This window comes from Oryzias latipes, chromosome 24 (genome assembly GCF_002234675.1).
Source record: "Oryzias latipes chromosome 24, ASM223467v1".
NCBI lineage: Eukaryota > Metazoa > Chordata > Actinopteri > Beloniformes > Adrianichthyidae > Oryzias > Oryzias latipes.
This window is the reverse complement of record NC_019882.2, coordinates 1635157-1757331: the sequence shown is the minus strand read 5'-3', so window position 1 is coordinate 1757331 and position 122175 is coordinate 1635157. Positions and strand designations below refer to the sequence as shown.

Here is a 122175-nt window from a genome sequence, read left to right as displayed (position 1 = left end):
GTTATTAACCAGAGCGGAGACTGTGTCCATCCTGCACCACAGCTGTTTATTATATCAAACCCATTTACATGCATGATTCCAATGGTTGAGAAGAAACCGCGATCCACATACGGATTCTAAAACACTGACAAACCCAGAAGAAAGGAGCTGTGCACCTGTTTCAGTTTCTTTCTTTTTTTTGTTGGCCTTAGAGCCAAGACTTCAGGTAAAACCACAGAATGGATACCTGAGGAGTCTGAAATCAGGATCAGATCCTCTTTGGAAAGCAACTTTGTACCTGAGATGATGAACAAATTACTCACAACTTCCTGACAAAAGCTGGATGGATATCTGATTTAAGAAAAAAAAAATTATGGAACGTGAGAGGTATTTATTTTTTAAATGACATAAAATCAGACCCAAAATACAGAACTGAATAAATAAAAAGTAAAATAATACTGGCTTGTTATGGCCAGCAGTAGCAAAGCTTTAGTTTTGAGTGTAACATGGACAGAAACCATAATAAATCCATGACTGAACCATTTACAAACCCTTTCTTGTCTCCCACTGGGCGCTGGAGCACAAAACAACCCACTTTGACCAGAATACTTATTATCATCTTTGTCCAACTGTTTATCAAACCTTTAGCATTTACTTTTATGCCAGCCTCCTCCCTCTTCAGTGTCAAAGTGAAGCTGCCCACCCAAAGACAAACGTCAAGTTTTTCTTCCAATTTGCAAACATTAATTCGAGAAAAACCCTCATTGTAACTCATTTGTGATCAGAATTTGAATGTATTTTAGACGAGGGGTGGGCAAACTCAGGCTGGACGGCCATGTGCGGCCCATTCAACTATTTATAAATACATTCTACAAATACGTTGTCCTTTGTTTAGGTGCAGAAAGTTTTTTTGTGCATAAATTCATGATATTTTGGAAGATGTTGTTGTTTTTTTAGGTGTTCATGTGTGTTTTCCGATGTTTCCATGTTTCCGATCATTCCGACACCACACGAACGCAGCTTTTCTGTACGTTTGCGTTTTTCCATGAGGGACATCAACCCATTGGTGCAATTGGCACCTAGATGAGACAAAAAGTCGCAATTTGAAATAAAAATTCCAATGTTTTCCAATGTTTTGGATTAAAATATACCTATTAATTTTGTAGCAAATCAAACTGAAAGCATCTGGCACACCAGCCACATTACTCTGTTCCTCTCCAGAAATGCATTTTTAAATGTGTTTTTAAAAAAAACCTTCTGTTAATTAGGTTTTCAACCCTTGTGCTATCTTAGATGACCCCCCCCCTTCCATTGAGGTGTTCTCCCTACCATGACAAAGGTGGATAAAGGTGGAAAGATTTCATGTAATCCATGGACACCAGTGAAGATCACAAATCATTGAAGAAAAAAGGTTCAGAGCACTGTCTAGTGGGTCTAGATGACCCAACTCCCAACGTTAAAGTGCCTAGGATAGAACAAGGGTAACAAATATTGTGTCAGTTGTTGGAAGTCTATTCTTGAATAAAGTCCAGAGAAGATCTCTCCAGGCGGTGAACCTGGGTATGTTTTCAGGTAATTTTGGAGTTTTTTTTCCCCTGGAGCTATAAAAAACAACAAAAATACAACCTCTTAACCTTGAACAGCTTTAAAGGAGGTTCGTGTTCTTCGATCCTCTCATCAACGTCTTGGGGAACCGCGTTCACCCACCGACATCCAAGAAACGACCCTGGATGGTCGCCCAACATTTCAGGGCAACGAACAGTGAGACTCCTCCGCTCTTCCACTGGTACTCATGGTGGACCACGGATACGTTTAGACCAGGAAAGTCCAGCTAACTAAGAGCCTGATAAAAACTGGAAAAAGTGGATGTGATTTTGTGTCATTGATTGTTGAGGTAACCAAGCCTTCGGAAGAGAATCTCAAAAATCTCAGCGACGCAGAGCAGAATGGTGATCACAGTGAAGGTGTACATGGCACTGAGGAAGATGGTCTTTTCAAAGTGTTCGGGTACCATGCACTTAGTGACATTAAAAGCCTTTTCCAAAGCGCTGGCATCGCACGGGTACAGCGAGTGAACCTGAGGGAGAGACAAAAGCATGAATAAGGACTTTCAGAACTGTATTAATCCCCAGAATTCTTTTAAACTTATACACACCGACATCCCATCCCTTCCAGCTCTGTCTGATTCACTGACATGAAAATTGTAGGTTTCCACATCGAGACCTTTTACTCCAAATTTATTCTACTCCTAATTGTTCAACATTTACAATATTGTTTAAAATCAGAGGTGATGAGGATGGCTTTCTGTGGAGTCAGTATAACATCTATTATAATTTAAATTAAAGCAAAGATCTGTGTCTTTTCACATGTTGAACCACTCAAGTACACACAAAGTATTTCAACTCAGCCTGTCAAGGGTGCCAAAATACCCCCCTGCCCTTATTTTGGTACATGTCTCTTGTAGCAAATGAAACAACTAATCCTTTCACTTCCGGAACGAATATAGTTAAAAATTAAAATACACTGAAGTCGAGAGCAGTTCCTTGAATAACCACTAGAGGCAAACAAGTCTGTCCCAAATCCCTCCAAAGTTAAAGGGTTCAGTTTATTTCAGTCAATCAGTCGAGGTGATCATCAGGGCAGCTCGTTGGGGCCTCTACTTTTTCCATACTCACCAGCCAATCAGCTACTGCTATTTAACTACTTAGTTCTATTACTGGATTATTACCCCTGAACACCGGGGACGTTGCTGGCGACACCCAAACTAACACAGGCTCTTTGACATATCGTATACCCTTTGACCTTTTACACGATCAACGTGAATGAAGGATTCTGTCAGAATCAGCTGAATAAACAATAAAGTTTTGCACATCCGCTGCTTTTCTCCACTTCAGAATTATGTTTATTGTGTAAACGATGTTACGGCAGTCAAAAGAACATCAACATTGGAGCTGAAGCTTCTGTGTTTCACAGATTCCAGTCTTTTTTGTGATACTTAACGTTGTGAAGGCGCAACTGTAACATGGGTTTGGGTCACTTTTCTCATCTACGTTAATGCATATCTGGACAATATGCTGCTTATTGGACTGCAGACCTTAGTGTGATTAACTGCTGCTCTGGTTGAGACTGATGTTCACTATTGAAAACACACATTCTGTGCCTGACAGTCAAATGACCACTTTAAGTGATGGATTCCACAAAAACTCCTGATCCATACAGAAATGTAAGCACAATTTTGACACGTAAGTGGTCACTATATTCCACATAAATACAAAGAGAAGCTTTTTTTATTTTTATTAGCGCTCGTTGGGTTCATTGAACCGTGAAAACTTGATGCCAAAGAGCCATCATCAATCAGCTCCTCTTGGTTTCTCCAATGCTCTTAAAGCTTCTTCCAAATCATTGCTGACAGGAGAAGTGTCTCTTGGATGTTAAGTAAAGCACTTTTTTTTAATTTGATGCTAAATAAACTTTCATTTTATTCATTTACTCCACTGCTGCTGAGCTTCTTGTGAGCTGTTGTTCTGCTCAGTCTTTCTTTACACTCGTGTTTCTCAATCCTGGTCTGGGGGACTTACTGCTCTTTAGTGTTTACGTATTTTTATTCATCAACACGCCTGATTTAAACCAATGTGACTCACTGTTAGGTCTCTGCAGAGCTTCAGGGGGTGTTGAAACAAGTCAAATAAAACTTGAAACATCAGGTTCTGAGCCAGAACGGAGAAACGTCGGATACTGGAACATGAGAACTAAAATATGATCCAAGTGCAAACATCCACATGCCTGACAGATAATCTCCAAATTCCTACAAAAACATGCTTAGAAAATCTTTAAATATGGACCAACCTGGAAGCCAAAGAGATGGCTCTGCAGCCAGAAAGCGATGATCTCCAGAATGATGCGCAGAAGAACAGAAATGATGTAAAAGACGGTGTAGATGGGTCCTTCCAGTATCTCTTCTTGGTCAATATTTTTACATGCAGCATATAAGTGGAACACTGCCCCGGGAACCAGAACGGTCACCAACTGCAATGCCCAAAAGACCTGTAGAGAGCAGAAAAAAGCAAGGAGAAAGTTAAAAAATGCACGTTTCTATGGTTACAGAAGACTAATCATGAAAAATGGCAGGTGAGTGGGACCAGGTCACAAAATGATGACGGTATGGGAAAGAAAATCCACCAAAAAGTATGAATTATTTGATCATAAATTGCCTTTTTTAGATGTTCAAATAGTTTATTTCGCTGGAAAATTGGACTGATACCCTGTAGAGCCTCAATGATGTTTGATCTCTCCAAAACAGCAGTGCAAATGGAAACGAAATTTGAATGCACCATCTGTTCCCTAAAATGCCTCAGATGGGATATTAAACTCCTGCTTATGGAACATGCTGGAAATAATCTTCTTACAAATACTAAAAATCGGGTTTCACTTTGGCACATGTAGCCACGCACCAGAAACAATCCGTTTAGTTTCAAAGAAAACCAGATTTATTAAACGAAGGAAGCTTTTTCCACGAGCAGGCATTGCTATGCTAGGTTTGAGTCCCTGTCCATCCAGGTGGAAAAAAGGCTGTCAGGGTGGCGGTGCATGACTTTGTCAGAACGCAGCTCTAGCTGTGTCTTTTTGTCTGCTTGCACAACCTTTAGGCAACTCGGCAAGTAGAAATTTGCTAAATATCATGAGCGTAGCCCATTCTGGTTGAGTTCATTCATCCATCCATCTTCCAAAATGGATGCATCCTTTCAGGGTCAATAGGTTGCTGGAGCCTAACCAGCTACTGTAGGGCGAAGGCGGGTAAACCCTGAACAGGACGCCAGCCTGGGGCGATTAAAAGTAACCAGTTAACCTCGGAAACCTGTTTTTGGACTGTCTGGGGAAGCTACAGTGCCTAGAGAAAACCTATGTATGCACGGGGAGAACATGCACACCAGGACTGAGGCAAGAGCGCTGACCACTTCGCCACCATGCAGCCCTCCAGTAGGAGAATTGGCCATTTATTCTGAAAATCCTTCTCAGTGCCTTCTTGTGAAAGGCTTCATGTTGACTTTATTTATTGATGTTTTTATCTTTAGAAACCTTTTTTATGCACAGCTGATGATGTATCTGGTGTTTGTAGGCTTTTAAACATGCCTGTGAATGATGACTTTTTTATTAAAGCTTTGAAAAGAGATTGTGACATAAATATCCCTCTCTGAAGCATAAATCTTTCCATTACACAATTTTTCCACTGAAAGGAACTCACAGCTTTGAAGTCTTTTCTTGTCTTATAGCGATGCCGGTTAGGTAGATGTTTCGCCACCAAATACGCCATGCATGTGTCTCAGGATCCTCTCTTTTAGAAAAAGCATGTTCCTCATGGAAAAGGGGCTTTTCTCAAAGAGTGGATTTTAAGGTACATCCGTGGCAAATTTGGTTCTTAAGTCACAAACTGCACGATTATTTTAATAACTGACTCCACTATGAGGGAAACTTCCTGCTGCTCTGACAGAAGTTTTAGACTGTAGTAATTCTTCATCCTTTTGGTCAACATAGTAGTTTGGTTGAAGTACTTTGGTCCCACCTGAGGTGTTATGGGTCGGAACTGGTTGTAGCAGAACAGGTTGACTTCACGACGGTCCGGATCACAGCTGAAGTGCAGGGCTTCATTCCCGTAGACGGCAAAGCCTAGAACTCCCAAGAAAAACATCCGGACCGAGCCGAAGAACAAGGTGTGGAACTGGCCAATCACCGTTGGAGGCCTGAGCTGCAACACGAACGCACAGAATGGCGTCACACATCGGACCTCACAGACTCACACAGGTTCGGACAAAGAAGAGAAAGCTTTTGTCGACACAGAGGAGCGCAACAAAACGCTTTTCAGACGAAACCTTCCTCTCCCGGTCTATTTACACTCCCTGCCCAAACTGATGGAATCTAGTGTGCGACGTATGGTCGTTTCTCCTCGGAAACATCTCGGTTTGGGAAGCAAAGACCCACTTACAGTGCGACAGTGCTGGAACAAGCCTGAGCCATTCACTTACGCATCCCTCGTAGAAGATTCTGATGTAGTTTAAAGACATGGTTTGCTGGTTGAAGCCCCCCGTGTAATCCCAGGGCTGCTCGGGGCCCTCATGGTCAGATTGAAGCCAGCACCAACGCAGGCCGCCAACAGCAGGACCTCAAAATCTGCAACTGAACCACTCTGCCTCTCTCAGCTGAAAGCCAACGTCAGTGCATCCTCTTTGGCCTTTTATCCCACATCAATTGACTCACTCAGGACAAATAAAAGACAACAGAGGGGCCAACAGTCGCCTGGGGAGGGGGGCATGTGGCATTGCTATCCCTATGTCAGCAGAAAAATATACCCTTCAGGCCCACAATGCAGGGAGAGATAGCAAACCAGCAACTAACGTACAAAGCACCCGGTTGAGCTGAGAATCAAAGCTGTTTTGCTGAAGTTAGGGACTTTTTACAGATTCAGGATGCATTTTATTTTGAAAAACAGCAACGGCGCTATTAGAAACACACAAACACCCAAACACAAGAGTGATGACAGCAGACACCCGCATGGAAATACTTCTGGAAGGCCATTCACAGATCTGAGCATCCAACAAAAATAATAATAATAATAATAACACTTCAAAAGTCATCAGGGAATAATTTGGAGATCCACACACCAACCGTAATCCTGGCAGCGTGTTGTTCATTCCCTCCTCTTTTTTCCTCTCAGAGATCCAGATCTCATGTCAGTTGCAGGACTTGGCAGGCTTAGAGCCAAACCAAACAGAGCCGGTGTGAAGCACTTCCTTGGAGCTTTCAAAATAAAAGAAAGGCTGAGGATTTAGTACTGTTTTCCACTTTGTATTGAAACGTCTGCATTTAAAGAAATACAACTAAAAGCTAAGAAATGCAGAGACGAATTTCTTTGTAAAAACACAAGCAAAAATATGATATGATTGAAAGTGTAATAAAGTCCTTAAATGTTCAGGATAAACCACAAAAAAAGCTAAAATAGTTTTAGAAAAACATAAAATTCATTGTTTTTTAAAGCTGACTTTTATCAAATTTTTAGTTAAAAAGATATATATATATATATATATTTAAAAATATAAGGGGAAAACACTGATTTGTTTAGCTGAACTGTCATGTGTGTTTTAGATCTTCTTCTGTTTAGTTTAATTTTTTAAAATTCTCCTGTTTTTTGCATAAATGCATTCACAGCCATTATAGCATTTTCTACATTTTGATAAACTTTGTTGTACAAGAATATTCTTTTTTTATGTGTAATATAGACCAAATGATAATAGTTCATCATGTTTACTTGATCTTATAACTAAATTATCTGCCTAATACATTTCACCTGGCTACTTCATTCATGAGCTTTCCCTTTGTAATGTTGATTTATTTTGACTCTCTTTGAAACCCAATTTCAAATTACAATCAAAAAGAATAAAATGATGTGTTATAAAACTTAAATCAGAAGCAAAGTTCATTTGTTGCACTTTTATTTTGAAGGAGCAGCACAGAGGTGGATGTTTTTGGTGTCGCAGGTGTGAAATCAGGGAAGCTTGACCAGGTTTGGCACCACTTCCTGCTCTTGTTCGTGGTGGTGGCCCTCTACATCTGTGAGCGGCTGGAGCCGGTTCTGATTGGGAAAATGATTTTACAACAAAAATAAAACAAAAAAGTAAAACAAGCTAAAAAAATATCATAAAATGTTTGAGAATAAATGTTCAAATTTTACTGTAGTGAAATGGTAAAAAGTGGGTTTTGGAAAAATTAAAGTGAACTGATGAAACAATACAGATGAATATATATTGAACAATAACTTATAAGGAGGAAAATGATCTTTTGGTTGCTTTCCGTTTTACAGAAACATGACATTCTCAGGGGTTTTGCTGGGATTCTCACTTTGGAAATGGACGTAAACACAGCCTCTGCAGAGGAATGTGGAGCTGCCCTGCAGACCCTCCCTGGAGCTTCCGCCACCAGCTTCAGATATGTCAGCTGAAGGAAAACACATGTTCAACGTGTGTCGCAAGTCCTCGGGAATCTCTGAAATCTGTGGAATGCAGATTCTAACTCTTAAAAAAAAAAGAAGGAAAACACGACATGAATTCAGAGTGGAAGGTAACGTTTTGTGCTGCGATAGAAAATGACAGATTGGGTCTGTACTGCAGAGAAAACGAGCCCAAATTCAGTCCTGCGGTTCTCCACCTCTGACTGTGGCATCTGCATTCTCGTGCAGCAAAGACGCAGTCGGCCTGTTGCAGCAGCATTTAAGTCAGTTTGTCTCATTAAAGCTGCAGAACTGTGGGCTCCCAAATGGCTCGGAGCATCTGAAATAGTTGTAGATCTAAAGTCAGAAAAGGGGGAGCAGAACTAAGAACGAGCTCATTCTTGTGAGTGTTATTCTGATTTGTTTATTTTCTGTTTTGTGCACCTCAAGTTTCTGGTTTTTCTTTTTTCTCCCAGGCTGCAGCGTTGGGCAGAAGTTCATTTGCTGCAGAGCTGCATGTGTGATGAATCGGGCTGCACGCTCTGGAGGGGTTGAGTCACACCTAAAGCCAGAGGTTTGTAAAATGCATCAGCTCTTTGCAGAATCGACCGAGAAACAAATGACGCAACTCGGCCTCCTGAGCCTCTGATTACATGTCCTTGGTACTTTGCACACATCTAACGGAAACGTCTTTAGTCCACAACCTTTAAACTCTAAAGAAAGATCAAGTGAAGAAAACACTTCCTGGAGGACGAGGAAGCAGAATTTAGAGACTGATGGGTGTGAGGATGAAAGAGAGAAAAATTTGAAAGAACTCATTCAGTTTAATTTAAGTCCAAATATTCCAAACTTAATTTAAAAAAGTAGATCTGCTGTGTTCAAGTCAAGAAATCCTTTAGACCAGATCAAGAATTCATGGGAAGACATGGACGAGCACTACAGATCATACACTGATGGGATTTTGCTATGGAAAATGTGCACATCTCACCTGCATTTGCGGCATTTTTCTTTTCTTTCGTTTGACTTTGGATCAAAAATCCACTTTATTTAATGAAATCAGAAATGATCTGGACTAAAAGACATTTGTAATCAATGTGGACAGGCCGGTTCTTAGAAATAAGATATGACTTGAACTGCTGAGAAAGGACAGAGCGACCAAACGGAGGTTTAACTTTAACACCTGACCCGTGTGACCCTAAGCAGGTGACGCTGCTGATACAAGCGGACACGTGACTAAATCAAAACGCAAAACTGTCTGTTTTTCTGTGCAAAACAAATAATGTATTACTAGTTATCATGCTCGTGCATATTTGGTCGCTTAATTTGTGTTTCTCTAATGAAAAAAAAAGAATGAAATATGCATTTTGAAAAACGAAATGGAATTTTTTTGGCATCTCCTGCTCCGCGTCATGCCAGCTCTGGCTGCTAAAAGCAGTTGAGATGTGACATCAGAATGTCGTCATTCTGATTTTTCTCACTTTTCGTTTATCTTTGTAACCTCTCCGCATGTCCTCCTCCATCCCTTCCCCCGGGCGTTTCTGACTCTCTTTCTCTCTCTTTCCATGCGCAAAGGCTAAAAGTCTGTTGTTTGGTGAGAGCCTCCGCCTCCTCGTCTTCCTTCTCCACAAGCGCGTCAGACTCCTGTCATCAGTCACTCCCTCATCCAGTCAAACAGTTCTCCGTCAAGCGGTTGTTCCAAAAAGTATCGGCTCTCCTGGCGCGCGGACTGAATCCAGCGGCTTTCCTGCGTTTTTACGCGCGGAGCTTTCCATCGCGCGCAGCGCACCGGCTCCGGTCTCCTGCTGCTCAAACATGGATGACGAGTTCCCTCCCAACTTACCTCCGTATTTTAATGGAGATTCCGAGGCTCTGACCCCCAACTCCACCGAGGAGCCCGGATGGTGGGCGTCCGCGGACGGCGGGGAAACGGCCCACTTCATCGTGCGCTGCGTCATGACCTCTCTGTACATCCTCATCATCGCCGTGGGTTTGCTGGGCAACATCACGCTCGTGAAGATCTTCATCACCAACAGCGCCATGCGCAGCGTGCCCAACATCTTCATCTCCAGCTTGGCGGCGGGAGACCTGCTGCTGCTGGTCACCTGCGTGCCCGTGGACGCCTTCCGCTTCTTCTCAGAGGAGTGGGTGTTCGGGGAGGCGGCGTGCAAACTCATCCCCGTCATCCAGCTGACATCTGTCGGTGTGTCGGTGTTTACGCTCACGGCGCTCAGCGCGGACAGGTAAGAACACCTGAAACGGTCCACAAAAAATGGCCCTAAAGTGCAATAATTCACGAAATCCCCTTTCAGTCAAGGATGGAGCCCATCTCACTTTGCCTGTCGAGAATAAAACCACATCCAACCACATCTATGGCGCATCTCACCTCTTTTTATTGCATGGTAATGAGCAGACCAGATGCCTACAGGGCAGCTGTTGAGGAAAAATCTGCTGCAGGGCAGCAGCGGTGCAGAATTGATTCAATGTGTTACTGAAAATTAGGGTTTTGTTTGGACGCCACAAGTAAAACCTCAAGTTATTTTCAGTAGCGGTGTATTTAGATGCCTTATAGTTACTTTCAACATTTTCAGTGTTTTTTAAATGACAGATAATTAAGGTGGGATCCATTTTGCCATCCAGACTTGTTTTGTTTTGTAGCAGTCTGAAGGAATATTCTTCTTAAACTGAAATTTGTTCAGTTTGAGGCTGGTTATCTGTCACATGAATGCACACTAAATGTCCCTGTCAGCAGGGACTGAACTCCTTTTTTTTCTGCTGTAAATAAAAAAAGTGTAAAATCAGGTTTTTTTGTTTTTGGAAGAATTGACAGCAGGCAAAGAGGCAGGTTCCGAGCTTCCAACCAGACTTCCTGCTCTGCAGATCTGCTGCTTTTCTTTGATGAGGAAATTAGAAAGTTGTAAAAACTTTTTCACAGCAGGAGGCGACACATAAAAAAGAAGTTTGCGTCGTGGGGTCAGGTGAAGCTGTAACACCAGCTCGCCTCCTCTCCTCTTCTAACTCTGAAAGAAGTTTTGCTGGTGCAGGACGCAGCTCGCCGAGTGTCACTTTGCACACGAAGGTTTTGTCTTTTCTTATGTTGCGCTGCTGTCAATCATAGTCTCAGAGGTGTACATAAACCTTACGTTGATCACTGCTGGTCAGAGATCCATCAAAGAAGGACTGACGTTATAGCCTCTAGTTAGGGAAATTGCCGCCTGATATTTATAAACCTTCTCTTTAGTAAGGAAATTAACACAGCAAAGCCTGCAGGCGTGGAAGAAGCCAAAGAGCCCGAGGCTCCGAGTAGAAACGCTTCTGTCAGACTGAAAAACATTAGCATATCTCCGCAGTGCTATTATTTCCATCCTGCAGTTCCACCTGAAGATACTTTCACCTGTACAGATGTTTGAGTTTGTGCTTCTTCCTCCAAAACTCCTGATGTTTTCCCACCGTCAGACTGCAATTATTTTAAAACACTGAACTGCATGAACTCTCTCCTGCACAAGTGTTCCTCTCCTGTTTCCTTTCTGAACGTCCTTCCTGACATTTCAACTTCCATGAGACATAAAGGAAAAATATCCTCTCGTGTCATCAAAGCTCATCTGACCCTCACCTCATCTCATTTCAGGCCTCATCTCGTCCCCAATTTTAGCAACAACAAAAAAAAAGGAAAAAAACACAGACTGAGGCTCAAGCTGAGCCCAGTTTTATTGAAGCTGAGAAAAATAATTGGATTTTTCTCATTTGCTTGCTAAAAACAAACAAAAATAAACAGTCTGGAATGATATTGTTTCTAAGGAATTAGCACCCATCATACTGTATATGATGTTTAAAATGCAAAATGTTGCTGTTTATTGGTTTGAAGTTCGGAAGTTCTGTAGTTCTAAAGGAGAAATCACTTTTTCCACCTGCAGATTAGCACAGAACCTGTGACTCATGCTAGAATCACATGCACTGGAACGGGGGTCGACCCGGAGGGGTGCTGCAGGTTTTTGGGTCGTCCGGGTCAGAGAGAGGAGAGGCTGCATCTAAAGGCCCGTTTAGCACATGGTGTTCACACTGCACAAGAAGGGAGGGGCTTCTTGTTCTATTTTTTTTTAAACTGGTCACTAGCGCATGACCGCCACCTACAGTAGGAAGAGGCTTAGTACGAAACGTCAAAGCGGTGGAAATCTGGGGAATCTTGCTCTTTCACAACCCACGATCCCTTTTCAAACGGTTGGTACGACCATGAATGAAAGGGGAGCGCCATCCATCCATACATCTCTGCCGAAGTGGGCTGTAACTGGACAAAGTACGACTGGTTCAACTTTCAACACGCGTTTTGTGTTATGTGACCCAAAATCGGTCTTAAAAATGTGCGTGAATGCGAAAGCTTTGAATGTGGAAGCCTGAATACTTAACATATTTTATGGCCTAATCTGCACAACCGCTGGTTCTCATGTAACCCTGCTGGGTAACAGGGCAGTAGGTCACCGCCTGAATAAACCCCTCAAGGGTGTAAAAAGTTTTTTTTCATGGACCTGTTAATGCATTTTTCATTTGGTCATTTTTTTCCTCTCTCACCCCCACACTCTCTTACACTTTTTCCGCGTTGTTTTTCTCGTGCCAAGATGTGCTGAAGTTCCAGCGATTACAGCAGGAAATTCTTCTGGACCAATAAATCCAAGTTTCATCTGTTGACGGCTAAGATGTGAAGTGCAAAGCTGACATCCTGGCCTTTTCACAGCAGATCATTCTTGTCTCACACCATTAAATATTTAGGATCTCTGGACCTCTGTCCGTCTCTGAGCCCAGTCAATCATCAGGTGTGTGTACACTTGAGAGTACGGTATTATGAATAATATGCAGGATGGATGGAGACAGGAAGCGGCAGGATAATAGAGAAAAGCTAATGATTACGGTGATTAATGATGACAGAGTGATGAAAACTGAAAATTCTGGCTGAGTCGGAGAAAGAAAAGGCGTGCTGGAACAAATTAGGCAGATAGAAGTGTTATTCCCACACCTTCACATGTAAGGTGAGGAGTTGATTTTGGCTTTCTGCTTGATGCAGCATCCATTACTCGACTCAGACCTTTAATACACTTGAAGTTGAGCGTAGATGGACTGCAGCTGCTCCACCAGCAGGTGGTCACGGACGTCAAATCTGTTCTCTGAGCTGAGGCCGTCCTGCTGTTCCTGAACTGGATGGATGGATGAGAGTGAAAGGCAATCCAAACTGAGAGTTCATCACCTTTTTGGTTTATGTGTCGGTTCTCTGCAGGGTGAAAAACTGTCTCTGAGTGTGATGTCTATTTATGGCAGCGATCTTCACTTGAATGATTCGACTGAACAATGTCCGACTTTTGGTTGTTTCCTGGGGGGCCCTGCTGCTGTGAAGACGCTTGTGTTGCTCATATAGTAAAGATCTTCTCTAGATGTGTAAGATTCACTTTTTTAAGTCTAAAGTTTCCTGATAGAAATGATAGTTTAAAAAAAATATAAAGTGGTCTGGTGAATTCTGTTTCCAACCAACAGGGGGCAGCGGACTGCTTCAGCACTATCATTCACCAAAGCGCCCCCCCCCCCCCCCCCCGCAACCTCCTTTTTACCCACCCTCGTTGGCTGATTGGCTGCTATACGCCCCTCACTCTCCCCTTCTGCCTCCGCCACCCTCCTCAGAGCTGCACATGAAAAAAACACCTCACATTTTCAGAGTGGCAGCTTTTCAGTTGGTCTTATCTCCATAGCAACCATTTTAGTTTTTGGTCACCTGAGGGTGACGAACAAACTATGTAAGTTTTGGAAGAATCGGCAAAAGTAAATGTTTAGATTTCCTTGGCAACCAAGGTTTTTGTTAACCCCGCTGAATTTCCTAACATGTTTCTCATTGTATGTCATATTATTTCATTCAGCCTAAGCCAGGGACTCATGTATAAAATCTCCAGTAAAAAAATTTGCGAGCAAGAGGAAAACGGCACTTTTGAGAGCTCGGCACGCGAACGCCATTAAAAATCTACAACTTCTAAAACCAGCATTCCAAGTGATGCTAAAGCAGTTAGGAGCCAAAAGATCGAAATCCCTGGGAGGAGTTTAAATGTACAGAATGTACTGAAAGTGGCATTTTTGTCATTCAAGATGGTGGCCTCTTCCCAAGGTCAAAGGTCAACAAACCACAGCTTTTGTTGTAGTCTCAACCTGGCGACGTGTGAAATTTCTTGAAGATCGCTCAAACGAATTTATTTCTCCTACACATGTGAAAATTGCCAAATTTTACACTTTGCCACATAATGGCCACCAAGCTGTAGGTCGTCTGGCCATCCCATAATAGTTTCAAAACGTCCTTTGGATACGCTGGATACGTGTTTTTTTTTAGTTTACATTAGTGGATTTTGATATTTTGAGCCCCATAAGAGATTTTGGCGCCATTCATGGTTTGATGGTTTCTCCCGCTGTGATGTCATCATTGGGGGCGGGGTAATACTTTGCCCAATACTCACCGGGTACTAGGTGCGTACGATGCTTGGTGAGTTTGCACCAGTTCTCTGGCTTTACTCCACCTTAAACCTGGATCTTCACACAAACTGGAATACAAAAAGAAACATTTCCCTGAAACATTTTCTACGCTTACCAATAAACCGTTGACAGATGTTCTCTCCATCTGTTAAAAATGGTTGCAGCATAAAATGAGACAAAAATAACCTTCTAGCAGGTGCAATCATCTGCGTAAAGCAGTGTTTTTCAACCAGTGTGCCGCCGCACACTAGTGTGGATGTAAAAACATTTCCCATCTCCAGGATATCAGCTCTGTGTTCATCCAAACAGGCCCTGATAAAACACACAGTAGTTAGGAAGATGAAAGATCATAAAATACTTTTTTCTTTGTTTTTATTTGATTATATTAAAGACATTTAATCAGATCAGAATGACGGTACCGCGATTTAGCCGCAGCTTCAGCTGTTTTTGGAAAAGTCCCGCCCCTTTAACGGTCTCCACCAATCATTCTTGGAGGCTTAATCACATGTCATCAGTCTGACCAATCAGAAGTGGTTAAAGTCTTCACTTCCTTGTTCTGATTCTGCTCATAAAGTCTCTCTATTCCAACAAAAATGCCAGCTAAAGCTCGTCTTTAGTGGTAGTGGTCTTTAGTGTAGCTTTTCACAGAATCTGGTGTCAGACCGTGGAACAAATGATCAAAACAATGAGTCCCATGATGCATTGGGTTAAAGTGACAGAGTCTCAGCGTACAATGAGTCTTCCCTGTTGAATGTCTTAAACCACAACTAACACACATCAACCAGTTTTGCAATCTCCTTGATGAAATCAGAGGTCAGAGGTCAACAGTTTAGTTCTCCTTCAAGGTTTGTGTTTCTTAACAGTCAAACATCCCAGAGTTTGGTCCAAATCATCTTTCTAACTGAAACACTTTTCTAACAACGTCTGGATTATTTTATGTTAAACTTAAGAAGAAGTAATGACGACATTTAAGAAACTGGATTAAAGTGAAACAGACACAATTAAACTAAATTGAAACATTTTAATCATCTAAAAAGAAATAAAACAATTTTGTTAAAGTTTTCAAACTTCATCTTTGATTGAGACAAAAGAAAAACTAATAAAACTTCAACATGTTTAACTTTTTGTGTAGCTACAGAAAACATATAATTTTAGTCTTTTTTGTAAAATGTATCAAACATATTGTGATTATATAATTGTTCAAAAATTACAGTTGCCTTAATTATAAAAAAAAAAAAAATCACTATTTAGAAAGAATATATAGTTGTTTTTTTGTGAGGTTACATAAAATTGGGTAAAATAAATACCAGGGCAAAATGTCAAATAATTTAGTTGAAAATTATAACTGAAAACTAACTTAAATTTTATTACAACTTTTAGAAAAAACATTGCGGAGGGACTGAACTTTAATACAGACTCTAGAGTTTCAACTTTTTTAATTCTTAGATGCTGATGAGCCGCTGGATTTTTGTCAAGGAGAAAGTGAGCCTTGGCTCCAACACTGGCGTAAAGAAACAGATTCGGTTCTGTGTCTCTGGATCAAGTTCCATTTTGGTGGAAAAAAATCCTCCCGGTTCGAGTTTCCCTCCTTGAGCTTTTGTTATTTGGGCCAGGAAGCAGAGAGGGGCAGCCGTCGTCCCCGTTTGGTATTTTTACGGCGGTGTTTGGTTCCACCCAGTGTTAAGAAGAACCGGACCACCTCCCCAAAGGTTCCACCATTCTCCACCCGTCTGAACCACTGACTGTATCTGAGAACTGGACTGAGCAAGTGCGACGTCATCCATGAAAAAGCGATTCACTTCCAGCCCCGACCAGATGAAGTCACTTCAGTCGCCATTTTTGTCAGGATACTAACGCCGCCATGTTGGAGCCAGGCGGCGTCAAGACGCAGGGATCGGTCCAAGTTGGTCTGAAGCTGTGTCCGAATTACTAAAAATTACTAATTACTCTCCACTGAACTGTTTACAAATCTCATCATTGCATCAGCTCTGGAAATTGAAAAAAAAGGACATTAGTGCATTTTTCTTTAAATTGTTTTTTTTAATCACAACTTACCCCCATCGCTCTTGTTTGCTCATTATATAGAAAGTTTTTGTCACTTTTCTAACTGCAGTTGACAAATTTCATCATCATCATCATCATCATCATCACTCTGCTGCTGCCTCCCAGAGCAGACGTCTGCCTGTCAGTTTGAGTTTTCATCCTCCAACCTCCAGATCCAGCTTCCTCCACCTTTCCGGCCTGCTGCCATAAAGCAGGAGACGTTTGCGTCTTTTTAACACACTTCCAGAACGTTGAGCTGCGTCCGGATGCTGGACGGACAACGAGCTCTTTCATGGCCAATCAAGGCAGCCTTCCAACGGCCATCGGACCGTTCTTCGTTTGTTAGTCAAGGATTCGATGGTTCATCAGTCAGGCGTAAGGACATGATGAGGAGATGGAAATAAAATCTGTCACGGTGCAGAGGGAGGGGAAACACGTTGGCCGCGTAAAAGGGGGGGCGGATGGAAACCTTTTGGGCCCCTCAGGTCGTGTGCCTGCGCGGCTTCAGCGGCCGCTGCAGCATTAATTATGAAGCGTGTTTGGTGGGAAGCAGCAGCGGTTCAGCCTCTGCTGTCAGTTTGAAGTGAGCTGATGTGCAGCACATCCAAAACCGTCAGAGCACCGAAACAACTCGGACTGTCGGGGAGTTTTCAGAGGAACCTGCCGGTTTAGGGGTAAACTTTGTGGGTTTGATGGCAAAAACCCTTTTTTGACCATCAGAAATGAGGGTTTATTGACCGGGAAGTTATAACAACAACACAACTGCTGATCACACAAACACATGCAGACATATTTGTTCCTTATTTTACTTTTTACCCGTTTTGTTTGATTAACAAAACTGCCTTTTATTTTAGTTTACCGAGTTGAAGAAGTTTGGATTAATGGCATTCTCCACTTAAAAGATTCATTAACGTTTAAAAAACACAAACTTCCATCATCAATCGGTCACCATTTCTCTATTTTCTATTACTATTTTCACTGACATGCAGTCAAACAAAAGGTGTTTAACAAGAAAGACAGAAATGTGAGAGTAAAACAAAAAAAATTCATGAGATTAAGATGACAACATTAAAAAATGGAATTTTCTACTTTTTGTGAATTTGTTTTTGGTTTTAGTAAAAGTCATGAATAAATGGATAAATCAGAAACAATGTACAGTGCGTCCTCACTTCCAACAAACTCCGTCCTGATTGGCCAGAGTTGTTGTCATGGAAACTCGGACCATATACTGTATACTGGCGGCGTCCATATCGCCAAGAAATGGCGACTGATTTGACTTCACCAGCTGGAAGCAAACCGTTTGCTTTGGATGACGTCACACTCAAGGATTCACACGAATCTTTGATCTTGATCAGATCTTTGTTTTCGTTCTGTCATCCTGGATCTTTTTTTCAATAACATTTTGAACTTTGAGAGTTTAAACAAGAGAATATAACGTTCATGTCGGTCTGAGAAAAGTGGATAAAGTGCGCAGAGATTTTGACGGCCTTAAAACATCTAGAATTCTACGTGGCCGGTTTCGACGCTCACAGGCTATTTTTAGAACGTAACTCTGCGATAAACGACTTTTTTCATTTATTTTGTCATGACTATTCTAGAGTGGTTTATTTGAACAGCAGATTTCGTTCCGTGTCACAGCAAATCCTCAGCAAACAGGTTTCATGTGACTCATAAAAGTTTGTTTGCTGATGGACAAACAAAATCAAAGGCTCTTTCCTGCAAATTTACCTGAAAGGTACGACACAAACGTCAGACTTTTTAAAGCCGGTAATGGAGGCTGGTCAGCGGTTTCACTTTGGCTCATCATTGATAATCGCAGTGATCAAAAAATACAAATAAATACACAAACTACCCTTTGAAGCAAAAAAATGGGTTTGCCTACAACGTGGAGACGACAAACATTTGGTGCTTCCTTCATCCAATCACAAGCACCAAGGCCTGGAACCCACATCTCCAGGTCAACCAGGCCAGACTTTCCGTTGTCATGGCGATGCTATATCCTAGATAGCCTTCTGCACAGTTTTGCAGGAACCCATTCTTTACTTCCAGATAACGTCTGACCCGATGCCAAGCGGAGTTTATCCAGAACATACCAGCCGAGCTGATTCCTGCAGAACACAGTTTGTGTGTGTCTGTGTGTGTGTGTCTGTGTGTGTGTGTCTGCGCAGTGGCGGTTCTGGCACAAATCACGCCCTGGGGGAGCCACACCAGTAGCGCCCCATCGGTACCCCCCAATTACGACCCAAAAGTGTACAATTGCTTATTATGGTTTACTTTATTGTTCAAACAAATAAGGAATTAAAAACTAGAGGCCTGTACATTCTAACGGCTTATAGGACTGTCGTGCAGCAGAGGGCGCTGTTTAACGTTTAAAATAAAACCTTCAGATGACTAGAATGCAGGTGTAGGTACCATAACCGTTCGGCCTGGAACTTCCGTTCGGGGTCCTTCCGACTGAGGATAACGTCACACTACAGTGGCCCCACTTGGACAAACTACGTAGCGTGGAGATCTGCTCGGGCCCCTTCAAATGTTCATTTCACGTTCCCTTTTGTAACCTAAAGTTATTTTCCCTCATAAATTATGTCTGACAATATTCTTTGTAATTTTTATAAAGACATGTTGCCACAATCCGCTTGTTATTCCAGTTTAAGTTCAGCCGTGGCTGTAAATGTTGTTAGCACGGCTAAATGTTGTTCTTCCAGGTCGTTCTGCCAATTATAAAGGGCGCACGGATTAAAAAAACTATAAGAAAACGTGCATTCAACAATAATCATAACAATAATGGAGGCACGTTCAGTAGACAATCTCGCTCTGTGTCGGAGCTCTGTTTGTTTACAACAGACTTCATAATATCTTTTTATATCGTAATTTGTCCAGACCAATCACTGTTTGACACGTCATCAGACCAACGACAGCCAATCACATAGTGTGACGTCAGCACTAGTCCCAGGACACCAAAGGGAAGTTCCAGGCCAAACGGTTATGGTACCTACACAGGCGCCACGCTATTCATTTTTCAGAAAGGAAACACTGAATCATTTTTTTCCTTCAACCGTGCCGCCCCCTGAAAAATGCCGCCTACTGCAAATGGCAGTATTTCTGTATTTTAGGGAAACTATGATGCTGAGTCTGTCAGTAGCCACTTGATGTTGGTCACCTGAGCTCTGGGTCGCGACCCAAAAAACAAGGCCCTGAACTTAAATGAGAGGAGCTTCTTCCGTAGGGGGGCTGGGTGCTTCCTTAGAGGTGGTGGTGGGGGGGGGGGGGGTACGGTCACCTGCAGAGAGCTCAGAGTAGAACCGCTGCTCCACACATCCAGAGGAGCCGTTGAGGTGGATGGAGCCTCTGATTCAGAGGCCTCCTCGATGCCTTCCAGGGGAGGTGTTCTGGGCAAGTTCCACTGGGTGGTGGCCCCGGGGAAGACCCAGAGGATGCTGGGGAGACCACACCTCCTGACTGGCCTGAGAATGCCGTGGAGGAGTCCCAACCTGGTCAACCGCATGCTGTTTCCATCCCTCAGATGTTCACAGAAAAAATAGAAACGCATTGCCAAGGATGGGATGGAATCAGCAGCAGCAGAAAAAGCAGCAGTTGTGAGATTTCTAATGAACCGCATCTTCGGACTTTCCCACTGAGCCGAGAGCCGCCCCAACCTCTCAGAAGTGACGTGGTGTCGGATTCTGCTAGCTCAAAAGATTTTCTGTCTTTTTTCTATGTGAGCCTGTGAAACAGCAGCAGCAGAAAAGCAGCAAAAAAAAGCAGCAGCAGAATCATCATCATCATCAGCAGCAGCAGCAGAAGCAGCAGCAGCCATGTTCTTTGGCTTTTTTGTTCTTTTGTGTGGTCTGAAGTTTAGCAGTGTAGGTAGAATGTGTGATATTCCAGATGATGTTCCAGTAGTTCAGTAGTTCCAAGAAAACTATCAAACAAACAGCATAAAAACCTTTAAGGACACAATAAAATGATGCAAAGAAATAGAAAAACAATTAAAACTAAGTGTGCTGCATTTGCAGTTCCTTTTTTTCTACTTCAACCTCCATTGTATATTTTTTGGAATTACAAAATCATGACAAATTTTACAACTTCTGAACAACAAATTTTAAGCAACATGTGTGCTGTTTACAACAAATTCATATAACGCAGCATTTCCTGTTTCAAATATTTTAGTGTTATGTCGTATTTTAGAATAAAAACGTTCCTTCATTCTGCTAATCAGAATTTTCGTTTCTGCACCGTCAGGTTAAACGTAGAAAAACGTTTTTTAATCATGTTGTCTAACGAGTCTGACATCAGGGGCTGATTGTTGCAGGAGTTCCTGCATCTTGAGGAAACGGGAGGGTTTCTGCAGAGCTTCTCTGCTGCTGATCTGCTGTCAAATGTGCAGCTGCTGAAACACAAACGCAGCTGAAAATGTCAACTCTCCCGAGACTTGACTGAAATTTAAAGGAGCGAGGCCATAGAAGGAAAGGTTCTGTTCCATTAACTCAGTCGGTGGAGTTTAGGCGGCTTTGTTTATGCAGCGCCTTCACGTACGTACTCTAGAAGCATGAGGAACGATCAAAGGAAGAAGGAAGTAAGTGAATATCTGTAGACTGTGTGAGGACATCAGAGCAGGAGGGATGAGGTTGGTTCTCCTGGTTCTGGTCCAAACTCCAGCTGCAAGGTTCTCATCCGCTGCAGCTTCCGGACTGTCCTTTTGAAGACTGTCCAGCCCCCAGGAGGGGGTCTGGAAGTTCACAATTGAATCAGTCTGAAGCTAGAAAAAGAAAAAACTTTATTTAGTAAAGATAAAAAACAGCAAACGGATCAACGTCCTCGTCTTCACATCAAGTCATTTTTACTGATTTCAAACAGTCTGTTTGGTGCATGGCACCTATAAAAAGCAGAACAAAAAGACAAATCGAGATAAAAACACCAAACACTAAAATACAATCAAAGAAAAGAAAGAGTAACCGGCTGGGCCACTAAATCTGCCCGCTGGAGTTAAAAGCGTCAGTAAAAGATGAGTTTTGAAAAACCATTTCAAATCGACTCCTGATTACAAATGCTGCTGAAAGACTTGCACTCAGGTCGCCGCGCGCTGGCACTTTGGAATATTTGACCTCAGTTTAAGATTGACCATTTTGAAAGCTTAAGGATTTCTTTAAAATAGGACAAACCTGCAGAAATGCTGGGAAGATCTGGAATGATGAAGACGCTGCACCCAGCCCACAGTGTCGGCAGACGTATGTGTTGGTCACATGTGGAAGCAGCTGAACCTTTGGTGTGGGTAGGGATGGGTACCGTTTAGTTTTTTACAGTACTACTACTCTCATCGATACTGCTTATCGATCCGGTATTTTAACGATACTCTTATCGATACTTTTTAAAGGACGAAAAATAAAAAATAAAATAACAAATTAAGAACACAAAGTGTTTTATTTCCTCATTATGCAACAACATTCTTTTTTTAATGAAACATTTTACTTTATACATTTTTCCAACTTGAAAAGTAAAATACATGAAAAAATAAATTAAATAAAAATAAACAGCAATGTTTTGACATATTGCTGTCATGATGTAAATATAAATTAAATAAACTGTTAACTATTACATAAAATACAGTTGCATAGGGCGACATGGTGGAATATATAGGTAGATTGCAGAAAGTTCTTCATTGTTTGTGTGTGCACGCCACGTGCTGTCGGAACAACAGCCCCGCCCCCCGTGCACACAAATAGCCAGACAGACCTCCCCTCTTCAGCGAGAATAGCGAAATTAATATCATCATTAATTAACGTACCCTAGAAGTAAAATTGACTGACTTGGTGAGTTAAATATGGCAGATAACGTTTATATCTTGTGGGACACAATAAAAAAATCGACTTCTCCAGAACCGATAGCAGAACCGTTGAGGTCAGATCTTAACGATACTGCGGTCTTGAAGAATGTTGCTCGTTCAATACCAGGGCTCGGTAACAATCTCTAGCTGTGAGTCAATTCTAACACGACTGGATTTGAAATTTGCCACAACAAAAAAAAATAAGTCATTTTGTAGTTTGGGAGCTTCTTTTTGGTCCAAACACTGACTAATGTTTCTGCTGATTTGTTGCTTTTGTCAGTGCTCAGGCTCAGACGTATGTCCTGAGCTCATCGTTCCTGCATTCTTCTGAGCATGCTCAGCTGCTGCAGCTCCATGCACTTTCACATTTGTAACCGGGTTCACCTGAAGGGTTGCTGCAGGATGGAGGTTAAACATGACAGCAGGATCAGAGTTCTCCGTTCCTACAACGCTGAAGCTCTATTAGAACCATCTGCTGATGATGGAGCTGGAATTCTCTGAATCCCAGATGTTAGAGCCAACCGGAGACACGCGATACTCCCTTGAAAACAGGAGAGGAATGGGCTGCAGGAGGAGACACTTAGGCAGACCATGAGAGAGGTTTTGTGTGGACATAAAAGGAAGGAAAAACATTTTGAAAAGGTCTCTCGCCAGGAACAGCAGGAAGCTGAATCTGCTGAGTTTAATGGAACAGGTTGGACAAAGCGTCTGAAGAGTTGACTCAGGGGGGGAAAGCAGCACCTTCAGTGTTGCAGACGTCAGAACCACAACGAATGGAGCTGGGATCCGAGCTTCACACCAACCAGAACCAGGACAGAAAAACACATTAAGATCCTCCTCACGAGCGGAGGTCAGTTTGGATGGAAAACATGATCCTTTTTATGCTCCGGAGAGAACAGTGAATTGGGAATATTAATGGGATAATTGTTGATTGGTGATTATCCCACAAAACAAAACATTCACAGCAAAAATGACTGCTATAAATGGATAATGGCCCTGCAGAAACGAGGCTCCATGATGTTTGGCTGCATGAATCATGCAGTTAGAGTCGAGGTGCGAGTCTCCTCGCTGAAAAGCTGTGAGACGCGTCACGAGTTCTGGGTGCAACTGAACGTGGAGACATCACCGACTGAAATTACAGATGCTGCCTCTTGGCTGTCCGCCTCTTTCTAAGCCTAACTCGTTCCTCATGGTCTTCTATTTGTGATCATGCTGTTTGTTGCCAGAGTCGGAAAGCCTAAGACATAGTTTCTGCAGAGCGGCAGGAGTTCATCAGAGACTTCCCTCTGAGTTGTGGGCGGGGCCGCTCCACCTGTTTACACGCTCTACCAGCTCTGAAGAGAAAAAACAAAGACGTACACGGATCTGGTCTGCAAGTGGATGCGTCGGGGAGCTTGTGGCCCCACCCACTGTAATTTTACGCTGTATTTTTTTTAAATCTGCTCCTGATTCCTGGCTGGGGGCTCTGATTGCCCCCCTCCCCTCCCACAAAAAAATAGTGATGGCTAGGAACAATTATGCATTTGCCCGTCCCAAGCTCGGTAATTGCAGATGGTCGTATCAGGAAGAGCTTCAAAGACATATGAAAGAAGAAGATAGATATATGGATGGATAAACTGAGATTATAAAGGTTTGATTTTTTTTCCCAGCACCTGCACCACATGGTGTGGCTGGATAAATCCCAGCCTGTCCTGATTCACCACCGTTTGAACACAGAAATACTCAGAAACTCCATTTTCATGTTCAAAACCCCAAAAACATTATTTTCATCAGAGTAGGTCTTTCTGGTTTGATGTCTGATGTCAGAGCGATCTGCGGATCTGAAGGCTTTTGATTCTCTTCCTCAGCCGGTTTGTTTACGTGGCGGCGGCACCGCCGCCGTCCACCCAAAACGCCACAGACATCAGCCCGGTAATGGCTGACCCTCCTCCCTGTAGCACAGCTGCGAGCAGCAGTCCAGCTGTGTCTAACTCTGATGTCTCCTAATGAGCCCCTAACCAGACTAAAGACCACTAACGAGCCCTCAGCGCCTCTGAAACTGCCTGAAGGTCTTTGACAAGGATAACAAGCTTAATGAATAATTAGCTGGGTGATCAGAATGGCTGTTGGACGCTACTCAGCTTTTTATTAAAAACCCAAAGACTGAACATCCGTAAAGGTTTAGAGTCTTCTTTTCACACACATACAGCTTCCAAACATCCCGATCTAAATCCTTGAAGGTCAGACCTCAACCTTCTTTTTGTTTTTGTTTTTTCCTACAGTTTGTGTGTCTTTTAGAGTTAACTTGCATCTTTCTGGAAATCAAAGGATTTGGCGCTGGACCACCTCCTTAACCGACAGGCAAGAAGTCCAGCCTGTAAAGCAGGTCATTCGGAGAAAACCTCAGAATTCCCACCGTGTCAAACCCTGGAATGGAAAAGATATGAAAAACTGGAAGGAGCCGCATTTCCAGAAGAAACTGTGCATTTGATGCTATGTTGCTGAATGGAAATGAAACTTAAAGGGAAATAATTAGCAAAATAAATAAAGAAATGATCAAAGTTGACCATGAATAAAGTGAAAATAGCACAATAACAAAAAGATATGTTATTGAAAAATGCCAGAGCCGGGTATCGAACCAGCGAGCTTCTGCACCAAGGATTCCCCATGGACTTCAATGGAAGCAAACATCCTGGAAAACCTAGAATATCTGGAAAAGTTCAAGGATTTGAAGGAGAAAAAGTCACAGCTGGAAAAGGCTGAAAGAGCTGAACATTTGACAAGTTGAATGGTTAAAATAGATGAAAAGTTGTAGAGGGAGACAAGAGACAAAAATGGAGGAAGATACTAGAATAAAGAAAGAGAAACAGAAAAACTATGGTTGAAGGATTTATGGGATTCCACCAATATACATCTCTCGGTTCCTGAAAGCAAACCAGCGCTGATGCTCAGAATTCTCCGTTTGTCCCTGATGAGTTAACGGTTTAGTCGATTTATTCTTGGACTTTTCCTTTAGTTAGACGTTTGCTTCTGTCCTTTTCCATCTCTGCTGAATTTCTAACCAAGCTTGGGACGAGATTCTGCCAACAGGCCAACAGGAGTTCAATCAAAATAACAGGAATACATTTTTTCCTCACAGTCGTCCTCCTGTGTTCCCCTTAATGAGATGCGGTTCACCCACCTGGAGGATACCTGTTCTCCTGGATAAACGACAGCCAACCTTTGGACAGTCAGCGGTTTTCTCACTTCCTGCTACAGATCTGCTGTGGTTGAGTTTCTCTGGCGGTGACTGCTCTGGTCGGTCACATGCCTCTGACCGGACTGAGGGGTGGTTGATGGGATGGGGGCGCCCCGAGCGGAGAACAAGACCGTGAGGTCAGATAGATCCAGCTCAGGCGTCAACCTTCTATCAGCTTCTGGGGAAAACCTGTTCCTGTCCATCTTTGTTGGTGGAATTGTTTTTTTTGTTTGTTCTGCCAGCAGCAGGACCTCAGATCAGAGAGGAACAGTGTCTGCTGAAGGTTTTTTTATGGTTTATTCTGAGGTGGAGAAGCTGCACAGAAGACGGACGGGTAGAACCGGAGCAGAGATTTTACTGATTTATTGTCGTAAATGTCATTTTCTCACGGCTCTGATGACATTTTATTCTATTTCTCAAAGCCAAACCACGAATTCCTGAAAATCTGGAGTATTTTTTGGGTGGGAGGGTGAGAGGGCATCTCCTCTGGGACGCCGTGGCTTTTCTTCCACGTCCATCCTAGTTATGCAGCCTTAGCAGACTGAGGAGTGAAGGGAATGACCTTCTCCTCCCGCTGAGAGCGTCTCACAGAGCGCCTCCAACTGGACGGGCCTGACAGATGTGGTTTCAGGGGGAACCGGTGTTCTGCAGAGCCGGGAGGAGGTCGGTCAGCGGAACACGTGGAGGCTGAAGGTGAACAGATTCCACTTTTCAGAACCAAACCGAACGCAACGCCATAGAACCGAGTCGTGGGAAAATCCCTGCTTCCCTACTGGAGCCAAATTTAAGAAGGATTCATTCATGATTTGTTTTTTCATTACATCACAACAGACTCAGTGTGAGCCAACTGGAAGGGTTCTCTTGATTTGATTTCATTATTTTGCACAGTAAAAGTACAAAAAAAAAGAAATTGAGAAACGACTGTGGGGAGAGATAAAAACCCATGGATCTCATTCACAATCTCCACCAGGTACGTTTGCACAAAGGTTAAAGAGAACTCAGAATAGAGAGAAATACAGGAGGATTACACGGGACAAAGCAGAAGTTGGATGTTTTTGGGACATATTTTGTAACCGTTTATAGAGATGCAGCTTTTTCCTTTTTGCTGTCATAAATTTTACTGACGTTTTATTAAAGGAAGAGGAAAAGTAAAGGGAGAATGATACAGTGAGTCAACAGTAAAATGCTGGTGAACTGTTCAGGAATGCTCCCTTCACCAAAAAGGATTTTAAAAACACGTTTAAAAAATGTTAACGTCATAAATAGTGAGAATTTGACATAATGGGGCAGTTGAAGCGTGCCACTCTGATCTGGTTGTGAATTGAAAGCGTTTTATGGAGCCTGGTTGGAGAAGAACTCGCCTAAACTTCATTCCAGTAAGACAGATGGGGATAAATTTAGCTATAATAAAGAATTTGAAGACGTTTATTGGGAAAGAAGTAGATTATCATACCAAGAAATCAGAAGTACGGTGGCCCTGAAGGTCAAACGAGTCATCAATGAATAATAACATATTAAAGATCGCAACAATTAAAAAAACAAAGCAAATAATGTTTTAAAAAAATGACATTACATTATAGAAAAAAAGACAATGTTTTGGAAAACAAAAGTAATTTCCAAATTTCCTGATTGGATGAAGATTTGTATTTTGACTTCTGAGATTTTTAAAAGTGTCTTCAATGTCGGCATGCTGATAAAAGTTTTATGATCAGTACAGAGCATGTCCAACATCACTTCCTGACAGATGACTTTCAGTCGAAATGATGGATCATCATCCAATCAGCGATGCTCCACCGTACCAACCTTTTCTGGTATCATTGTAGTAGGTTTAGGGGATGTCATCTGGACTTGGTTTTAAAACATCCCCTAAACCTACTACAATGGAACCAACCTGGATGAATGCGAGTCTTCATAGACACTTTTCTGGTATCATTGCATCTGGATTTCTGGAAATTACTTTTGTTTTCCGAAAAGTTTCAATTTTCGTGTTTTATTTCAGTTTTTTTCTTAATTTTTTGTAATTGTAGTCATGATTTTTAATATGTTAAGGGATTTATGGGTGTAATTTGGACTTCAGGGCCACCGTACTAAAGTTATCCAGAGCCAAAAAAACTGAAGGCTATTTTAAGACGGATGTTGGGGATTTTGTGGATTCTGGGACATGGAGGGTTTCTGGTTCAACCTGCAAAACGTCAGTGAAATACTTATTAGTTTGGAGCCAAGAAGTGATGTTTTTACACCTCATATCTCCTTCCTGAAGAACTCATCGGAGGTGAAGGTGAGATGCCTCCCTCTGCCTGTTAAACTTTACATTGTCGGCTGTTAAAACAGCTTCTGCTCGTTGAACGATGTGGTGTGAAATGATTCATGCCATCGTGAGAAACGGATGAAAGACGAACGAGCAGCACTTCCTCACACAAGTGGCGTTATTGGTTTGTGAGCGTGTAACTCCTCCTCCAAACGACATAGAAGAGCCCGGCGTTGCACTGTACCCGTGTGACCTGCAGGGGATGGAGGTCACGTCCTGTTCACGTCCACATGGAGACTACCGGGGGATTTCTGCTCCTCTGGGGGGACCCCGAGGCGTTCCTAGGCCAGCCGGGAGACGAAGTCTCTCCAGCGTGTCCCCGTTCTTCCCCGGGGCCTCCGCCTAGACTTGAACAGAACCTCTCCAGGAAGGCGTCCAGGAGGCATTCGGACCAGATGCCTGAGCCACCTCAACAGGCTCCTCTGGATGTGGAGGAGCAGCGGTTCTACTCCGAGCTCTCCACGGGTGACCGAGCTTCTCACCCTATTTATCAGGGAAGGAGGCCGGAAAGACTTGGGAGACCCAAACGCACTGTGAGGGTCCGCTGTGAACGTCTGGCTGAGCCCTCCGTCAGGGAAGCCTTCAACTCCCACATCCAGGAGAACTTCAAACAGCTACAGAGGGAGGCTGGGGACATTGAGTCCGAGTGGACATGTGTTCCACTTCCATAGTCGCTGCTGCTGCTCGGAGATATGGTCGCAAGGTCTCTGGTGCTTCCCCCTGAGCCCGGTGGTGGACACCGGAAGTAAGGGATGCCGTCAAGCTGAAGAAAGAGTCCTACCAGGCCTGGCTGGCTTGTGGGACTCCAGAGGCAGCCGACAGGTACCGGCAGTCTAAGCGAGCTCAGCCCGGACTGTTGTGGAGGCAAAAACTCGGTCCTGGGAGGAGTTCTGTGAGGCCATGGAGGAGGACTAAAGGTTGACCTCGGAGAGATTCTGGCAAACTGTCTGGGAAAATCAACTTATCCCAAATAAAAAGACAAGAAAGTGAAAGAAAAGATAGCATGCACACGATGAATCGGGTCAAAATTGATTCTAAATGTAGCTTTTAAGAGTGAAAAAACAATCAGAATAATAAAAATAGGTCAGATTTGTGGTTCTATCAAGGATACAAAAGGAGCATCAGCTCATTAAAGGAAACATTAAAGGATCCTAAAAAACGAACTTATTAAAAAGCATCATGTTCAAAACGGTGCAAAGAAAGAGCAGACAAACCTTTTTCCAGTTTGTTGCTAACATGCTGAACTTTTCCTGCTGATTGGCTCCAGCGCCATTTGCAGAGCTCCTCAGGAACGCGTGTAATCTGAAGTCTGAATGACAGCTGTGAGCCAAAATGAGACTCCTGCTTTTGCCCGATCTGACCTGAGAAACAACGATGGCCGGCTCCTGCAGCATCACCTTTCTCGTAAACTCCTTCCCCCCTCGTCCGAGGCAGGCATGATGTCAAAAGTCGTTGTTTCCTCTGCTGGACAGACGATGGAGGGCCGCTGCTAAAAATCTGCAGGTTCCTCCTGCCAGCATCCGGCTGCAGTCGCCTCAAACTGAGACGAGGAACCAAAGGAGCAGCTTTGGCTGGAGAAGTTCTGGAGAAACGAATGTTCACAACAAGGATTCGACCAAGAGGCAGATTCCTCAGCGTTGTTTTCTCAGGGGGCAGCAGAATACAGATAAATACATTTGCTTCTGCTGCACAGGAGACATTTCTGTGTCCAGCCTTTTAGGACACGACTTACATTTTTCCTCCAGCTTAACACCCCCACTCTCCTCATTCTTCTCTGTTTTACTGGGAGCCTTTTAGCGATTCAGCTTCATCCACTGCATCCTGAACAGCTTGAAGCTGCAGTCGCTCTTCTGGATAATTATGCATCTCAGCAGGTTGATCATTGGTGTGAACAGACTCTGAGGCTCATGTCTGATTTGAAATGGACTGATTTTCAACCTAATTCCGGCAGATTCGTCATCATGTCAGGCGATGTGAGACAGATGACATTCGGTATCGATCGTGTCATCAAACAATGGTTCGGATGATTGATGGGCTTCTACATTAGTGAGGCAGTGGTTGTTGGTCATTTCAAGCTTTGGCTTTCAGTGGAGGAATAAAAGTTTGTAATTCAAGTAATTCATTAAACATATGGAGATTTGTTTAAACCAGATCTGAAGGATTTGTCTTAAAAATATAAAAAAAATGCATTTCCTGTACGCCTTTGAGTCCCGCTCCTTTAAATAAAAACAAAAATACTTTAGAAAGGATTGATTTTGAAATCTGAGCTTCTAAAAAAAAAAGCCACAGAATCACAATAATTTTCAACATAATTAAAAATGAATATTTATTTTAAATGTTGTTTTAAAAAAATGAACAGCTGAAAGTTTTGAATTCTCCGTGTGGATGAACCTGCTGCTGCTGCTGCTGCTCCAAAGGATCATTAAACACAGGCCAAAGCTCTAAATGAGTTCAGGGTCTAAAAGAATTACATTCTTAGATTAGAATTGATTTTCCTCTCAGTTTTTACCCCTGGGCTGCAAAAAAAGACATCTGGAAAGAGAAGCAGGATTGTTGTAACTGGAGTTTGCTCCGCCCACTTTGATGGTCCCAAGCTGGGAGACCGAGTGGAAAAGAAACACCTGATAATGCAAAAAGCTGAGCTCTAAGACAAATGAAAGCAGCTTAATACAAACCAATTCCCCAAAGGAGGGGCTTAGGAGTCAGTGGGAGGGGCATTCTTCTAAAACCCGCCTCCCGTGGTCATTTGTGGAACATGGCGTGTAAAAGTTGAAGCGCCGTCTTGTTAACTTCTCTTATTACTTCCATTTCTTAACCTTTTGAGGCTTGGGTGATGATCCACTTCACACTCAAGGGTTCGTTTGTTTTGAGCATCAAAAGAACAGATCAGAAACTGCAACTCGGGAGGGGGGGGGCTTCAAATGACCTCGTCTGCTGAAATGATTGTTTTTGCAAAAACAGACGAAATCAAAAGGAAATAATTCATGGGAATGTGAGCGGGACGCCTCAAGAATCACAACTTTAAAAGAGAAAATAGGGAAAAGAATTGCGAGCAAAGGTTGAAGAAAAATATACAAATAATTTAAGGATGGAAGAAGAGCTGCATGCTGAAAAGAACCCAAACTACATCATCTCCATCCAGGCAGAAGAATCTCTTTCAGATGGCAGGAAACTGTTGGACATGAGGCCTTTGGAGTTACTCTTGTTAGTTTTCTCCTCCAGGCTCCAAATGTGACGTTTTTACAGCAAAGACCTTTTCCACTACATGGATGTGGTTCTCAAAACGAGAACAGCTCAGACAAGGCGGTGAGGGGTTTGCCGCTTTAACCTCCTCGATTTGAACCAGAGTTTGTTTCCTGGCAGGTTTGAAAACTCACCTTTAGCCAGATGGTCATGGCTGAGATGCAAGTGAACCCTGGTGTGGTTTAACCACACCATGAAACGTCAAAGATTCACTCCCCGTTCACTTCATCTGATAACTGGACTGAGTGGCCCCGCCCCCTGGCGTTCCAAACAGGAAGTGGCTACAAGAAGCCAAAATCCCATTGACTTCGAAATAAACAGCTGTTCCTCAGTCATTTTATTGGTCAGAAAAACCATTCTTGCTTTGGTACCTTTTTTTAAATTATATTCTTGATAATCCTCATGTTTTTTATAAACTGACCAATCACATGCCCCAATCAAAGTAGGTGGAGCCTGCTGGTCCCCGTGACCAACACTTGACAGATTTGTGTCGTCCGCTTTCAAGTGGTAGGGGTGTGGCCTTCCAACAAGCTCACTCCTGATTGGCAAGAGTGGTTGCCATAGGAAGGTTGCTGACTTCATTTGGTTGGGTCACGCTGTCCATCTTTTTCCATTCTTTTTTTTAACTTGTCCCATCAGACAGCTGGGCAGACAGATGAGAGCTGAGGGCCTCTGGTGTTGGACATATTTTACTTTAACAACAGGGGTTATGAATCTTCTGACAAACCAGAGGTATGTCTGAATAAACCCCTTTTGTAATTGAGGCCAAACTTTATTCATTTTAATCATGTTTGAAAATCTTTTGTGTTGGACCGGACGGAAAACGAAAGAAGGGAAGAAGAGAGAGGGATGTTAGAGAGGGGGGGGGGGGGGTAGAAGGGTGATTATATGGGGGGGGGGGGGGGGGTAAAACCATAAAGCAGCATAAAGCAACAAGTTGCTGGATGTTTATACTCATTGCAGTGAGGTTCAGATGTAATACAGGTCTATAAGGGCGGGGCCTATCCATCTTAACCAGTAGAAAAAACACACAAATCTAAAGCAGTTGATTCAATAAATACAGTTTAAAAATACGGTTAGTTTTCTTCCAACAAGACATTGTCAGAGGATTAGCTGCTTCTTTTTCGGTTTGGTGCCAACTGATGTTTGCAGAGACTTCGGTCTGCCGCAGACGCCATCAAGGAAGCGAAAAGAGACCAAAACAAATGAAATGTGACCCGAGCCAGCAAAGCACCTTCCTGTGTGGCTCTATGGAGACTTTACACAAACGTCTGCTCTTCATCAGAGCTTCTAGGAACAGCAGCTGAACTTTAGTCCACGTTTGAAGGCAGATGAAACAATTGATGGAATGAAGACGTTCATGAGAAGCTTTCTTTATTCTTCCTACGTTTACAGTTTCTTTTTTGATTCCTTTTCCTCACACAGAGGATTGGAGTTCAGAAAACAAACTTCCGTTGACAGGAGCAGAAAACAAGCTGCAATTCAAAGACAAGGTCCAGTCTATGTGAATATTTCTGCATTCACTCTGCAGGCAAAAGAACCAGAGTCACCATCAGTCCAAATAAAAAAATCCTGATTGAGTTTGTATGAAGATGGAGATGCAGCGACTCCGGATGATCTGGTCTGAAACGGACACAGACATTATTCTGCTGACCGAGTCATTGATTTTCTTTTAACCCTTGTGCTATCTTAGATGACCCCACCCTTCCATTGAGGTGTTGTCCTACCATGACAAAGGTGGATAAAGGTGGAAAGATTTCATTGAATCCATGGACACCAGTGAAGATCACAAATCAATGAAGAAAAAAGGTTCAGAGCACTGTCTAGTGGGTCTAAATGACCCAACTCCCAATGTTAAAGTGCCTAGGATAGAACAAGGGTTACATTGAGTTTTATTTGAAATCAGGAGGTACATTCCCTCTTTGTTGTAGGACAGTTGTTCGCTATCTAATTCTTCCTCATCAAGGTTCAATCGAGTTGCCATAAATAAAAAACCAAGAGCTTAACGAGTGTTAATAACTCTAGTTTAAACTAAATGAATGGAGGCAGAAGCACTGGGACATCAGATGAATGCGGTTTAATTTTTCTGTATTTTTGAAATGGAGTAGCTTGCTTTTAAATGTCTCAGTTATCAGATGTACACACATTTGTATTTTACTAAAACACATTAACACTAACATAGATCATTACATTATTAACATAGATTATTAGAGTCCAATTTATTCGTGTTAAATCCAAAACAAAAAGCTGTTGTAGTAACAACTGTCCTTACGGGTGACGGAGAGTAGAAAATGGTCAAACCTGAAAATATCAAGGTCATAGACCGCTAAGTATACCCATAGAGAGAAAATGTTCACGCAAATTTTGATCTGTAGTGAACACTTAAACAACACGTAAGGCATGTTGTATGAATTTCTCGAATAGATTTTATTTTTTTCAACTTCCCATGTCCCGCAGAATGCAAAAGGATCCCGTTAATGCTGTCCATGTGATCTGTGCACAATCTGTGCTGCAGCCTGACTGCTAGAAATGAGGAAATTAGACAATCAGAGTGTCATTTGCGTGGACATCTTCTGGCCGTCCTACAAGCGCTTACGTGTCACGTGCACATCCGTGCATAGAGCGTTTGTGCGATCAATAAGAGGCCAGTCCTAACAACTAATGACTACAGTGTGACGGCATCGACTCGTCATGCCAACCATTAACCTTATGAACACTTCCAGACAGACTTACCATACTCAATGGTACGTTCCAATTTCATGACAACCATTGAGGTGACTGTGAGAGCCTCAAGGGAACTGCAGGACACCTGGTAAGATGTAGCTGCTCCTCTCTACGGACAACCCGAAACCCACCGGGACCTGCATGGATCAACGAAGGCTCAACCCTTCAGCACTGAAGATGTCACCGCGATGCCTTTATTACAGAATCTCTGTAACGTTCCATAACTCCTCAACCGTTTACTGATTCGCGTTCAACATGAGTTGGTTGATTTTGATGCGAAGCGGTACAACGACACAATGCTGCTTTTCTCTGCATCAGAATTAGCTGATTTACGCAGATTGCGTTAACATTTCATCGCTGTGCAGTGTTGCGTGTCGGTGCAAGGCTGCCTCTCTCCACTGAAATTAGGCTAATTGCTTAAACAGCCGAAGGAATGTCATTTCTGGAGCTAAAGCTCTGAGGTTAAAGGCTTAAACTAGTGCTTTCCCACAATAACAACTGCTGCTTCAACTGTCACAGTAACTGGAGGTGACAAGCAGTTCACACATCCAGATGTTTCCAGCTGTTCAATAAGCGATTCACCACATCCATTGGTTGTCTCTGCTTCCAAACAAAAGAAGCTTGAAATGTCTAAACTGCTCTTTGGAAGCTGGAACCAAACAAATCCTGGTTCCATTGATTCAGATTTATCTCATCGATTCTCGTCTTTGGTTTGATTATTGATAAATCCCTTTGCCGCCCTCAGGTATAAGGCCATAGTGAATCCGATGGACATCCAGACGTCGAGTGCCGTCTTTTGGACGTGCCTGAAAGCCGTTTCCATCTGGCTGCTGTCCGTGCTCCTGGCGGTCCCTGAGGCCATTTTCTCCCAAGTTGTTTCCATGCAGGTAAAAATGATGCAAAACAAGCTCACAGCAGACACAAGTCAGGAAGGAGAACGCCCTCAACTTCTTCAGGTGCAGAGCACACCGGGGCTGACAAAAAGAGGACACAACGGTGTATCAAGCACTAATGGTCGTTCAGGGAACATCAAATGACCTCAAACATGAGTCAATAAACATAAATGAGGCAGCCCTTTTTCCAGCTTCTGATCAATGAAAACCATTTCAGTCTATTTTTTTCTTTTACATAATATAATAACATGAACAAAACCAACTTAAAAGAGTCCAAAAGTAAATTCCCTGACGCTGATCATCCGTATCCACTAACCCATCCAGTATTTAAGTATTTATCCAGTATAAGTTTTTCTCTGGTATCTTTATAGGGCAAAAATATTTTAGGGCGCCAAAACAAATTTAAATGATGTAGATCATACCAAGAGCTGGCCTTGGGACAGACAAAACCCAAAAGGCAAACTCCCGTTCAGGCTTCCCCGTCTATGACCTGTAACCCAAAAAGAGGCAGGATCTTCTGCCGGGGAGGAACGTTTTCCTGTAATCCACCAAAAACACGTCTTCCTCTAGCGTTTTCGGGGTTCTCCGTTCCCGGCGCATGGCGCTGACTCCTGCTTACAAACTGGAGGGGCGTGGCTAATGCAAACACGTAGGATTGTTGAGGGGAAAAGTAAAAGTTGCAGCCTGAAAGTCCCACTCCTCAAGCTGCTTTTATCTACATGTCCTTTAAATGCGTGACTAATTTCTTCTGTCTAATCACCGACAGATTTGTTCTGGACGGGTCATTCTTTCCTCTCGTTCTGCTCAGGGCCACAAGGACAACATGAACGTGACGTTCGTCAACTGCGTGCCCTACCCGCTGTCCAATCAGATGCATCCCAAGATTCACTCTGTGATGATCTTCCTGGTTTATTTTCTGATCCCTCTGGCCATCATCTCTATATACTACTACCACATCGCGCGCACGCTCATCAAGAGCGCGCACAACATGCCGGGGGAAGTCAGCGAGCACACCAGGAGACAGGTGACCAGCAGACGCCGTCAAACACCGCAGACATTCATGCGTGGTTGAGCTAACATTCATTGGACCATTTTGTATCTTCACATCTAGAAAACAGGGAGGTAGTGTCTCTGGTCTCTATCGACTTCATGACAAAACCAAGGAAACCAAATGAACAGCTTCAGTAACTCTCCATACCACATTGTTAATGTTTTTTTCAGTCGCTTGTTGTGTCTCACCTTTATTGTTTTCTTATGGTGGCTTAGAGGTACAAGACACGCTTATATTTAATATACAGCAACAACAATTCCCAGTACAAATGAGCAAATACTGAAACACAAAAGGAAATCAAGAAACGATGAAGAAACGATGAAATTGGAGACACAGCTTCTAACAGAAAGGGACATAATATAAAACCAATTGTTTATGATTTTTTTAAGTTATTTATTACTGTTTTCTTGACATTATAAATACATCAAACATTTTTTTTAATTGCTGGCTGGCAAAACACTGCAGCAGAAGATGGAGAAAAATTGAACGAAAGCGAGCGGCTGCTAACGGAAAGGGAACAAATACCCTTACCACAGAAACTTTACCTGGCTAAACTAAACATTGTTGTCATTTTTATTGCAGTAACACAATTTAAAAAAAATGCCAGTTAGATTGTTAAATAATACGTAGTAAACTGCAACATAGCACAACCTTTCCTATATGGTACATAGTGTCCCAACTGATTGACTTTTGGCACAATGACGTGTCTCCCTTTGCTTTATCAAGCCTCCTCAGATGTGAACGCCTGATCAGAGGATTTAGAAGAAGGAATTTAAATTGTGGATGAAAGAATAACGTTGTGATATTTGATATTTTATTTGTAAAACCTACTATACCACTTTTTTAAGGATTCATTTGATGACACCAAAAGTTCAACTTTGATTGAAGTTTTTACATTCCGAGAGGGAGGTGTCACCAGTGACGCTTCTTCTGACATGGGTCGATTTGGACGTGAAGCTTTTTGCACCCACATGTGTCGTGATGCGATGGGTGGTGGAGGTGGTGGTGGTGGGGGCCCTGGGAGTAAATAGTTTAGCTGCAGGGGGGGTTTGGAGGAGGACTGTATCAGCTAGACTGAGTAATCAGTTTAAACAAGATTGATCTTCACAGACGGCGAGCAGGTCAGACAGAGGGAGGAGCTGAATTAGTAATGACTCTGCCTTAATGACGTTGGCAGGACACATCTGGCCGTGACGGCGATTAAAGACGGAGAGGCAGAGCTGTAATTCACGGCTTCAGTTCCATGGAGAACTCTCCTAATGTTCCCTGTTGTTCCCCAGCCCCCCCCCCCCCCCCCCCCCCCCCGTAACGGACGGGCAGGAAGCTCAGTCCGCTCTGACTTTCTGCATTTTTTTGTATTCCTGCAGATGTAAAAATATTTTTCTTTAATTGTGAGAACATGTCTTTTAAAAAACATATCTTTTAAGTCTGTAGAGACTTTAAACAAAAAAAAAACAAAAAACGAGCATTTAACTTTTTATCATTTTTTTCTACTGCACATTTATTCCAATTTGTTTGTTCATCATCGTCATCAAACATTTTCTTTAATATATTAGATTTAAAAATATGAATCTATCAGGTTATTGTGGGGGCCAGTGGGGTATATGTTGATATACTAAAATGAATTTATTTGCATTAGTTTATCAAAGAACTTTGTCAATTATTGGTGAATTTGTCCCTTCTGTTTATGCCAACGGTAGGCGTGGCATTTGTTAGTGATTAGACGCGTGATTGAAGAGAACCCTATCACCTGACAGCGACATGCTCCCCTGACCATCCTGTATGTACGTTATAGAGCACAATGTACATAAATGGTGTAAACTCAAAGAAGCGGGACGTGTGCATAGACACTGTCGAGACCAGTCGGCCAAAACTCTCGATGGACATCTGCACACATTGACGAATGACGAACGGAAGAAACACCTATGAGTGACGTATATCACACATGTATCATGAGAGACTGACTACGTGTAAAATGCACGAAATGTTCGCCGTGTCTCAGTCACACTGAGGTGAAACGCAGCAAAATTCGACTGCAAGAGAACAGAGGACCAGAGTTGACTTCCACACATGATCAACGTTGACCATAAATAAAGTGAAAACAGCACAGCAACAAAAAATATATTTTTTTTACTAATGCAAACAGCAGGATTAGAATCAGCAAAGTTATGCACTGCATCACACATAACCTGCCATCAGCCACCAACCACATACAGCAGACAGGACATATATTCCATATAATCCTGGAATATCTGGAAAAGTTCAAGGATTTGAAGGACCAAAAGTCATAGCTGGAAAAAGCTGGAAGAGCTGAACATTTGAATATTTGGATGGTTGAAATAGATGAAAGATTGTAGGAGTTAAGCGGCAAAAAATGGAGGAAGATGCTAGGATGAAGAAAGAGAAACATGAAAACAGTCGGTTGAATTAAAGCAGAGTTTAGTCCATACCATGACCAGCAGGATTCAGACTTAACTGATATACATTTTCACAGACAGTGACTTTGCTTCCGTCGTGTATCTTCAGCCTCCAGATGACTCAGACTCCCGACAGTCGTCATCTTTGTTGTCTTCCTCCTCCATTAGGACACAAACACCACTAAGAGAAGTCATTTGTGTTGCACACAAAGCCGGGCGCGCTGTAGCCGCATGTGGCCACGCAGGCCAGAAAAGACACATGGCGATGACGTTGACCTCAAATGATTGGGGTTAATGCGGACCCCGGACACAGACTTCCAAATGGTGAATCATATGCTGACACCGGGAGCTGACAGGTAATGAGCACCTTTGTGGACTGTTGCTTTTAAACACCAAAGACACCAGGACCACTGCGGGTCTAGAGTTCACCAACATGGACTTGAAATATTTAAGCTTCAAATCTGTTGTATAGGACAGGCTGCAGACAAACATCAAAGCAAAAACCCTTTTTTCATATCACCAAAAATCTGGAAAAACTCCAGGACTTGTTCAAACAGGTGAATGTTACAGTACGTCATATTTATAAGTCCTCCATTAGGGGTCACACAGGACCCTTAACGCCTTATTTATATTAAGACATGACAATTAAATAAAAAAAATAACTATCTACCTAAAATGGAGACAATGAGAGCAATCCTGAAGAAGGACTTGAAACATGAATTATTTCTCCAGTTGAAGGAAAATTTGACTTAAAATCCTCACAAAGGGTTTTTTGTGGTTTCCTTCACAGCCATTCATTATCCAGCAGCTGTGAAAGAAGCTCTGCTGCACTTTTTCAGATTGTGGTGATCCTCCCTGAAACACAGAGGTCAGGTGGTTGGAATTGAAATATTCTCTGCAGAATAGCGGATGTGAAAGCTGCAGATTGAGACAGCTGCTGCCCCATCTCTGTCCACAGATAAAGCTCCTCAAGTGTTAGGGTGGGGGTCATCCGGGGTCCAGACCTTTGGAGTGGAGGGCACATTTTTTTTTCTAACTATGAGGCCACACGCCCCTTGCCCCCTCGAATCCAAAATACTGCGCCGTGCTGGGACTCTGAATTGGTTGAGTTTAAAAGATGCAAGTCGTAGTGAAGACTTACACAATATGTAAGGGGAAAGTGGGCGAGACGCAGGCGTGCCGTACAGATTTTCCCTTTCTTCAAACCCCCCCAAATCCTATGGACTGTACAAGCAGCTCGTTAGTGCTGGTCACGTCATACGTGTGCGCCGCTTGCTGCAGCCTGACTGTTAGAAATGAGGAAATTAGAACACCAGAGTGTAGTTTTTGTGGACGTCCTATGAGTATTTATGGATCACCTCCACACCCCATACGTGGAGAATTTGTGTAGTTAGATGCCAGTACTCAAACCTCACTAACAACTAGAGTGTGGGGTAAGGACACCGTACGAAAGCATCACCCGTACGCCATAAGTACCACACCCACGGCGATGGTACGTTCCATTTTCATGACGTCCTGGAGATGGCTGTCCAAGCCTCAAGGGACCTGTAAGACACACCTGCCACTCCTCTATATGAGCCTCCATGTACCCAGACAGACGGCTCAACCCGCATATGGGTTAGTTGGACTAAGGCTCAATCAGTGACTGGTGCCTCCTGAGAACAATGATCTGACCATATCATGTACTACAGTGGTAACTTGGAGGGGAGGAGGTGTACTATTGGGGCCTCCTTCCTGATGGCAGCAGACAGGAAGAGGCTGTTAAACAGGTGAATGGGATCACCTGGAGAGCATTGCAAGGGTGACAGGTGGTCGTGAACGAAGGGTGATTATGCAGGAGGTCAGGATGCCCTCTGCGCCTCTCTAGAGGGTTTTGATGATGTGGACCGGCACTCTGGCTCTTCTCAGCTCAAGGAGACAGTAGAGCATCGTGACTCACCGCTGCTGAAGCTGAAATACGACTTCCAGATCAACAGGTTTACCACTCACAGTGAATTTGTGAAATTCTATCAGCTGGATGGAGCTGAGTGTTTGTCCACGGATCACATGACACGCGTTGTTTACATTTAATTAAAAACACAACGTTTGGGTGATGACTTTAAGTCATAGCATCCGATCCCGTCTGCATCAGCTTTGTAAACATCAGCCTTTAATTATTTATGTCAGAGCTCGATCATTTTCTAAACCGTCCATGATTTACAGCCCTTTCCTCTCATCACGGTCACTAACAGCGATGGTTCATGTCGGACGGCGAGGCGAACGACCACGCAGGCCCCCTCCCATCAGCAGCTCAGGATCAAAGTCGTGTGGATGTTTGAAAGCATTGTGTTGGGGAGAGGATTTCTGGTCTGAACAGATGAGAAAACCTGAAGCCACAACAAAATGCTTCGGCTGATGTTTGACGTCCGCCTGCTTTAACCAAGAACATGGGTCTACAGGTGAAAAAATGTTTACCTGCTGTCTTCTCAAAGAGGAATGTACAACAATTATATAGAAAAAAAATCAATGACAACATTAGCTTTTTTACTGTTAATGAGCTCCAGTAATTGGTGTTCTTCAGGAACAAAAGAAAATCCCATGAAGGACAGACGTGCGACAGAATGAGGACGTTTTTCGATGAACGACTGAAACTAACAAATGAGTTCTGTGTTTCTATGGTGTTTATTTCTGCGTTTTATCCCAAATGCATTTATTTCAAATACAACCCTTACATTGGAAACCGAACAAGGAGTAGCCTGTTTGCTACCAACCCTTTTTTTTCAACAGACTCCTGGCCAGTAAAAGCATTACAGGATTTTAGAACCAACTGTTTCCTATTACGGCAGTACAAACAAAACGTAACCAGCCTGTGCGCAACAAAGAAAAAAAAGGCATCTACTGCTGTTGAGGATAAAAACTTTTTTTCTTGATGAATCTGATCACGTTCCTTCTCAACAGACATATTTACAAATCTCACCGGGTGAATTCTGCATATTTGTATTTGTGTCCTGCTGTTGCATCCTGTCATTCATGTCTAGGGCACTTTAATTACATATTCTTTATAATAAAGCAATAAAGTATTTATACTCATGATAAACAAGCAGCACCGGCTTAAATAGGTGAAGCAGAAAGGCTTCAGGCTGAACTCAAGGGCAAAAAAAACAAAGACACCTATCGATCCACAAAAAAAGCAGTTCACCCCCACGGCTTCACATTTCACTATTCATTCATTCATTCATTCATTTTCTTAACCGTTTTTCCCTTTCGGAGCCTATCCCAGCCACTTGTGGGCGAAGGCAGGGGACAACCTGGACAGGTCGCCAGTCTGTCACAGGGTAGAATGTCCACAAACGCACACCCATTCACTCTCACACTCACACCTGGGACAATTTAGATTAACCAATCAACCTATGAAGCATGTTTTTGGACGGTGGGAGGAAGCCGGAGACCCCGGAGAAAACCCACGCATAGACGGGGAGAACATGCACTAGTGATGGGCAAATGCGTCACGTGACCAAAGACGTTTGAAGCTGTGAACGCCATTGCTGTTCTGCTTCATGCTCATTGGTTCAGTCTGTCACCGTGTCTCACTCGGAGCCACTGACGACTTCACAGAAAGGACAGATTTGAGAGGTTTGCTGCCGTATTCTGTAAGATGCATTTGATTTGATTTTGATTTGAAATGGTTTATTTCAAGAAACCAAGTAAGAATAATACACAAAAACAATGCAATCGGGGAGTGAACAAAACCCAGTCTTAGAGGTAATAATTGGAGCGTACCAGCATAAAACATCCAAAATGATCTCTAAACTGTACCACAGCCTCATTTCATGTCAGAAAAACACAACTTTATATGTTAAAGAAAAGTGGGAAAAAGAAATGTCCATCACTATTTCAGAGAAAGAATGGTATTCAACATGTGCATCAACACAGTCCTCTACCACATCACTGAAATGGAGGGAATTTCATTGGAAAAACCTCATGCGCTTCTTTATTACATCTTTAATTAAAAGCAAACTATCAGCAAATCCACAGATGTGTTGGAGACAGTGTGGTGCAGTAAAGGCAAATCACTCTCATATCTTCTGGAACTGTTCGCAAATAGGACCATTTTGGCATTCCATCCATCATGTCTTAAACTCTTTGCGCTACACAATCCCCTTCAAGCAGGTAGTATTACATCTGGGCAACATTTCTGAAACAGTCATTCCTCAAGATCAGTATTTGGTGAAAATATTCCTGATTGCGGCAAGGAAAGCAATAACCAGAAGATGGCTTAAGCCAGAACCACCAACCCTCACAGACTGGACTGAAATAGTGGAGGAGATTTATATCATGGAAAAGATGACTTTTGTTTTAAGATTGAGAGAAGGACATTTTAAGGCAAAATGGGACAGATGGACTGTATATAAAAACTCACTGGTCGATGTATGACATTTCTGGAATGGTGGCTGACATGTTCTATTTTTTTCTTCCTTGCCTTTTCTACTTATTTATTTTTATTTATTATTATCATCTTCTTTCTTTCCTTTTCTACTCTTTGTTTGTAAGACTTTATTTGTTTGATGTCATGTTCTAGTGTTATCTTGTTTACAAAAAATAAAAAATAAAACTTAAGTTAAAAAAACAACAACAATACAATCAGCAGAGATACATTCATACAAAGACGTATCAATGCAGGGTTGTGAGGTGATTAAGATGTCCAGAGTGAGTGAAAGTATTTTCAAAATAAGAGAAGACAAAACACATTAAAAAGCCATGAAGACAAACAACTCATCAGGTTTTCTGAATCGCTCCAAATCAATATTACAATTCTATAAATGCATTTTTTGCCATTACCTTTAAAGGTCTTTTCAAAAAAACTCAGAGCCAGTATTTAACCCTTTAAATAATTTGCTTTTACTGCACTCTTTGGAAGTTGTTCATAGAATTAGGAAAGAGAGACTGAATGTTTCATTGTGATGATGACAATGTTGTGTTGTGCTCTTTAGACGCTGCTATGCTGTCAGTTAGCGACGGTCCGAAAACAACGTTTTCCCCGCCCACCTGCGTTTGACGTTTTATTTTCCTGAGTCTTTACTTAAGGTGTTGAATGTGGTGTTTTAATGAGGTTCGTGGAATTATTTAAAGGTTTTAACAGTCTTTTGGGCTTTTTGTCACCTTGTTCCACTTTCCAATTCCATTTCGAACAGACTTATTTAAAATTAATCATTAAAACTATCCCAGGAAACATGTTTCCTGGTGTAAATGGTAAATGGCGTAGTCTTGTATAGCGCTTTTCTACCTTCCTCAAAGGCCCAAATTGCTTTCCACTCACAGTCCCATTCACCCATTGACACACTGATGGCTCCGCTGCCGAACATTGGCGCCAACCTTCCACCAGATTCAAGGTGGGGTTCAGTGTCTTGCCCAAGGACACTTGGACATATGGTGGGAATTAATGTGAGACCAATCAATCAAAGGTCGACCGCCCTACCGCTGCACCACAGCCCGCCCAGTGATGCAGTAGACTGGTGTGAAGCTCGTTCAAAGCCTTGTACCGACACTCTCTTTACTTGTGTTTCCATTCAAAGAGTCATTTTTTTATCCGTATTAACATTTCTTCTCCTTCATTTAGTTCTTTTATTTTCAAAAAGTCCTCAACTGGTAATAATGATAACTACATAAAAGTAATAGAGCTTCAAGGCAAAGCACCATAAAAAGTGGAAAAGCATCCCACCGAGCGGTCCGGCCCTCATCTACATGCACGTCACTTTGACCTCAACCTGATTAGGATTTAAACGGATAACTGCATGTGAGACCAAACGCCTTTTCACACCCTCAAGTCAGACTTCCAATCATCGTCATGGAATTAGTCTCATCTTTCTTCTGTATCTCTGTGGATGATTCATCTCATTACATTAAAATCCATGTCAACCCCGTCTGAGGGGGCAGCGATTCTCTCAATCCCATTTGAGACAGGAAAAATCCTCGGCAAATAAGATTTAATCTACTCGTCTTTTGGGGTCAAACAGGGACTGCTGTGGTAACGTCAGAAAGGGGAAAAGCTTCAGTTGTTTATGGTGAAAGCAATGCATCGTTGGTACCAACAGACCCACCACTCGAAGCTCATCAGAACATATTCCTGTCCAAATGTTTTTTATTTTATTTTTTTATTTTTTTTTATTTTTTTAACTTGTCCTGTCCAACAGCTGGGCAGACAGATGAGAGCTGAGGGCCTCTTGGGTTGGACATATTTTACTTTAACAAGAGGGGTTATTAATCTTCAGACAAACCAAAGGTATGTCTGAATAAACCCCTTTTGTAATTGAGGCCAAACTTTATTAATTTCAAACATGTCTGAAAATCTTTGGTGTTGGACCGGACAGAAAAGGAAAGAGGGGAAGAAGAGAGAGGGACGATAGAGAGAGAGGGGGTAGGGGGTGATAATAGGAGGGGAAGGGGGATAAGACCATGAAGCAGCATAAAGCAGCAAGTTTACTGGTTGTTAATCATTATGGTAAGGTTCAAATGTAAAAAAAAACAAAAAAAAAGGGCGGAGCCTGTCCACACACACACTCAAATGTTATAAACACACCTGCTAGTTGCAAAAATGTCCACCTGTCGACATGTACACAAAACAGATAGTGTTCACACGCATACTTATGCCTTAAAACCAACTAGTGTGAAATATTTCAGTCATTCAGTCTGTTGAGCTAACACCTGTGCTCAGGTGAGTGTTTATGTTCTTCTAAAATGGATGGTGGAACGTGAAAAGAAGGAGGGAGAGTGCCCAGCCATCCCCACCCCAAGACCCCCACCGCACCAGCAGCGGCAGCCGGAATCCCCCCAACGCCACACGGGAACCGGCAGGGAACAACCGCCGCCCGGGCGACCAAGCCTGCCACCCAGGCCAGGGCCAGCAGGGCCGCCGCAAGGCCCCCAGAGCCAGAGAGCAGGGAGGCACGGAGGGAAAGAGGGCGCCGCCCCAGCCCAACCAGGAGAGCAGCCCCCCCGCCGCGCCGGGAGAACCCAACGCAGGGCCCCACCGGAGAAGGACGCCCACAGCCCCAGACGAGCACCCCACCACCACCCAGGAGTTCCGGGCATCCCCCCGCCCCAACCCCAGGTACGAGCCAGGACCCCCCAAGGGAGACCCACTCCGCACTCCAGGCAGCCATCCGCCCGGCCCACGGTTGGTCCAGGGAGGAGCGAGGCAGGGGCCCGCCGCCCCCGCCCAGAAGGGGGGAACCCCGGGGAAAAAAGAGGGCCCACAAGGGGTGTTGTAAATATGGCCCGACCAGGCTCGGCCACAGTTGGAAATTTGGCGGGGCCCAGCACTCAGGAGCAAGGACCAGAACCCACCCCCCAGGGACACGAACCCCCGGCTCAGATGTAATGTGAACCCCCCCACCGCGCGGAGAGAGCACCGCCGGGCCCAGGAAGCCGGCACCCCGGGGACACAGCCGCCGTTGCAAAGGGGCCCGTACCCCCCACCAGGGAAGAGGCAGGGGACAGATGGTCCCATGTCCCACCTTCCTTGCAAAATGTGTGTGCGTGTATGTGTGTTTGAGAGAGTGTGTGTGTGCATGTGTGTGTGTTTATGTTGGGATGTATATATTGAGGGGGGAGGGGTGTGTGTACTAAGGGGGGTGCGGTTAAAATTGGCGGGTAGGGCACTAAGGGGACGTCTCCTGATTACTCACAGTGACGTCCCCTCACCCTCCCCACCAAGGGGCCCTAAATGTCTAAGGTGCGGTTAAAATTGGCGGGTAGGGTGCCAGGAGGACATCCGCTGCTTGCTGGCAGTGATGTCCAAGCACCCCCCCTACCAAGGGCCCTACATGTCTAAGGTGCAAATAAAACCGAAAGAGGGGGGGCCCACTCCATACGGCAACCACAGGAGGGGGGTCACTGCCTAGTAAACCCCCCCCCCAAGGCTCATCGCAGGCTAAGCCCCCCACCCCCTCACCCTATTATTAGGTTATATGAGGAAGGGGGTAAGTTGGGGACAGATGATAGACTGTCCCCCGGTGGTCAAACAGCCGTCCCCCGCCCCCCCCCCCAGCAAGGGGGCCAGGCCCACCCAGCCCCGGGGCCCCACCCCCGGAGGCGCAGACACCCCAGGCCCAGCACCACCACCCCCACACAGAGAGAGGGGAGCCAGAAAGCGCCGGCCCCCCCCGGAGCAAGCCCAGGCCCCCACCCCCAAACGCCGGCCCTAGAAGAGCTCTGGTCAGGCCTCGACGGGACCGAGGCAGCCAACCGGCCGGGGAAACCGCCGATGGCCGGTCCAAATGTTTTTTAAAGGTTATGTCTCACTCTGGAAAAAGACAGATATATATATTGTAAATCTAGATGGTTTTCTGTCCAGAGACAAAATGTGCAGCCTGTACTCAAACTCCTGACCCCAAAAAGACAAATGGTGAGTCTTCAAATGTTTGATATGTTTTGGCGGTTGTAATGAAGTGTTTGTCAATAAACCAGAGTCTATTTGGTTTCTTCTCTTCTTCCATGGAGATGCTGAACAAAAGCTTAAGCAGCATCATTTCCTTCATTGTTGCTGCTGGTAGAAGCTGATGTACATCCATGTCAAGCAGCGACCAAACCTGTTTCATTTGCTGTTTTTCCAATGTCTAAATATTTGGATTCCTGCTCTTAATTTAGGATCTTAAAGTTATTTTCAGGGGAGATTACCCAAAAGTTCCCCTGGATACAAAATCAGTTTCTTTGACGGTCTAAAAATGCCTCTTCTTGTTTGATTGTTGTTTATCAATTCCCGTTGCCTGCACGTTCTGACAGACTGTTGACAAGACTAGGACGAGCTCCATCAGGTCCCTCTGACCTCAAGAAGAAACAGGAAATGAGAAAGACGGAAAAGTCATCCATCCTTTTTTTACAACCTGCTTTACCGGTCATCGGATGCTGGGACCAACAGAGAAAATCAAAGACTGAATTGATTGGAAACCAAAAAAGAAAACTTAGGATGAAAAAATGAATTGTGCTAAAAGAGAAAACATGTGGAACATAAAGAAAATGAATTGCACATCCTGTTTTCAACGTGATTTATTTCTTATTCCCTTGGAAGGAAACGGTAAACGAGTTATGAGTGCATGTGAAAAGACCGGCCTGAGGCTGCAGGGACGATTGCATCAACAAAAACCGCTGAGCCTAATGTTCAAATGAACAAGAAACATGGACACATAAACGCTGTGATCCAATTCTTCATCCTGAGTTCCAGAAATCACATTTTCATCCCGGAGTGTCCTTTCAGAGGGAAACGCAGTGACAGTTTATCAACATTATTGAAAATCATGACAACACGACCTCAATACATCAGGAGAATTTCCTCTGGAGATGAATCTTTATTATTATTAGCCTATAGAGGGATTTCAACACATTATCTCGGCCGTCACTTTTTCAGCCACTGTTTCTACGAGTGAGAGATCCGACTTGGAACAAGTCCACCTACATACTTTAGGCAGCAGCATTTTTCAACCAGTGTGCCATGAGACACACGGCCAGGTGTGCTGTAGGAAATTACTCATTTTCACTAGTCTAAAAAACATTTACCATCACCAGGACATCAAGCCGGTGTCACACAGCCGCTATGTACATTTTGCACATTTTCCATGTATGAAATTTACATATTATTCATAAGTGTTTCTTGTGTTTGTCACCAATCCATGTGCACAGACGTCCGTTGAGGTTTCGGCTGAAGGGTCTGTAGGGGAATGTCAAACAAACTTTTCATACATGAACCACCGATGTCTAACTTTTATATCGCAAATACGGCGCACGTCATGTTTACATGACGTAATTGATGCATGAATCTCTAATGAAATGCGTATAAACAGCACAATAATCATGGTTCATGTTCTTGTTCTTTGCATTCATTCGTACTTCTTCTGTGGTTTGATTGCAGTTCATTTGTGATCCATCTGTGGAAATTTAATGGGAAGACCACAACTTTTCTTACTTTTTCCACATATATTCACGTCTGACCAATTTTCATCTACCTAATTTCCCCATCGTGGGATTAATAAAGTATCATTCGTTCATTTTTTCTTTCACAATTTGCATAAATTGGACGCAGTGGCTGTGTGACACAGCCTACAGATCTGTGTTCCTCCAAACAGGACTAGGTTTCACACTGAGTAGTTAAAGATAAGCAAGATCACAAAAGACTGTTTTATTGATGTTTATTTGATTTCTATTTATTATTTTTTTTCATTTAACCTTTATTTACCCAGGAATTGTCCCATTGAGATTAAGAATCTCTTTTTCGAGGGAGTCCTGGCTAGAGGGGAAACAATAAATTACATTTACAATAAAAATGTCAACATTAAAAACAAATAAAAATTAGAACTCATGTAAAACAGGTACAGGAAAGTTTGATCAGACTGACTGATGTTGCCGAACTTTAGCCGATTACTCACTTTTTTGGAAAAGTTGGATCACTTAAGATGTCTCCACCAATCACTCTTGGAGTTTTTATCAGCACGTCATCAGTCTAACCAATCAGACGTGGTTAGCGTCCTCACTTCCTTGTTCCGACAAACATCGGCGAGTCTCTCAGTTCCAACAGCTAAGGACTGTGTTTAGGAGTGTAGCGTCACGCGGGATCCGCTGTCAGACCGTGGAAAAAGGGCAATGTAGAAACTTCTCTACTGTAGTGAGTTACATAACAAAGCACTGCCGCTTTTCGCCTTTTCAGATTACTCTATTACTTTAAACAGTTACTGTAGTCGAAAGCATGTAAACACTTGAGCTGGAACTTGTGTTACAAGTCCCTCTCTGATCTTCTTTTGATCCATTTCCATGTAATCAAAGGACCATTCCCACTGGTCCTTTGATTATTATTATCAAATCTGAAAAACTGTTTTTTAGGACATAATCTCTGCAGAGCAGCAGGAGTTCATCAGAATTTCACCTCTGAGTTGTGAACCCTTGATGCAGAACAACCCAACCCCATATCACATCATCCATCTGATTACACTCTCTCCCGCTGCTTACAGCCCCTTACAAACCTGGCCTAACATCATGACTCCAACAAAAATGGCGATCCACATCGTAGCTATCCAGCCGCACAGTTCAGATCCAGATTCCAGCTCAGACGAGGAAAACAAAGACGGTCGTGGATCAGTTTGTCTGCAGGTGGATGATCAGAATGGAGCAGAGTAACTAGCTTCTTCATACAGCATTTTCATTTGCTCCTGATTCTCAACCATGCTAGGAGATCATGGTAAAAACACCAAAAACAGCATTTTCATGGGAATGGGTCTTAAAATTGCTCATGAGAATTTTCCTTTTTGTTTTTGTGCTGGAAGGTTTTTTTTCTTATCATGTATGGTTCGTACCAGGGAGGATCGTGGTGGCCTGTCTGGATCACACCAGCGTTTGGAGAAGCTTTTAAACCTGCCAAACAAAGTGAATCCTATGAGAAAACAAACGCTGGTGGGGAACAAATAAGAGCTAAAGGTGTCATTGTTAATCTACACTCACACTGTGCAAAAGGAGAACCAGACTGATCGCTTCAAATGCAAGCAAGTGCTGAATGGAGGACCTAATGTTGCCCTGCCGGTTTAGCTCGTGCTGGTCTGCGGCGCCTTCCGAATGGAGGACCTAATGTTAACATTTATCATAATTATAGTAAAGCAGTTTTGCATGACATTTGATTCAAAAAGGTTGTCACATTTGAAGTGGTTGTTAATCAGAGGAGGGAGTTGCTTTCAGAGTCGTGAATATCATCCAACTGCGGTTTAGTCCACATGGACTCCAGCGTTTCCAGCAGCAACCGTTGCAACGCGACGCTGTCTGTGATGCTCCACCCATGACGCGTGGACACGGTTTGTGACTGACAGCAAAGCCACAACAAGAGGTGGCGCATGTGACTGAAGAGTTCACAAAGAAGAGCAGCAGGAAAGAGAAAAGAGGCTGAGAAACTGACAGGCGTGGAACAAGAAGGAGCCTCAGATGAATAGACGTCACATGAAAAGAAAGGGAGATGGAAGAACAGCAGGTAGAAGCATAGAAGCTCAGCAAGACAGGAAAAAACGGTAAAGAGAAACACGTGTAGATAAAATAAATACCTAGTTAATACAGACCTATTACTGCTTGCCTTATTTGAATTTTCTCGACTACGGTTAAATCAGTTTAGCAGTGGAGTGCTGCTGTCCATGTAACCAATAGGCTATAATCTATCATCGCAAGTACAGAGTCACTTAGTAAAAACATCACGAGACCGAGATCACATTCCACTTTCCAGCATTTAGAAACCTAATTACCGTGTGCTTCAAACGGATTCATCAGCAGCTAAATACTTTTTTACTTCTACATTTTTCCTATTCCCCAAGTTTGGAGCTGATAACCCCTAAAAAACACACCTTTCTGGAGTTCCTGCACAGAAAGACACAGCAAAAATAACAATTACAAGTTTTTCGTCATCGCAGCAGCCTATTTCCCAGAAGGCTTTGCAGAGTTTACCTTCTGTTACAGTTTACAGCTTTCAGTTATTGCTGACATTTGGGTCTGTTCTAAACCGTCAGAAAACAAGCAAATACTTGTATCCATATGTGCACATTAGGAAAAGATAAACAGGTCAGATTAGGAATGTGACCAAGAATTGTGAAATTTCTTCTTTATCTTATTTCGTTTATGGCTTTGAAGATAGATGAGTATCCAAAAATGTACTCTAAAAGTCCAACTTCTTTGAAGAAAGAAGAAAGGACAAACGTTTGTGTCGGGGATATCCAAAAGATGTCTTGAAATGATTATGGGATGGCCACAGGACCTACAACCTGGGCCATTTTGAGGCTTGAAATAAATGGGATTGTTTGACACATGCAGCTCTGACCAGGGTGGCAGAAGGGTAAAGAATTGGACTTAGGTGACTCCTCCCCCCTGGAGTTCCTAACAGGAGGTACCCGCTGGCTCCAAGAGGCCAAAATCCCATTGACTTCAATAGAGAAATAAACAGCTGTTACTCAGTCTTTCCTTTGGTAATTAATTAATTAATTATAATCATTATTTTCACAATGTTTTTGTCTGTAGTTTAAATTATTCAAGTTAAAAACTGACCATTCAGATGCCTTAATAAAAGTAGGTGGAGCCCGATGGTCCCCACGTCCGACGAAAAATTATGAAAATTATCCTTTCTAGTGGTAGGGCTGTGGCCTTCCAACAAGCTCACTTTTGATTGGTGAGTGTGGTTGCTATAGAAACGTCTGGCTCCAATATGGCAGCATTCGCATTGCGAAAAAAAGCTACGGCTAAATTGATTTCCTTTGGCTGCAGTTGGAAGTGAATGATTTTCTATGGGTGACGTTGCACTCCCTCACTCCTGTTCACAGATACAGTCAATGTTTACAGCGAGGCTAATTCTTCAGGGGGCTGCACCGTGGTGTGGGGTGGTCAAAGCCAATAGACGTTGGTTCAAATCCTGCAACCAATTCCACTCATGTCTTCTCTCTTTGCTGGCCTAAACCTTCCGCTGAGATTGAGATGATGACTGAGATCTGACCACAAGTTTCCCTTGAAGGACAAACCCTGACAAAGGACAAAGGGATCCAATTTAATATTGGATCCCATGGTGTCATCTGATCAGAACCATTTCTAAAGGGAACTTGTGTCTCATACTGAAGCCAAAACAGGGGGAACACCTTCTCCATGTTTGGACCAATCCCCCAGATTATTACAGACATTACAGTGTCTTTTCCTCCTGTGCACCTCGAAAAATGTCGAAGTGATGCTGAGAAAAGCAGGAGGAAAAGCAAATGTATCAGCTCCTGAGGAAAAGAAAATGTCTTTTCTGAAAGCTCTGGCCTTTAGCGTCCACATTATGAGCCCAAACACAGACTCCTTTCTTTTCTGTCCATTTTTATGAATTTTGAATGAGAAGGTTGAAATTGCTCTGGGCTGAATTTGAGCCAGCTCGCTGGAAAAGGTGATGGACTTGAAAAAAACAGAAGACTTTTTTTGCTCATCTAAAAGCATCAGGCACATGTGAGGAACTACCAACAATCAGAGGAAGTCATTGAGGATGTCTGAAAAAGCTCCAATAAAACCATATTTATTGTATTTTTGAGAGGTTGTTTACAGACAGAAACAGCTGACCTATTTAACAAGTGTTTGAATGTTATGAAGCTTTTTCATTCATTTCTTCCATCCTTTACAGCATCTAAGCGGGTTAACAGTCAGTGATGACACTGGACCGTTAAAGGAACTGCTGCTTTGACTGGTGTCCATTCCACCGTGTCATTTGTCTGTCTTCTTATGTTAGTTTCATTAAAAGAACTTCTAGTTTACACGTTTTTGTTGACATTGTAATGCTTATATTGGTTCTACTTTGCCATGTTTGTGTCACATTTGTGTGATAGAAAACACAGTTGGCCCATTTACACTGTCCTCTCTTATTTGAACTGACGTGACTTGGACCAATTCCAAAGACTAGAAGGACTTGTACAAGTTACTTAATAGTTGAAAATATGAAAGATGTCATTGATTTGTAATAAAAGACTTCAGATTTGTCCAAAAAAATTGAACTTGAGTTGTAGGACTTGAAATTTGACTTGGACATATAACTACACATAAGGACGTTGACCTGGTCTTGTAGTAACAATTGTGGGACTTCAATTGAATTTGATACCAAAGACTTGTGACTCGATACTTTGAAACATCACAAAAAAACTTGAGAGTTGACTTGGACATGTCACAAAGAGACTTGGGACTTGATTTAATATGTAATTAGATGTAGGACAGTTGACTTGGCCTTGTGATAAACATAGGACTTTATTTGAATTTGATATTAAAGACTTGGGACTTGTCTTGGTCCTGTGACAAAGAGACTTGAGACTTGACTTGGATAAATGTGACACAAAAAAACGTGGTACTTGACTAGGGCATATGACAAAGAGACTTGGACATGTAACGATTAGACTTGGGACTTGCAATCAAAACTAAGACAAATGAAGACACAACAAAGTTAACTAAACTGTTGAGATGGAAATGTCTTTATAGTTCAGATCAAAGAGATGAAGAAGTGCTCTGATAATAAAATGTGTTTTCATCCATTTTATGCATTTATGTACCAAAGCCAAAGTCTACATTCATCTACAGCCTCTAAAGATAGCAGACCATTAAAACAAATGCAGGTCAAACCCGCAAACGTGTCTACTTTAAGGAGCAAAGGTTCAGACCTCTGCTCTTACTCTACATTGTTACCACTGGGTACTTTTTTCTGAGTGTCCCTCTGAAGTTTGTCAATACTTTGCCTGACCAGCTCTTCCATCTCTGCTCTTCCAGATGGAGACCAGGAAGCGTCTGGCTAAGATCGTGCTGGTTTTTGTGGGCCTCTTTGCTCTATGCTGGTTTCCCAACCATGTGCTCTACATGTACCGGTCCTTCCACTACCACCAGATGGACCTGTCCGTGGCCCACCTAGTCATCACCTTGCTGGCCAGAGTCCTGAGCTTCTCCTCGTCCTGTGTCAACCCGTTTGCCCTCTATCTGCTCAGCGAGAGCTTCCGCCGACATTTTAACAGGTCAGACTTACCATTGAAACCCCATAAACCTACAGACATGACTTTAAAAGACCATTTTAATGTTCCTTAACAGAAGAGTGACTAAGATATGACAAAAACATGTCACACTTTAAACATTCCCTCGCATTTCCGAGGGCAGTGTGAACGTTGTGTCGCATGTTTCAATTGGTTCACTTGGAATTTCTTCCTCCGTCAGTCAGCTGCGATGTGGTCGAGGTCCCAACCCTGAGCGCCAGGCTAGCTACCTGCACAGCACCTCCCACATCCGCCTCACCTCCATCAAGAAGACAGCGCCCACCGCGACCATCATGGCTCCTGCAGCCAACGGCAATGCCAGCAAGCAGGAAGCGGCGCTGTGAAAAAGCTCACGTGTTCCTGGAGATTTTGTGAATGTACGGGACTCCTGGGGGAGAGTCCAGTTTGGACGAGGATAAGAAACTACAATGAGAAGCCTTTCCAACAGTGGCTCCACCTTTTTGGACTCCATTTTTACATCGTCAACCTGGCAACCAAAACAAGAAGTGCCTCCTGGAATTAAAAGAGAACAGAAAAGGACTACACTAACTATATATTCTCATTTGCTATTGTTCTGCATCTGTTTAAAGTTGTTACAGAATTCATTCCCTGCAGAAATGATGGTGGAAGCAAAACAACCCCATACTGACCATGTGAGCTCCTAGCTTATGACTCTGGGCTGAATCGTTTTCCTTTGGTTTCTTTGGTTCCTTCGGTTGCCACCAAGCAAACATTTCAATATGGACCCCATATGGTTTACCTGTGGGCTGATTTGATTGGTCCCAAGTGGGTTTGTCCTCAGGTTCCATGGTACCCCCAAATCTTTAGCCCATTTGAGAACCAAGTGGGATTTTTCTTGTAATTTATTTTTCTTGTTAAAATTTTATTGATTTTTCTTGTAATTTTTGTGTGACCCAGCTGGGTCCTATATGGGTGTAGTTTATTTTTTCCAGAGGGTTCCACTGAATCTACAGGCAAATCTCACTTGGTTCCCACATGGGCAAACATTTGGGGCCACCATGGAAATCCACAGACACTTGGGGCACATTAAGTCAGCCCACAGGTAAAGCATATGGGGTCCATGTTGACTATAGGTCATTGAAACCAGATTGGTAAATGTTCAGAGGCTCTTTTTATCGTTGTTTCTACCCAAACCCCTTTGTTCTGAGTAAGTAATGATAGTCATCTCTCTTTCTATACAGCTTGCCATAAATATGAAGGGCTGAACTGACTTCCCCCTTCTTCCCAAGTATAAACTGGAAATTACTGAGGTGACCTACATGAAGCTTTCATTTGTGTTCCAGAGCTTTCTTCCATGTGCGTTGGGCATTGTCCTCTCTTTGCTGTTGAGAAAGTAACATTTTTTTTTCTTTTATCCCCCATTGGTTCATTCAGTGAGACCTCTTGAAAGAAAGTGTCTTTTTCCCCGTAAGTTTCTGACAGAAACTGTTTTCGTTCTTTGCTATTTTGAGGTTTTTAGTGGTTGGTTTCCTTGTGTTCCCTGAGGGAAAACCTCCTCCATGTGTCACGGACATTCCACCCGTTTAACATTCCAATGTTTCCCATTGACAGTGATGCAACAAGAGTTTCACACAGATGCAGGACAATACTTTTCTTCTAAGTGACATTTCTGTCTTGTGAGTTTGAAAGTGAATCAAGCGAACGTTCATTACAGACGTCTTTGACAATTTCCTTTATTATAAATAATGACCACGTTTTTACATTGTTGTAGAACTTTTGTGTGTCACTCCTGACCTGCCGGGCACGCCACTTCATGATTCCTGATGCCGCAATTAATTACCTGCAAGTGACTAAGATATATTTTCAATTATCCCAAATGAATAATTTGCACCTTCTTTCGTTATAGGAATTCTAATGTTTTTTTGAAGTGCTGTGAAATTAGTCAATACAGGGATGAATACTGGGATTGCATCGAGCATGCTTCTGAAGCGGAAAATCTGCAGCAGACTTTCCGCACACAAAAAAAGGGATTGAATATGACGAATATTCATGGTGGGTGCACAAACAAACAGAGCCATGCATTTGAATGTCATCGGCTTTGTGTTGCTGCTTCAGACTGTGTGCACATGCAGAGGTGTGTACAGCATTCCACTTTTCACGGTTTCTCTTACGTCTTTAAGAAGTTTGATGTGTTTGCTTGGCATGCTTCTTCTATTCTGTGCTGGAAACGTTCACAAACGTGTAATAAACGTTCTTGAATTACCCCCCCCCCCCCCACCACCATTAAACAATTCTAAAATTATTTGTTGTCATTTCTACATTCAGAAACCTTTGAGACAGTTGGGAACGGCGTAACTGCTGGTTGTCATCTGCAGCCCTCCACTCTGAATGGATGATCAAAAATAAGTGGAGCTGAGATTGCAATGAGTGGACGACTTACCAAAGCCCTTAAATGCAGTTTTGTTGGCTGTAAATACAGCGAAGGAAGACGGCAGGAATGCAGGGCTGGATGACAGATTAATTCGAAAATAGGCTGACTGATTCATTCATACCGTTCGATATGATTCACAACTGCTCTTGAGCGCGTAAGTGGTTCAGAGTGGAGCTCCGACCACGGCGAGGGAGATGCTTTAATGTTTCAGGCGGCAACAGAAAGTGTTCAAGAGACGACACATTCAAAGATTCCCATTCTGACTGGAGGTGTGAGTGGTGGACCTCTATTATGCTGCTAGGATGGAGACAAAGTCAGGACTTTACAAGAAATTTGTTGTAGGAAGACATCCCATAAACATCGCAAAGCGGTTAATCGAACTTTGTATTAAATGGAGCATTATTTCCTGCTGAAATATATTAGTATTTAGTATGGTGTTCTGTTATATTTCCCTGGCATAATAGAGATGACTTTGCAGGAAATGCACATGACATGGCTATTTTGAATTTTCACACTTTAAGGTTTTAGGAGACGCGAGCACGAGGTAATCATTATTTCTATTCCAGTAAAAAGAGGTGGAGGAGGATGGATAAATAAGATTTAGAAAACCTGAACGCTGCAGCGCTGAGCTTTCTGAGGTTTTGTGGGGCGACAGCATCAAAGCTCGTTGGTCAAAGAGACTCTTAAAGAAGGCTGGTTCTGAGATGAGGATGAGTCTAGGAGCTCCAGAGCTGCTCAGACAAATGTTGCATCAGCTCATGATGAACACCATGCTCAGTGGGTGGGGTTGTTCAGGGCCATTCCAGCGATGAGCGCACCAGATACGCAAGTGGCAAATCTGTCCCTAAATCCTGATTACTGGGTAATCAAATGAGATTTATAAACCTTAAAGACAGAAGGGAACTTAAGTTCTGAAACTCCAATATTCACAAGAGGGCTGCTGGCCGACACCAAGAAACCGCCAGAGGACCTCCCAAACACCCGAGGCAATCAATGATAACAACAGAATGATCTAAACCTTCACTAAGGTTGTTCAGGACTTCCGCATTCAAGAAATGATGCTCAAACGTGGGCGTGGCCTTCTGTGTCACTGGTGACCTATCAGCTCATCACGAGACTTTGTCTCTTTGGTTCTCCTGACTGCAGAAAAGACGTTTCCTTTTGGCTCAGGCTGGGTTTCGCTTCCACCTCTTCATGAATCTATATAAATCCAGTTCTTCAACAATCCCACAAAACATCAATTCACTGAGGTGATCCATATCCAGACGCAGGCCACAAAACGTAGTACACTTGAAGTTTTTTTTAAGGATGTATACTACAGCGCATGTACATGTTGTGCAGGAATAAGAATAACCGGATGCTTCTTCAGACTAAATTAGAAGTTAACAATCTATAGTTTGTAAACAATAATCTTCCTGTATACTGCCTCTGTACTTGCAGTATACTAAACCAGATTACTTTTTGCTAATGGTCTGTTAGAACTTGGGGCTGCAGAGAAATAGGAAACCGTCACTGTGAAGCAGGACTGCAGGGAAGAGGAACGTTGCCCGAGCTGCACAGGTGGATGCAACCAACCTGATGACAGACAGCTGACAGGCAGAAAGAAAGATTGAAATCTTAAAGGGAAACTTGGCAGAAAAGACACGCAGCAGTAAGATTGCAGTACTTGACACAGCGTAATCAGTGACAGTAGGATTTGTGCCCAAGGATCTGCTACAGATAATGACGGAAGTCACAAAAGGATAAAAACTGCAGTAGAGCCAGAAATATCTACATGGGAGCACAAAACAGCTGAAACTGTGCAACATGTCATAGTCATAATGAATTCCTTAAAGAGATTGTGACAAAAAAGTCTGCTTGGATTCTTCAAACAAAATGATTGACAAACTGGAAGATTCAAAAAACCCAAAGAACCCATTCATGAACTTTATTTTTAACAGATGCATTTTCTCTGCTGTGTTTCTTAACGGAGTTCAGCCTAAACACATTGGATGCACACTGTAAAACTCATTTTCTTTATTCATACTTCTACAGTCTTTGCCCACCTCTGTTGTTCTATTCGATGGCAGTTAAGTATTTAAAATCATTTTTGGATTTTATTTTGCATAATCCAAAGAAATGTGGATTGATTGTTTGATTAGTTCCACCTTTTTATTAAGCAAAATTGTAGGCAGCACCAACAATGTTTCAGAGGTAAATTAAATCAGTTGGTGAACAGATTTGGGGCAGAAACTGGACTCCAATAAAGAGACTTAAGCTTCTTTTTTGAGTGTTTTTTTCCTAAATCTAGCTGTTAATATTCTAAACCAGCTCCAAAGAAAACACACAAACTGATTGTCACTGTGTGTGTTTGTTTACGGATGAAATTAGGCCAACTGTTACCGAGTTGAAAACTGCAGCTCCTCTGCGTCAATCCATCATAATGATGCCAGAGCGCCCAAAGTTTGAATTCTTTATGTTTACCTTTCTCCGTCTTTGTGCCCCTAATCTTTCAATCCTGTGGTAAGCCTGTTCAGATGGACGCAGCCTTGTTTATGGCCTCCAGCGGCTGGATGAATTCATGGATGTATGCGTTTGCATGTTTTATCAGACATCCCAGGTTTACATGGAAATTATCCAGCTGCTGTGGCCCCAGATCTGCGCGCTTCTTTACAGAAAAAGCAACTTGTGTTTGGGATTTTTGGAAAAGAAATTTAAAAACAAGGCCGACAGCCAAATTCACTGCCTGTGTCGTTATCTGCATTAAGTTTAAGGTCTAAAATTATCAATACATTTACCTTAATGTCACCAGGATGCATGTTAGCCCTTATATTCTTAAAGCAGAGAAAAAAAACGAAGGACAGTCACTGATTGGTTGAGAGATGGGTTAGATTTTAATATTCTGTCTATTTACAATTTTTTCTAAAACTGTGAGCTATCTGAAGCACTTTCACACTAAAGTCAAAGAAAAGACCGCAATGAAAGGTCCAGACACATTGTGTCATTGTATATGAGAACTGGACTGAGTGACCCCTCCCCCTTGGCTTTCCAAACAGGAAGCACCTGCCGGTTCCAGGAGACCAAAATCCCATAGACTTCTTTGAAGAAATAAACAGATGTCACTCAGTCATTCGATTGGTCAGAATGATCATTCTGGCTCTGCTAACCCTTTCTTTAGTTCAAGTTACTCAAGTTTTAAATTGACCAATCAGATGCCTCAATAATAGTAGGCGGAGCTTGCTGGCCCCGACATCTAGTATTCAAAGCATTTAATTGACAGATTTCGTGCAGCCCGTTTCCAAGTGGTAGGGGTGTGGCCTTCCAACAAGTTCCTTCATGATGAGTGAGAGAGGTAGCCATAGAAACGTAGACTGACTTGGACCAATCCCTGCCTACTAGCGACATCTGGCTCCAAACGGCGGCGTCCGCATCGCAAAAAAAAAAAAAAGGCTGACTGACCATTTTCTGTGGACGACGACTCGGTCCAGTTCTCAGATGCAGTCATTAATTCCGCCTCCCAGGGGTCCGTTCTGTCCGGAAGTTGGAAGCTAGGCTGCTGACGATCCAGCCGTCTCCGTTCGGTGTCTGGCTCAACCGTCGCCGCTCCACTCGCTGCTCCCCCGTCAGACAGGAATTCGTTTCAGAAATCAAATTTACGGCTGGAATATAATTGAAAAGTCATGGACTGTTGAGTGCAGAGATGAATAAATCACTGAAAGCAGAGTGAGAAACTACTGTGCTCCTATTTACACCCACCAGGTTGACTGAATTTTCTGACTGTGTCTGACAGAGTGAGAGGTTTAGTTTTGCTCAGTAACACTGGATTTGTTTAAATGCTCATCCTTCCATCACATTAAAATGGCCCAATCTGCAGGTTAAGATTTAAAGATGAACTGATCAATATGGCTTTGATCCATCATGTTGTTCAGATCGTTCCTTCAGTCTGTCAGCAGGAAACAGAGCAGTAGAATGACTCAATGGACCGGGTGAATACTCGATTCTGATTGGCTCCTGGGTGTGGATTAAAAAGTGATCATCCCCAGTGATATGGCAAACCTAAAAAAGAAGTTCTGCTCACACAAACCAAATCTTCTACATCACTGAGCTCTTTCAAACAGACCCTTCATCATCTTACAAGCGGTCAGAGGTGAACTTTCTCTTTGAACTGATGCTTTAACACAGTGTTTTTTAACCTTTTTTGAGCCACAGCACACTTTAACCTTGACAAAAATCCTGGGGTACACCAGCTTCTACAAAAAAAAAAAAAAAAAAAAGAAACAAGATCTGCTGCTGAAAATGGCTGCATTCCACGTCATTCAATGATTTTATCATAAAATGGTACTGACTCAGAAAAATACACCGTTTACACACAGACTGATCTGAGAAGTACGGAGCCCCCCAGGTGCCAGTATTAAAAAGAATTTTAAAAAATCTGCTAAACCGTCCCGATGGACTGCTAAACCGTGCCCACAGATCAATCAACTGTGATCGTAATGTTGCGCAATCGCACGCTCGCACATTGCTCGGAGACTTCTGTTGAGAGTTTTGATTCATACATGAATCATGTTCGGCCTGCAATAAGTGTTGGGGGGCCTGGGACTAATGATGACCTCACACTATTTGATTGGCCGTACGCTGGTCCGATGACGTGTAAGACAGTGATTGATCTGGACAAATTACGGTGCAACATTGGAAAAAGAAATTGGGTTTCGTTGTAATCACATCTGCGCCGTAGAGCGAGATGATCTTCTAAACAGGCTTTTAGAAGTGGTCATGATTATTATTAAGTGCATATTTGCTTATAGTTTTTTAAATCAGTGCGGCCAGTGGGAGCACAATTTGATTAATCCGATTTTTATTTAACCACCGGCCCCTGCGGGCTCCGTGGAGAAAAAAAGATTGAAGTAAAAATCTGTATTAATCTTTCAATAAAGATGTGCCCTGAATAAAGTCTTTTAGCATCTTTTTGCTTCCAGACTGGAACGTCTCCTGAAGCCTCTCTGCCTCTCTAAGCTCTCCCACCCGTGATTCCATCGAGGACTGAACAAAGGCTGCAGACCGGTCAGATCTGTGCTCGTCACTTAAACCTGCAGCGACACGTTAGCATTCAGCGAGGCCGGCCGCCTCTGACCACGCCAGCTTCTGTTCGCACTCTGAAGCGGCTAATTGGAGCGGAGGAGCAAAAACATGAGAGCTTGTACTGAAAATGAAACCAGAGATGAGATGAGAGGTAATAGGAAGTGAGGAGGACAGAGAGGAGAGGAGGCGCAGGAGCCTCTGTCTCCACATGTTAGGAGGTTTACAACTGTTGTTTTGAACTGCCGTAACAAATAGGGTCACATGGAAATTACAATTGCAGATAAATACCTGAAAAAAGGTGGTGAAATATTTCACCACATTTTTTAAATCTATAGTCTCTTAAACAGATAACATATGATGTACAGAGGTGGGGTTGTGTGCGGAATATACATCATTCATTTATATTTAACATGAATCTTTTTCATTTGATGAAGCATTTAATCTTTGATAATAATTATATTTGATGAATTCAGTGTCTCATGTGTGTACTGTATGTATAAATGTTTATTATTAGGAGCAATCAGAATGTGGTTTAATATTTTAAATAGATTTGAAATATTTATGTTTATTTTTTGCCTTTTTTCTTAGTTTTGCTTGCCTAAAATTAAGCAAATTAAAAATGGGATTAGATGTGATCACATCGGTTTGCCTTGTAGAAATTAAATAATATTTAAGAGATTTGAAGACAGATTTACACAACAATCTACTAGTAACAGAAGATAATCCGAAGAAAAGATTCAAGTGTTTAAGGATGAAAAACTTTTACTTTTTTGCCTTTTAAACAAAAATTTTTCATATATTTTGGTTTTTCATTCTGTAAACAAAAGACGCGTAACTTTTTTATTCTGATTTGTTTTTCTCCACATTTGCTTGGGTTTCATGTTTTAGAAATAAATATCAAATAATGAAAGCATTAATTGAGCTAATGTATTGAGGATGATTTATGGTTTATGTTGTTTAACTTTACTGGTTTTACTCGTCCTTAAAGTTAAGTTAGGAGGCTCAGAACTAAGGAAACGAGTCAACTTTAATTACAGAAAAACAAAGGTTTCATCTAACCAATGAAAAAGGAAAATGAAAAAATACAGAACATGAACACATACACGAGGAAAAGACAACAAAAACGAAGAACGGGAAGAAAACAGACGAAAGTACTGATCGTTGATCAGACAGTTAGATTCTGGCAGATCAGACCTTTGGAAACACGACTCAAGCAAACAAATGTTACACCGTCATGCAGAAACCCTGATAAACAGACAAGAACATCCAACAAAAACCAACAGAGCAACAAGGTGAAGACCCCGGTTCTCCGTCTATGGAGTCAATTCAGTCTCAATAATCAGAATCAGAGCGTGTGTATTTGTGAAATAGGTTGTGTGCATTTCTGATTATTGAGACTGAATTGACTCCATATCCGTCTTCCTCTGGGAAAAGTGGATGGACCAAAGAACGGTAAGGAAACGGAATGCTGACGAACGATAGAACCAAAGCAGCTGAACACCTTTTTGTTCTCGTGCTACATCACCTGTTTGGTCCGTCTTGGTGAAACGTTCTGCAGCAGCAATAGGAGGTTGAGCAGAACTCAGACTTTTATCGTGGAAACGACTGCAGGTGAGACAGAAATGCTTTCTTTCAGCGGAGGTCTTTTTCAGAAAGACTCTGAACGTTTCACACCAACTGACAGATCAAACATTAGATTTCTAGAAAAAAAAAGGATTTCAGACTTAGTTTTACATTTTGCTTTCTTTCTTTTTTCTTTAACAATTACCGGTACTTGTGTTCTGTGTTCCACACATCCCACCCAAACACGAGATGTGACACCCAAACTCCATGACGTCCTGTCAATCCAAAAGCAAATGTTCCCTATAGGACAGAAACTCATAGCTTGGTTCTCAGGAATATGAAAAAAATATTCTGGATTGTTTTCTGATCCATGTGATGCTGAATTCAATAGAGTCCTGGATTTGAGTTCTGAATCGTACGGCAAATACCTCATATTTCTAACGTGCACTGAACGGTGAATGAAATGTGAAGATCTTTTTTTCAGGCTCGTCCTCATAATGAAGCCGGTAAATGTCTCTGAACTGCAGCCGGTCCGGTTCTGCAGCTGCAGCAGAAACCTGCAGATTTAGTGTCTCTGTCTGTGCAGATCCGCCCACGACGGACCGGGGCAAACTCAGAGAAAAGAGGAGAAAATCAGAACAGAATCTGATGAATGAAGCAATCTGGAGTCGGCACTAGCTTTCATCTGCTGGACCGAACCATTTCCTGCTTTACATTCAGAATAATAAGCCAGGCCGCTGCGGCGCTGATCACACAGGGCATTTAAGAACCACTGGATCGGAGACGATGCTCATTACCTGGCAGAGCGAAAGCTCATTGATCTGTCAGCGGCTGTTATTGAGCCGAATGGGAGTCCGGTTGCTCTGCCCCGCCCCAGGGTGAACAATCCCTCTATTTATGTCCTTGCTGCTCCTGCTTCACCCCTGATGTCTGTATGTTCTAGTCCGTCATGTATTTGTTAGTTCTAGTCTCTGAACGACAACGTGGATCGAGCAGAAGCTCAGGAATTTCATCCACCTTTTCAGGTAAATGACATTTAGTGTCAGTCTCAGAGCAGGTTTGGGTGAACAAATGCTTCCTCGGTTTACATTAAGTGGATCTCATGCTGTCATTTGCTGGTTTGCAGCTCAAATAACTTCCATGACAGAATCTAAAACAGGACAAGTGACCGAAGGAAATGATTTACTGTACCTGCATTAGGTGCCACTGAGATAAAAGCAGCCCACATTGTAAGTAATGTGTGCTAACAAAGGAGCTCTTTCACTTGGAGGGAAGCTGCTGAATAATAATATGGACAATCCTCAGGCAAATGGGACCAGAATGGCTTTTGGAAACATCACAGCCAGAAAAGAAGCTTTGATCCGCAGCAGCTGTCCGACATAAAAAAACCTTCAGAAACCACATTTACAAGCAAAAGGGTCTTGATTTTCCACTAAAAAAAGAACAACTTCTTCCTTTAAACGTGAATGTTAGCCTGATGTCTCCAACTGAGGTGTAGAAGCAAAAGATGCCAAGCTGTGAAAACCGTTCAAGCACAGCAGGTCAAGGATTGGACCTGTTGGAAGAAAAACATCACATTGTGTTAATATACACTGACCAAAAATATTAACGCAACACTTTTGTTATTGCTCCCATTTTTTATGGTATGAACTCAAAGATGTGAAACATTTTCCACATACACAGAATAACCAGTTCTCTGAAATTTTGTTCACAGATCTGTCTAAATCTGTGATAGTGAGCACTTCTCCTTTGCCAAGACAATCCATCCCACCTCACAGGTGTGCCATATCAAGATGCTGATTAGACAGCATGACTATTGCACAGGTGTGCCTTAGACTGGCCACAAGAAAAGGCCACTCTGAAATCTTCAGTTGTATCACACAGCACAATGCCACAGATGTCGCAAGTTTTGAGGGAGCGTGCAATCGGCATGCTGATAGCAGGAATGTCCACCAGAGTTGTTGCTAGGGAATTGAATGTCCATTTCTCCACCATAAGCCGTCTCCAAAGGCATTTCCGAGAATTTGGCAGTACATCCAACCGGCCTCACAACCGCAGACCTCGTGTAACCACACCAGCCCAAGACCTCCACATCCAGCATGTCCACCTCCAAGATGGTCTGAGACCAGCCACTTGGACAGATGCTGAAACAATCGGTTTGCATAACCACAGAATTCCTGCACAAACTGTCAGAAACCGTCTCAGGGAAGCTCATCTGCATGCTCGTCGTCCTCATCGAGGTCTCGACCTCACTCCAGTTTGTCGTCGTAAGCGACTTGAGTGGGCAAATGATCAAATGCGATGGCGTCTGGCACGTTGGAGAGGTGTTCTCTTCACGGATGAATCCCGGTTTACACTGTTCAGGGCAGATGGCAGACAGCTTGTGTGGCGTCGTGTGGGTGAGCGGTTTCTGATGTCAATGTTGTGGATCGAGTAGCCCATGGTGGTGGTGGGGTTATGGTATGGGCAGGCATATGTTATGGAGGAAGAACACAAGTGCATTTCATTGATGGCATTTTGAATGCACAGAGATACCGTGACGAGATCCTGGGGCCCATTGTTGTGCCGTACATCCAACAACATCACCTCGTGTTGCAGCATGGTAATGCACGGCCCCATGTTGCAAGGATCTGTACACAATTCTTGGAAGCTGGAAACATCCCAGTTCTTGCATGGCCAGCATACTCACCGGACATGTCACTTATTGAGGATGTATGGGATGCTCTGGATCGGCGAATACGACAGCGTGTTCCAGTTCCTGCAAATATCCAGCAACTTCGCACAGCCATTGAAGAAGAATGGACCAACATTCCATAGGCCACAATAGACAACCTGATGCACTCTATGCGAAGGAGATGTGTCGCACTTCATGAGGCAAATGGTGGTCACACCAGATACTGACTGGCTGTCTGAGTCCCCTGACCCCCTCAATAAAACAAAACTTGAGATTTCAGAGTGGCCTTTTCTTGTGGCCAGTCTAAGTGCAATAATCATGCTGTCTAATCAGCATCTTGATATGGCACACCTGTGAGGTGGGATGGATTGTCTTGGCAAAGGAGAAGTGCTCACTATCACAGATTTAGACAGATTTGTGAACAATATTTCAGAGAACTGATTATTTTGTGTATGTGGAAAATGTTTGTGGGCGACAGTGGCTCAGGCGGATGAGCGGGTCGTCCAATGATCGAAGGGTTGGCGGTTCAATCCCCGCTCCCACCAGCCTAAATGTCGTTGTGTCCTTAGGCAAGACACTTCACCCTCCTTGCCTCCAGTGTGGCCTCCACTGGTGTGTGAATGTGTATGAATGTTCCCGGTGATGGTCAGAGGGGCCGTAGGCGCGAACTGGCAGCCACGCCTCTGTCAGTCTGCCCCAGGGCAGCTGTGGCTACAACCATAGCTACCATCACCAAGTATGAATGAGGAGTGAATGACTAATGGACACAATGTAAGCGCTTTGAGCGTTTGGAAAAGCGCAGAAAAATCCAATCCATTATTATTATTATTATTATTATTATTTATATGTTTCAAATCTTTGAGTTCATACCATAAAAAATCGGAGCAATAACAAAAGTGTTGCGTTTATATTTTTGGTCAGTGTAATAGTGAAATGTCTGAGGAAAGCCAGAGGAAATAAAAGGGAAACGAATGAAGAAATGAGTGGATACACTTAGGAACCAACACTTACATCCAAACGTACGTATAATGAGAATAATATTGTGTAAAGCCATGGTCATATGCAGATGTAGGAGGGGTTGAGCCGTACGGCTGCTGCGGGTTTTTGGTTTGTCGGTATGATCACCTCCAGGGACGACATGTAAATGGAACGTAGCATTCTCATACGTGTGGTAAGTTTATCGTCAAGGATGGAGGCTGAACGCATTTATGTGCTGTCGGGCACCATCACCTGCACGGTGGCACAGTGGTTAGCGCTTTGCCTCACAGCAAGAAGGCCATTTCAAGTCCCAGCTGAAACAGAACACCAATGCATGTTCTCCCCGTGCATGCGTGGGTTTTCTCCGGGGCTTCCTCCCACCGTCCAAAAACATGCTTCATAGGTTAATTGGAAACTCTAAATTGTCCCTAGGTGTGAATGGGAATTGTGTTGGTGGCCCTGCTAGCGGCCTGTCCAGGATGTCCCCGCCCACAAGCGGCTGGGATAGGCTCCAGCAGCTCCGTGACCCCAAAAGGGACTAAATGGAAGAAGATGAATGGAAAAAAAAAGGTGATGGTGCTGGACAATATCCTTCCGCTTCACTCTAGTAGTTAGCAAGGTGCAAGTTCTGGCACACCCCATGCATGTGGGAATTGTGCACGGCTGCAGACACCCTGTCTCCACCCAGAAGGGTAGTTGAGACTGTCCCCATACTGACCACATCATCCACACATCATGGGGAAAGCTGAGAGTCAGGTACAGGGTGTTGATGAAGGACCCAAAATGCAGAGATGGAAGGCAGGTGGTTCCATGTAAAAAGGGTTTAATCCTCAAAAATAAAAAGCGCTGCTGAGCAGGGAAACCTAAAGAAAACAACTGGAAAACGGGGAATCAGACGGTACGGACCAGCACAGAGGAAGGCAGAGGCAAGACTTCTATACAAGGACTGACGACATACAGGTGAAACGATCAGGGGAGATTGGGACCAAGGAAGTAAAACTCAAAACTATGACATGCAGGAAACCTTCAAAATAAAACAGGAAGCAGAACTCTAATCATGACAGAAACTAAATGGAAGCAAAAACTAAGGCAAAAAGCCCTAATGATGAAACCAAGCTCCAGATTGGTTGACACGTCAGTTCTTCAGCAAAATTCAGATATTTGAACTCTGGGAACGCAACATGAAACTGGAGTCGTTGTGAACGCAGCTTAAAACTTTATGTAGACAAAGATTCGATCTGGTGTTCAAGCTGTGAAAAATGGACTGAAACTATAAACTAAGTAAACACACACACTTACAAATGAAAACCATGTAAATGAACCCATCCAAACAAAAGGAGACTGAAGTAAACCGGATCAAAAAACAACAAAATGAAAGTTTCAACGGATTCAAGTTCAGCATTTTTTTTATTTCTTCCAAAAAAGGTTGCTTTGATGTGAGAGTCACTATCTTCACTAAACACCTGAGCTGTTAATATTTAAGAAACGGTTGGTGGTTTTTCTTTTTACATGGGTAAACATGAGTGTTTGTGCAGTTTCTGAATGAAATTCAGGTTTTTTGTGAGCCTCAATATCCATAACCAAGGGCAAAAGTAGAGCGCCAGAGAGCTGAAAACACAGACGACCTTTCAACTCCCACACAGACGCACATGTAGACACACACGCCACAAAAAGTAGGTGGAAAAAAGTCCTTTATGTCTCCGTCCGTCTGCATCTGCCCGCCTGTCGGTGGCTGAATCCTATCAGAGCCGAACAGGTCGTCGACACGCAGCAGAATCCAGGAGTTTCACCACCGATCTGCTGCGCGGCTCCTTCTTTCAAACGAACTCCCGAAAACTCAGACAAAAGTCGCCTTTCTTCTGACGCTGAAACCATTCTGACCTCCTCCTTCACACAGAGGAGTGAAGGCAGAAAAGTTGGAGGAAATGCCCATAATGAGGATTTTCTTAAAGGATTTAAACGCACAAGATTTTTAATTGTTAAAGATACAAATTAATATTAAAAGGCCAAATGTGCCACAAAAAAAACACCACCGTGGTGTAAAAAGTTTTTATTTAATTCTGCCCTGCTTGCAGCTTCCAGGATTTTTGACGCCAAAACATTTCACTACCCTAAAAGACAACACAAGGTGAAAGTACTTTGTACCGGTCCGTGGAACAGGCCGCAGAGATAAAAAAAAAAAATTCCTTTCCAATCTGGTTCTGCAGGAAACTATTTTTTTGGAAAACTACTGGATTCAATCGACCACATCCGACTCATCCTTGACTAATGCCAAATCGCTCGATCACATGCCGTAAATCCATTCACTACTTTCTTAAAGCGTCTACACCGACCGCTAAACTGAAACCCCCAAGCTTGCAAAGTTACAAAAAAAACTATAATTCTTTGACAAATATTTAGAAAACAATTGAATGATAGAATTATTTAAATGTGACAACCATACAATCAATAAATCCCGGTTTTTGCAGCTCTATAGGGTCTTCATCTCTTCCATAAAGAGATTCAATAGCAGGCGAAGAAACTAGCTGTCTTATTTTAACAATGTTTGACCAGGAACCCCCCCCCCCCCACCCACCCACCCACCCACCCACACACATGCATTCATGCACGCTTGCATCAACTGTTCATAAAAATCCATTGAGGGGGCTCCAGTCGTAACAAGACAGCAATGAATAAATTAGCATGCTATTTGCAAGGGTAAGCATGCTCATTGGTCCGCATCGAGCAATGATGTAGAAATGCATGAATTAGTGTCTTCTCTGTAAATCCTGTAAAAACTCAATTAAATGTATGATTTTACTTTAGGAATCTTGTCAAGAACAATTCAAGCAGGAAAGAGACGTTTTCTTTTAAAATGACCATAAATAGTCATGGAGAGTAGAAATGATGTGAAATAATGAGCCGTTCCAATGGACTTACCAAAAACTGTTTACCAGCTGAACATCATCAGCAGTAACCATGACGATGACGAGAGTGGTGAGCTGTGGGAAACGGGGCACACAGCATCCAAGAGCCACTTTCTTAGTTCGGTCCATCATAATAAAGCTTTCGATCAGAAGCGATGGTGCACGTCAGCGTTCACTGCAAAAACTAAATAAAGGAAGTCGGTGCCTCCAGATGGAGACGATGTCTCCGTCCTGAGCTGAAGTCTTTGTAGAACACGCGTGTAGTTGGATTAAAAGTCACGCATTCTTTTACCGTTTTACAAAACAGCCTCCTGAATCACTTTTACATCTAAAATCTGAATATTCTGTGGAAGAATCTGCCTGACAGATCACAAACCCAATTCCTGGACCAATTTATAGTTGACTTAAAAATTTGAGCCATCATGAATGTATCAGGATCAAATGTCTGCACAGGAGACCCAACACAAGATTAGGGAAAACTAACCAACTCATTTCCCGATGTAAACATCCACCATCCGTGTTATTCCCCTCATTTGGTGCCGGGCAGCAGTTTAAGCAGAGATTTTCCACTTCCTGCATCTCCTCCGGGGAATCTTGGCGTTCCCAGGCCAGCTCGGAGACATATGTTGTGTCTTAATTCCATCACTGCTTAGTTCACTGTATCGGGCATTTGCCATTTCTTTGGACTGTCTGAATACAGCCTACAGTTCCAAACTCCACAAACCTGGAAATTTACCAGAAGTCTTTGTGAAAAACCAGTGAACATCGAAGCTCAATGGATCGGCACTACATAATACTGTAATACACTAAATAGACAAGACTTTGCTTTTTGCAGATGATGGTCTGCTGTCTAAACGGAACCAGAACCTTCAGTGTAAACTAGTTGCAGTAAGCTGGAATAAGAATGAATTCCCTTGAGTTGGACGCTGTGATCTCCAACCAGGGTTTTCCCTCTCTGGGTAGGTGGAGACCTTCATCCCGAGGGACGTGGTTGGAAGCTGAATGGTTGGATTGATGCAAGAGAGAGAGAAAATGACAAAAAACATTCAGAGAATTAATCCAGGACAAAAATAACAACTTTTTGCTTTTGTTTTCCACAAGGAGTCATAATGCAACAGAATCTGTAAATTCAACAGAACAAGAACTCTCAGTGGGTTTTTGGCCATTTCTGAGTATTCTATAGGCTGACGGCTTTCCATAGTCCCTTTTCATTACTTTAGCGTGAGCTTTCAGACGGTAAACAGTCAAAAAGACACAAACTGTTTTCCCTTTAGGTTTAATAAGCCGATTCAGGCTGGTAGATTCTAGCCGTTCATCTGGCCGGTAAACCTGAGACTGGCCTTTTCAGCTGTCTAATTATCCTGATTAAAAGTCAACGAGGGCTAATCTCCCTGACAGACCGCTCGGACTCGGTGTGGACGCCTCAGCACGTGGATTCCAGAGTCACGGACAGTTGGAGCGGTTTGCTTTGACAAGGTGTTACAAATTAATGTAACACCAGCAACAGTTAATTGTTTGCAGCTTGTCACAGGTTCAGTCTCCTCATGCGTGTTTCATCAGTTGTTATTTTTATTAGTAGTGATCACATTACTGAAAAAAACTCCTAACAAGTTAATAAAAATACAATAAAAGATTTTTTTTGGTGCTAAAAGTAAAAAAAAACAAGTTTGTCTTGTTAAGATTTCTTGAAATGTCCTGATGTTCTGCCATTTCAAGATTAAATTTATCTTGAAATTAAAAATAAGTACTCGCATATAGGTCTTTTGCTGTGATCATTGGAAATAGTATGGGTGTATTAATAAATAAGAAGTTTTACATCTTTTAAGTTGGTACATTCATTTACAGACAGAAATGCTTAGAAATTGAAACATAATATTTCAAGTGCTACAAAAACCCAACTTTCTCTATTTCTAGGCCAATTTAATTATATTGTGAGTCAAAAAAACTCTTCTCAGGAACTGACCTGTTCTGAAACACAACAACCTCCTCACAGCTTTACACTAGTCCAACAACCTGAAAAACCAGAACTCAGTCGACTGTAAATGTTCCTGTTTGGAGACAAAACGTCCTCTGAGATGCAGCCCAGTGTCTGTCTTATCATCACTCCCTCCTCTGGATCTCTGTCTTTTTTTTTTCGATATCCTGTGACTACTGATGTGTTTCTGCTGATGTGTCGCTCTGTAGAGCAGACGCTTCTCTTTTCTAGAGCAGTTTCAGAGAGTAGCAGAGTTCTCTAGACCCATGACTTTCCGCATATCAGAAGACCCACTTTGTGCTATTTTTATTCCCAGGTCAGAGCTCTTTTTGAGGACTTCTATCAGAGCAACAGGTATAGCAGGTATAGTGTGAAACTGAACCAAAGCAACTGATGGAGTTCTCCTTCAGCATCCGTTTCAAACGTGGGATCTCTGAATCTTCTTAGGCAGATCAGGAGCTAAAACCCATAATTTCGTGTTTGCTCTTTTCTTGGTTTGAAGCTATAATTCTTAAAAGACACTGATGTTTTGTCTGTAGTTCCTTCTCACATCAATGTTTGCTAAAAAAAACTACCTAAAAGTGTAAAAGACTAAAGAGCAGAAAACTGTTTAGAATTTTTCTCCGTTTATTCTGTCGTCCTGCTGAAAGACAGATAGTTTTTGTGATTCTTCTTTCTTACTTCACCTATGAGCAAAAATTCACCAAGACTAGTACTCGATTAAAAAGGAATTTTGGGCATAAAGAAACGACCCTCCCCTAAAAATGATGACATCACAACGGGAGAAAACATTAAAAAAAGAACAAAGCCAAAATTCCAATGGAAGTTTGAAAATTCCGGGATGGCCACAGGACGTACAAATTTGGCAATTTTTACATTTTGACGAAATGTGTAAAAAGACAACTTTTTAAGCAAAAGTGATCTATCACACACCTCCACCTGTTCGTCACCGCCAGGCGACTAAAAACTAAAATGGTTGCTATGGGGATAAAACCAACAGAAAAGCTGCCAGGGGAAGACGGCGAGTTGCAGCTGGTCAGCTGGTGAGGGCGGGTCAAAGAAGGTGGCGAGTGCGGGTGGCGCCTGCAGGCCATTAAACGCCTCTCTCAGCCTTAATCAAAAACCAATTCTACTGTAACCCTTGTGCTATCCTAGGCACTTTACCATTGGGAGTTGGGTCATCTAGACCCACTAGACCAGGGGTCACCAACCCTGTGCCCGCGGGCGCCAGTGCGCCCGCGAGCACCCCTTGTGGCGCCCGCAGGGAATGCACCCAAAAAAAATCTTTTTTTTTTTTTTTATTGAAGCAAATATTCAACAAACAACCACGGCATGTCTGTCAATGACAACAATATCAATTCTGAGATAAAGGTAGACAAAGAAAACCCAAATATGTAAACAAATATAACTTAAAAAATAATCACTAAAAGTAAGGGTCTATTACAAAAGTTAAAATAGATCAAGTAAATTACACAATTTCTGGACATTCTGGACATTCTGGACATTCATGTAATGTAAAGATTTTGAGAATAGGTTGAGGTGGTTGAGTAATCCATTAATGTGAGGATTAATATTCCTGTCTGTTTTTATTCACATTTATGTTTAAAAAGTTAAAATTAAGTTAAAGTTACAAAGGTTTAAAAGTTTAGCTTTAGTGTGTTCAATAAATATTTATCTTGTTCGGCTGCAACCTAAAGTCTGTTTTGAAATTAGGCTCCCTCTGCAACTGAGTTTGACCCCCCCTGTAATACGAGTCTAGAAAATTCATGCATGTTTTTGTGTGTAAAATGAGCAAATAAAAATAGGGCACAAAAGGAAGTCCTCAAATTGTGTTGTTTTTTTTTTGGGGGGGGGGGCTAGGAGGTTTTTAGTGGCGCCCTTCATACCACTTGGTGCCCATGAAATAGCCCTCGGTCTCAAAAAGGTTGGTGAACCCTGCACTAGACAGAGCTCTGAACCTTTTTCCTCAATGATTTGTGATCTTCACTGGTGTCCATGGATTACATGAAATCTTTCCACCTTTATCCACCTTTGTCATGGTAGGGAGAACACGTAAATGGAAGGGGGGGGTCATCTAAGACAGCACAAGGGTTAATTTTACTCACCTCTAAGTGACGTTTTCCATAAATCTTCACTTGTTTACTCACCGTAACAGTTTAAGCGTTTTCTGGAAAAGTTGGATTTTAGTTACGTCAAATACTTGTTTTCTATTTATGGGCTCCATAAAAGCATCATAAAATGTGTTCTAGAGGTAAATTAAAACCAAAATAATTCATAGACTAAAATTCTTCTCATTGAAATGAGGCACTAAAAAGGAAGCTGCTCATTTAGTTAAGGAAATGAGCAGCTACACTTGCCCCAAAATGAGTGCAAGGTGGAAAAAGTAAAAAAGGCCATCAAAAATGACTTATTGAAGCACCACTGTCCGTGGGTTTGATGCCCGGCCGCGTTCTAATCCCCAGCAGCCCTTCAGGTCAGGAATAAACAATAGCTGGTCAGGAAAACCAGCCTTTCAGAATTTAATTAAGAGTGGAGATGATCAGTGATCAGCTGTTTCATGCTGTTCACATTTCTTTAACGGAACAGAAGGTGATTAAAACAAACGGCAGATGTTTTAACAGAAGGAAAAACAGAGAAAAAACACGGATTAAAGCTCAACCTTTGGAACTTTCTACAAGTTTTCATTCCTCTTTGCTCGTAAGCTTTACCATGTGGCCACATTTCCATAAAGAATACAGGAGCCAGAGGTTTACGTTTAGGACATTATGGAAAACGGAAGCAGGTTACCCAACAAAAACTACTGGAGCCAGGATAGTTCAGAGGTGAGGTGGTTGAGTTTTATGAACCTCATCGCTTTATTTCATATATGAGATCAAATGTACAGTCAGTGAGAATTCATTTGAGTGGCAGGTGACCACCGTTCCAAGGTGGTGTGTTCCAACAACTGTTACAATTGTTTGCCCCGCCTTTTCTTCCATAATCGCAAATTTATCATTATCGTGATATCAAGCTGTGCAAAACGCATATCGCAAAAGAAGGAGAACATTGTGATGAATAGTTACCTTAAATGTGCTGAAAACAATCTTACGGCAGTTAAACCAATCAAATAAATCCCTTTATGCATTTGACCAATCAGATGTACGCCCTCAAGTTGTCGACCAATAGGATGGAGCCCTTTGATGTTAGATGCTCGCCTCCGACGTAGACGAGGGTTAACTCTTACTGAAAGAGTTGCAGTGAAATGGAAATGATGTTTTTGGTTGTTTTGCTATTTATTCATGTATCACAACTTATATCGTCATCGCAACATGGATCACTGACATCGCATTTCATGAGTCTTATTGTGCAGATCTATCCTCCATCATCAGAAAAATACCAGAAGAACATGGTAAACATGTCTAGGTTTTCATATTCATAAAGCGCGACTCACTTTAGCTTCTGGAATGTCATTTTTTCCATCAACCTGTCAGTGAATTAACCCCAGGGTTCACTTGCAAATCAATCTAAGCCTTTTTCTCCAGCTGTGAAAGAACTCAGGTGAGTTTTCTGTCACCTGCCAGAGAATACTCTCCAAAAAAAAAAAAAAAAAAAACAATTTAACAAATTACAAAGAATGTTACAACTGAAAATCTGGTAGATTCACATGAAGGCGTCTTAAAGAAGATATTCTGTCTTTATTGCATTTCTAACCAGTTAATCAGACTTGAACTTGGTACAATTGTGATTTTTGTTTTTAAAGAAAATCTGCAAAATAATTAAAAATGAACCAGAACATGTGCCCTCCTGCTGGGGAGACATAATCTGTAATCATTTTGGTATTTGATATGTGGAAATAATATAACCCTTTTTTTAAGCTCTAAAAAGAACAAAACTTCTTTTTCCTAAAGTTGCAGGTAGGTTAATTGTTTATTTTATATATTTGGGGCTCAAAGTAACCAGAATGGTTTCTCTAAAGGTAATTAAAAAGATAAAGATCATCAGTAGAAGCCCTTTCCTCTCATGTTCAGTCATCTTTCTGCTGCTACGCAGTGGAACCATCAGCTCAAATGTTCCGACTGAAGCACTTTCACTGCATCTCCATCCCATCATGCTGTCGTCCTTAGAGCCTCTCTAACCACTGATGCCGTTTGCTTGTAAGCTCCTGTTTACTGCAGTCTGTGTTTACAGGCTGACGTTCCTCGTTTCCACGCTGCATGGGGCGGCGTGGGAGTCATGGCTGTGGAGAAAGGAGGAGGAAGAGGAGGAGTGAAGGTCTGGTCCTTTGGCACATCTCTCCTTCCAAATGTATAACTAAAAGTCACGGCAACAAACTTTTCGGAGGCTCCTGCAGACCTGTCAGTCACTTAACGAGTCATCTGGAGTTTGCGGGTGTGGATGGGATGTTGGGGTGTGCACGTTAACCTTTTGGGAAGCGAGTCTCGTCACGGTCCACCTCACCTTTGACCTTTTGACAGCTGGGAGTGGATTTGAAGTGGACAATGATCTGAATATGGAATTCTGGTGTTAAGAAGGAATGAATGTCCGTCCATCCTGACGGTCGTTTGTCTCACGCAGAACTTTGTGTTGAAACTCCGTCTGGACTTCCTGTTTCAATATAACCCTCAACGCCGGAGCTCTAGCTCCAGTTATCATTTAATTATCGTAAAACTTAAACCATTTAAGCAATCAATGGGATTCCAGCTGATTCTGAAGGGGAGAAAAGCAGCTATGTGCTTCTATGCAGCACTATGCTACATCTGTGCACAGCTTTATGATAGATCAGTGCAACGTTCTGTTCTTTACGTTATATTGGTGCATAGCTGATATTAAAAGCTGCTTTATCCACGTCACAATCAGCTGATCGTGTAAACTGTTGGAGATTCACGGTACGTCAAGGAAGCGGGTGTTATTTCGGTGTTGCCGCCACCATCCGGTGTTTAAGTGTTATAACATAAACGGTTAAAATCTAATTTGAAGGCAACTACTCCTTATTCAAATCGCTGTGAATCAGGAGCAGATGAAAAAGATCCTATTTGTGCTGGTTTCCCCAGAGTTTATGGTCACAGTCTGTGTTGCTACAAGATTTTTGTTTTCACAAGATAACAGTTGGATCTCCTTTTGCATTAGTTGATCTAAAGTGGGGTCAGATTTTGCTGTAAATTAGACGTGTGTGAAATGATCGCCCTTGATGTGGACAGTGATGAACTGCTGGGACTCCTTCCTACCTTGTTCTGCTGAATAATTCACTTCCTCTTCCACGCTCAAGGTGTGATCCAAGGAAAACAGAGAAGCCTTGTCAACTGGATGTGAAGAGGCAATTTGTCAGAGATGAAGAAGCAGTTTGAATACCATTACAAGCAGTAAATCTTCCATTTACACACAAGGCAGGAAGGAAGAAACCTTAAGAGGAGGTAATGGAGCAGCAAATATCGGCTGCTCATTAAAGAGGAAAACCCTTTGAGGTGTTGGCAGCTGAAATGACTTCATACATCCACATTTGTTTAACTGTTCTTCTTGTTGATTATCAGCAGAAGGATGCAGGACAACATCTTTCTCCTGTGTTTGTCCACCGACCCAAACAGTGGAGTGACTCAAATTTCATTACCAGCGACTCCTCAGCGTCTCCCCGCAGCACTTTCTCCTCACTGATGTTAAAAGTGTTGCTTGGCGTGTTCGCTGGCGTCAGAGGGATTAATTGAAGCAGCTCAAGCGTTAATATGAATCAACTCTGACATCCTGTGAGGCTGCTGCTGCATTCTGGGGGAAGGAAAACAGGTGCATGCAGTCAGTGGGGAAAAAAAACCTCCCCGAAGTCACACATGGGTTAAGACAGATACACTTAAATGAAGGTTCTTCACCATCAGGCTCTGGATTTTAGCCCAAAAGAATAAACTTTTTATTTTGATTTATTTTTCAGCCACATTTTATTTTAATTTTATTTCAAAAGCTTCAAAGCTGGAAGCTGTTGTTGTGTTTCTGTTAAGATTCTGTTCTGCTTTAAAAATGTGAAGAGCTACAAACAGTAAGGAAACTATCAGGAGACATTCTATCAATTAAAGGCTTCGCAGTTACTGGCGTAAAGATTGAGGATAGTAGTGATGGAGTCACTGAAACAGTCTGATGTAGATTTTTCTTTCACTGACCCTCAAATGAACAAATTGAACAACATGAAATACCACAAAGAATACTTTTAAATCTATTAAATTAACGATTTTAATCCGAGTTGCATCAATCACCATAAGGCGTTTTACAGTTTTTAGCTAGTTTATATCCTAACTTACAGATAGAAACATGTTTATTGATTTTAATGAATCCAATTCTAAAACTCATATCCTGACCTGTGGAATACCCCAAGAATCCTTTTTAGGCCCCATTCTTTATACGCTGCCCCTCGGTAATGTTATCAGGAGACGTGGCAGAGACTTCCACAGCAATGCCGATGACACTCAGCTCTATATGACTATGTCTCCAGATGACTTAGATCTCTGTGAGAAAAAATAAATCTTCTTACTCATGTGAAAGATTGGATGGCAGCTAATTTTCTAAAACTTAACTTGGAGGCTGTTTAATAGTCAACCCTGGTAAATCCACAGAGTCAAACTTGTCCCTGCCTTGTTTTATTTTAACTAATTTGTTTTTTTTTTGGTTTTTTTTGTGTGGTCTGTATTTTTTGGCTGCTGTTAATTGCTTACCAAACTGAAAAATAAAAAAACAAATGTATCTAATTACCTTTGGAAGCCCTAAATAAAATAGTTGTTGGGTTCTCCAGGGTTAATAAAGTAATATTAACCCAAAATGTGTGATCTTCAGTAAAAACAGGTCATAGGAAGACAATAATAACATGATGTCAATGCATGTCACAGATGTGGTTAAAGTCTATTAAAGCAGTGTTGCTTTAATAATCAGTGTTGCTGCTCAGCGTGCGAGCAGGACTCCTCCGTCCGTTTTTTATCTTCTGTTTAGCACCTCTGATGAAAAATGAATTTCCACCTTCTTTTAATCTTATTTTCTGTCTGGCTTTTTCCGGAAACTAACATGGGAAGATCCAGCTGCATGGAGAGTACGGCTACTAAGGCTTTGCTGTTTGAGTTTCAGCGATGGAAAAGTCCTGATAAAATACGGCCCAGGAGGTTTGATGAAGGACTCCCGGCCGGTTAACAAGCTGCAGAGTGGAGGTCAGTAGCTGGTGCTGAAACAGGAGGATTTAAAGAAAATTAAAAGGAGCTTGAAACCATCTGCACTCTGTGAGCAAATCCAGTACAATTCAATGAGTTTAAAACCAAATGAATCCCTTCAAAGAAGTCACTTTGAGTTTAAACGTGTTTGGTTTGAAACGGCAGACGTGTTTTTTGGACATGGTTGAATAAACAGTCCGGCTTCTGCTGCTTTGTTTTCTTTTTAAACCGTCACGGGATAAAGCAAAGCAGAGCAGAGGGCCATCCATCTGTGAGCAGGTGACAGATCTTCAGTCCATCACTGGTCACACACACACAGAAGAGCCACTCCATACATTTAAGCTCACTCTTAGGGACAATTCAGAGTCTCCTGTCAGCCCAACATTTGTGGCTAAGCAGGAAGCTGAAGCTATGGACGTCCACCAATTCCTGTCTTTTGGTTTGGTCAATTACCCACAGTTCATGGACTCTTTGAGTCCCACCCCCATCATCTGTTTGATGCGTTTCCAGTCTTTTAGTTTGGCTTGCTGTGTCAATTTCTTGGACATAGTTTCTGCAGAGCGGCAGGAGTTTAATTATAATAATGGGGAGCGTATTTTCTATGGCACAAACATGACTTTGATCATTTATTCATCTGCTCTGAATTTTAAGCTAAATGTTCCAAACCTTTACTACGAACTCAAGGCATTTGCACATCATCATCATTCATCAATCAGAATTTAACATTAACGTTTCAAAAAAGTGATTTGCTCTGAATTTTTTGGTTTCAAGCAAACGAAAGACAGTTATGATAAATAATTGTGATTGGAATAAATTCTTGGAGCATTAATTGTAGTTTAGTGGGGGTTTGCCTTATTTTTTTAAACATTTGTTTTTTCTTTTTACCTCGTCTTTGCTTTGTTTTAGTATTTACTCTTTTCTATTTTGTCTCTACACATCTGATCTGTATTATAAAACATTAAAAATTGTGATTTTTGCAGGAAAAAGAGTTTTATTTGTAGAAAAAAAACTGTTTTTTGTTGTTTCAGGGTTTATTAAGAAATGATTCTGATATACTATAAAAAAAAGAAAGAAATTCATAAAAAAGAAAAAAGCTGCAGTTGTATTAAAAAGATGGACATCAAACATTGTTGATTATTATAAAGCAGGACATTAGATCACGATAAAAGCGTTTGAAATGACAGAACGATAAGGGAACTAAGAAAAAGAATCCGGACATTAAATCAAAAAGAAAATATCACAAGACGATGCGTAAGAACCATCAAAGCCAAACTCCTTCGACTGGACTTGGCCAATAAAGCTGATTCTGATTCTGATGCCCTCGGCTCAGCACAGCAACGACAGCAGGTGGTGGACAAACCCTGACCACCTTTTGCGGGGTGAAACGCATTCCCACAACATCAGTATTCCGTAAACAGGCCGGCGCTTCCCTGCTGAATAAGGTCTTCTGTGCAGCTGATGCATCGCCATAGAAATTTCACACCTTTTGACTTCCATCAAAAGATTCAGCAAAGATCTGAAATGGCTGTTACCCGGAGAGCTGATGTGGGAAAAGGAAATCCATTATCCTTCAGGTAAGGTAAGCTCTAAACCCAGCCTGTGTGTCCTCCCAAAGCAAAAAACAAAAGGAGGAGGAGAAGAAAGACGGAGTCTGATGTTCAAACTGGAAAATTTGATAAGACTGCTGAAGCGTGCTTCATAGGAGGTAGAGAGAAGGCGCTGTTGGCCTGTGAGGGGAGAGACTGTGATGTCATAAAGTTATTAAAAGCTGCACAACTTGATGTTGTTTCACTAGTTGGTATTTTATACATCATTTTACGGGAAAGAAAAAAATATGTGGCTAAAGTCAGTCGCTAAACAATCAGAGGAATGGTCAAAGTTACACGTTGTCACCAAGTCTGTTCAAGGCTAAAGTCTTAGTCACCCGTACAGGGAGGTGACCCGCATTGATTCTGCAGGTTTTGGGGTCGTAGAGAGAAGCGGCTGCATCGTAAGGGGAGCCGAAAATGAAAAAGCGGTTTGGCGGATTGCTTTTTCATTTAATTTTGAGTCAACGAATGCAGCTTCATTCTGAAAATGAAAAAGCAATGCTAGCATTGACTTTTATCCTAAGTTATGCTACAGAAACGCTTCCATAGAAGGGTGAAGTGCAATATTACTTAGTAAAAGTTTCTGCCATCTTTGGCATCTTCCTCATTTAGTTTGTTTTTTAACCATCCAATGTTCAATGTAACCTCTCAGCTGTTCTTTACCACTTCAAACGTGGCCTCTTCCGGTCTCAGAATTCACACGTGCATATTTAAATGTAATCACTCGGCCCTAAAGCTCTGATGGGAAATGAAAACTCAACTTTCGCTGCTCCTGTTTGGTTTCCCTGCATCGAATTCCACAGAAAAGTTTGTTTTTCCTAAATTCAAGTTCTTGACCTTTGAAATATCTGTAAATATGGAACACATATCTCTTTGAGACATTAATGGTCGTTTAGAGAGGAGCTAACATACCAAACTGGCATTTCCAGAAAATATGTATAACTGAATCCAATCTGGTCCTCTGAAAGTGGAGGAGAAGGAAATCCTCCCGACAGGCAGCAGAGATTTTAATGGGTTGAAATGAGCTCCTGTAGGCTCCAAACCTTCACCAGACCTGGACATCCTGTCCTGGATAATGGCACCATTAGCTGGCCATGAGACAGCATACATTTTCCCCCCACAATGTACTAAAAATGGGACACTGCTGTAAAAAAAACCAAATAACAGCCATGTTAAATAAAAATGTTGGAAATCCAACTCAAATTTGTAATATTTGTGCATTTTTAAATGATTTGTGATCGTCTTCAGGGGATTTTTAGGGGAATCTAACCTGTAATAAAATCCTCTGTTGCACCAAACATACATCAAAGTGTTAGATTACAGATGATTGGTTGGTTGAAAAAGTTTGTTTTTCGTTTCATCATTAAGCTTATTGAAGCAAAAGCAATATTGTTTTACAAGACAAACGCAGAAAGTAATAAATGCAGTTCAAAACCAACTTAAGAATTCAACTCGGTTATGATGCTGAAGTGTAAAAGGTGGTTCCAGCAGTTGGTCAAAGACAAACTGAGGGCTTCATGTTCAGAAGAGGTCTGAAGCTGAAGCCCTTTGGAGCATTTTTTCTCCTCAGGTTTGGATGAAGCTGTAGTGAAACCACTTCATGTAGACGCTGGATGATTTTTCAGGGTTCGATCTTAAATGAAACTTTCTTTTCTTGCATCTTTCACATTGGTGTTTGTAGGAATTCAATGTTGGTGGCTTTGTATATTTGAAAATTGCAAAGCATTTGGCCCTGCGACAGACAGGCGACCTGTCCTAGGGTGTGGCTCCGCCTTCGCCCAGCAGCAGTCGGGACAACCCTGTGACCCCGAAAGGCCTACAGCGGGGCTAAGAAAATGGATGGATGCACAGCTTTACCTACGTTTATGTAAAGCTGTTTGTCACTTTTGTCTATCGAGGGGCACAAAGGTGGGCGTGACGTTTGTCCCGGCGTTTCTAAAGCGTCACTGCAAAGAAACACTTTACACCTGTGGGCGACACAGTCCGTGTTTTTTTACACGCAGGAAGTCTTTTTTTATGTGGTATTTGTAGTAAAAATAAAACACAATTTTAAGTGGAAACAGACTCCAAACTGTTTGATCATTCGGATCCCAAACCTGAACGGTGGGAAATGTAAGTTATTGAGGAGCAATTATTGTTTTATTTTTGTCTGAAAACCATCATCTCTTTCATCTCGGAACAGCATTTTAGGCTCCAGCTTCATGACCCGAGACGAGGCGGACGATAAAACCTCAAAACCGCCGAGCAGCACCAATCATTAAAAAAGCAGTAAAAACATCACATAACAGACGTCTGCTACGTCTGCTGTCTGCGAGACGTTAATAAGAAAGAACCGGAAATGTTTGGCTGGAGAGGCTGTGGCACAAAGAGCACAGGACTCAGCGATGCGGCTGTGCAGCACAAGAAATGAAGACCTCTACCTTTTGGGTGACATTTCCAAATACACAAATAAATGTGGTGCTTTTGTTGCAATATTTATTCTATAATGATGTTTATTTTATGCTCAGATCCCAGAACACAGAAAAATGCTCCCAGAAAGCTTTTAAATTTGATCACTTTTTCAGAAGTTAATCGAAAGACCTTGACTTTATAAAAAAAGTCAACAAAAGTACAAAAGTAAAAGAACGCATTTTGAATGGAAAAATAACCTCTGACTCTTAATGATTTGAATAGTTTGATGTTAGGAATTTAAATGGCTCGATCAGGCTTTTGAGATTTTCCATAAAAATGACATTTCTTCAAGGTTTTGGGGGAAATTAGGAACTTTTGTGCACAAAATTTAAATTGGCTAATAATTTTAAGATTAATAAAGTTAAATTTGGAACATCTGAGTCACTGAAACGGCACAAATAGAGAAGAATAAAAGTATTTTCCTGAGAAAATGAAGTGCACTAGAAAACGTATTTCTGACCTTCAAAACATGTAAAGAGTGATTTTTTTTTCTTCCTGCAGCAAACAATAATACAATAATACTGTTTTTTCTGAATCAGTTCTGTCCATAACTGTGTTCTTTTGTCCAAAAATACATTCTCTTAAATAAATCTGAGCATTAATACTATCTGAACCAGAACACTTGTAAAAAAAAAAAAAAAAACAACAACAAAAACCAACCGCCTGGTAGAAGAGCGTCTATTGTTATTACCAATTTACGGTCAAAAGGTGCATTTGCTGCCAAACAGCTGTATAATGATAACTCAAGGGCACAAACTCTGCCAGGAGAAAGAAAAAAGCCGTGCTGCTCCTCCATCACTGTCCCTGATGCGCTCCTCTTCACCTTGTAGGGAACGACAAGCCCGGAGCTCCAGTTTTATCCGTCATTACCAAAGATTAACTTCCTCCAACACTACAAGGAGCCATCTCTGCAGGCGGGTGGCCTTCTGCACGCAGCACGCCGCTCCCGTCTTTGATGTCGGACCAGCAGACGCAGGAGGCCATGCAGAGCTCAACCCAAATAAAGCAGACGGCGTTAATTGTGATCCGATTAAAAGAGGAAGACGGAGGCATTTCACAGAGTAAATAATCGCTGACATGCAATGAATTTCAATACTATTACCCCAAGAATTAATTGTCTTTCTGAAATGAGCAGGAATGTTCATGCAAATCCACTTTGACCTAAATACTTAAATTGGAAAAGACTAGAAAAACAAACTGCCTTTAACATTTTCTGTGGACTGGATAATCCTTGGAATGGTTTCCTTATAGGGGACACGTGTTTGGAGCAGGGGAAAATGAAGAAAAGGTTTTTTTAGACGTCTAAAAGCTGCCCGTGTGGTTCGCTGTTTCACCGTTTGGTGTAACGTTTACCGGAATGCAGCCTCCGGGTTTGATTATTGTGCCGCGATCTCCTGGTCGTCAAAAACCCGCCTTTCGGCCGAAGCGGTGGGCAACTTCCACACCTTCGTCTGGTTTGGTTTGTTTTCACGCATGGCGCCCCTCAGAGGCAAAACCAAAGACGAACCGCCGGCAGAATCAGTTCCTGATGCAATCACTGAATGAAAGTGAAACCAGAAACGAGGAGGATAAATGTTGTTGAAACTGGAGCCGTTTTTTTAAGCCACATGAACTTCAAAGACTTCTTCCAATTCATAAAGTCTTTCAGAGCAAAATTGGCCCCTCCCACCCAAAATCTGCATGTCAGAAATATGGCAAAAAAAATCGTCCACCTTGAGCTAAAGAGCGTTTAAGCGCAGACACAGGTTGATTTTATCTCCATAGCAACCATTTCATTCTTTGGTCACCTGGGGGTGACGAACAGGTCGCTGTGACTTTTTTTCCTCGCCAACAGACCACGCCCACATTCCTGATATCTTCTTATTGTGTGTTATAATTTTTTGTTCAGCTTGAGTCTGGGATTCATGGATTAAAATGTCAGAATTTTCTTTGTGAAAAAACATGCCAGTGGTTGCCATGGTAACGCCGTTCAACATCTACAAACTTTTAAATCCAACATTTTTCCCCACCAAGTAGGTACCTAATGGGAGTTGGGAGGCGATGGATCAAAATACCTGGGGGAGTTTCTCTGTGTTAAAGGTGTTAAAGATTTTTCTTTTTAAATTCAAGATGGCAGACTCCTCCAAAGGTCAAAGGTCAATTAAACAGTTGTAGACATAACCTATTGTGTAAAAATCAAAGAATTTAAAACATTTCATTAAAAAATCTGGAATTGAACGTAAAAAACAAAATCTACAAATTTACCTGTTTTTTGTTTTGATTAATCAGCTATTAATGATTTTTATTTTATTTTTGTTTTTTTGACAAAAGTCAAACTTTTTTTCATAAAAGCTCATTAGAAACGCAAAAGCAATGTGTTAATATGAAAAACCACATTGAGGTCAGTAGATTTAGAAGTAAGAACATTTTCATTTATCTTTTATTTGCCAATTGTGTTCTTTATTTGACATTTTGGGAAATTATTTAGATGAATTAAGGATGAACAAAGTCACAGTTTTTACTGGACAATTGTGTGAAATCTTTTCTTTTTTTTCCAGATCCTCCCAATCATTAATAATTATCCGGTAAAAATTGTAAAACTTTTATATTTCGATTTTCTGTCCCCTTTTAATGAGTCAAAATAATAAATAATAATAAATAAAATAAAATGATGAGACCCAACTGAACAAAGGGAATTGTGAATTGGGGTGGGAGGGTTAAATAAAGATGTCTGTCAGACGCAGCCTTTGCTTCTGTTTGCATCTTCACCTTCATCTTGGCCTCATTCTAGACATAAAACATCTTCTGAAATCCCAGACCACAGAGGCATTTTGCCTGCAAATCTCGGCCATCGGTACTATTTCATGTCATTTTAACCACAATGGGTGAAAAGTAATCACCGTTGCCTAATTGCTGACGCCCTCCGTGCCTCACAGGGAGTCCGATTTCTCTGTCAGTGCAGCGAGTAAATATTTAGAGGATGCAAGAAGGATGTGAGCCTGGAGGAAACAGATGGAAGAGTTCCCCCCACCCTGCAGAAAAGGATGTCCTTGTGCATATTTATTCATTTTCTATTCTCTACTTATATAGACTGCATTTTTGCAGCGTCCGCACAGATTAAAAATTTCATTTGTGCCTCTGAGGAGCAGAATTCTCATGAAAAACGGCGACTGATTCCTTTAACCACAAAGGCGGGTCGCTGTACAGATGTCAATCAAATCCCTTGAGCTTTCAGTTTTAGGTTTTTACGTTAGTAAAGAGAAAAACTTCACTTTTAATCGGTGACTGGCAAACATTTGCACGGATGATTAGATGCTTCAACTTGCATGATTTGATGCGGGCTGCCAGCACGGCTGAGGCGTGTTTTCATGCGCCGCTGCCAAGCAGAATCTGCATAAAAAGTGTCAGTGTTTTCCGTTTGGCGGTCAGTTGCTGCGGCCGGCGATTCAAAACTAGAACGACAAAATGTTAAATAACTGTTTACACTTTTACAGTTCAAAGACTGTCATTTTACAGGGTTTCATCAAAGAAAAACAAACCCCAAAAATGCAAATCCTTCATCCAAAACCTGCTTTGATTGGTGGTCGGTGCTGTTGTTGGAGGCAAATTTTATTTAAACAGAGTACAGATGTTCAAATTTACATCTACATGTCATCCAAATATGCTTCTGTGGAGCTTTTGATTGTTTCCATCAAGCAGAAACGTTTTTACCAATCCATAAAACTCACAGAATAAATTCATCCTCGGGTATTTAATCAGCTTTAAAAGGGTTTGTTTATGCAAACAGCCGATAATCACAAATCTCAGTAGGAAATCCAAAAAAAAAGTCAAAATCCAGTCGTCACAATAGACTAATTTAAGGAAAAATATGGAGGCCAAAAAAGTCAAACCAAGAACTCTGCCTGGAGGAAACAAACAAATAGAAAAAAGCTGAAATAACTGATGGATGTGTGAACATCTTCTGCTCAATACTGACAACACTGACAACACAGCAGTTGTTGCTGTTGTGACCTTTTTTTCTGGTTTCAGATTCAATTCAGTGACCTCATTTAAACTGAGAGCAAATTCTGAATAAAACAATATTCTGATCAGGTTTTAAGCAGTTTAACAATATTTCTTAAGTGAATTTTAAAGAAAAAAAACTAGTAAATAACATCAATTTGGCAAAAATAAATTTAAAAAAAAAGTGAACTTGCTAACAATTTGATCTGTTTTTTGTTTTGTTTTTAAAACACATTTGAACAGCTTTGCAAGCATGAACAGTTTTCTGCATGAATGCATTTCAGTTATTCATTCTAGGAAAGTGACTGAAACCACAAACTTAAGTAAATTTAGAGGCAATCAAGCCAACAGGAAGCAAACCTAAAGCTGGTGGGATCATCAGAGACCAGAACATGGAGTCAGAAATCTGAACAGAAGAATTGAACCATTTTAATCTTCTTTACTGTCTTTTACTTGTTCTGCTCATCTTCCTTGTTTCATCTGGATCAAGCTTTCCAAAACAGAACTGCTCTGTTTCCCATATTTCATGTAAAATCTGTTTTTATCTATAGAAAAATGTGTTTTTCTATTTACATTTTTATCATTTTTATTTTTTTCTGCTGCCCAAAAAGAGCAAACGGGGGGGGGGGGGGGGGGGGGGGGGTGTCAAATTAACTTTAAAAGCAAAGAAAGTAAAAAATAATCATCTGGTACATCATATTTCAAAGAACATGCAGACAGGAACAATTTACTGATTTGTTTTTGGAGCAGCGTTGGGTCTGCTAACAGAAAAGAAAAGTTTGAAAAAGGTGTAAATATCAAAGACTTTATCATTCATTTGATCACTAAAATCCCATCACAGCGACTGGAGGAAGAGGAAACAAAGACAACCGGGATGCTTCCAAAAACAAGTTTACTTTCAAATTGATTTCTGAAAATGAGACGCTTGACCACTAAGTTTAACACAAAACTCAGAAATGTTTGACTGTTCAGGATTTAGGATGGAAATATGGACCGATACATTCTAATCTGTAACTAAAAGCGGACGTCAAGGCGTCGGTTTTTTGTACAAATGGTTCCTTCAGGCTGTGCACGCTCCTGCTGAGGGCGGGTGAACTCTGCACAAAATCAACAGCTACAAACACAAAACTGCACAGGATTCTGGGTCAGCGCACCTGGTAAAAGATTATTTTATGTCAGCCGTAAATGTTCTTCAAAGTACTTTGAAAGATTCAAAAGCCTATCGTAGATTTTGGACGAATGCTCCATAAACAGACTGTATTGGTAAGAGTTTCAATGAAAGTAAGGAAAACTAGAAGGAGCCGCATTTCCAGAAGGAAATGCAGGTTTGATGCTGTACTGCTGAATGAAAATGAAACTTAAAGGGGAAAAATTGGCAAAAGTACATAAGGAAATAATCAAAGTTGAGCATAAATAAAGTGAAAACAGCACAATAACAAAAAGATATTGTGTAAAAGTGCCAGAGCCGGGTATCGAACCAGCGAGCTTCTGCCCCAAGGATTCCCCATGGATTTCAATGGAGGCAGAAATCCTGGAATATCTGGAAAAGTTCAAGGATTTGAAGGACCAAAAGTCATAGCTGGAAAAAGCTGAAAGAGCTGAACATTTGAATAGTTGAATGGTTAAAATAGATGAAAGACTGTAGGAGGAGTTAAGAGACAGAAAATGGTGGAAGATGCTAGAATAAAGAAAGAAAAAGAGGAAAACTATAGGATGAACGATTTATATAACTTTATGTTACAGTAGGTTACTCAATGCTGCATTCGTGGACTAAAGGAGTGTGGGAAATGAATCACTAACTCTAATAAATGTTGTTGATAATGCCTCCGTGCCCTGAAACTAGAACGCATCTTTGTTTCAGTTTCTAACCAAAAATATTACATTTTTGTGCTGGGATTTTCACTGAGGCTCCAGGGAAGACGAAGAAGCAAACTGATAGCTGCTGCTGAAAGACACCACGTGAGGAAACTGTCAACCTAAGTGCACTTTTGAAAAGTTTTATTAGCGCGCTTCAGTCTCCGGCAGGGGACATGCAAATGAGCAGCAGCTGTAAGTGTCTGGAAGAGGAAGTGTTTTTGGAGGTTCCTCAGGAACGTATACATCTGCATTTTTCACAGAATCTTTATTCTTCTGCCGTCTGTCACTTTTTTTTAGAAAGCTCTTTCCAGGTGTTGTTGGGCAAAGAGAAGTCCACTTCCCGCCTAACCCCTAAAAGACAACATAGCAGTAGAACTACATAGTATATATAGTATAGTATAACTATATAGTATATATAGTATAACTAAATAGTGCAGGCCTGTCCATTTCTCTGGTATTAATGCAACACTTTTTTTTAAACGCCTGATATGACATGACCAAATTTCTGGAAAAAAAAAAGTAACATTTTCTGAAGGCTATATATGATGAGGAAAACTCGGATGATTTATAAAAAACATTTCATTCAATTTTTTTCTCATAAATCAATCAAACGCGATGCATTGTGGTCTCTATTTGCCAATCTGATGGGCATCGATGCACACTGGTATTCATAGAGACTTCTGGAAATTTTCTGGTGCACTGGGTTTTGGAACTGTAGATTCCAAACCCCCCCCCCAAAAAAATACTCAATAAAAACCAATAAATGGTGAGGAAATTCGTATACAACCGTTATGCTTATCTAAAGAAGGGCTGCCCAGTCAGTTCTGGAGATCTACCTTCTGCCTTTCTTCTCCTACATTTCTCTGCAGATTAGCCGACTCAGGTTCTGCATGAAGTCAGATTTGCTGCAAAAGTATTGTCCGTCCGTCATAAGGTCTTGTGCTTGTTATTAAAAATGTGTGCATCTGTAGAAATGTTTTCTGTAGAAGATAAATTGTCCGTCTGTTCAGAATAAGCCAAAAACAAAAGTTTGATACGTGCAATAATAAATCTAAGGCTTCGTCCGTGTGTGAAATGTCACGCACACACATGAGCATTGATCCACAAATCTTTTGCTTCTCGATGAATCAGCCCATCAGCAATTGTCACCCAATGGGTGCGCTGCATGGGCCAATCAGATGCATGATATCCCCACCCAGTCTCACACCAAAACGTATAAAGTGAACGAGGAGAAAATACGTAGCCATGGTGCAATTTTGGAGCTGTTTTTTTTAAAATAGGAATTACACATTTTGGTATCAGACTGAGATGGATATCCATGATAGGAAGAAAAAAAACGTAATAAAAGCGTTATGAACCAAACCTCAGGCATGGATACCAGGAATGTGATCCGCTGACAGTGAAAGGCTGCTGATTGGTGGATTTATTGAGGAGCAAAAGAATTGTACTTGTAACTTTTGTCCTTGTAGATCAATGCTCGTGCTCGTATATGTGCACGTGACGTTTCATGCAGGGACAATAATTTCCGCCTAAGGCGTCTCTTCACTCTGAAAAGGCCTGATCCAGATTAATCATCTGCAAGAAGTGTTGGAAGATCCGGAAAACCAGCAGGGTGGAAGATGAGGGACCAGGATTGGGCGGCCCTGGTTTACAGTATCTTGGCTGTTGGAAATACTTGGTCACTCCAGTGTTTATCAAATAGAAATTAAAATAAATGGAGAGTCCATTGTAATTAAAAAAATGACTGTCCAAATGAATTTAAAGAGCTTTTATTTAGTTATTACCCTCAAACATTACATTTCACCCAAACTGCTGGACAAACAGGTCAAAGTCAAGTGAGAACAGAAGTCCTGCATGTTCTTCACTAAATAATGTGGTTTCACGCAGTTTTAACAGTTGCACTTTAGTGCATGTCAGCAGAAAAGGTGTCAGTGAGTCTCCCAGCTTCACGAACAGACGATAACAAACATAATCCTGGCATGTGGATGTGCTGCACTACACGACCTCTGTTTTTCGCAGCTTCCCTCCAGTCATCCATCTCTGTGCTTCTATTTAAATCGCATTCTCTGCTTTACAATCATCTCCATGTTTTATTCATGCGGCAGATCTTGCGGCTGCCCTGAACGGCATCAGCTCGCCTCCTGCCACCATCCTCCTCCAGCAGACGGGAACTTTCCCGCAGAAAAAAAGTTGAGGGGTGAAGAATCCTGAAAGTTTCAGGGATTGGAGGAGGAGAAGGGACATTATCTTTTTAAAGGATAGGAAATAGAAATGTGTTGTGACAGACCGCATAAAAGTCCTGGATCCAGTGGTGCAGCCCAGCTAACTGACAAACACAAGGGGGCGCTCTTGAGGAATGGACAAAGCACCTGGTAACAGGTGTGGAAGCAGGAAATAGTTTGATGGCAGGAATCACCATAATGGTTTAGTCCAGTTTGTCTTTTTAGTTCATTTTACTCAGCAGAAATTCAGCAGCTCTGCCTACAGGTGGATCCGGGCGGGTAAAAATGGTCTAACCTGAACGCAGGTGACCTGCAGGTAATATATAGCCGGTAGACCGCTCAATGAACCTGTAGAGACAAAATGTTCATGCTTCTTTTTTCTACAGACACGAGCGGGTGAGAGGTCGCAGTTAAAACGCATACAACACGAAAGGTAAGTAAGGCTGAAGTAGGTGAGACGCAGGCGTGTTGGACAGATTTTTTTTATTTTTTTCATCCCCCCCAAAATCCTGCTGACTGCACTGGAAGCCTATTAGTGCTGGTCACGTGGTACATGCACGCTCCCTGCTGCAGCCTGACCATGGCCGGCCCTCCCCGCATGCGAGATGCCCAACCGCGTAGGCCAGGGGTCGGGAACCTTTTTGGCCAAGAGAGCCATAAACGCCACATATTTTGAAATGTAATTTCGAAAGAGCCATACATAATGTAGTGTCCCTTTCCCACACTGAGGCACGGAGACTTAACCTCTTTTAGGGTTCTTTATTCTGGTTACTGCAGACCGCAACAAACGCCCTTCAATTAATTCAGCAACTCCTGAATCTCTCCCGCCGAGACGAGAGCGCTTCTCCCAACTTTATATTCTCCTGCTCGCGCTCCAGCCCTCCCATTTCCCTTCTTCGGCCCATAGCTGAACCCCATTGGTCCAAACTCCCTAACAACAGGCTGAGCGACAGAACTGAGAGCCAATCAGATCTCTGCTTGATGCGTTCAATGAACTCCAGAACTTTTAACGCGACCCAACAGCCACCCAGTCCAAGTCAGTCCGCGACAATATGTTTAAAACTAAATATTCAAATGAATGTGTGCATTTGATGTAATTTCAACATTTTTAAAGTACAATAAGTCTGTGGATTATTTTTAATAACATCGTTATGCTGTTGCTAATAAATGATGAGTATTTCTCATGGTAGTTCTGCCGATGGTCTAGTCTGGTTGATATGTGGTGAGTTTCTGCTTCATTTTTTTTCCTTTTTTTTTTTTTCTCGTATACTTTATTTATCCCTCAATGGGGAAAGTCTTCTCCGCATTTGACCCATCCCCTGGGGGAGCGGTGAGCTGGCGTTGATACTTTAAACGTGATCATAGGTCTGAATGTTCTGTAGATGTGACAAAGACTGCTCACATGTAGACGGGGAGACAAACACACACTCACACGCTGCAGTGAGTGACGGGCAGCGGGTTTTACGTTTTTACAATCCCTGCGCGATTCACCTGCTGCCTGTCCCCACAACACCTCAGCCCCACCCTCTGCTTTCTTCCTCACACATCCCGTCCCCGCATCTGCGCGCTCTTTCTCAGAGACGGGAGCGCACAGTTTTAGGCACGGTAATTCACAGGTTTCAGGCTGGTACAAACTCTGTGAAATAATAGATAATAGTAACTGATAGCGCTGGCGCAGATTTCTCTCTCTAAGCACCGCTACTACTGCGCGCCTCTGGCATCGCATCGCGACCGAGAAGGACTGGTCTAAAGAAAGAAAAAAAAAGTATAATTAAAGATTTGTCTGCGAGCCACATGTGACCATCAAAAGAGCCATATATGGCTCGCGAGCCATAGGTTCCCGACCCCTGGCGTAGGCCCTGCCTGGTGAGTGGAAAGATGCATCTTCCATCTCATATCTTGCAGATTTAGAGAATGAAAATTCGCCCCATTTTCTTTTTATGTTTTGTTTTGTCACTTCTGTATTGCCTGCTTCTGCTTAGTGGACGAACCCACCGCTTCCTACTCCGCCTCATGGGATGCCTGCGCGTTCGCTGACGCAGCAAGTGATCGAGTTGGAGACGACCACGTCGCTTGGAAAGTGTGAACGGATCATCACGAGATGAGACAGCGGGGTTCTAGATAGTAAGTATGAGTAAGTATAAACCGGCCTTCAGGCTGTAGATGGTCACTCATCTATCTCAGGTTGATGCATTTTTGTCTTCCGTGTGGCACTTTCAAGGCGACCTCAGATCTGATCTAGTTTTTTAAAAATGAATGAAGACTGTATTTGGTTGTTTCATATCCTGCAGTCAAAGCACAACCATCCGGATCGTCTGTGCCTGTGTTGTTACCACACAAACATCCATGCCTGGCGTGTTCCTGTTTTTTGTTGGAACTTCCACAAAGTCCTGTTTCCGGTCTCAACTTTGCATGAGAAAATGTGTCAGACGAAGGTGCCGGTAGTTAAGCAGTGTTGGATGACATCGCAGCTTCCTGTCCAAACCAATACTGACTGAGGGTTTTCTTTCTTAAAGGGACAAAACCAAACTACCAGCACAAGGTCAACAGAGGAAGCTGTGGTCATGAAGGTCTGTAGAAATAATTTAAGCCGTTTAAAGAGACGGATTCTAAATGTTATGAAAATAAAATGTGAAATGAAGTTTCAGAAGCTCTGAAATTCCTTTCATTGCAGGTTTTCATTCATCCTTTCGCTCCAACGACTCCATCAGGTCTCTGCAGAGATAATGAACAGAGTCATCTTCACATCAAAAATGACCATTTTTAGGTGCAGTGGCTCAGTTTTGATGGGATTTGTTAGCATTAAGCAAAAGGATAAAAATACAATCATTCTGGGGTCTCCGCGGAGCTGGGGAGGTGAGTGAGTCGGGTCAGCTGAGGGCTTCATTTATAAAACTGTGAAGGTTTCGGGGTAGAACAAAGCCGATCATCACGGCCTTTAGACCAGAGTCATGTGGCCCCCCACCCTCAGAACACATGGACACTCAGGGGGTCTGACCAGAGTCGCCCACTATCGGCTGAATAGATTTGCCCCTCAGCAAAAGTGTTGAATGTTCAAATGTCTTATTTAGTCTTTATTCTTTGGATGAGATGTAAACACATAACAGTCAACATGCAGTGAATTAAAAACACAACAACAACAACATCGTCTGTCATCATCCGATTGTGGAAAAGTCAGACTTTCTCTTTTCTGCTCAGATTCGCAATTTTCCTTTTGGTTAGGATAAACAGGAGGAGCCAGCAGCTCACACACGTGTGCACGCACACACACACACACACGTGTGCACACAAATGTTAACACGCACAGTTGTTGCCATGCATGCACACCTGCAGAAATTCACCTGCAGACACACAGGCACACACATTCACATAAATCTTTGCACACATGCATATGCACACACACGTGCACATTGACTCACACACTAATGCAAACAAATGAACACAGGTGTACATGCATGCACCTGTGCATACACGTCCACACCAAAAACACACACACGACACATGCATAGGCACACTTTTACAGACACACTCGCGCAAACCCATGCAAAAGTGCACACACACGTGCACGGTCACACACAAACACCCACGAGCACAGAACAGTTCTGACTTGTGTTTGTGAATGAAGGTCACGATCCTTCAGCCAGGAGATGAAACCAACAACTCTTTGATTCTCCTTCTGCTATTAAAACTCAGTTTTACTTTGACAGAAGACTCGTTTTTTTAAAAAGGCTGATCACTGAATCACTTATTGTGATCCAATCATGAATGTCTGAGCTTCCAATGAAGGTTTTAAAACACAGCAGCTCTTTTGTCGTCTCCTTCATCTAGAAAGCAATTCCTCTGCACAAGTCAGAGATTTAAAGCAATTATTCCAGATATATTCATTCCCTGCAGCCAGTTATGACTTCATATGACATATGCAGCAGTTCTGTGTTTTCACACTCTAACTTCTATTTTTTGTCTATCATGTTTTGGCTTCAGCTGCATCACTTTAACAGGTTTGAATTTAGAAAGTCAATTTCAGCCACTGACTTCCGTCCTCAGCAGCCATCCTCCAATCTGTCCTCATTATCTGCTCCTTCAGCCACGTTGGGCGCAGGCGATAACAGCAGGAGCCTCCTCTTTAAATAACCAATCAATAAGTAAATCTGAGTCAATGATGTGTGATCCCTGACTGAGTGGCACAGACGGGCTTCCTGAGCCACGGCGCTCTGAAGATGAGCAAACATCTGTGAAGAGGGACGGGATCACCTCATTCACCCGGCTCTTCAGGAGGGAAAATGAAGTCGCAACCTGCAGAAATGTCCTCTCAGGTCAAAAAAGACGACTGGAGCAGGTGAATCCTGAATCCGGAATGTGCTGCAAATGCTGTGATGTGAAGGGAAAGTAGAAATGGAAAGGAGCAAGTACCTGATTCTGTTCCTCTTCTCCAAACAATGAACCTAAGAATACTCTGCTCATTATCATCCTGTAGTTCTGCTGCGTCTATGCAAACGGTTGTGCGGATGTGTTTAATTAACATGTTCTTTGGGTGTTTGAACCAGACATCTGCTGAAGACTGAAAAACATGCTGGAAAATTAGTCACTAAGCTCTGACAAACTGATCAACTGTTTCATTTTTATCTTGATGGGTCGCCAGTCGTGTCTTTAAGATCTTTATCATCACATCTTTGTCAGCATGGTTATTTTTTATTGCTTGATCCTGAACACCAATTTCACTGCAGCAAAATAAAGGATATTTGTTTAAAATAAAGCAGGAAATTAAAAACAGTGTTTTAATTAAACAAAGTTAAACATTTATGGTGACTGGACACATGTTTGACATCAGTCAGTGTCCATTTGGAGGTCATGTGACAGGAAGGGGGTCAGGAGGGCAGCAGCAGGTCCCCAAAATCGTCTGACAATCGGTCAATTTTAGACCCCTCCCACCCCTGTGCTACCGTCCCACTGCCACCATCAGATTGGTAGGACTTGCATGGTAGCAGCGTGGGAACTGTTGACATGGACCGGCAATGACCGGACGTCAAGCTCGTGATCCTGTTCACCGGGGGTCCAAATGCTTCACAAAACTCATCATGGCGTTGATAGCACCACAGCGACTCTGAGACCTGCGCTTTGACCAACTATGGTGGATTCAGAGAAGAACACGAATAAGACAGAACAGTGTGCTTTCTGCACTACTCATGGAAGAAAAGCAACGCGCACAACAAAGTGAAGAAGAAGAAGTCGTTGGGCGAGGCTGTGGTTGCAGCGCAGTGTTGCTCAGACAGTAGAAAGACAGTTCATATTGCGGGCAACTGGCAGGCCGGTGGCACTTGACATGGACGGCTGCTCACCCTGATCATGGGACATTGCAACCATAATGGGGACTACAGTAGTATTCACCTGTTAAAGTACCTGTGTGGCGTTTTCAAGAACAAGCTATGGACGGTTTTATTAACATGCATTCAGCCAGTGATGTTCACACATCGGACAAGAAAGGAATGAAGGGGCAGAGACTCTTCTTTTGTTTTGTTGACCGTTTACTAGTGCTTGTCCCCCTCCTACAATTGGAGGAGGCCTGGTGCGAAATGTTGAAACGATGCAAATCCCGCAAATCCTGTTTAAGGCTTTTTCTTTCCCAGCTCTGTTCCCATATCCAGTACAGTATATGGGACTTGTAGTATATGTGTAGTATATGGGACTTGGCATTGTAGGATTCTGGCTGGGCAGAAAAAGCACAATTAAAAACGTCTTCCTCATGATCATGATTACAACAGTTGGTTGAAAAGGATGCTACCCACACACCACTACCAAATGCGAGTCCCTGACCGGTCAGAGTTCAGCGTTGTCGCGATTCAGGGGTCAAGAAGTTCAACTGGTTGAACTTCCAGCTTGCAATCAAAAAACCCCCGATTTGTACGTAAAACCCGCAATCGGACTTTAAAAATTGCATAGTGTGGCGTGAATGCGAGAATCGTCGTTTAAATGGAAGTGGTCGCTTAAACGCGGGTTGACGCAAGCGGTGTGTACGCACTTTCACAGGTTATTTCTAGAAACGTAACTCCAACGACAAACGCGGGATGACTGTACAGCAAAGCTCATTGGCTGTGACGGCGCACTTCACTCCAGAGTGACCCCCCCCCCCCCCCATTGGATTGCTACAACCTGCTTTGCTTTGCTGCAGGAAGCAAGTCAGTGGGCTCATCTGCTCACCCCATCTGCCCTACACGCAGGGCATATTTCTGCATCAAACCCCGAGACCTTTCATCAAAGCATCACCCCCCCCCCTCATGTGGGGGAGGGATGCACCCGAGGGGGAGGGGGTGTTCAGCAGAAACAGAGCTCTCTGGGAGTTGAAGGCCCTCTCATCAGCACCCCCGATTATCACCCGTCTCAGCCTTGAGTGTCCTTTAGACGGGTCAGTTAAAAAAGCAAACAAACCTGCTGTCTCAGCCACTTATTTACTAATCTCAAGTGTTAGTTTGAATTATTCTAATGTTCTTAACTGGATTTTTCATAAAAAGTCAAATCTGTTGAGTACATTAAAAAAAAAAAAAACGCTAATGAGGAAATTGCTTTGGTGCCAGCGTGCATGCATAATCTGGGAAATGGCTTTCTCCTGGAAGTGATAGATGACTGCTGGGGGGTCATGGGAGTTAAGGAGGGACATCCAAGATGTTGCTTTTCTGTGATTACCTCTGTAAATGGCCCTCTGCTGATGAGATGTTCCAGTCCAGCTAAAAGGAATGAAATGAAACGATGTCCGCTCAGTTTCACCTCTGTCTGGGCGCTCATCTTTCACTCTCATGGCGTCCTTGTTTGACTTGAACTGACTGCTAAATTGCTTCAGATCTAAGATGAAGATGTTGCTTTTTTAGGTAATTAGGAAAATAAGAATGTTTTGAAGGAAAGATGAGTTCAGAAATGAGTTGAAAACTTCAAGAAGGAGGTTCTTACAGAGTCGAACTCTCAGTTTTGAGTTTGGCTCCAGATCAAATTCAGTGAATTCATCATTCTAAGCATTTTTGGTGAAAATTTTAAATGATTTTTTTTCTAAGCATAAATGACCATCTGGTGTTTTTTCTTCCACCAGTTTTGATTTATTCATTCGTAGAAATTGCTGTTTGTCTGTTTGAGAAGAACCCCAAACTGGGATCCGAGGCCTTTGGGAGTTTAAAGAAAAGGGTTCAGAGAAACCTGCCTGGATGTTTTAAAGTTCTCCACTTGTGTCTAACATGCTGAATGTAGCTTTGTTGGGGGATTTATGACACAACGAGACAATTTCATAACGGGTTGAGCTACCGAGAATAGTTTATTGAGAAGGCAGATGTTCGAACAATTTGGTTCCAATTTGCATTTAAGTCTGACAGGGAACCCAAAAATTTATAATAATTGTAACAAAAAAGATGCCGCACTTCCAGAAGGAAATGCGGGGTTGAATGCTATATTGCTGAACAAAAATTAAACTTAAAGGTTAATAATTGACACCAAAATAATGAAATAAAGAATCAATCTTAGTTTAGCATAAATATAGTGAAAACAGCACAATACCAAAAAAGATTTGTTGGTGAAAAATACCAGAGCCGGGTATTGAACCAGCGAGCTTCTGCACCAAGGATTCCCCATGTATTTCAATGGAGCCAAAAATTCAGGAAATCCTGGAATATCTGGAAAAGTTCAAGGATTTGAAGAATCAAAAGTCATAGCTGAAAAAAGCTGAAAGAGCTGAACATTTGAATAGTTGAATGGTTGAAATAGCTGAAAAATTGTAGGAGTTAAGCAGCAAAAAATGGAGGAAGACAATAGAATAAAGAAAGAAACAGGAAAACAATGGGATAAAGGATTTTTAGCATTCAACCTATAATAAAGCTCCAACTAAAACTGAGTGAAGAAGTATTTGTTCCTTTTAAGTTCAGACTCATCAGCTGAAGAAATCTGCTGCAGGGATTTTCAAAGGAACTGGATTCAAATGGAATACAATCATTTCTTAGTAGCCTGAGAGTCACTCATGTTTCCAAACCAGATGAAGCAAAAACGAGGAACAGAATTAACTTGAGCCCAGTTGAAACTAAAATTACAGCCTGTGCTAACAAACTCTCAGAAAACATAAGAAGCAGCATCACTGCAGCGAATGTAAGGCTGAAATAGTAAACACACCATGATTTTTGTGCCTGAGCTAAAACACATGCGACCAATTCCAACACGAAGTCTGTGTAAAAACTATACATAACTGTGTCACTGTGTTGAGCTCCACGTATAAAACGCACGGCCACCAAACATGTGTTAAACCAGGTCGAACTTTGACCCATCAGGGAATCAGATTTGGTAGTGACGTGTGGAAGGCCTCCTTTTCAAAACATGGAACCGTTTAGAAATTGATCATAAGGGAGAAATTCAAAATTACAGTTTGTGACCAAGACTTTCATGTCTCGGAAAAGAGCTGTGAAAGTAAAAACCTGGAGCAAGATTCATCAGAACTTTGTCACTTTGACATTTCGCACCAAACCTCCACCAACTGTAGATGGTGCACATGAGCTACCGGGTAGCAACAGTCCAGTGTGAACTCCTCATGCTAAATGTGCATTCAAGAACACGCTTTTATTGCATTATTGAATACGCGTCACATGCCTGGTCTGTACGTAGAATCTGCAGTTCCTGAACTTGTCGGTGGGGTTGGTTATTTACAATGACGCCGCCCGCCATTAATACAATTTTTATTCAATATTCAACCTGAAGGTTTCCAATTTAAATTTGCTTTGATTTTGCTTTGTTTTACTCATTTTTAATGTGTCTGTACACATTTAAACTTTGGTATGTAATCTATAGGCAGACTGATATGAGTTTTTGTGTTTTTTTGCAATAGAAAATAACCAAATGTACCACTAGGAATTGAGTTTTTTGAACAGTTTCAGGCTTTTCTGTAAAATTATTGTATAATGTGAACAAAATGTAAAGAAACTGAGGTTTTACAGAAAAAATATAGACATCAAGCATTGCCATTTTAAAGACGTACTCAGATGACAAAAGATACATTTTGGTGTTTTTACACATTTTTCTGATGGTGGAGGACATATACAAAGATAACTAGATTTCTTAGAATGCCTTTATTTAAATGTTGCGATTCAGGAGCAGATTAAAAATTTGCTATTTGGAAAAGATCGTCCCATCTTAGCTCCATTCTTCTCCATCTACTTGCAGACAGATAGAGCCATGAACGTCTCCGTTTTCCTGGTCTGAGCCGGAATCTGGATCTAAACTGGACAGCTGGATAGCTCTCATATTGCTGCTACTTTTGCTGCAATGCTAATGTTAGGTTAGAGGTGTGAGGGGCTGTAAGCTAGAGGGATAGAGCATAAACAGAGGGATGATGGGATACGGTCCTGCACACACCTCGGAGGTGAATTTCTGATGGATTCCTGTCGCTTTGCAGAAACGACGATTTTGGCTAAAATTTGCATCATTGTGATTAAAAGAGCACTGCTCTGAAAATGGATCAAAAGACGATCGGATGGGGAATTTAAAGATAAATGTTAAAGCCAAGTGTAAAGTAGTAAAAACCACTGAAGAGACACCTTTAGAAAAAAAATTAAATAAATAAAACCGAAAGGTTCAGGTTTAAAACACTGCATGAAGGGTTTTTTTCCTGATAATTTAAGGAGATTTAGTCCTTCAGTGAGGAGCATTTGCATTCTTTCATGAGAGTCTTGTTGCACGTGAACGAGGATCTTCTGACTGATGAAACTTTTCAGCCAATTCAGCTTTAATTAAGCTGCGACCACAGAGGTCCTTTCTGCTGTGTGTCTGCCACAGAGGGGGAAGGGGGGGTCCAGTTTGGTAAACAGAGAGAATGGACTGAAGGTCTGAGGAGGATCAGAAAAGTGTGGCGCGTGCAGATACACATTAATCATCTTTTCAGTAGTTAGCACATCATTTACACTGATGAGCATTTTTACAAATTAAGCTAAATGTTGAAATCAAATGACTTTTTATGCCCCCAATGTTTTTTTTCATGTGAATCTCTCGACTCAGGCCCCTGTGATGGTAATTTACATTCTGCTTAGCTGCAGTATATTTCATAATCAAACGTATTTACTGCTAAATGTGTGCGGCTCCGTCCGATTCAGATTCTCAGCACGTAGACGAGAGTCACACATGTGCTGCAAACTGATAACAATTCCTCCTAATAGTCCCTAAGAGAAGGAGGGAGGACCACAAAGAGGTACGTCTGAGAAACAGAGGAAGAAGAGGAATGACAGACACACACACCAGAGCACACCATGAAAACAAACCCAACAAGAATGGGAGATAGAAACACTAGAACAAGAGCAGATAATTAGGAGGCGGATGATGTGGAAGGAAAATAACAGTATTTTAAAAGCTTTAGTTCAACAACTTCGTCAAACTTAGTCTTGTTCACTAACAAGAATTCAGGTGTTAACAACATTTAGAGTTTTGGAAAGAACAGCAAATGTAGCATAAATTAGATCCAAACAACAGCACAAAAGTTGTTGCTCATACAGAGTTTTCCTTTTTGCCTCCATTTAATTTTTATTTTCTTTTACTAATTTATCAGCCTTATATACCTTAAGTTAAAATATTGTTTAAGAAACTTTTGAGCCGCCATGATAGGCCAAAAAAAAAAAAACCCAATCAAACTCAGCTTCATAAAAAAAAAAAAAGAAGCCTGCAAGATTCACCAAATTTTCACCACCCTTTTGCACAAAGAATCTTCCAACTGTAGGTAGCAGACCTGTCCAGTAGACAGTAGAAAAAGGAGAAGTAGTTTCCATGGACTAAACGCCTGTTTAAAAACCTGAGTATAGTGTGTTTGGTGCACAGTTTGAGAACCACTGCATTAGCTGAAAACACTTACCACACACACACACACACACACACACGACAATGGTACGTTCCATTTTCAACGAGCAACCAGTTCAAGGGAACTGCCAGACACACCTGCGCCCCACTTTAAGATGCAGCCAGAAAACACATGTGATGCTTTAAAGCAGTGCTTCTCAAATAGTGGGGCGCGGAGCGATGCCAGGGGGGGCGCGCGGTAGTGGCGGTTTTAGGCACAGGCAATAATACGGGCAATAATACAGCCTGAAACCTGTGAATCACCATCCCTGCAGCCGCGAGTTCCCGTCTCCTGTCACACGCGGCTGCGTGTGTGAGAGGGAAAGGGGAGGGGTGGTGTGGGCTCTGGTTGCTAGGTGACAGGGGGCACACGGAGGAGCAGCAAGGCTGCCTGTTCCCCAACACCTGGATCTGGATCATCGCGTGCCTTTATTCTAGTACGCCGTACTAGAATGAAGTGTAATTGCACATCCACTCAGTGGGTGGCAGTGGCGCGCTCATTTTCAGAGTTCGCGCAGGGAGTTCCGGTATTTTTGCACCAAACAAGAGCACACAGCACAGAGCGGGAGATGTGAAAGTTCAACGAACAAACTCTTCAGCAACACAATGAAAAAATATTTGACAGGGGTGAAAAGAAAGGCGGAGAGGGACGCAGATAATGAGACAAACGTAAGTCTCCCGAAAGCCAAGACGAGGAAATATGACGAAGCGTATGTAGCGCTTGGCTTCACTGTTACTACGGTGGGAGACGAGGAAAGACCGGTATGTTTACTGTGTCTAAAAATGTTGGCAGCGGACAGCATGAAGCCAAATAAATTAAGGCGGCACTTAAAGACATTACACCCCAATCACGCTGATAAGCCGCTTGAGTTTTTTTAGCGAAAACGTGCCGAATATTGCCAACAATCGTCCCGCTTTGTGAGTGCTACTTCAGTAAACCAGCGAGCACTGTTAGCATCATATAAAGTGGCATACCAAATTGCTCAGTGCAAAAAACCCCACACCATAGCAGAGGAGCTGATACTGCCTGCAGCATTAGACATGGTCTCTGTCATGCTGGACGACGCAAGCGCTGCAAAATTAAAAACTGTCCCTCTGTCCAATGACACTGTCGCCAGACGTATAAATGACATTGCCAACGATCTCAAAGAACAGCTGGTAGAGAAACTCAAAGACAAACGTTTTGCCTTACAGTTTGATGAAGCAACTGACAGCAACAAAGACTGTTTGTTCATTGCTTGTGTACGTTTTGACATGACACACTCCCTGTGCGAGGATCTACTTTTTTGTAAATATGTCAGGGACAGAGCCACAGCTGAAGAGCTATTCAAAATGCTGGACTGCTTTCTGACTGAGAATGGGCTTAAGTGGGAGAACTGCATTGGTGTTTGCAGTGATGGTGCACAGACCATGGCAGGGATGAAAAAAGGACTTCGGGCACTCATCAAGAAGGCATCACCTAATGTTGAGTGGACACACTGTGTTATACACAGAGAAGCTCTGGCATCAAGGAAACTTTCCTCTGAATTAAGTGAGGTCATGAGTGACATTGTAGGTGTTGTCAATTTTATAAAGACTAGACCACTAAAAACAAGAGTCTTCTCTGCTATCTGTGAGGAGATGGGGGCTGAACATCAAGCTGTGCTGTTTCACAGTGAAGCAAGGTGGCTGTCACGAGGAAAAGTCTTGTCCAGAGTTTTTGAGCTCAGAGAGCAGATAAGAATGTTTTTGGAACAGGAGCACAAGCATGAAGTCGCAGAAAAATTTAGTGATGAGAACTTCCTGGCAAAACTGGCCTACCTGAGTGACATATTTGGAAAGCTAAATGAACTAAATCTACAGCTTCAAGGGAAAGATAAACACCTCCCTCAGGTCACAGACAAGATCAGCTCTTTCACTCGAAAGCTAGCAATGTGGGGCAGGCGACTTGATGAAGGAAATACTGATTCATTCGAGAACCTGCATGAATTTGTTGCCACTACTGACTATGATGCCACCTCAGTGATTCCCCATATTAAGGAGCATATTTCTTCACTGATTGGATTCTTTAAAAAGTACTTCCCTGAAAACAGTTCCCAATATGATTGGGTGAGAGATCCTTTCAACGCACCAGCTCCAACTAGTTTCAGCTCTGCAGAAGAGGACCAGTTCATTGATATGACGTCTGACTCCACATTGAGACTGAGGTTCACATCACAGACACTGAGTGAATTCTGGCTGAATGTAGAGAGGCAGTATCCACTCTTAGGCCAGAGGGCTATGGGCATTCTTCTTCCTTTTGCAACATCTTATCTTTGTGAGACTGGCTTCTCTGCTGTTGCTGCTCTAAAGACCAAGTACAGATCCCAGCTAAACATTGAGCAGGAGCTGAGAGTTGCAGTATCATGCTTCAAACCCCGCTTTGAAAAGCTGTGCACTGCAAAACGTGCTCATTGTAGCCATTAACCCTGACTTCCTCATTTTGATTTACAAAAAAAAATCAGCACAAATTGTTTTAATTTTTGTTTTGTTGGTCAAATTGTTTGTCATATTGTGCTCCTGAGTTAATGTTGCTGATGAATTTGATTTATTATTATTTATTGATTTTATTTAATTTTATTTTTCAATATCAAATGGTCAAAAAAAGTACCTTGATCCAGTGTTTACAGTTTGAATAAGGATGTGATTTTTTTAAAAAGTTTCAGGCAAATTGATGCACTTTAAGTCTTCTCTGTTACAGACAAAAACAGTGTTAATAAAGTTATTCTTCATTGTAAGTTGATCTATATTACTTTCTTTTTTCTTGCCTTTAATGTTAACAAGGATACAATGTTATGCAGAGGTGTACCTATGATAATTTTATAGAAAAATGATACGATTTACAGTGGTGGGCGGAGAGTTGGGGGGCGCGAAACGTTTACTTCTTCCTGGGGGGGCGTAACAGAAAATAATTGAGAAGCACTGCTTTAAAGTGTTGCTTACCAGCGCAAAGCTGCTTTTCTCTGCCGATCGCATATGGAGGTACGGTCAGAGAAAAGCAGCTTTTGACAGATGTGCATTCTTAAAGTTTTAACGCCTTAGACTGAAACTGTTAGGGTCGCCCGTTAGACTATTGTTTTGACCGAAATGGGGCAACGGGACACGAAGTTCCGGTTCCATACTTCCAGTTCCAACTCATGATATCTGGGCACCATGTTGTTTTTTTCTAAAACCAGGTCCTCTTGGGTTTTTGAGCCCTGTGTAGCACCAAAAAAAATCAATTTGAGGTCAGTAAGCACAACCAGAATTTATCCTTGAAGTGCACCAGATTTATTTAGTTTTCAAATAATTAAAGGATCTTTTACCATTGATAGGGGTCACTTAATTAATTTAATTTAGCTGTTAGATTTATGAATATATGGCTGAGATGTAACAACAACTGTAAAATTAACAATGTATTTTTTTTAATCACGGCTGATATTACCATACTACTACTACTTTTGCTGAATTTAGAAGAACCTATACACCTACTGGAGTGTCTTATTTTGAAAGGAAGCCATGTAAACCTTTGTCAAAAGTTATGAACTACTCTCCATTTTGAAAAAAAAAATAGATTTTTCTGTTTATATGAATGTCTTGTGTCTTCTTTTTCTGTATGGTGAAGTCAGACTTTGTGGCTCCTGCCGGGTTATGGTTAGTAGGAAATTGATTCTGATGCTTTTTTAAGTGTTGAAGGTTGCAGACCCCTGGTTTACACCATGCAGATTATTTTTATTGATTTTCTTCAGGTTGCTTTTCTCAATATAACATTGTATTTTAACGTAGTATTGCTTTCCCAATGTTTCACTCGTTGTATGTTAAGACAGGGCTTCATTGTCACATTATTTTGAATTTCTTTAACTAATTTTCTTCTTAAGGTACAGCTTTACCAAAACAATTAACTCGCTCCAACCCTGCAATTTCTTAAGTCCCCAATAGACATGAAGTCCCCAGAAGATGAGGAAAACTTTCAGTGTCAGTCCCCATAAGATCACAATCATAAGCACACACACACAAACACACAGGTAGTTTATGGATGGATTGTTGTTGCCCCCAACAGGTCAACAAAAGGAAAAACAAGCTTTAATTCACCTTTTCTATCAGTTTAAAAACCTTTTACGCTGAACTAATCAATAAGTATTTTGCCAGTGGCCACAATCAAAGTTTTTTTTTTAAGTCAGAAAATTAGCATCAGTGCTTTCTTAATGGTCTTGTTTAGAAAAGATTTCAACCAGAGATAATTCAGTTCCACAGCAGCATTTCACTTATAATTCTATTTTTGTTTCAGACATACATTTAACTTTTTTCTCTGTTTTATGCTTTTTAGCAAAGAATTCACAAAACCCTGTCCATGAAATATTACACAAGACTTTATATTTGTTAGTGGTTCATTTGTTGGCATACCTTTTCTTTTAAATACACTCCACACAACCAGAAAAGGTCATAAAAAAAACAACAAAGTTGTCAATATTGTGGGCACGTTTACCAACAAAAATATGATTAAAACCATTTGTTTTAAGTTTATAATAAATTCTTGTTGACATGTTTACAGGGTAAAAACTTCTTTGGGAGGGGCTGTTGGAATGTCCACTCATGTGGCCCTGAGGAGATCATGTCGGGTTATTTTGGGGGGTCAGCTGTCATTTCTCCTGTCAGCGGGATCCTCCTCTTCCTCCTCCTCCTCCTCTGCTCTCTCCGCTGATCCCTCTCTCTTGGCAGCACAGATTGTGGTAAGTTTATTTCTGCTTTTCTCCTTTTTTTCCTCCCTTGTGTAAGAGTCTATAGGTTCGAGTTTCTGCTGTTGTCAGTTTAAATGTATAGAAACTCGTGACTGTCGTCCGTAAACAGCTTAACTTTTCAAAAGCTTTTTCTAGTTTCTGTCATTTGGAATACTGGACTACTACAGTGTTTTTGTGTTCATAAGAAAAATGTGATAAAAGTCAGCCGGTCAGTATTTGAGGTAAAGTTCTTCAAGATACTTGGGAAAAATTGGAGGAGGGGCTGTAAAAGGTAAAAGTGGGTGGAGTTTTACTACTTTGGCACCAATCCTGTTGTTGGATTGGTTAAACTTTAAATATATACATATATATGTTTGTTATTTTACAGAATCAAGTTTTTATCCACTGTATGTGTTTTTGTGTGAAGCGTTAATCATTTTCAGTACAGACCACACAACAGGTGTGTGTTTAGCTGGTGTGTAGATGTGAGGTTGCTGTGGCTAATTTTAACTGGGGGGGGGGGGTACAATAACCAGGACAGCTGTCATGTTGCAACAGAGTTAAGCAGATAAGCAGCTGCTGGACAGAATAAAAGCTTTAACTGTTGTTTTATCCAGATTTCTTCAAGAGCAATCTGCTCAAGAAGCTCAACGATGCAGAATCTGTGTTACAAGTAATAATATTATAGACAGAATGCTCTCATGCAGGAACAACGATCTCATCAATTTATTAGTTTAGAGTGTCAAGAAATTCAATTTCATTGTAGGAGATTATTTGGGGACGTTCTAGGAAGTGTTGGAGCGGATTTCAGAAACCCAGGTAGACGTTTCTTTTTTACACGGTGTTTATTCTGTGGAAGGAGAGCTGCAGAGATACGAAGGGGGTAAGCCCGGGGTAGCTTTATAAATAGGAATGAGCCAGTGGCATTGACTTGTGAAGGTCAGCGGGGTCACAACAAGTAAAGAAGCCCACGATGGTTCCAAAATGAAATGTTTCAGGTGAAGGATGAGGTTCTGTGGTTCTGTCTGCCACAAAGGCAGTCAAAGCTTTTTACTGGAGGATAAAATAAAAAATGTCAGCGTATAACAGGCACTTTATAACACTTTATAAAGCACTTTATCCACAACGGTTCACAGGATACTTTGAATAAAGTGTTTTAAAATGTCTGAGGTTGTGTCCAAATTCCTGCCCTAACCCCTAACTACTAAAAAACTATATAGTGTCCTGGAGTTTAAAAGTAATTTGGACACCATGCTCACCACTTTTTTGTTTTTAAACGTTGGATACGACGTCCTCGATTTCACGAAGTAAAAATCTAATTGATATGAGCGTTTTGCTCTGATTATTTATGAATCCACTGACCTCTGAAGATAAGAACGTTGATGGTTTATTTATAATTTAAAAAATCCTTTTTTTTGGCAAAAAATGTTCAGACACAATGTATTGTGGTCTATATTTGCTGATCTGGAGAGCATCGATCCACACTGGTTTTTCGCAAAGACTTCTGGGAAGTTTCTAGGGCACTGAATTTTGGAATTGTAGATTCTGACAGAACTACTAAATGGCGAACACACTATACAGTAAGTGGGGAAGGAATACGGACACAACCTGAGACGAACAACAAAGCCTCAAAAACTCTTATTTTTTGAGTTTCCATTTTACAACATTCATCACAGACCAAAACTGTTGGGAGATGACAGCTTAATGCAATGAGAGTTCTCCAAATGTGGAACATACCTTCTCTCAGACATTAATATCTTCATAAATTCTGTGCATCAGTAACTGTGTGGATGGAGGCAAAAGCAGCCAAGGTGTTGGTGGCCCCACAACTGGACTCCTCCCTGGAACTGGTGAAGTCTCAGGGTGAGGAAGCAGCGTGCACCTACTCTTCCTTCTCGGACTCCTTTCGTCAGATGGAGGAGTTCAGCCGGCGGCTGGATGACATCATCCGAACACACGGCTCTGCAGCCGGCCTCGCCGAAACCCAGGTGAGTCATATTCGGCCTGCAGAGCTCGGATCACTCGGAACGGTGTTTGCAGTTTGAATGTTTGGATTGAAACTGGTTTTGTGTTTCTGGACGTAGCGGAGTGCTGTGGAGGCTGAGATTGAAAAGATGAAGGAGGACGGAAAGGGGGACTTTGCAGCAGCCGTGGATTCAGGTACCACAAGCAGATACTAGTGATGCTACTGAAGATTCTACTAGACATCAACTCTACTTTGTTGTTCTGCTGGAAGTCTACCAACAGTGTTCTGAAAGATATCTGCATATAGAGGTCTTCTACACATCTACTTACAGCCATCTAATCTTTGGATAACTGCAGGCATTTATTAGAGTCCTATGTAAACAGCAGTGACGTGCGGTGAGGTTAATGGCTGGTGAGGCACTGACGTCATCAGTCAGAATTACAAACATATGAACCATACTGAGTAACTTATTTGATTGACAACAGTTAACGTGTTTTGTTTAAAATATCATTTCAACATGTTTTTTTCCCTATACAAACTGCAGCATAGAAAAAAGCACAAACATTATTATCGTCTTACCTTTACTTGTAAATAAAGTCCATACGCCGCTCCTTCTGAAGAAAATGACTTGCCGCTTGCTATCACTTATTCTATTGTTTTTTAGCGTCATAATCTCAGGGCTCACCGGCGCCCCCTAAAATGAGGCACGAGAATGTCTGGCCTCACCCGGCGGCTTTTTCGCCGGCGTTCAGCGCTCAGCACAAAAAACACGTCCCTCACATACAGTTATTTATAAAAACAAACACTGTACATCATATACATCTGCTAAATTATGTAAACTCAGCTCATATAGTACAAGTGATTGAACCGACATACAGAGAGACAGCAGTACCGTCTGACTGCAAAGCACAAATTACTGATTAAATATAATAATTTAATTTATTTTTTCTCTTTTCTTCCCATAATGACAGGTGAGGCTGTGCCTCACCTGCCTCTCCTGACTGCACGTCACTGGTAAACAGATAATACAGTTTTAAAATTAGTTTTGAGATTTGTTTTCGCCGTAAAATTGATAGTCCCAAAACTCTACATTATAAGAAACTGCAAAACTTTTTCTACTGAAATCTACTGGGGGGTTTAAAAGCTCTCAGAACTTGCATTGAAACAACAATCCAACGTTTATGTGCCACTTCCTGTTTGAAAAGAACAAAGCTTTACAAGAGTCAGAACGGTAAAAATCTTAAAAATCAAAATCCAACTAAGGACATGTTAAACATAAAAATACCCTATCATAAAAATATGCAGATAAATAACAACAGAAACAGGAACCAGCAACCTCTGATGAATATATAAAAACTTGAACTGGTAGACTTTGAACAGTCACTTTCCCTAAAATGGCTCCTGTTTTTAGACGCCATCAGACTGTCCTTTATCATTGTGGATCTTATTCGTCTTCACAAAAACTGTCTTTCATTGCATTGTTGAAAGTTTGAAACCAGCTAAATTGTTCTTTTTATGCTATTTAATTAAAAACATGTAAGCCAGTATCTACTATGACATGAGATATTATTGCATTAGGGATTGGGACTTCATGCAAATGTAACTAGTTGATCTAATTTAAATGTAAATTAAGGTTTCACTTTCAGAGGGACTTTTTCTTTGGGTCAATCACGTGAGGAAACCACAAGGGTTTCAGCAATACTTTAAATCGCTTATTTATATTGTGAGGACAAAATACCATTTGTACCATTACACATTTCAACCTCTTTGTACTCGGTAAATGGTAAATAGCGTATACTTGCATGCAGGCCCAAAGTGCTTTACAGTCATAGTCACCCATAGACACCCACTGCCTAACACTGGCACCAACCCATAATCACCACCAGGAGCAATGTGGGATTCGTATTTTGCCCAAGGCAGAAACTGAACCTGATATCATTCGGTCAGAGGTCAACGGCCCTACCGCTGCACCATCAGCAGACGTCTCATGATGAAGATGTAGATTTCAAATAGATTTTACGATGTATTTCTGTGGTGGAAAAGTCATCCGCCAAGGTCCAAATGTGCAATAGACCTCTATGCATCCATGTCTTTTGAATGCATACTGCATATGTATAAAACAGCCATGATTGAGATACCTTACAGATCCTTCTGATGGTTGCAGATGATTTTTCAAAGGTTGTTTTTGTTTCCTGCAGAGGTCTTTGTTTTAAAGCAGAGTCTGAACAACATGTGTCCTGAGAAGAAACAAGAGGAACTATTCAGGAAATATGCTGAAATGGTGACCTATATCTTATTATTCTTGCCCACTATCAACCTATCTTCATTTGTAACAGTCCTGTGTGTTTTCAGGCAGCAGCACACCGCCGTGATGACCAGAGACTGAACGCGTTGCAGCGCACCCTGTCGGTCCTGCTGGGGGAGCGGCAGCAGCTGCAGGCCGAGCATCGTTGCAGCGCCGCCGCTCGCAGCAAGCTGGAGACGCTTTGCAAGGAGCTTCAGGCACACCAGTGCGTGCTGAGGGTACGTCAGGAGGGCCAAAAGCAGAGATTGAAATAAGGTCAAATGATTTTTAACTGAGAGGATACAGATGGAAAAAGGAAAGCAAGTGTTTCCAGCCAACAGGTGATTGACAGAAAGCACAGCCTGTGTCCAGACGGTAACATTTTAAATATTAAAAAGAAATAAAATAGTTAAATGAACTCACTTTTTTTTGGTCCTACTTAAAATAAAATGTTTCCTGGATCCAGAGATCATTGTGGAGGGGAATAATTCCAGAAAGTAAACAACTGTTCTTCCTGGTTGAGGCTGCTTTAAAAACAAAAGTCAGTTCATCAAGTCACCAGCAGGTGGTGTTAGAACAGGAAAGTTAGTTAAAACGTCCAAAGCAAAACAAAGACCAAAAGCTGTTTCTGCTGTCATAAAGTTTAAGGGTTAAGTGGTGATTTCATATTAAAGGGTGAGAAAAAATGGCTTCAAACGGTGATTTTTGTCTCTGTAGGAGGAAGCTCTACAGCGCTGCAGGGAGGATGAGAGGAAGAGGAGCGAGATCACCTCCCACTTCCAGGACATGCTAACAGAGATCCAGGCTCAGATTGAGCAACACAGCGCTCGCAACGATAAGCTGTGCCAAGAAAATGCAAATCTGTCCGACAAACTGGAGAGCCTCATGAACCAGTGCGAGCGGCGGGAGGAGGTAGGCAAATATGAGAAATATGGAGAAAATATGTCAATAAGACCAGCAGACTGGAGGGCTTACTCATGAGACCCCAGCCCAACCGACAAGTGTTGCATGAGAGAGTTGCCTTCAGGCAGGGAATAGGTCTCTGTGGTTTTGGTCCACAGGCTGAATACCACTTCGGAGTACCCGGCCTCCTTTTCTCTTGGAGATGTACACGAAAACCCCCAATGGGGGACTCCACTGTCCTCTTTGGGGACTTAAATGCCCACGTGGGAAACGTCTGTGGCACCTGGAGGGACATGATTGCAAGGAATGGCCTTCCTGATCTGAATCCCAACAGTGTATTAGTTTTGGACTGTTGTCCTTGTCAGGGTTTGTCCATAGCAAACACCACGTTTAAGCCTAAGGTCTTCATCAGTGCACGGAGCAATAGGACACCCAAGGCAGGAGGTCAATGACTTTGGTCAACTTTTTGGTTCTCCAGGCGATGTGTCTTTGACACTTGAGTAAAGAGAGGGTCAGAGCCGTCCACTGATCACTACCTGGTGGTGAGTTAGATCTGCTGGCAGGTAGAAAGCCAGAAAGACTAGGTAGACTCATGTACTGTGAAGGAAGATCTGGTTAAGCCCTCTTTAAGGAGGGTCTTCAGCTCCTGTTTCAAAGGGAACTTCAAACGGGTACAGAGATAGCCTGAGGACATTGAGCTTGAGTGGACCACGGTCTACCCCTCTATTGTCTCCATGACTGGTCAGAGCTGTGGCCTCAAGGTCTCTGGTGCCTGTGGTGGTGGCAATGCCCAAACCCAGTGGTGGTCACCAGAACTAATGTATGCTTTTATAGTGAAGAAGGTCTGTAAAAAGTCATGAGGTAGCTGACAAGTACAGGCAGTCTAAGGGAGTTGCAGTCCTGGCTGTTGAGGATGCAAAAACGTTGTCCTTTAGGAGGAAATCATAGAGGAGGAGTATTGTTCAGCTTCAAGAGATTCTGTTAAACCATTCAGCAAATCAGGAGGGGGCAGCAGTTAAACTTCAAACGGATATTTGGTAATAATTTAAGATGACTTTTCAAAGTTCCCAGGAATTACAGCCCGTTTGACCTCCCAACACAACTCACAGTCCTTCTGTTGAAGCTGATTTTAGGTTTCTGCTCATGAAAACGTAAAGATCCTGGTCCTGCCGCCTTCAACACCAGCTGGCAAGCATCAATCATTTCAGCAGCTGTCTGTTTCTTTGCTTTCATGCAGAGTTTGGAGAAGATCAACAAGCACAGAGACCTGCAGCACCAACTGACAGAAGCTAAACTGCAGCAGACCAATGCTCTGCTGGCTGAGGCGGAGGAGAAACACAAGAGGGAGAAGGAATACGTGAGTCCGACACCTGAATAAGAGAAGCAGTAATCATTCATTCTGGCTGAAGCTCAGTTAATAAGCTGTGATATCTAAATGTATTATTTTACTGCAGCTTTTTCTCCTCACAGAGTTAGGATTTGCCCGTCAGCCTGCAGGCTGCATTCATGCGGTGTAAAGGCCATGCAGATTGATTATGTGTTGTCTTTGTAGCTGCTTAGGGAGGCTATTGACAAAACAAAGAAATGCTTCGCTATGAAGGAGCAGGAGCTGGCCATGAAGAAGAAGGTAAAGACTCGTCTGTAACGCGTCTCTGTCTGCTCTCTTCTAACCAGTTACTGGTTCAGGCTGCTGAGTGGAAGCTGCAGGCTCAGACACTCAGAGAGCAGGGGACTGTCATGCAGGCACAGGTGAATACTCACTGACACAGGGGACAGGTGGCACACTAAAGCTTCAAGAGCTTCTCCAGGCGCACTGTGACGCGCCTCCTTCTGTTCTTCACGCACACTTGTGTTTTAGGCTTTAGGAGCATCACAGGACGTCATTAGAACTCCAGCAGAGCTGCACAAACTGATGCTGATCTACTGCAGTTTGTGATTCCGTCATTTTTCAGGCCTTGTCCTGTTTCTGTTTTTGTTAAATGTATTTTTATTTATTTATTTATTTTTCTTTTGCGCCTTCTGCTATAAAGTGCACTAGGAAATGACAGGCAACGTTTAACATCCCAGCAGCTTTTGTTCCATCAACCAGAACTTACTCCATAACCAAACTCTGCTGCCAAATCCCCTCATAATACTGCCTATAGCGCCATCTGCTGACCCAAACCTTTATTCATCTTCCCCTCTGGTAAAACATGACATTTTAACCCACATTTCCCGACTTCCATCAGTTTTCTTGATAAACCCCCCTTAATAAAAGGTTTTGTTTTCTGCTGTGAGGTTAACGTCTAAAGGTTTGTGCAGATCTTCCAGGATTCATCCAGCCGTGGATCCTCCTCTTCCTCACTTTGTCTTCTGTGTGTTTACAGCTGAAGCTCTACGGGGAGAAGTTTGATGAGTTTCAGGAAACGCTGGCCAAGAGCAATGAAATCTACGTCCGCTTCAAAAAGGAAATGGAAAACGTTGGTTGAAAACACTCAGACACCTTTCACACGTCTGTCCAGTCTCACCTGCACCCACCTTAAAGTTTTTTCTGATTTTTCCATGAAAGGTCAAAAGGTTCACACAATAGTAGCATTGGCCTTACTTCTTCAGTGTGTCGAAGGATTGTGGACGCTTTTGTTTCTGTTCTTTCCAGATGTCGGATAAAATGAAGAAGCTGGAGAAAGAGTCGAACCTGTGGAAGAACCGGTTTGAAAACTGCAACAAGACGCTGACCGACATGATTGAAGAGGTTTGACGCACTTTTGGGACAAAAAACACTTTCAAATGAGTCAAAAAAGATTTGTTTGATTAATAATTCAAAGCAAAAACTTTTTGGTAAAATTTTTAAAGCTTTTTCTCATCTATCAAACTTTAACATAAACGCAGCGTTTTGGATGAAATTCTGCAGTTTTATACATTCTTTTTGTTTTGTTCTTTTTTTCCCCACTTCTGCTCTTTTTAAGGCCATGAAGCGTTTTGTGTTCTACATTTTTAGCCATCACTGTAGTATGTGACGTAGCAGGCCGATGTTTTTTTCTGAAATGCAGCTTTTCAGCTCCATTAGCTTTTCCGTAGCAGTATTGGACTGTTTGACTCAAGCTGCTAAGTTGGATGTCATTGTATTGTTTTAGCTAGGAATTTGTATTTATTTTTATTTTTAGCGTCTTTACTTCAGGATTTTAACATCAAAAATGCATCTTTCATGCTTATGTTTTAGATTCTACACACATTTTGGTCAAAGTTACGGTGAACCTGTTGGTTATATGTTTTTTTTTTTAAATTACCAATCCCTCCAGAGAAAGGAGAAAGGACAGGAGTACGAGCTTTTTGTCCTGAAGATCCAGAAGCTGGAGACGCTCTGCCGGGCCCTCCAAGACGAGAGGAAGGTCCTCTACGACAAGATCAAGGAAGTTTGCCAGTCCAACGCCAGCCTTCCATCAAAGCTCGCTGAGCTTGTTGAGCCAAACAACGTTGCTAACGAAGCCGTCCTCGTGGCTCCCGAGGAGCTCCAGGAGCTCCAGGAGCTTCAGGAGGAGGACCAAGTCCTGACCCAGAACATGGTCCGTCTCAGAGAGGAGCAAGCCAAGCTGAAGGACTTTGCTGCTTCCCTGTTGGCCGAGCCAGAAGACGAGAAGGAGAGGGAGGAGTTGGATCAGGAAGGCCAAGTTGCTTCTGCATTTATCCATCTTAAAACGGAAACTCAGGTTCAAGAAAGCCTGGAGTCCGCACCCAAAGAGGCTGAAGACAAAAAAACAGAATTCAAACTTTCCCAGACGGGTCCATTTGAGGAGAAATCATCAGAACCTCCAGAATCTGAGGAAACCAGCTCCCCACCAACGCAGACTGATCCCCGTCCAGATGTTCAGATGCCGACTGGGTTTGAAGATGTGCAACAAACCATCGAAGAAACCCAGAAGGAGATCCAGCTGACTCCTTCAACCGTACCAGAACCAGAAACCGCCATGGCCCATCAAGAACCAGAAACCGCCATGGCCCATCCAGAACCAGAACCATCAACCACGGAGACAGAAGTCAAAGCAGCGCTCCCAGAAGAGGACAAAGCTCCGCAGCAACGTGGGTCAGGTGACTCGGCGCCGGCAGCGGAGGAGTGTGCTCCGTCCTCTGAAGACAAGGCTGCTCCAGCTGCTTCATCAGAGGCAAACTCCTGCAAGAAACCCAAGAAGAAGAAGAAGAGGAGCAGCAAGAGTGACGGCTAGATGTGTTGCCTGCCGTCATGCGTTTGCTGCAGCGTCTCCATGAGCTGCAGACCCATAATCACAGGAAAGGCCTCACTGATCTACTACACTGCAGAAAGAAGCTGAAGGAAACAGTATTCATATATTAATCCTAATAAAAAATATATTTTAAAACTGATTAAGTGTTAAAAACTTTCCTTCAGTACATTCTACTTCAGTGCCTTTAAATCAGTATTGTAATAAGCTTCATCTTTGCCTATTTACTGTCAAAACTTAAATGTAAACCATAAATATTCAGATGTTACAAACACAAAAAAATAACTTAGCTAAAGATGTGTTTTCTAAATGACACACAGAAAAAAAAAAACTCCACCAAAAACCTGTCAGCCAATAAAATGACTCAAAGCGGATAATTCTGCTCATTTTTAATGACAGATTTAGAATCTAACAACTGTAAGAGAGCCTGAGAGAAAGAAAAGAAAATACATTAAATGGAAGATTCAGAGCAAACAAATAAACTGATGTCATCTGTTCTTGTCCAAAATCAACAGAAATGTTCTAAGTTTTGAGTAAATTAGTACCGTTTATGGCCACTAGATGGCGACAGAGCTGTCTGTTTCGGTGCTCCGACAGTTTTCCATTTAAAAAACAAAATTAAAACAAACAAAAAAGTTCAGGTAAAACTGGGATGTGGACAAACTATTAATACACAATGATAGAGCACCAAATATGTTCATTTAAAGGTATTCTAAACATAAATGATTTTTTTTAAAGAATCATTTCTTTCAGAAGCAGCACAAACAAATAGAATGTTGAAAATATGGCTTCCTCCAAAGCATTTAGTGAACATTTGTATCACTCCTTACTAAAGTTGTTGTTTAATTCAAAAAGGCCAAATTTTGGTCATTCCTCTGACTATCTGGACTCGTCACCATATCAACTCCCCCGGTTGTCATGGTGACCAACATAAACAAGTCCACTTCGCTAGAAGAGCCATCATTCTCATCCCTCCAGCTTCAAACTGCACATCAGGTCTTCCCGCCCCAGAGAAACAGAACGACTAAACTCTGGGTGACGTTTTGAATGTTCCTGCTTCCTCTCTGCAGCTAATTTAAAAAAGACCCCCCCCTCTCTCTCCTGCCTATCTGCAAGAAACACGCCGCCCTGCCCCCCCCCCCCACGCTGGAGGACACTTCCACATGTGTGGGTGATCACGCCGAGCCGTGTTCTTCTGAAAGGGCTTTAGTGAACTGAGTCTGACAGAAAGAAAGAGGAGAAGAAGAGGAAGATGCTGTTGGACACACACACACCCACACACACAAAAAAAAACACACACACACACACACACACGTTATACCTAAAATGAAAGGATTTAATCAATGCGTGTCATATCAGTTTGAAGCTGGATCTTCTTCTTGGTTCATCTAACAGATGATTGGCTAGTTTTAAAGTTTGGACACGTTCTCCACTGTTTCAGCTTAAATTTGGATTTCTAATGAACATTTTCTTTTTGCTCCTCTTCCTCCTGACTTTACAGAACTGCAGACATTTAGAGAAGGGTTTCACACACTGAGGTTTCATCAGCTGCTCTGTCCTGAAGGCCCTCGCCCTGAGATGGCGAACTACAAAGCTGGCATTGGATCACATGATCCAAGACTGAGAACGTTTTCCAAACCGCTCTCAGATTTCCAAGACTTTTATAGGGCAGCAGTGAAGTTCTTGGGCATGACTTTGAGTCACATTTACGCCAAACCTTGACGTTTTTCCCAAAAGTTCAACTCCAAACCACAGCCTGGACTTCAGGGTTTAACATGTCACAGTTTCTTTTGTTCAGAATAATCCAGAAGGTGTGAGCTGCAGGCAGAAGCGATCTAAAGTCTGTTGTGACGTACAGCAGCAGATTTAGTCTGAATAATGATCAGCAGGTTTGTGCAGAAAACTGGAACAAAGCAGGACTTCAAGATTCAGAAAAGGCTGGAGCCAAATGACCTCATCGAAAGATTTAGGGTATTTTCATGTGAAAAAAGGGATGTAGCACCACAGTCACTTTCAGCAGCAGCACAGTCAATTTTCACAGCATTGCAATAATCTTTTACAGCATAGTCACTTTCAGCAGCATTGCAGTCACTTTTCACAGCACTGCAATGTTTTACAGCATAGTAACTTTCAGCAGCAGCACAGTCACTTTAAGGAGCAGCACAGTCACTTTCAGCAGCAGCGCAGTCACTTTACACAGCACTGCAATGTTTTACAGCATAGTAACTTTCAGCAGCAGCACAGTCACTTTAAGCAGCAGCACAGTCACTTTCAGCAGCAGTGCAGTCACTTTTCACAGCATTGCAATAACTTTTTACAGCATAGTCACTTTCAGCAGCAGCACATTCAATTTTCACAGCATTGCAATAACTTTTTACAGCATCGCAGTCACTTTCAGCAGCAGCGCAGTCACTTTCAGCAGCAGCACAGTCACTTTCAGCAGCAGCGCAGTCACTTTTCAGAGCATTGCAATAACTTTTTACAGCATAGTCACTTTCAGCAGCATCAATGTTACTTTCAGCAGCAGCACAGTCACTTTCAGCAGCAGCGCAGTCACTTTCAGCAGCAGCGCAGTCACTTTTCAGAGCATTGCAATAAATTTTTACAGCATAGTCACTTTCAGCAGCAGCACAGTCACTTTTCACAGCATTGCAATAACTTTTTAACAGCATCGCAGTCACTTTTAGCAGCAGTGCAGTCACTTTCAGCAGCAGCGCAGTCACTTTCAGCAGCAACACAGTCACTTTCAGCAGCAGCAGCAGCAGCACAGTCACTTTTCACAGCATTGCAATAACTTTTTACAGCATCGCAGTCACGTTCAGCAGCAGTGCAGTCACTTTCAGCAGCAGCGCAGTCACTTTCAGCAGCAACACAGTCACTTTCAGCAGCAGCACAGTCACTTTTCACAGCATTGCAATATTTTTTTTTTTTTTAACTTGTTCTGTCCAACAGCTGAGCAAACAGATTAGAGCTGAAGGCTTTTTGTGTTGGACATGTTTTACTATCACAAAAAGAGGTTATATAGCTTCGAGAAACTATAGTGTAGATTTGTATAAACCCCTTTTGTCGTATTATTTTTTATTTATTTGTTACATTTAGTGTGTGTGGGGAGGGAGAGGGGAAGAATGTGAGGGGAGGGTGGAAGAGAGTAAAAGGAAGAAAGGTGAAAAAGTGGGGGATACAAGCACTGATTTGACTAAGTTATTAATTTAAGCTGTAACAATTATACCAGATCTGCTGGAAAGACGAATGTTACATAAAAGGTGAAAATCTGACACTAAGATGAGCGAAAAAAATCTGTCCATCAATACACTGTAGGTAAGGAGGAGGGATGAAGCAGACAGGGAGCAGTGTGGCAGTGTGCACGTGCACGTGGGGGTGGAGATACATGCATGCTGCCGACGTGAACCGTGTGTTCATAAAGGGAGCCAGATCCTACCCAGCCAGACCAGCCAGACCAGGAGAGGGGAGGAGAGCCCCCCAGCATCCGGACCCAGGCAGCCCGGGAGGGGAGGAGGAGGGGACCGCCCACCCCACCAGCCAGGCACAGAGAGGGCCCCCCTACAGGGGCCCCCCAATGCCCAGAGGCACAAGCGAACCCAGTGTCCGGCCCCCAGGCCACAAGACAGGAGCGCTTAGCCGTACCAGGCGGCAGCCATGGGGGCCACCGGGCGCCGGACACCGAGACAAAGGCCAGGGACGAAGCCAGGGCCCCCAGAACCCATGAGCCGGCCACCACCCGACCGGCGCCCCGTCTCCGCAAGCCAGCCCAGGCACGCAACCTTAGCAAACCCAGGGATCGCCACGCACCCACAACCACCCCCCATAACCCTAAAACCCTAGGCACTACAGCCCCCCCCCGCCATAATATCTGAGCCCCCCTCCCCAACCCTCTCAGTGCCCTCCCCTCTCTGTGATGGGGAGGGAAAGCCCCAGAGGGTCCCAGCGAGCCAGCCCCCAGGTCCGTCCTACCCATGCACTCACACACACACATACTCACAATCATCTGGTTACCCTCCCTACCCCCGCCGCCACGCAGTAACCCCCCCCCCCCCCAACCCCCTCAGCCGGTCGACCCCCAGCGCCGTATGCCCGACCCTTCCCGCAGCCGACAGGGTACCCATAAGCCCGGCCGCCCTGAGAGGACCAGGTGGGTGAAGACCGGCCGCCCCCCCCGACCCCACCCATGTATGGAGGTGTGGGAGTGCTGTGTGTGTGCTGCAGGTAAAATAGGAGGTCACCAGTGTGGGGGGCTCCACCGCTGTCAAGCCGCAAAGCCCCCCACTCCGGAGTCCCTCTGTGAGTGGTGTGTATTTGCTGTGTGTGTGCTGCTAGCATGCAGTGTGTGTGTCTACAGAGGAAGTTAAAATTGTGGGGGGGGCCAGCGAAAGGTGAGCACGGATGTTTCACCGTGCCCCCCTCCACCAGACCCTCTCCACAAGGCCCTAGATGAATCAGAGTGTCTAATATGCAAGTAAAAAGCGGGGAGGAGGGCGGGTGCCTACGAGAACCCAGAGAGGGGCATCCCCAGTGAGCCCCGCCAGCATACCCCTCCCATCCAGATCCCGGGGCCCTATGTGCCTGTGTGCAATATTTGTTTGGGTGAGAGCGGGGAGGAGCGGGCGGATGGGCACAACCGGGGGAGAAGGCTCCCCCAAGCGACCGCCCCCCCAGCCGGCCGCGGTAGGCGCCCCCCCTCCCAGAGCGGCCGGGCAGCCAGAAACGGCAAGCCAGCCGCAGTTGGAGGCCAGAGCCTTGTGGCGCCGAGAGACAGCCAGCAAGGAAGGGGCCCGGTGCCAGAACGGAGGGGCAGGGGGTCCACCCCCACCATTCATACCCTGGCCTCCCTAAGGACTAGCACACCGCCCCCCCAGGCATTGCAATAACTTTTTACAGCATCGCAGTCACTTTCAGCAGCAGCGCAGTCACTTTTCACAGCACTGCAATAATGTTTTACAGCACAGTCACTTTCAGCATCGCAGTCACTTTCAGCAGCAGCACAGTCACTTTCAGCAGCAGCGCAGTCACTTTTCAGAGCATTGCAATAACTTTTTAAAGCATAGTCACTTTCAGCAGCATCAATGTTACTTTCAGCAGCAGCACAGTCACTTTCAGCAGCAGCGCAGTCACTTTCAGCAGCAGCGCAGTCACTTTTCAGAGCATTGCAATAAATTTTTACAGCATAGTCACTTTCAGCAGCAGCACAGTCACTTTTCACAGCATTGCAATAACTTTTTAACAGCATCGCAGTCACTTTTAGCAGCAGTGCAGTCACTTTCAGCAGCAGCGCAGTCACTTTCAGCAGCAGCGCAGTCACTTTCAGCAGCAGCGCAGTCACTTTTCACAGCTTTGCAATAACTTTTTACAGCATCGCAGTCACTTTCAGCAGCAGCGCAGTCACTTTCAGCAGCAGCGCAGTCACTTTTCAGAGCATTGCAATAACTTTTTACAGCATAGTCACTTTCAGCAGCAGCACAGTCACTTTTCACACCATTGCAATAAGTTTTTATGGCATAGTCACTTTCAGCAGCAGCACAGTCAATTTTCACAGCATTGCAATAAATTTTTACAGCATAGTCACTTTCAGCAGCAGCACAGTCACTTTTCACAGCATCGCAGTCACTTTCAACAGCAGCCCAGTCATTTTCAGCAGCAGCGCAGTCATTTTCAGCAGCAGCACAGTCACTTTCAGCAGCAGCACAGTCACTTTTCACAGCATCGCAGTCACTTTCAACAGCAGCCCAGTCATTTTCAGCAGCATCGCAGTCACTTTCAGCAGCAGCGCAGTCACTTTCAGCAGCAGCGCAGTCACTTTCAGCAGCAGCGCAGTCGCTTTCAGCAGCAGCGCAGTCACTTTTCACACCATTGCAATAAGTTTTTACGGCATAGTCACTTTCAGCAGCAGCACAGACAATTTTCACAGCATTGCAATAACTTTTTAACAGCATCGCAGTCACTTTCAGCAGCAGCGCAGTCACTTTCAGCAGCACAGTCAATTTTCACAGCATTGCAATAACTTTTTACAGCACAGTCACTTTCAACAGCAGCCCAGTCATTTTGAGCAGCAGTGCAGTCACTTTTCATCAGCACTTGTATTTTTTACCACTATGGCAGATACTTTCAGCAGCAAGCAGTAACTTAGCTACGTTTCCAATTGTCCTCCAATGACTTTCGGTTCATAAGTCCTTTTTACGAGTATGTTTTGAATCCTCATTGGTTTTTGTTTGACTGAGCTGTTTAATTGTCAAACATTGTAAATACAAACAGTTTTTCTCCACAAATGAATCAAAACAATTTCAGGGACTTCTGCAAATCAGTGTAAACATGAACAATTTCTTTTAAGTGAAACTTTGGAGCCGTTTCCAAAAGGAAAATCTTTTCCACTTCCAGGAACTCTGTGTTGCTGCTCCTTTACTCATTATTTTATTCTGAACCAGCAGTTAAACTGCCCACTTTTCTTCTCACTAAGTCCCCATGAACTCATGGAGGTGTCACTCACCACGTTTCAGGCTGTTTTTTCAGCCCTCCTCCACCCCGTTTTCCACTTGGAACAATCCTTTGGCGCGGTCCCACCCTTTAACCACCATCAGGGTCCAGGTTCTGCGATCCCTCGCATTACAGACGTAGTCCGTCCAGAACCTAACCGCCAAAGATTCTGGATTTATGTGTTTCTGAAGATCTTTATCACAAATAATTGCTCTGGTTCTTAGGATCTCTCCTCGTTAATATGGGTCAGCTCAAAATTCAAAAGTAATAATTTTAGCTTT

The 122175-nt window shown here is 42.5% G+C and overlaps 3 protein-coding genes across 4 annotated transcripts; 2 read left to right on the top strand and 1 right to left on the bottom strand.

Moving 5' to 3' along the window:
- Nucleotides 1-1374: 1374 nt before the first annotated feature.
- On the bottom strand, nt 1375-6038 carry LOC101156933 (gap junction epsilon-1 protein-like). Its single transcript, XM_023953281.1, has 4 exons — nt 5960-6038; nt 5540-5769; nt 3826-4023; nt 1375-2056 (listed from the first exon to the last, which is right to left on the bottom strand). The coding sequence occupies exons 1-4, from the start codon at nt 6036-6038 to the stop codon at nt 1859-1861; spliced, it is 705 nt and encodes a 234-aa protein (XP_023809049.1). The 3' UTR covers nt 1375-1858.
- A 1431-nt stretch (nt 6039-7469) lies between these two features.
- Nucleotides 7470-55948, top strand: nmbr (neuromedin B receptor). Its single transcript, XM_020714679.2, has 5 exons — nt 7470-10197; nt 34557-34698; nt 35513-35728; nt 53434-53672; nt 53869-55948. Exons 1-5 carry the CDS (start codon nt 9770-9772, stop codon nt 54029-54031), a joined length of 1188 nt encoding a protein of 395 aa, XP_020570338.1. The 5' UTR covers nt 7470-9769; the 3' UTR covers nt 54032-55948.
- Nucleotides 55949-105931: 49983 nt separating this feature from the next.
- Nucleotides 105932-115550, top strand: LOC101156698 (beta-taxilin). 2 transcript variants are annotated; one of them, XM_004083319.4, is made up of 11 exons: nt 105932-106053; nt 107821-108029; nt 108126-108201; nt 110206-110288; nt 110360-110530; nt 111009-111203; nt 112432-112551; nt 112747-112821; nt 113561-113653; nt 113830-113925; nt 114473-115550. In XM_004083319.4, exons 2-11 carry the CDS (start codon nt 107832-107834, stop codon nt 115391-115393), a joined length of 2028 nt encoding a protein of 675 aa, XP_004083367.1. In that variant the 5' UTR covers nt 105932-106053; nt 107821-107831; the 3' UTR covers nt 115394-115550. The 2 variants fall into 2 exon arrangements, with proteins under 2 accessions (XP_004083367.1, XP_020570101.1); XM_020714442.1 differs by lacking the exons at nt 105932-106053; nt 112747-112821 and adding an exon at nt 112869-112943.
- Nucleotides 115551-122175: the final 6625 nt, after the last annotated feature.

What these genes read in the sequence shown, in the direction of transcription:
- LOC101156933 (XM_023953281.1), bottom strand. Translation starts at nt 6,038, where the DNA reads ATGTCTTTAAACTACATCAGAATCTTCTACGAGGGATGCGTAAGTGAA. An exon ending in TGTTCCAGCACTGTCGCACT is followed by an intron (nt 5,770 to 5,959) that starts GTAAGTGGGTCT and finishes AACCTGTGTGAG; the next exon opens with TCTGTGAGGTCCGATGTGTG. An exon ending in TCCGACCCATAACACCTCAG is followed by an intron (nt 4,024 to 5,539) that starts GTGGGACCAAAG and finishes TGCTCTCTACAG; the next exon opens with GTCTTTTGGGCATTGCAGTT.
- nmbr (XM_020714679.2), top strand. Translation starts at nt 9,770, where the DNA reads ATGGATGACGAGTTCCCTCCCAACTTACCTCCGTATTTTAATGGAGAT. An exon ending in CCCAAGTTGTTTCCATGCAG is followed by an intron (nt 34,699 to 35,512) that starts GTAAAAATGATG and finishes CGTTCTGCTCAG; the next exon opens with GGCCACAAGGACAACATGAA. An exon ending in GCGAGCACACCAGGAGACAG is followed by an intron (nt 35,729 to 53,433) that starts GTGACCAGCAGA and finishes CTGCTCTTCCAG; the next exon opens with ATGGAGACCAGGAAGCGTCT.
- LOC101156698 (XM_004083319.4), top strand. Translation starts at nt 107,832, where the DNA reads ATGGAGGCAAAAGCAGCCAAGGTGTTGGTGGCCCCACAACTGGACTCC. An exon ending in CACACCAGTGCGTGCTGAGG is followed by an intron (nt 110,531 to 111,008) that starts GTACGTCAGGAG and finishes TTGTCTCTGTAG; the next exon opens with GAGGAAGCTCTACAGCGCTG. An exon ending in AGTGCGAGCGGCGGGAGGAG is followed by an intron (nt 111,204 to 112,431) that starts GTAGGCAAATAT and finishes GCTTTCATGCAG; the next exon opens with AGTTTGGAGAAGATCAACAA.